Source organism: Schistocerca serialis, chromosome 8, assembly GCF_023864345.2.
Source record: "Schistocerca serialis cubense isolate TAMUIC-IGC-003099 chromosome 8, iqSchSeri2.2, whole genome shotgun sequence".
Classification (NCBI taxonomy): Eukaryota; Metazoa; Arthropoda; class Insecta; order Orthoptera; family Acrididae; genus Schistocerca; species Schistocerca serialis.
The window spans coordinates 108259371-108378133 of NC_064645.1; the positions used below are offsets into that span (position 1 = coordinate 108259371).

Genomic DNA, 118763 nt, shown 5'->3' on the forward strand with positions numbered 1-118763 from the left:
TCATGAACTGGTTACAAACGATGCCTCTAGAAAAATGCTACAACCCCTTATGTATCGCTCCTGCAGGGTTCGTGTGCACAGATGCATTTAAAGTGTCATTCTTCCAGCACTCCAAATGTGGATAGACTGAGAAGAAAGCCTAGTAACTGGCAGTACGGAACGTATCCTTTGCTATGTACTTCACATTAGTTTGCAGAGTATTGATGGAGATGTAAAGATGACCAATTTCTCATTCCCATGGACGCAGAATTAGAGTATTAATGAAGCCGGTGCAGTTTTAAAAACTAAACCACACCCAGGATAACCAAAATACTTAGCAAGCCTTGTTACAATTCTCGATTGTAGATTCACCTCATCGCACGAAATCAGAGTGCACATTTCCTAACTATATTTCAAATATCTCGCCACACAAAACCACAGAGCACATTTGCCGACTATACTGTATTTTAAACATGACTATTGATCTGAAAAATTCATTGTGCCAAAATCCTAAGCAATGGTCGCCATGTGTAAGCTACACTCCTGGAAATTGAAATAAGAACACCGTGAATTCATTGTCCCAGGAAGGGGAAACTTTATTGACACATTCCTGGGGTCAGATACATCACATGATCACACTGACAGAACCACAGGCACATAGACACAGGCAACAGAGCATGCACAATGTCGGCACTAGTACAGTGTATATCCACCTTTCGCAGCAATGCAGGCTGCTATTCTCTCATGGAGACGATCGTAGAGATGCTGGATGTAGTCCTGTGGAACGGCTTGCCATGCCATTTCCACCTGGCGCCTCAGTTGGACCAGCGTTCGTGCTGGACGTGCAGACCGCGTGAGACGACGCTTCATCCAGTCCCAAACATGCTCAATGGGGGACAGATCCGGAGATCTTGCTGGCCAGGGTAGTTGACTTACACCTTCTACAGCACGTTGGGTGGCACGGGATACATGCGGACGTGCATTGTCCTGTTGGAACAGCAAGTTCCCTTGCCGGTCTAGGAATGGTAGAACGATGGGTTCGATGACGGTTTGGATGTACCGTGCACTATTCAGTGTCCCCTCGACGATCACCAGTGGTGTACGGCCAGTGTAGGAGATCGCTCCCCACACCATGATGCCGGGTGTTGGCCCTGTGTGCCTCGGTCGTATGCAGTCCTGATTGTGGCGCTCACCTGCAGGGCGCCAAACACGCATACGACCATCATTGGCACCAAGGCAGAAGCGACTCTCATCGCTGAAGACGACACGTCTCCATTCGTCCCTCCATTCACGCATGTCGCGACACCACTGGAGGCGGGCTGCACGATGTTGAGGCGTGAGCGGAAGACGGCCTAACGGTATGCGGGACCGTAGCCCAGCTTCATGGAGACGGTTGCGAATGGTCCTCGCCGATACCCCAGGAGCAACAGTGTCCCTAATTTGCTGGGAAGTGGCGGTGCGGTCCCCTACGGCACTGCGTAGGATCCTACGGTCTTGGCGTGCATCCGTGCGTCGCTGCGGTCCGGTCCCAGGTCGACGGGCACGTGCACCTTCCGCCGACCACTGGCGACAACATCGATGTACTGTGGAGACCTCACGCCCCACGTGTTGAGCAATTCGGCGGTACGTCCACCTGGCCTCCCGCATGCCCACTATACGCCCTCGCTGAAAGTCCGTCAACTGCACCGAGCGAGGTGGCGCAGTGGTTAGCACACTGGACTCGCATTCGGGAGGACGACGGTTCAATCCCGTCTCCAGCCATCCTGATTTAGGTTTTCCGTGATTTCCCTAAATCGTTTCAGGCAAATGCCGGGATGGTTCCTTCGAAAGGGCACGGCCGATTTCCTTCCCAATCCTTCCCTAACCAGAGCTTGCGCTCCGTCTCTAATGACCTCGTTGTCGACGGGACGTTAAACACTAACCACCACCACCACCGTCAACTGCACATACGGTTCACGTCCACGCTGTCGCGGCATGCTACCAGTGTTAAAGACTGCGATGGAGCTCCGTATGCCACGGCAAACTGGCTGACACTGACGGCGGCGGTGCACAAATGCTGCGCAGCTAGCGCTATTCGACGGCCAACACCGCGGTTCCTGGTGTGTCCGCTGTGCCGTGCGTGTGATCATTGCTTGTACAGCCCTCTCGCAGTGTCCGGAGCAAGTATGGTGGGTCTGACACACCGGTGTCAATGTGTTCTTTTTTCGATTTCCAGGAGTGTATATGCTGTAACTTAGTGTAACTCATATGCCGAAAATTAGGAATTTTATTTCTGTTCTACTGCTGTAAATCTTGGAATTCATATACTGAAAACTGAAACTAGTACTGTATAACTTAGTGACTGAATGTGTACTATGTCAAATTGAAAACTGAAATTTACAATCTGCTCCTTGCGTTTAATAGTTACTGATTCAATAGTGAGAAGTTATAGTCTGTGAAATACATTAATCTAGAAATTACCTTTCAGCAATGCAGATTTTACAATGTGAAATTTTGTATGCTGAACCCACGTCCAGCTACTAAACCTACTTAGGAACTTTGCAGAGGTATATACATGTCCCGTCGCCTTAAAACACACCAAAGAATTGCTCCTCATGCCCCTGTAATAGAACGTTACCTGCACTATGGAACATTTGCTGTGCTGCAGCACCTGAAAAAAATCACGATCTGCATCTTCCCTGAAATGAATCGTGCTTCTGTGCAATGCCTGTGCGTACGCTTCCGCGAAGAATGAGGGCGTGATGGGAAGTAATGCCTGCGAATTTTTTATTCTGTTCTCAACATCGGTTGAGGTAGTATATGCCATACATGTTAGTCGGTAAAATTTCCTGCTGCGCTGACGTAAGTTGCAGCACTTTGCCACTAGAGGACTTCGAACTGTGGCGTGTAACATGGCGGTGTGTAATGTAACTCTGTCGGTGCGTGAGAAACAGCGTGGTGTAAGCGAGTTTCCAATCTCAGAAAACATGTCTCCAATCGAAATTTATAAAAGAATATCTGTGTTCCGTGTTGATTGTGTTGACATCAGTAACGTGTGACGCTGGGTTGACTGTAGCCGTCATGAGGGAAACGGTGGTGCTGACCTCAACTCTTAAAAAAGAATCGTCGGATGACGCAGACACAGTGAATTGGACATTTATCAGCGGATAGTTTCAGAATGAGTGAAAATTTGATGTTACATGAGCGAAGCAGTCGCGTGTGGTATCTGTGGAATAGTCGACTTAACGGCAGTGACAGCAGCATCTCTGAAACTGTGTATCTTTGGTTCAGTTGTAGAGTAGAGAAAAGTTGAGTGTTGAACGTGGAGTAAGCTGGTAGAACTATTAGCATAGTGCATGTTGGGGGACGATTTCGCCAAACAAAATTGTTAGGATTATTAGTCTGATGGAAGGACTTAGAGCATTTATGGAATAGATAGGATGGATTTGCATTGTGGATATGTTTTTAAGGTAATAACTTTTGCCGGCGCGTACTGATAACTATAGTTAACAAATTTAAACATTTTTTCTGCATCTCGTTTGTAAACGGGTGGATTTACCTAATTTTGGGGTAATGAATACAGTGGTGAACCAGTTTTTCTCTTGACGTCAGATTTCCTAGATGCACAGCAGAATAAAAAATGGTAATAGCGAAAATTGGCACAATTAAGTCGAACAAAAATACATATTCAGAGCGTTTGAAATAAATACTATTTTGTGCGTATATATGGGCATGATGCCAATAAAAGGGTCCATATTAGTTCAGAAGATATTTTCGCCTTTAATTGTGTTTGGTTTTTGAAAAAATGTGACTACTGAGCTCTTCTTTTGTTTGCCGTTTCATCACTCTCCCTAACAAGAACCCAGCAGTAGTCACTCATCATCAATGGGTTCCAGTGGCCATGGTAACGCTGTTCCATGGTAAGAATGTCTTGGTGAAAGCATTCACCATGCTCATCGTTTACAGCTCCCAAATTTTCCAGAAAGAAATCAAGGTGAGAATGTAGACAATGAATTTTAAGTGACATTCTACACCCCACGTTCTTATACTTGTCCAACAGATCATTCACAATGGTAATATAGTTTTTGTTTTTTCTGTTACCCAAAGAGCCCTTCAAAATTGTTTTAAAAGAAGGCCAAGCAGCTAATTGGAGATCTGTGAGTTTGGTATCAAAGGTTGGATATTTCAGAAATTTTCTTATTTGTGGTCCAACAAATATACCCTCTTTCAGCTTTGCCTCACTTAATTTGGGGAACTTTTCTTTTAAGTGATTGAAAGCCTCACCTTCTTTATCCAGAGCTTTTTCAAAATTCTTGAAAGGGGAGGCAAAATGATTTTATCGCGCTCAACCAATGGGGTATTGTTCACATTTACGTTTCCAGGAACATGACTTTCTTATAGGCCATTCCTTGACTATATAGTGGTTCTTGGTGTCACGGCTGTCACAAAGGCACAAAAAGCAGCAGTATTTCGTCAGTCCAGCCTGTAGTAATCCTGTAAGGAGTGCAACAACTTTTAAATCACAGCAAAGCTGCCATTCATGATCCTTATACCTGATTGCCTCTAGTAGCACAGCCATGGTTTCATAAGTTTCTTTCATGTCTACAGCGTTAAGTCAAAGGTACCGATGGAAATGCATTGCCATTATGCACCAATGCTACTTTCAAGCTGGATTTACTGGAGTCAATAAATAGTCGCCACTCCTGTGGATTGTGTTGTACACGTAGCTGTATCATCAGACCACTGACATCTCTGCATACACACATTGAATTCTGCGTATCGAAATACTGAGCGAAGGAAGCATCTCTTGATCTGAAACAGGAAATTTTTGTCCCTGGAGCGAGAAGGTTCCGTTGTTGCAGTCTCGACCCCAAGAGTTGAGCTTGCTGTTTCGAAAGTTTTAGATCGCGAACCAAATAGTTCAGTTCCTTTTCATTAAAGAGCTGAGGAAAAGTGTTAACGATATTGAGGGCAGTACTCTTCTATACGTTCAATACTTTCTGATTCACTTGACATGGTGTCTGGTTCCGTGGCTTTCAAGTTACAGACAGAAACAGGCAACCCGTCATCATGGGGCACAGGCAAATGCACTGAAGAAACATTTGGATACTTTATTTTATGTCTACATTTGCTTGAATGTCCAGAAATATTTGTAAGATAGAAGTAACAGTCTGAATAATGGTGGTTAGGCTCACACCACACCATCGGAACAGCGAATGGCATGGCTCGGCGGGAAAAAAAAAAGTTCAAATAGCCTGAGCACTCGTAGCAGTCACACGGTTCCAGACTGAAGCACCTACAACCGCTCGGTCACACCGGCGGGCCTCGGCGTTTTCCTTTAAACCACTCGATTAAGGTTGTAGTACAGGTTATGCAGGCAATATGAGGTGCAAAAATTTTATCTTGGTCACCAACAGGACAATCAAAATACAATTTATATGCCTTCTTAACCAAATCAGTAATTGGTTTTCTTTGGGCTTTTGGAGTGAATTTCGCACACACATAACAAAAGTTGTTGGGGTGGTCTAGACAGCAACGAGATTTACTAGTTGCCATTTTTCTTAATGCAAGTTTTAAACACAAAAAGTTTGCACTATCTTTCACAGGAAACACTCACTGAGGATCTCTTTCACACCACTGGATTACCACACCAACCATTTACTGACGATTCGTAGATCTTCTAGCTGTTCTCTGCAAACCAAAAACAAACAATTAGACATCAAAAGGGAAGTATAGCCAAAAGCGAAATACTGAATAAGAAAAATAAAAAATGGTACGTCTTAGAACATTTTGAAAGGTATATTCGGATTCTACACACTGTGATATTATTGGATTTCAGACATTTTGCATATGAGAAAAGGACAGCCACCGAGCTGTAGTTTGTAATGATACTAAGCATGACAACGCGAGAGTAAAGAAACGAAATCTGTTTATAACTTGCGCCTATACCAAGACGCGCGGCTAGCGCTTAAAAGGTACTTTTAAACACTATGACTCATTGGGCGCAGATATTTAAAATTATTGCCACAGCGCTTGATAGGAAGAAGTCGGGAAACAGAAGAAAGAACAATTTATCATTTGTTAGGAAAATTCAAGAGTCTTTATAGTTAGTTGTACTTCTGGTCGCCGATATGTTAACATGTACTTCATTACCTTTGATGTTTGGTTGCCGACTTGTTAAGACGTGTTGTGTAGCACCGCTACAAGTTGTATTTCATTTAGTGTGAACGTATGTAAGAGTAATGCACAGGACTAACACCCTGTTGACCTGCCACAGCAAGATAAGTAATTTATATGAGCACCTTAAGTAAAACACATTTATTGTAGGAGGGCAAGATTTGCCTTAGATGTAAGTTAGTTTTAAGTTAATTGAGCCATGAACGGCCACAGCCGAAAGAGCTGACAAATAAATATTATAGTATGGACGTGCTAAGTGCCTCCTGCTATGTATAGCAAAACACTCTCCTCTTGAATGAAATAAATTAAAATGATCATTCAGACCAGAATGATTGCTCGTAGGTTAAAAAAAATGATTAAGGTCGCTTACTCTAATGAGGTAAATGTTATGTTATGCATAAGGAGTGTGTGACAACAAATTTTATGAGACCACCTATGAAACGCAGCAGGCAAAAAAGCAGCAGCTTAGCATATAAGAATCAAGTAAGTCAATAACGATCCAGGTAGCAGGAAAGAAGTGCGCAACTCAATTATTTTATTATAATATGGAGAAAACCGTATACGCACATAAGAATTTTACGGCACAGTGCAGCTGAAATACTTACAAAGATCATTCATAAATAAACTAATTTAGTACTAGAAATATCTATTTCAGGTCCTCGAGGTATGACGATTTTCTTTTTTTAGAAAACCAATTTTACGATACATGGAACTGAAGATAGTTAACAGACACAGTTCACTGCTAATGCATGGTTTAAGTAATTTTAGATATGTATAGAAAATTGTTCAGAGAGCTGGATCAGACGACACTGAAACTGCTGTATCGATTTAATTATACTATTTGTCATGAAAAACTAGGGTGATAATAATTTATGTTAAGCTCATCATATCATACGTCATTAACACTCTGCCTTCAAATCTCTTCACTCAATAAAAGTCTTTTGTGTTTTCCTCTAACCAGTATCCTTACCATCCTACCTTATCCAGTAGAGAAGTGAATTTTACGAGCTGGTTGCATGATTGATACATACAGGCTATACGAATGGATAGTCGTGACACATTGGTTGTCGACGGGCTATGCTTATTCTCCGCAAATTGCGAGTTCGACTAAGATTTGTTATGTGCAATTGCACGACAGGGAACACCAAGCTTCCCAATTTCCCTAATGGTAGTTTGAACACGAACTGTTCATCACGTAAACGAAGCCACATTGACTATGTCTTCAAACTAACGACGTAATAGAGAGAAAATAAAAGAGCTGAACTTGAGAAAAGAGTAACTATTGTAAAAAGAAAGGAATAACAAGATTTCGAACAAAGTGTAAACCTAAAGTGCCTTGGAAGCACAAACTACGAACAAGAGACACGCTTTTCGTCAGGCCTTGTAGTCACAGAGACTAAATATTTCTTTGTAAATAATTTTTAGACATGATATGTATACTAAATGTTAACTGTACTTTGTAGTAATAATGCAGTCAGTAATAAATGGACACGTGTGAACCTTAACATGACGACCAAATAAATGTGAACACGAATTAATAATAACGTGTGAACTGAAAAGGTGATAACTCCAAGGACACGTGTGAAATACCGTGTGTGAAGTAAAGTTATAAGTACTTGTACCACAAAACCACGATGTAGAAAGCCGAAGAGTGAAAGTGAATAAGTGTTGTACTTACCACAAACGGTACTGTACGCTTTTCCACGGACACATTCTTCGAAACAGCTGCGGGAGTCGCCACATCTGGCTGCTTCCGTAATCCAGAGTCGATGAAAAACTGTGTAAAAACCACACACCACGGCTAGTAGACACCAACCGCTCTGCTTCTCGCAGAATACTGCTGCTAGCGTTGTGGAACTGTCAAGTTATTATCACGTGATTGTGGCCAACGGACGTAACACTGTGTACGCTGAGCGCTCAACAATCAATTTTTCTTTGCACAACGAGCGCCGATGCCAAATGTGTTTGAAATGCATGTTGTATTGTTGTTGTGGTCTTCAGTCCTGAGACTGGTTTGATGCAGCTCTCCACGCTACTCTATCCTGTGCAAGCTTCTTTATCTCCCAGTACCTACTGCAACCTACATCCTTCTGAATCTGCTTAGTGTATTCATCTCTTGGTCTCCCTCTACGATTTTTACCCTCCTCGCTGCCCTCCAATGCTAAATTTGTGATCCCTTGATGCCCCAAAACATGTCCTACCAACCGATCCCTTCTTCTAGTCAAGATGTGCCACAAACTTCTCTTCTCCCCAATCCTATTCAATACCTCCTCATTAGTTACGTGATCTACCCACCTTATCTTCAGCATTCTTCTGTAGCACCACATTTCGAAAGCTTCTATTCTCTTCTTGTCCAAACTAGTTATCGTCCATGTTTCACTTCCATACATGGCTACACTCCATACAAATACTTTCAGAAACGACTTCCTGACACTTAAATCTATACTCGATGTTAACAAATTTCTCTTCTTCAGAAACGATTTCTTTGCCATTGCCAGTCTACATTTTATATCCTCTACTTCGACCATCATCAGTTATTTTACTCCCTAAATAGCAAAACTCCTTTACTACTTTAAGTGTCTCATTTCCTAATCTAATTCCCTCAGCATCACCCGATTTAATTTGACTACATTCCATTATCCTCGTTTTGCTTTTGTTGATGTTCATCTTATATCCTCCTTTCAAGACACTGTCCATTCCGTTCAACTGCTCTTCCAAGTCCTTTGCTGTCTCTGACAGAATTACAGTGTCATCGGCGAACCTCAAAGTTTTTACTTCTTCTCCATGAATTTTAATACCTACTCCGAATTTTTCTTTTGTTTCCTTTACTGCTTGCTCAATATACCGATTGAATAACATCGGGGAGAGGCTACAACCCCGTCTCACTCCTTTCCCAACCACTGCTTCCCTTTCATGCCCCTCGACTCTTATGACTGCCATCTGGTTTCTGTACAAATTGTAAATAGCCTTTCGCTCCCTGTATTTTACCCCTGCCACCTTCAGAATTTGAAAGAGAGTATTCCAGTTAACATTGTCAAGAGCTTTCCCTAAGTCTACAAATGCTAGAAATGTAGGTTTGCCTTTTCTTAATCTTTCTTCTAAGATAAGTCGTAAGGTTAGTATTGCCTCACGTGTTCCAGTATTTCTACGGAATCCACACTGATCTTCCCCGAGGTCTGCTTCTACCAGTTTTTCCATTCGTCTGTAAAGAATTCGCGTTAGTACTTTGCAGCTGTGACTTATTAAACTGATAGTTCGGTAATTTTCACACCTGTCAACACCTGATTTCTTTGGGATTCTGTCTCATACATCTTGCTCACCAGATGGTAGAGTTTTGTCATGACTGGCTCTCCCAAGGCCTTGTTTCGACTCAGGCCTTTCAGTGCTCTGTTAAACTCTTCACGCAGTATCTTATCTCCCACTTCGTCTTCATCTACATCCTCTTCCGTTTCCATAATATTGTCCTCAAGTACATCGCCCTTGTATAAACCCTCTATATACTCCTTCACGTTTCTGCCTTCTCTTCTTTGCTTAGAACTCGGCTGCCATCTGAGCTCTTGATATTCATACAAGTGGATCTCTTCTCTCCAAAGGTCTCTTTAATTTTCCTGTAGGCAGTATCTATCTTACCCCTAGTGAGATAAGCCTCTACATCCTTACATTTGTCCTCTAGCCATCCCTGCTTAACCATTTTGCATTTCCTGTCGATCTCATTTTTGAGACGTTTGTATTCCTTTTTGCCTGCTTCATTTACTGCATTTTTATATTTTCTCCTTTCATCAATTAAATTCAATATTTCTTCTGTTACCCAAGGATTTCTATCAGCCCTCGTCTTTTTACCTACTTGATCCTCTGCTGCCTTCACTACTTCAACCCTCAGAGCTACCCATTCTTCTTCTACTGTATTTCTTTCCCCCACTCCTGTCAATTGTTCCCTTATGCTCTCCCTGAAACTCTCTACAACCTCTGGTTCTTTCAGTTTATCCAGGTCCCATCTCCTTAAATTCCCACCTTTTTGCAGTTTCTTCAGTTTCAATCTGCAGTTCATAACCAATAGATTGTGGTCAGAATCCACATCTGCTCCTGGAAATGTCTTACAATTTAAAACCTGGTTCCTAAATCTCTGTCTTACCATTATATAATCTACCTGATACCTTTTCGTATCTACAGGATTCTTCCAGGTATACAACCTTCTTTTATGATTCTTGAACCAAGTGTTAGCTATGATTAAGTTATGCTCTGTGCAAAATTCTTCCCCCCAATCCATATTCACCTACTATGTTTCCTTCTCTCCCTTTTCCTACTGACGAATTCCAGTCACCCATGACTATTAAATTTGCGTCTCCCTTCACTTCCTGAATTATTTTTTTTAACTCGTCATACATTTTATCTATTTCTTCATCATCTGCAGAGCTAGTTGGCATATAAACTTGTACTACTGTAGTAGGCATGGGCATTGTGTCTACCTTGGCCACAATAATGCGTTCACTATGCTGTTTGTAGTAGCTAACCAGCACTCCTATTTTTTTATTCATTATTATACCTACTCCTGCATTACCCCTATTTGAAATGCATTCGAAATAAAATATGATAAAGCAATGAATTAAGCACTCATGTACCTTGTGAAATTATAAAGGTACTAATCGGAAGAATCTTAAGCTCGATTTTTACAATTGCTACCGAATTTACTGACCAGGCCGAGTAATGACGAACACGTGTCGAACCAAATAAAACCAGAAAAATAGATAAATATGAGAACTAAGCATTCCTAAGAGAATGAGACCTTATGTACATAAACAATTGTTATCCTTACCTAATCCAATTTTCTTTTAGACAAAGTTATTAGTAAGTAAGCACATTCTAATACAGATTTTTTTTCTGTATTTTTCATGTACGAAAACATAAATGGAAGCACGGACATGTGTCAAGTGAAACAGAGACCGCCACCATACGGCTCAACATATTGCAGAACCAATCTTCCAGTTCCTGACCCACGACGTATTTCCAACGCAACATCACACCCCGACAGCTACTCCAACTTCCACAGTGAAAGTAATGCCCTACTTTTCCTCTACTGTGAAAGTGTAATCAATATCCCCACTCAAGTGCAGTGCTATCATTTATACCCCAAGTTCTACCACTTCCAGTGCAACTCATACCTACCCAAGTGTAGTGAAACATTTTTTTTTGCAGGTCATGAAAGCCACAAATCAGTAAAGCGCTACGTATTTACTGCAAGAAATCTTCGACGAAACAACGACAAAAATATTCCGGTAATATGTCATTGCAAAACAAGAATGTCAATTTTTTGTAACATATTTTTTTTCACGAGTGCACACAGCACCCAGACTTCCTGCGAAGTCAAGTAATTTATTTCTTTGTTATTTTTTAATGTTTATTATGCCATGTATAATGTATCTATGTATGTGTATCTTTATTTTAATTTCATTATCTTTTACCGAGAAAAGAACATTTGTTATCTTTGTACAACACATTAGAAAGAGCACAGTTCCGTTGTCATGTAGTTACCCTATGGACAAATTCCTATCAATTTCAGTCGTACGAATATACTTACCTGATACTCTGTATATTAACCACTTTGCCTGATGTAGTGTGTAAAATCCATTGTAAAGAATTTTTGCATGTAATACTAACTTGTTTCACGAAAGCAATAATATCACGACTACGCGTGAGTCGCGATGATCCTGACGGAGTCATCGCTCCTCACGCGGGAAGCAATGTGATATTATTGGATTTCAGACATTTTGCATATGAGAAAAGGACAGCCACCGAGCTGTAGTTTGTAATGATACTAAGCATGACAACGCGAGAGTAAATAAACGAAATCTGTTTATAACGTGCGCCTATACCAAGACGCGCGGCCAGCGTTTAAAAGGTACTTTTAAACACTATGACTCACTGGGCGCAGATATTTAAAATTATTGCCGCAGCGCTTGATAGCAAGAAGTTGCGAAACAGAAGAAAGAACAATTTATCATTTTTTAGGAAAATTCAAGAGTCTTTATAGTTAGTTGTACTTCTGGTCGCCGATATGTTAACATGTACTTCATTACCTTTGATGTTTGGTTGCCGACTTGTTAAGACGTGTTGTGTAGGACCGCTACAAGTTATATTTCATTTAGTGTGAAAAACCACGTTATCACCAAGACAACAAAAACGCTTTTGTAAACCTTGTGACGATAAAAAATACTTACGCGCACGCCAGGACATTTAATTTTTACAAAATATCACACATACAAAAGCAGCGATTGTTGGACTGTTCCACGTATGAGAAAAACATAAAAGTGTAAGTTTTGTATTCATTGTAAATTTGTTAATGTTTATAGTTTAACGCCTTTGTTCTTTGAGAATATATTAATGCTTCACTGTACAGAAAATCTATGCTTATTCTTTTCTTTAAATTAACCGCAAATAATGTTTATGTTTAAATGAACTTTGTTACAGGTTCGCTCTTTATTGCGGTGTCTCGATTGTATTTGGGAGACCATTAATGTGTTCAATTTCCGATCTGACAACTTTTTTTTACAAAATTTCACTGTTTTGCATTCATTTCCAATTTTTTTATTATTCAAATAGGTCCCTTAGGTAATTTCATTGAAGAGTCTGATTGCGTGAAAGCAATCCGGGTTAAGAGGTCATTTGAGAAACTATTTTCACGCAATGAATCCGTACGTCTCCTAAACACAATCGAGAACCGACGCATCGTCGATCATTCATTAATTTTTCTCTCTTTCCAAGTCGTACCAAAAAACGGCCAAGGAGAACTGCCGTGAGTACGCAGTCTAGTGTTAAAAGGTTGCATTCTTTATCTTGTCGGCAAACATTGCCATGAATTATCATCATCAATGTTATATTTGGTTAAATGACAAAAGCAAAAAACTTTTTAACGCTAGAACACCAAGATACATAGTAGTTGATGCATCACATCCCAGGTGCAAAATGGCTGTTGACTAGTGTAATGTTAGCGATTCTTGCAACACAAAACTTCACCTCCCTATCTCCGTTTTCGTCATTTCAGTTTAATTCATTTCAATTTGCATAATCGTAAAACCATTTCTTTGTAAAACTTCTGTAAAGAAAGTAAAGTTTCTTGTTTTCTGTGAGTTTTATGTTCTTGTGACGTAAGATTTCAAAATACAGCGTTGTCGTTATAATGAACGGATTAGTATTTTCATTTCAAGTAGGAATTTTTATTGTTGTGAGAAAACCATCCCAATCTTTCTCGCAGTAGCTTAGCTCTACTCTAGCATATCTTACCCGGTGCGATTTCTTCAAGCTGTACTGTTGCTGCTGATTATGCCTTATTTTTTCAGATGATATTATTTTCATATTTTGTTGGTTCTTTCGTTTCTCATCTCACGTTTACATTGCGCATTTTCTCTTTGTTATTGAGATTTGAAATGGGGCAATGAAAGGTGTGTTTCATAGTGTTGCTACTTTTGGTGTCTCAATTTTCCTTTTCTTTGCACAGTTTGATTTTGGTAGTGGTTTTTGAGTAACAGTTTTGATTTAATTTCCTGCACAAGCTTTATGTAAATGTGTACATTGAGACACGCTGTTCGCAGTAGTAATTTCAGTTCAATCTTCTTATAACATAGGACAGTACATTCAGTTTTGAGTAAAGAGCAGGCGAACATTTAAGGCTCTTTAATGAATGAACGATCGAGTCAGAGCAAATATCTTTCACTTGTCTGCCGCTTCGTTGAATAGTCTGCTGGCACTTTTGAAAACGAGTCAGATATTTTCTTTTCTTCTTTTGCTACCCCACACAGCACAGTGTACGTTTTATGTACTAATAATTTCATGTTTTTTTTTTCATTATAGATATTTTTTGTGTAATTGTTACACCTGAAACTTTCTATGTTTTCATCTAGTATAGCAGCCCTGTAGTGACTGAATGACACGTGTACGTATATAATGTTGTTTTGTAGGAGATTCTCGAATACAACTGGCTAAAAAACAGCGCCTTGAGTATCATTTCAGCTACAAATGGCTCAAAGAAACAAATTTTCCGGGGTGGTTTTCGAAACAAAATGAATATACTAGATATTGTAAAACATGTCATGTAAGTTTTAAAGTGAAATACGACTCACTGAATGAGGTAAAGCATCATGCCGATACCGAGACTCATATTGAAAAGGTGTGGGATGTGTAAAGGAACTCCACTGCTCAAAGGTATTTCGTGCCAGCGGGAACTAGTCAGGAAGAGCAAGTGTCAGCAACGGAACTAACATTAACATATCATGTAGTGAAATATTATCACAGTTACCTTTTACAAGACGCTTGTTTCAGGATTGGAAACTATCATCCAAAATTCACTGTGGACAGACTAAAGCTGAAGATAAAGTAGAAAATGTTCTCTGCAATAATCTCTGAAAAAGATGGTACAACTCCATTCTCGATTGCATGTGATATTTCAAACAAAGGAAACGTGAAATTATTGAGAGGTGCTGTCTAGTGCTTTGACCAAGAAATGGGAACGATTTCAGCTGTTTTAGATTTTTGCGAAAACGTTGACGAAACATCAACTTCCACTGTAAAGAAGCTAAAAGAGAGCGTCATTAAGACTAGTCTTTGAGGATCACAATTAGTTGCTTATGGTGCAGGCAACTGTTCCGTCAACTACAGGAAAAACTAAAAAGTTTTCGTAGAGTTGAAAAAAATGATTGAAGAACCACATCTTATTGCAGGACATTGTTACATGCGTTTACTGCACAATACTGCGAAATGTGGACTAAAACTACTGTCATACAATGTTGAGTCGTTAGTGGTTAAAGCACTTAACGAGTTAATACGATGTTGAGTCGTTAGTGGTTAATGTATTTAAGTGTTTTCTTCAAGCGCATAGAAGGCCAGTGAACTGAACAACTTTTTTTGAGTTCCTGCAGCCAGAATATTCAACACTACTCCGGAATGTTCCTACACGCTTTAGGACTCTGTTTACTGCTGTAGATAGGTTGCTCCAGAACTGGATGTTGTCGAAGTGCTATTTTCAAAGCCAGGGTAAAGACAATACCACCAAGCTTATTTAGACATTTGTACTCCATAAAAACGACAGTGAAGTGGATGATGAAGTAACGCTGCCAGAGGCTTACATTTATTTTCTCCATAATGTTATGCATTTATTTAACACAATCATAAAACACGTGAAAAGTTATTATATACAGATTGCTGAAATATATTCTGTATTCCTAAAGTTGCGTACAGAAATATTCGATAAACAAAGAAATAATTTCTTCGGATTCAAGATATTACAGGAGCTGAAATAATATGATCACGCAATATTTGTGACAGAAGCTCAGAAAGTCTATACTAGTATTCAGGAATATCTAGAAACATAGTTAAGATTCATTTTTTCAAGTTTAGTTTTCAGCTAAATCTTGAAGAGCCCCTTAAAATGGAGTACATAATGAAACTTACAGATTATTTCAACAAAATATAAACAGTGAGAACTATTTTCTGAAATACGTGCACTGAATGACGTCTTGCCTTTCATTAAGGACTTACCAGACCCAAACACTTCAAACAAATGGATGACATTTTTTAAGAACTGCAAAGTACATAATCTGCTGAAAGTTGTTGAATATGTGCTAGTAGCGCCACCGTCCAATGCGTTTGTAGAGCGGATTTCTAGTGCATTGCTAAATATGAGGAGCAATGAAAGAAGCAGACTGAAAATGGAAAGGTGAAAGCCAAACTGTTTGTGAATTTGCTAAATTTGTCAAATCCGACAACCGAAAAGAACTTGTTGAAGCTGTGAAGTCAGAAAAGAAATATAACTTCAAAATATAACTATCAGAGAAACTAGAGGCTCGCAGAAATGGCTGGATTCGTGTGAAATAAACACATGCTTCTTATTGTAGCAGCTGTAAGATGTGTATTGTTTAACGTGTTGTGAATAATAATAATAATAATAATAATAACAGTAACATAATAATAATAATACATTTTGGAGTGTCCGGTTTTGGCTGTAGTTTTAGTTGACAACGCTAAACACAGCGAAAACATGTCTTTTAACTCATTTAATAATGAGCGGTAACCGATACAGAACGTAATCTAGTTATGCAAGTACTGGGAACTGTGTCTACACCTGAAATAGATCAACACTCCGAAACGAGCGATAGTTGTCAAACCGAAGAAGAATCTCTAGGCGATAAGTCGCCAATTTACTATATATAAACCGAACCGCAAACAATGAATAACGCGGATGTGAATATGCAGTTGAATAACAGAGATTCAGATTTTGCGTCGTTTGTTTCCGGTAGAGCAGTCTCTCATACTCTCACAAGAGCAAACTAATGAGCAGTTTAAAGAGACACAAGAACAGATACAAAGCTTATCAGACGAACTCAAGGAAGAAATAAAGAAAGATTTTCAATCAATGTTTGACGGTATTACTGACCGATTACAAGTTTTAGAAACCGACACTGAGGAAAATAAAAACTCACAAAGAAACGACCGAGCAGAAATAATAACGAAAATCAGCGAGGTGATCCCCAACGAAATAATTACAGAGGTAAAAGAGCAGACAGCATTATTACAAGATAATGTCAAGGAAATTACAAAAAAATTAGAAACCTGACACTTACGATCAGAAACACAGAGAGAACAAATAAGTAACATCACTGAATAAATAGCTGAACTATGCACAAAAATGACAAATTTATCTGCCAACAATGATCAAAATTCCAAAGAAACAGTGCGTGAGAACTTCGCGGACACAGCCGAATACCTATGTTTGAAATATTTCAAGGAAAATCGGATATAAATCAATAAACAACAATAGAATGGCATTCCAGTCTTACAGTCACAACTTTCACGTGTTGAAGCAAACCTGAAGAATAATAACCATAACAAGGGTTTATACATAATATCACATGTCCACACTATGAAAACATAGACGGCAATAGTAGCTTATGGCGTTGGGGAGATCACCAAACTTGAACCTCTATACATGTAAAGTTATGGCAGCGAACAGGAAGCTTGACGCAACCGCAAAAACTCTGCGCCACGGCACAAAGACACATTTGATTACAAACACTTCCTCACTGTAAGAAAGTTCAAGTTTTCTAAAATTTTACTAACTAAATTCATCCTATGGCGTGGCTTGATCAATTTATCTATGCGTTACCACCAAATTGGCCCCTTAAACACAAACTACAATTCATGTGCGAATACCTATAAAATGAACCAACAGCCAGAATGCGATCGACTATAACAAATTGTCAATCAGAAGTGGACTTTTACCAGGCATCTTTAAGTGCACACTGGTTCACTTCAAAGCAGGACAGAATCATAGTATAATCATGTTGAATACACTCCTGGAAATTGAAATAAGAACACCGTGAATTCATTGTCCCAGGAAGGGGAAACTTTATTGACACATTCCTGGGGTCAGATACATCACATGATCACACTGACAGAACCACAGGCACATAGACACAGGCAACAGAGCATGCACAATGTCGGCACTAGTACAGTGTATATTCACCTTTCGCAGCAATGCAGGCTGCTATTCTCCCATGAAGACGATCGTAGAGATGCTGGATGTAGTCCTGTGGAACGGCTTGCCATGCCATTTCCACCTGGCGCCTCAGTTGGACCAGCGTTCGTGCTGGACGTGCAGACCGTGTGAGACGACGCTTCATCCAGTCCCAAACATGCTCAATGGGGGACAGATCCGCAGATCTTGCTGGCCAGGGTAGTTGACTTACACCTTCTAGAGCACGTTGGGTGGCACGGGATACATGCGGACGTGCATTGCCCTGTTGGAACAGCAAGTTCCCTTGCCGGTCTAGGAATGGTAGAACGATGGGTTCGATGACGGTTTGGATGTACCGTGCACTATTCAGTGTCCCCTCGACGATCACCAGTGGTGTACAGCCAGTGTAGGAGATCGCTCCCCACACCATGATGCCGGGTGTTGGCCCTGTGTGCCTCGGTCGTATGCAGTCCTGATTGTGGCGCTCACCTGCACGGCGCCAAACACGCATACGACCATCATTGGCACCAAGGCAGAAGCGACTCTCATCGCTGAAGACGACACGTCTCCATTCGTCCCTCCATTCACGCCTCTCGCGACACCACTGGAGGCGGGCTGCACGATGTTGGGGCGTGAGCGGAAGACGGCCTAACGGTGTGCGGGACCGTAGCCCAGCTTCATGGAGACGGTTGCGAATGGTCCTCGCCGATACCCCAGGAGCAACAGTGTCCCTAATTTGCTGGGAAGTGGCGGTGCGGTCCCCTACGGCACTGCGTAGGATCCTACGGTCTTGACGTGCATCCATGCGTCGCTGCGGTCCGGTCCCAGGTCGACGGGCACGTGCACCTTCCGCCGACCACTGGCGACAACATCGATGTACTGTGGAGACCTCACGCCCCACGTGTTGAGCAATTCGGCGGTACGTCCACCCGGCCTCCCGCATACCCACTATACACCCTCACTCAAAGTCCGTCAACTGCACATACGGTTCACGTCCACGCTGTCGCGGCATGCTACCAGTGTTAAAGACTGCGATGGAGCTCCGTATGCCACGGCAAACTGGCTGACACTGACGGCGGCGGTGCACAAATGCTGCGCAGCTAGCGCCATTCGACGGCCAACACCGCGGTTCCTGGTGTGTCCGCTGTGCCGTGCGTGTGATTATTGCTTGTACAGCCCTCTCGCAGTATCCGGAGCAAGTATGGTGGGTCTGACACACCGGTGTCAATGTGTTCTTTTTTCCATTTCCAGGAGTGTAGTTGTGAACAATAGGATATCGCAAGTCCAGTACAGTACTTACAGGACATGATACGGCGGAACCAATACCTGTACCATACGCTCAGCCCACTTGTTTGAATTAGAATTTGTCTCAAGAAATTACCTACCGGTTTACGTCAAAAAATCATGGAAAGCAGGTGTAAGGACGATTTAGAAGAATTTCTGTGCCTTTTGCAAGAGTTGGAATTAGACAGTGATCATGCGATGACAAGTTTGATAGCTACAATTGCTCATATTCACGACATAACCGTAGGAACAACGGTGGATGATATAATAAATTTCATTGTAAAAAACAATCAGGGATGTGATTATAGACCCCTTCCTTACGACACACAAGTCTGCCACCAAAACAAGTACAAAGACAGGTGACAGGTGCTATTTCAGAAGCCACCACTCAAATTCTTATTCCTGGAATAGACATCGTTTTGGAAACAGTCATAAAAATAATACAACTACAAGAATAATCATGGAGATTCATGTAATCAACAATGTAATCAGTCGGGTCAAGACATCGCCTAGCATAACCATAGAAATATTGGCAACAACAGATATCATGATGTGGTGACGATTTACCAAAGTTCTACTATATAGACTTGTTTTGTTGACTGTTGATTCAACCAACGTTCTACTATATAGACTTGTTTTTCTGACTGTTGATTTAACAATCAGAAAAACACGTCTGTATAGTAGAACTTTGGTAGATCGTCACCACAATGACAGGTAGAGATAGACAATGACTTCAGGTCCCAGCATCTGAAGGGAAAAGACAGAAAACAGAGGACTCTCCTGCCTTAACTATTAACGTTATGTAATTCGAAGACGTTAGGGACATTTTGCTCCAGGAAAACAAGGCTGGACCAAAACGTATTGTACATCCTGTAATCAACATTTGCATTGTTAATAATAATTTTTCCACAGTTGTGGTCTCAGGTAGTGCAATTTTAGTTACCAGCAAGTCAACGTGTAATAACTGTACGAGAACAATACTTTGTGTGACAATCTTTCTTAGGAAAATTGAGACACAAGGTGCCATTTCGGGAAAAACTGTTGATGATAAACATGAGACCTTTCTGGAATTTACTTGTCAGGGACATAGTTTTGTTATGAACCCTCTCACTGCGCCGTTGCTCTCTAATCAAATAATTTTAGGTGTCAATTTCTTCAGTCAGTGCAAAGCAGCAATGAATTTTTATGACGCAGAAATTAATCTAATATTTTTGGATCAGTATGCCGTTTTAAAATTTGAAGACTTGTTAAATGGACAGGAAGGAGAGATCAACCGCCTATATTTCCTGATAATGATTCTTTTCAATCCTCACCCAATTTTGCCGACAATAATACAGCTTATCATCAAAGAAACGAAGACAGTTACGATCAGGTAATGAATATAAGCACACTAATCCAGCAGAAAACGAGGAAACAGAGAATTGTGATGAACATGTCAGGAAAGAACTTAGTGAAATTTTACAAGAACGTTCGTCGTGTTTACACATAGACCTGGCACCATCAAGGGATTTCAATACCATTTTTAGGTTAGAGGACACAACAAATTCTGTGTAAGGCCTTATATAACACCAGTTCATTACCAAGAAAAGGTGACGGCTGAGACACAATCGATTTTCGAAAATGAGTCATTGGGCCAGCTGTCAGCCCCTGCAAACGTCCATTACACGTCATTGAAAATATAGATGGTTCAGTTAGGTTGGTCGTAGGCTCCTGTCAGACCAATACTATCATTCTTCCGGAAACAGACAGATCCCAGCACATGACGAATTGTTACAAAATTTCTATGGCATACAAATATTGTCATCTGCAGATTTTCGCTCCAGTTTATAGCAAACAGAGTTCATCCTGGCTGCAGGAAGTACACAGCCTCTTTATTCTTTGGGATGTGTTACTAGTTCTGTAAATTGCCTTTTGGTTTAAACATTTCATCAGCAGCATTTATTCGTGGACTAAACACTATTCTTCCAGACCATCTAAAGAAACACACCACCACCTACGTTGATATTTTGATAGCAGAACGAACTTGGTCAACACATAACAAAATTTTAGAAAATTTGTTGGACATTTTTGACAATACAGGTTTGACAGTAAACTTATAAGAATCACAAATCGGTAAGACGAGTGAAAAATATTTAGGCGATGTCATTCCACCAAAAGGCATTGCACCTGAACCTAAAAACTACAGGCAATCAGAGAAATCCCACCACCTACTATTAAACGACAAGTCAGAAGCTTTTTAGGAGTAGTAAATTTTTACCACAGATTTTTGAAATTGAAAGTTTGACTACACCAACGTCACATTCTATGACAAGCATACACATTTGGCACTGGAATGATGTAGCACAATTAGAATTCGATATGCTAAAAGAGGCACTGCTCAGCACACCTATTTTAGCTCATCCTGATCTTTCAGAATATTTCTGCGTATCTACAGATTCTTCCAAAATAGGACTTGGGAATCATCTTTTCCAAGAGAACATTGAGAATGGAATCATTGTCCAAAAGAGTATTGCATTTGGCAATAGTGTGTTAAGTAAATCAGAAGGAAATTACTCAGTCGTAGAACTGGATACCTTAGCCATTGTCTGGACGTTTACGAAATTTAGTTATTATTTACTTGGTAATCACACAAAAGTTTATTCAGACCTCAAAGTCTTACATTTGTTAACAACCTCTAAGTTCAATCATGAAAGATTACGTCATTGGCCAATGACCTTGCAGGAATATAATTTCACTATCAATTAAATTCTAGGAAAAGACACCATCATTGCTTTATCTCGTACCTCAATTGGTTTAGCAGATAACAACAGAGATACTCACAACCATAGGTAGAAGCATAAGTGGCCATAGGCTCTACTAGCTAGGGAATAACCAACTATGGCAATCTAACACATGCCCACAAGCGACAACATCGGCAAGCCCCTGCATATCAGCAACGTTGACTGGATATGCCAGCTGCTATTAAGGATACAGGGTACTTTTCTGGCTCAATATTACGTAAAAATCAACATCTATTTCTTTCAGGCACTGTTTATAATGTATATGTCTTACAGATTTATTGTTTATATCAGGTAATGAAGCACACTTTCTAAACGAATTAGAAATATTTTGAATATTTTTGAATCTGTATAGGGTTATTAAAACATTACAATTAAATTGATGCAATTTTTTTCCGAAATGCTTCCTCAAATTGAAGTACCATTTAATCCAATGTTATATATTTGTAGGAGACCAAATTTTTCCCGGATATACATGGCATGATGCCTGAGGCACTAGACCTATTTAATTCCACCTATTATGTATTTTACAAGGATAAAAAAGTCGCATCTTACATTTTAATTTTTATAATTTTATTCTAATAGAAATGTTATTTTTTTCTGTAATTTAGTTGATTCTGTAATAAAGTTTGGTCTACTGCATACTACATAAGTATGGATTATTTCAAGCTACAGAACAAAAATTAGAGCAATGGATTATAAACTTTCTTCCTATCACTCCATCATTGAAACATATCACTGCATCTAGTACACCAACGTTTAATGTATTTAGTCCTACAAAAAGATTCTTGGGTAATCTTTCCCATATGTAACGGGAAAAGATTCTTGGGTAATCTTTCCCATATGCAACGGTTGAAACTTTCATTTGTATTCTGAGTGCATCCATGAAGACATTTACTAAGCCAAACAAGGTCACTCAGGCCTCTAAAAATTGATTTTATTTTATTCATTGCAGGCTCAGGAATAGAATGCTTTTGATGGTATATTTGACCACTTTCTCTTTCTTTTTGGTAACCACACCAAAATCTGCTCCTTCAGGGCAACGTCCATGGACAGGGTGGTCATCTGTGGCCCATACAGCTTTTCTCATTGCTGTAACATTATTAAGAGGTGCAGTTAGTCTAATGACCAGTCCATAATAACTCTGAAGAAGGTCTATTTCAGTTTCTGTCAGTCTGCCTCGGCCAGACAGAGATTTTCCATCAGATAGCAACTTTCCTCTCATTTCTCTTCGCAGCTTCCTCAATCTGGCACCCATCCTCCTTTTCACAAGTCCACAACACCCCAGTTTTGTTACCAAGGTATCACCATAAACATTGAACTCATTAATTTTATTTAAAGCTTAAGAGTCCCCATCGCCTAGGTACTTCGTATATCTAACGTTATAAACGGGCACCGACCTCTGAATTATTTGTAGAGCTCAATCACACTCCATACTTCCACTGTATCCATCATAATTCTTAGAACACTGATGTTCCATATGTCCTTCAGTGTTACCATGGCAGGTGTGGCAGTACTTAGATAAGCACTCAACACCAACAACTCTTCCATTCTCCAGAGAAGTAGCACTTACAACACCATTCAGGGAACAATGATCTCGACGTTGCCATGTCTCATCAAGTGCAACACCAATGTCCCTGCTTCCACTAATATTTACAGTTTCTTCTACTGCACGTTTCATAGATGCGTTAGACACAGCCGTCAAGGCACCTAAAAGTATTTTTATGTAGTTGCTGAACCTAATGGGAGGAGGAGGAAGGTCCATCAAACGACATAACGTTTGAGCACCCTTTTTTCCTTTTTCTATTGCACGCATTGCATACACTAACTTCAAATTCACATCATACGAACTATGCACAATGTTCGAAATTTTCGAGGTAGATTTATTGCAGGATCTACACAGAACAACTCATTTTGGCGCTAACCCCTTCCTGCTACTTTGTTGTTCAGTTATTTCTAGACAGCCTACACTGTCACATTGTTCACATGTCGCCATAAAGAAGATAAGACGCCCACATCAAAAACAACAAATCCACTACAAACAGCATCATTGTTAACACAAAAATTTCAATCACCAGGAGGCATGCCATATGGGAGTTTCTTCCCTGAACAACTGATACATAGGTTACTTTCAACAGTGTGACTTGCTTTGTTTGCGAACTCGTTACCATGGAATTTCCTTTTACTGAATTTCTTGATGTATGGAATAGTTAGTATTTATTTAACACTAAAGGATATGTAATTTCACAAATATATGTAGTACTTGCGCAACAAATATTCAGTAACACGTGAACAAACTGCTTCAGCGAAACAAAAGTAAATAACAGCAAAGATAATCATTTACAAACACCTGAAACCTGCACTGTTACCAACATATACAATGTATCATCCGTATAATCGCTGCAAAACAGAAAGTTCACAGTTTTTTTAGAAATAATACTGGTTTCTGAAACAGAAATAAAGGGCGCGTGGTGGCATACATGACCATAGGTTTAAAATTTGGTATATCTAGGTCATTTTTCATTTGAAACCCTATAATGTATACACCAATGTAATCAAGAAAGACTATAGAATTTAATAAAGCCATAAAAATTTCGATTTTTCCACCATTTATAAGTACCCTGTATCCTTAAAGCTGACTAATAGGCTAAAGCAGGGAAACCGACAACCTCACACACTGATGCACAAACAAACCGACAACTTTACGCTACAATGTGAATCTTATATGTGACCTGTCGGACACAAAACGATGATGAACCTAACTGTTACACGTATGCTGACGCTGACTGAGAACCCAACACAGGCAACCAGCAGAAACTGCCGAGTAACAGCACCACACAACGTTAAAGGTATCGATCTGCAAGATACCCACTAATAACAAAGCCTACCTTTGCGTGACCTGTCTCAGGCAGCAAGAAAACCGCTACTGCTCTTACAACCCGACCCAACTATTGGAGAGGTTTGTTTCCCTTGGTCTTGCCTTGGCACTTTATTCCCTCTGCCCTTCAAACCGCTACCTTTCGTTCAACTTTCCATCCAATCTATTTCCAGATACGCCTGTATTAATGGTTGACCTTAACCAGACTAACGCCAACATCGCAGTAGCCACATCCAATTTAATGAAAACTAACCCTTTTGCAGAGATGGCAGTAGACGTTTTGTGTTGGCCATCAAGCTGGTGTTGGCGTGGAGGAGCTCCACATCTATTAAAAAAAACACAGGTATTTTACAGGACATAAATTTTAGTTTGCTTTATCTACAAAAAGTAGCTTTCAAAAACTTTTATCTCAAATTCATTACTTGACATAGCAGAAGAGGAAAATAAAGGTCCCATTTGGAATAACGGCAAACAGAAATGGAAAGATAGAAGAAATACAGCTATCAGACAGTTTTACTTGGTCAGAAACAGTATCCTCTTTAAACATAGCACTGTAAATGGTATACTTTGGCCAGTATGTACTCCAGAGAAATTCGTCAGTAAGTTGATATGATACACACGTTTAAGCTAGGCGCATTTTGGCCCACGGAAGTGTTTCCACAATTATGGACCACGTTCTATTTTAACACCATAGAGAAAGAATAAAAAAAGTAGTTGCTAAGTGTAAACTCTGTCAAAAATCCAAACATTCCACCATCTCACATTTGCCCCTCAGTTTCCAGTCATACCATCCTAGATAAAAAATTAGCAGGCGTATATTTACTAGGATCACTAGTTAAATCCAGAAATGGTTTTTCTTACGTTTTCGTAGCAGTGGAATTGACGTCCAAATTTGTATAATTCACCCATTTGCATAAGGCTACAGATAAAATACTGTCCAAAGCTTTCATTAAAAACTCTTTACACCATGTAGAACATGTTGACAAGGTCATATCAGATAACGTTCCTCAGTTTTGATCCAGTGTTTAGCCACTTGCATTGAAGAGACACAAAACGAAGCCAATATTTGTTTCATTTTATTCTCCACATTCAAACCCAACAGGACGTATAATGAAAGATATTAACAAGTTGTGCAGACTTTGTTGCCACCATTGACACAGAAACTGGGAAAGGTATATCACTTTATTTCAGGCTATCTCAAATGAGTTTCCTCATGACTCAGCCTCTTTGCTATCAGTCTTAGCGTTAAAGAATCGACGACAGCCAGACAAAATTAAAGAACTCGCACAGTTTCCTCACACAAGAAAATTATGGCACAAAGATATCATATAGCAAGTCTCAACAAATATTGCAAATCAGTTGAAAAACTCGGGAAATCTCATAATTTGAATGGAGAAGTTAGGAAATTACACGTGAGACGAAAAGTTTTGGTCAAATCTCATCCGATATCAAGTAAAGGTAAGTCTCTTAGCCAGAAATTTTTCCTTCTAAACAATGAACACTACAGAATTAAAAGAGTAGCATACGGGAATGCTATCTAAATTGAAGCGCTATGTACACAGAAATCCTAAGGAATACGCCTCATATCACACATAAAGCGATTTGTTGAGTAAATACTATATTGGCAATACCTGATACTGTAGAAGTGATACGTATGGAATTTTGTATAACTCATCAGGCATGCAATGAAATTTTGTTTTCTACTAAGTTGGTACATGATAGCAAACTATATTAAGAGCGTCGAATACAATTCCATGAAAAATGTGAGGCGACAGTGGTAAACATTACACAAGTTTCTTGGATTTGAGTGAAGAATGGAAGTAGTACTACGATACTGTCCATTAAAATTGCAACACCACGAAGACGACGTGCTACAGACGCGAAATTTAACCGACAGGAAGAAGATGCTGTGATCTGCAAATGATTAGCTTTTTAGAGGTTGGCGCCGGAGGAGACACCTACAACGTGCTGACATGAGGAAAGTTTCCAACCGATCTCTCATACGCAAACAGCAGTTGACCGGCGTTGCCTGGTGAAACGTTGTTGTGGTGTCTCGTGTAAGCAGGAGAAATGCGTACCATCACGTTTCCGACTTTGATAAATGTCGGACTGTAGCCTATCGCGATTGCGGTTTATCGTTGCTGCTCGCGTTGGTCGAGATCCAATGACTGTTAGCAGAATATGGAATCGGTGGGTTCAGGAGGGTAATACAGAACCCCGTGTTCGATCCCAACGGCCTCGTATCACTAGCAGTCGAGATGACAGGCATCTTATCCGCATGGCTGTAACGGATCGCGCAGCCACGTCTCGATCCCTGAGTCAACAGATGGGGACGTTTGCAAGACAACAACCATATGCACGAACAGTTCGACGACGTTTGCAGCAGCATGAACTATCAGCTCGGAGACCATGGCTGTGGTTACCCTTGACGCTGCATCACAGACAGGAGCGCCTGCGATGGTGTACTCAACGACGAACCTGGGTGCACGAATGGCAAAACGCCATTTTTTCGGATGAATCCAGGTTCTGTTTACAGCATCATGATGGTCACATCCGTGTTTGGTGACATCGCGGTGAACGCACATTGGAAGCGTGTATTCGTCATCGCCATACAGGCGTATCACCCGGCGTCGATCCCTGCGGAATCCTACATTTCAGCAGGATAATACACGGCCGCATGTTGCAGGTCCTGTACACGCCTTTCTGGATACAGAAAATATTCGACTGCTGCCCTGGCCAGCATGTTCTCCAGATCTCTCACGAGTTGAAAACATCTGGTCAATGGTGGCCGAGCAACTGGCTCGTCAAAATACGCCAGTCACTACTGTTGATGAAGTGTGGTATCGTGTTGAAGCTGCATGGGCAGCTGTACCTGTACACGCCATCCAAGCTCTGCTTGAGTCAATGCCCAGGCGTATCAAGGCCGTTATTACGGCCAGAGGTGGCTGTTCTGTGCACTGATTTCTCAGGATCTATGCACCCAAACTGAGTAAAATGTAATCATATGTCAGTTCTAGTATAACATATTTGTCCAATGAATACCCGTTTATCTTCTGCACTTCTTGGTGTAGCAGTTTTAATGGCCAGTAGTGTATAAGTAATTTTCTTAGTAAGCAGCTAATGATGTAGTTTTTCTTATATGCTAATTTTTGAAGACTAACCAAAGAATAAGCATTCTATTGGAAAAGTAATGGAATTTAATGAGATGTGTAGCTGTTTGTGCATTGAAGCCATTGGTGCTGTATTTTGATGAGGTATGATGAAATTTATGATGAGTAGTGTGATGACATATGTTGATGATATTTGAGGTAATGATGAAAAGGGACTGGTTAAGGACTGTGTTTTTTCTTGACACTAGTTGTTGGAAGAATGGTACTTAGTAGATTGCAAGCTAACTAGTGAGTATGTGTTGGCATCATATGAAATGTTTGAAAGATATGAAATGATTTAACACTGTATGAAAATCTTTGCTTGAACACCTGAAAGCCATGGTAGATGAGTTAGTAAAATGTTAGATGGAATACAGTTTACCACTTAGTTGTTTTTACTTACCATCAGTACCACATTTCTTGTGAATGATGTTTTGTGTGTATGACAGCAGTATTTCTTGCAAATTTTCTTTACATACATTTGTAAACTTAAAAATAGTTTTACCATTTTGTACTAATCTTTAACGTTTTCTGCTCACCAAACCTCTTGAAAGTTTATGATAAGAAATGTCACTGAAAAATGTTTACATTCTGAAAGATCAGTGGGAGAAACTTGCTCAAAGACTATGGGAAATGAGAGATGAAATCTGTCACTAAGAAAAAAAGAGCAAATTTGTAATAATTACTAACAGTGGTATTCAACAAACACTTTTAACTTGCTATATAACACACATTTAGTATAAGCAGTACCATGGTACACCAATGTAAGCAAACAAGTGTAGATATCACATATTTATTCTTGTTATATATTTCGATGTCATCTTTCTTCATTTGGCAGAGAGACTGATTTAAGTTGGTATACAACACAGTTTGTACTGGTTAAACCATTTTTTGCTAGGATGTGATACACTGCTACATGCGCAATGACACCTTACTTTTCTATGATTTTGTGTTTTCGATGTTTCTTTGTCTGCAGTTGCATTAGTGATGAATTTTCTTTTAAGATGTCGTGTTGTTCAAATTTTATCATCTTGGGGTTGACACTCTTTTTTCCGTGTTTGCTTTAACAATACGTATGTTTTTGGATAGGATCTGCCTTTAGAAAAACACAGTTTTGTTTTTTAACCCAAACATGTTTCACTGCAGTTGCAGCATCTTCAATGGGCTTTTATATTTCATCTGTTGAAGATAAAGAATGTTCTTTACTGTTTGTATACATGTAACTATTAGTTTTTAAATCGTAATTACAGATATTTGAAAAAACACATAAATTATGAATTCATACTTTTTTACCACAGATGTGGTGTTTCTACAGTGACTGTTTTGTTCCACAGTTTGTCATCTGCAACCACTTACACCTTAAAGTAGATAAATTGTTTAAGCCAAAATTGCAATTTGAAAATTGTTATTTCTATGCCTGAAATTAACTACTTCTCTCTCTCTCTCTCTCTCCAATTACGTTTTCTTTTTCCTCATCCTCATCACTGTCAAACACTGTATATTGAGTTGTCACTGTCACTGTCGCTGTTTCACTGTTTATCAGCCATAAAAACAAAACATGGCGGGCAGTGGAACAGTTGAAGGTGTAAAAACCAGATGGCTGACATTGGAACAGTTGAAGATTTTCCTGGAGGATGTTCTGAATCTTTCAGAGGTGTCTGTATATTGAGTTGCCACTGTCACTGTCGCTGTTTCACTGTTTATCAGCCATAAAAACAAAACATGGCGGGCAGTGGAACAGTTGAAGGTGTAAAAACCAGATGGCTGACATTGGAACAGTTGAAGATTTTCCTGGCGGTTGTTCTGAATCTTTCAGAGGTGTCTGTGAAATTTGTGTGTGTGTGTGTGTGTGTGTGTGTGTGTGTGTGTGTGTGTGTGTGTGTGTGTGGTGTGCGAGAAGGGAGAGGGAGAGGGAGAGAGAGAGAGAGAGAGAGAGAGAGAGAGAGAGAGAGAGAAAGTAGGTTTTAGGATATTTTCTTTTTTGTTTCTGTTGGTCCCTTATCCCAGACTCCAAATACTATTTGGTATTACACTTCAATATGAGTTTTTGCTTATCGTTTGGATGAACTCCAGCCGTCATTGGTCATTCTACTCCAATATTGGTGACGTTACTTCATGAGTGGACATCGAGAGATTGAAATATCAGCTTCATGTACAAATATAGTGATGCATAGTGATTGAGGCACATCATGGACTGTTAAAAAGTTAACTGTGATAAGAATTTATATAGATTCCAATGTCTTCTATTATGCAATGATATTTGCGTGTGACAATTACGTGTTTCATTTATGTGCCTAATCAGAACTTGACTATACCCCTTGCAGAGGTTTTCAACAATTTCTTTATGTACATGTTTTCAATTCGTATTTTTTGTTAAATTTTGTATATTTGTTTCTTGTCAAATTTTTGTAGTTTTCACATTTTAAGACAACATAAAAACATTTAATTAAAGTGGATGGAGGATAATCATATAGGTGGAATGGACGTTTATTTTCAGATGGTTTCAGAATGAGTGGGATTTTCATGTTACGTGAACAAAGCAGGCGCGTGTGACATATGTGGAATAGTCGACTTCCGGCAGTGACAGCAGTATCTCCGAAACTGTGCATCTTTGGCTCAGTCGTAGAGTAGAGAAGAAAAGAGTCGAGTGTTGGACGTACAGTAAATGTAAATGTGTGACTAGGGCCTCCCGTCGGGTAGACCGTTCGCCGGGTGCAACTCTTTCGATTTGATGCCACTTCGGCGACTTGCGCGTCAATGGGGATGAAGTGATTAGGACAATACAACACCCGGTCCCTGAGCGGAGAAAATCTCCGACCCAGAGGGGAATCGAACCGGGGCCCTTAGGATTGACATTCTGCCGCGCTGACTACTCAGCTGCCAGGGGCGGCGAACGTACAGTAAGCTGGCAGCACTTTTAGCGTAGGGCATATTAGAGGAGGATTTTGCTAAAGAAAATAATTAGAAATTTTTAATCTGATGGAAAGACTTAGAGTATTTATGGAATAGATAGGACAAATCTGCGTTATGGATATGTTTTTAAGGTAATAACTTTTGCTGATGCATACTGATAATGTTAGCTGTTCTTGTAACAGAATAGTCCACCTCCCTACCCCCATTTACGTCATTTCAGTGTAATTCATTTCAATTTGCGTAATCATAAAAGCATTTCTTTCTAAAATTTTTGTAAACAAAGTAAAGTTTTTGGTTTTCTGTGAGTTTTGTGTTCATTTGAAATAAGAGCTTAAAATACAGCATTGTCATTATAATGAACGGATTGGTATTATCATTTCAAGTAAGAAGCTTTTTAGTATGCGAAAATCATCCCAATCTTCTTCTTAGTATTTTAGTTGTACTTACGCATATTTTAGCTGGTGCGTTTTCCTCATGCTGTGCTGTTGCTGCTGATTATGCTGGAATTTTAGAGGTGAGATTCTTTTCATATTTTGTTGGTTCCTTCGTTTCTCATCTCACGTTTCTATTGTGCATAATCTAGGCATTTCCTTTGTAATTCAGATTTGTAATGGGCACAGCTTGATTTTGGTTGTGGCTTTTGAGTAACAGCTTTTGGCAAATGTGTGCACTGAGACACGCTGTTCACAGTAGTAATTTCTGTTCAATCTTCTTATAACAGAGGACAGTACATTCAGTTTTGAGTAAAGAGCAGTCAAACATTTTAATGCTCTTCAGCAAATGAACGATCAAGTCAGAGCAAATAACTTCCACTTATCTGCCGCTTCGTTGTATAGTCTGCTGGCACTTTTGAAAACGAGTCAGATTTTTTTTTCTTTTGCTACACCACACAGCACAGTGCATATGTTATGTACTAATAATTTCATGTTTCTTTCAGTATAGATATTTTTTGTGTAATTGTTTCATCTGAAATTTTCTATGCTTTCATGTATTTGGCGTGAGTAAAGAGCAGGCAAACTTTTTAATGCTCTTCAAAGATTGAATGATCGAGTCAGATTAAATAACTTTCAACTGTTCTCAGATAACTGTCGCACATTACAAAAGTGTATACAGGCCATTACTGCAGACGTGCTGTACAGAAAACTGCATGAATGGTGGTTACCTCGAATGTTCACTCTTTGAAACAGAGGAGATTGGACGTCTGTCAACAATATCTTTTGCGTTTTGAGCGTGTGTTTGGTTGTGACAGATGATGGAAGTTGGGTTCATCATTTTCAGTCCAAAAAGAAGAAAGCATTAATGGAGTTCGCCACAAAGTACCACTGAGGCCAGAAAAGATCAAGGCCATGCCATAAGCCACCAAAATCATGCTCACGGTGTTATGGGATGTTCAGTGTGTTGTGCATTTCGAATTCATGTCTAAAGGCACCATCATTAACTCTTTCAGGTACTGTGAGACCTTCAGACCCCTGGAAGCACGAATTCGAATTCACATTAAGCCATTTCTCCATCAGCATGACAATGGCAGACCGCTCATTAGGTCAACGACATCTACAAATGGTCCGATGCCTCAAGTTCACTGTCATTGATCATCCTACATACAGTCATGACTTGAACTCATCCGATTTTCACTTGTTACCAAAATTTAAAAAACTCCTTCCAGGACTTAAATTTGATAGACATGAAGCAGTGCAAGCAGAAGTGAGGTTGTGGCTCTATCAAAGAGTTCAAACATTCTACAGTGAAGGTATCAACAAACAGGTCTCTCGTTGGGAGAAATGTATTGTTCCTCAAGTTGCCTATTTTTAGAAATAAATATGTAGACACGAAGAATACAGATGTAGATTGTTAATAACATTTGTTTTGGTGAATAAGTTTTAAGAGTGTAAAATAAATTTCTTTTATTTCCATCTGTGATCACAGAACTGTTATGTCCTTCAACTAATGTTTTCACCCAGTGATGATACTCTTCAGATTTGAAGCAAAACATGAGAAAAACAAATACAAATAGTGGACTGTCTACATTAAAAACATTAAAATAGGCTATAATGAAAAGCATTACTGACATACATGGGGAAAATATGCGCTTAAAATATGAAGAGCCATACCTATTTTAAAACATGTCCTAATGTAATGAAGCCAAATACGCAAAATCAACATAACATCGTTGCACATATTTAAAATATATGAAAGTGTCAGCAGAATCATCTTGTTAACAGCGCTACTGTTCATGACCAAGGGCACTATAGTAACCATAAAGTGTTTGCGTTGTAAGTTCATTAGATGTCGCTACTGTAAGCCTTAACATATCCGTTAGATACGTAATTGTACAAAATGCAGTAGGGTCACTCTATGGTGGCCTCTCCATGCGTGTACGTTATTACAGTGATGAAATGCAATAAATTAAATCCACCACTGAAGTTAGATTTAGACTATTATAGGGAAATAGTTAAGTGATCATGAGTAATACTGAGATGCTCTTGTGGCGCTTTAAATAAAAATATAATGACATAAATCTGAACAAGATTACAAAGGTAAAAGAATAATACAAAAAAGGTTAGTAAGGAAAGAACCAAAAGAATGATACAACAGACTGCGGTAACCAATCAGCACCCTCTGTTGGCGTCGCTGCCAGAATGCACAAGGGCGAGAAGTTAGAGGTACGTTACTGCTAGAGAATCTCTCGTACCCTACGCCACGCCGTTCCAAGAAAAGAATGATAAAATACGGACTGTAGTAATTAATGAGATTACATAGTTGATGAAATGAATTATAAAACTGGTAAGGACAAGTGAGCCCGACAGCAATATGCTCAATGAAAGAAAGTAAAGGCAAAACTGTAATCCACTTTATACTGTGTAAAGACAAAGGCCAGTTATACATAAGAGAGGCATTCAATGATTTAATCTGTTCCACCCCCATGATTTCTACCTCACCATTTATGGCCGTCCTATCCACCTCACTCCTACCCTCAAATACCTTGGCCTCACACTTGACTGCCTCCTCACCTGGACTCCCCATCTCCTTACCATCCAAAACATAGCTCACAACTGCCTCCGCCTCCTGAAACTCCTGTCCGGCCGGACGTGGGGTCTGCATCCACCATCCTTCACACCTACAAATCCTTGATCCGCCCCGTCCTCTGTTATGCCAGTGTAGCTTCGATATCCGCCCCTCTCCGGTTCTATTAACGCCCTCCAAATCCTCGAACACCATGCGCTCCGCCTCGCCTTCCACATCCGCCTTTCATCCTCCACGCGCTTTCTCTACGACCTCATCCCCTTCCCCCACCTTCTCCTTTTCCTTGAACACATCCGCACACTATATATTATCCACCGCCTTGATCCCCCTCACCCCCTGGTGTCTCACTTCCTCTCCTCCCTCAACCAGTTGCCGCACCTTTATCGTTGTGTCCCACCCTCTCTCCATCTCCACACCCTTCATCTCCTTTCCCAACACAACTTCCACCGTCTACCCCTCCCGGATGATGAGCTTCGCCCTGACATCTACCCTTCCTACCAACTCTAACCCCATCTTCCTGCCTCCTCCTCAGGGCTCCCTCTCCTCCCCCTCCCTCCTCCTGAGCGGCTTCCCCCTCCTACTCCCCCTCCAACTCTTGTGCCTCCTTTCAGTGTCTCTGCACTCCCTCCTGCCCTGTCTTCCCTCTTCGTCTCCCACCCCACATGTCTCCTGCTTCTTTGTGTACCCACTGATGCCCCTCCTCTCTTCATCCCGCCCTTCCCCTGCTGCCTCTTGCTCTCCCCTCCTTTTCCATCCTCTCTGCCCTTTCCCTCGGCAGGTCCCGCCTGACAGTTTTATTCTTCGTCATGTGTGCTCCAAGTGGGTTTTAAGTGTGTTTTTCTGGAGTGTTTTTACTACTGTGGCCGACTTTTAACGTGTGCATGTCCATTCACTGTCTTCTTTGAGTTTTGAAGAATCGCCAACTGTGTTTTTTAACTTTCTGGTGACTTTTTTTTAACTGTCCTTCATGAAAGTCTCCATGTTAGTCTACATTTTATACCTCCATTTTCTCCCATTATTCTGTTTTAAGTTCCCCTTTATCGCCTTATGTATGTACCATTTTATCCTTATGTTAAGTTCATGTCACTCGGCTGAAGCGCGGCGGATTGTGCCGCTGACAGCCCTCCCCTGGCCATATGGGGCAGGGGAATGAAATCACAATAAAGAAAAAAAATGATTTAATCTGGACGTTGTCAAATGAAGCAAACTAGGCACCGAGTATAAAATCTTCCGCCCACCGAGTGCTCTTGCCGGTTCGTGTTTAGCTTGATAAATTTAAAGCTCTTCTAACAAGTTGAGAGCACGGCCGTTCTGCATCCCGTGGAGAATATGCATACTATTCACGATGTACTATGACCATTTTCTGATAAATGCAACCCCGAAGTAGTTTCGTTACGCAGCTCAGAATGCTCCTCAACCGTACATTAACACAAAGGCCGGTTTGGTCGATATAATATTTATCACAGCGATTACAGCCAATTCTGTATTCCCCAGAGCCATCAAATTTGTCACATGCACTTTTCAGTTTACGTCTTACTCAAATTTTAGGGTGTTGTTAACTTGAGAGCCACATTTGAGATTAGACTTTCTGAAATATTTCTCTGTTTGCTGAGACGGAGTGGTTTTCATTTTTTCTTTATTGGTTCTGTTTTCTGGGTGTGTGCGCATCTGTCTTCTGTTTCGTTTCCCTAGGCTATTATAAGGACACATTTTCAAATAAAACCCATTAGCTATTTCAATATTGTTTAAAATACAAAGAAAGTTATTTACGTATTTCAATTTCTGTTAACTACACTTCATTGTTTCATCCATTTGACTTCTTTCCCTGCTTATTTTATCATTCTTTATGTTATTCTGTTAGCTCCATAAGCATTTTATTATACGTATTATCTAAATCGCCACAAGGGTGTCCCATAATTATTTTTGTCACTTAAACATTTCCTTTTAACAATCTAAAGTTAACTTCAGTCGCGTTTTTCATTTGTTGCATTTTAAGAGTGTTATAGCATATACACCCAGTAAGCCCACTGCAGACATTATCTATTGTATTTTTCTTTGAATACATTTTGTATAGTTATATAATTGATGAATGAGTGTAGGCTTACAGTAGTGGCATCTAACGAACTTATGAACAAACATTTTGTGGCTACTGTAGTGGTCTACTTAATTTGGTGATCATAGACAGAAATAAAATAATTTTATTCTGCACTTTATAGATCACCTGTTCTATTCACGACCATGTCTCAGCTTGTGAAGCTTGAGGAGCTCTCACATTAAAAATTCTGAGATATTACTTTTCAGCACGTCCTAACAGTTTTTCAGTCGTCAATAGAAAGTATGGAGACATGGGATTAACTGAATAAAAATCTGTCTCAATGCTTGTATTATATCTAAGAAAACGCACACTCTTTAAAAAGTTCCATTTACATTTGACTGGAAGTATTTGCCATTCTTAAACTACATTGTCGGTGACAACCACTTCGAGACAAGCGTGGAAATAAGAGCGATGTTGATACAACAATAAATTTGTCAAAAAATCTCTACTTACAATACATTTGAATTCTCAGAAAAAAAGGATAATTTAACGATTTCCTGAACACACTCGTGACAATCGTGAAATAGGTACTAAGACATAGATTTACTTCCATAGCACAGGCATCGGTAGAAGGATCAAAAAGTAATGAGTAATTGATTTTCTTGTTCTAACACTTTGACGTTTGTGTAGAATGTTTAAGTTTTCACTTGCTTGATAGGACTGTGAGCTACTTAAATTACGAGAGTCGTTCAATAAGTAATGATCCACATTTTTTTTTTGTGAACATATTTATTGTTAAGAGACAGAATTTGGTGACAATATACGTCAACATGTCTCGTCCATATCCTTTTTTTCTACGTAGTCTCCGTCACGTTCTATGGCGCCAACTTTGTGCTAGTAAAAGCTATTGTCCTGTAGGCGCAGCCATGTTTTCACTGCATGACCGACACTCTCATCATCTTCAAAGTGCGTTCCCCATAGAGAATCGTTAAGCGGCCCAAAGAGATGGAAGTCCGCGGGTGCCAGGCCTGGACTGTAGGGTGGATGAGGCAATGGTGTCCGTCCTAATCTGGCGATGTGTTCCTGGGTTCTCAGATTTGTGTGTGGGTGGGCATTATCGTGTTGGAGTAAGATTTCTGCTGGATTCTTGTCCGACCGAACACGTCGGAAACGTATGACTCTGAATTGATGGTTCAGCTCCATGACATCATATCCACGAGAATGACGCCATCACAATCCCAGAAGACCATGACTTTTTCGGCAGACGGAGTTGTCTTGAATTTCTTCTTTTGTGATGAATGAGGATGATGACACTACATGTATGTGGTGAACCCAGCTTTCGTCCTCCGTAACGATCCGTGACAGAAAGACCTCTCCATCGGTCTTAAAACGCTCCAACAATTCAGATGATATGGTCTTTCTTTGAAGCTTGTGGTCCGCTGTGAGCATTCGTGGTAGCCATCGTGAACACCTCTTTGAATATCCAAGAGTCTCGATCACTGCAGACGCGCTTCCAATACTGACTGCTTACTTTAGAGCCACTTGTCGAGTTGTGATGTGCCGATCGGCACGAAAAGTGGCATCCGCACGATTCAGCATGTCTGGAGCAGTAGCTATGGCAGGAAGTCCCGAGCGTGGCTGATCATGGAACTCGGTTTATGCATTTCCTGAGGCTGTGACTTTCTTTATCCATCGCCCAACTGCACTCATATCAACTGTAAAATCGCCAACACTGCACACAAACGTTTGTAGATGTTCACCACGGTTTATATTTCCGCGCACAAGCACGCTGCTTACAACGTGAGTCGTATGTCGACGCCATTTTGACGCTGTAGTACGGCTCTGCCATCTGCCAGCACGGTTCGAAACTTCACCGGCGCACAGAACAAACATCAAATATGAAGCGCCAACAAGGACTTTTGTCTATGTATATCAATGGCTTTTAAAAAATGTGGGACATTAGTTATTGAAAGATCTACATCTACATCTAAATCTACATTTATACACCTCAAGCCACCCAACGGTGAGTGGCGGAGGGCACTTTACGTGCCACTGTCATTACCTCCCTTTCTGTTCCAGTCGCGTATGGTTCGCGAGAAGAACGACTGCCGGAAAGCCTCCGTGCGCGCTCGAATCTCTAATCTTACATTCTTGATCTCCTCGGGAGGTATAAGCAGGGGGAAGCACTACATTCGACACCTCATACGGAAACGCACCCTCTCTAAACCTGCACAGCAAGCTACACCGCGATGCAGAGCGCCTCTCTTGCAGAGTCTGCCACTTGAGTTTGCTAAACATGTCCGTAACGCTATCACGCTTACCAAATAACCTTGTGACGAAACGCGCCGTTCTTCTTTGGATCTTCTCTATTTCCTCTGTCAACCCGACCTGGCACGGATCCCACACTGATGAGCAATACTCAAGTATAGGTCGAACGAGTGTTTTGTAAGCCACTCCTTTGTTGAAACTTCCTGGCAGATTAAAACTGTGTGCCCGACCGAGACTCGAACTCGGGGCCTATGCCTTTCGCGGGCACTTGCCCGCGAAAGGCAAAGGTCCCGAGTTCGAGTCTCGGTCGGGCACACAGTTTTAATCTGCCAGGAAGTTTCATATCAGCGCACACTCCGCTGCAGAGTGAAAATCTCATTCACTCCTTTGTTGATGGACTACGTTTTGTAAGGACTCTCCAAGTGAATCTCAACCTGGCACCCGCCTTACCAACAATTAATTTTATACGATCATTCCACTTCAAATCGTTCCATACGCATACTCCCAGATATTTTACAGAAGTAACTGTTACCAGTGTTTGTTCCGCTATCATATAATCATACAATAAAAGATCCTTCTTTCTATGTATTCGCAATACATTACATTTGTTTATGTTAAGGGTGAGTTGCCACTCCCTGCACCAAGTGCCTATCCACTGCAGATCTTCCTGCATTTCGCTGCAATTTTCTAGTGCTGCAACTTCTCTGTATACTACAGCATCATCCTCGAAAAGCCGCATGGAACTTCCGACACTATCCTCGTATTCAAAATTACAATAATTTATATTGCAGGAAGGACTATCTGCCTCACTCTTTGTTAATTTGTCTGCTGACTACAGGCAAAGGCTAGATGAAATAACACACGACATGACAGGCCCTTATGGAAGGAGGCTTTTTTCAAAGTAAGTGGCGATAGAACATTTATTCTGGCTAAGAGAGGCATTCAATAAGTAATGTAACACATTTTGTTCTAGGCCAGTTTTGGTTGGAAATACGCGTAATTTGTTGTGAGAAATCATGGAACATTCCCACTTCAACCATTATAGTTTCATGAACTTCCGATAGGTGGCGGTGCTATACATAGCTTTCAAAATGGCGTCTGTAGTGGGTGTGCATTCAAGCAGAGAGCTGGTACTGAATTACTTTTGGCGGAAAACCAGAACATTGCAGATACTCATAAGCGCTTGCTGAATGTCTACAGAGATCTTAAAGTGAAAAGAAGCATGGTGGGTCACTGGGCGAGTCTCCCGCCATCAGTGCAGAGCAAACCCGTCCGATCTCACGTGTGCCAGCTGACCACACGCAGTTGTCACTCTTGCAGTGTTGGAATGCGCGGACAGTCTCGTTTGAGGCAATCGACGAATCATAATCGAACACCTCACTTCACAACTGTACATCTGTTGGTAGTGCTGAGACATGTCTACTAGTCGGGGTGCTCAAAGGTGTCTGCCTACAGGGTTCCCTGAAGACCATAAAGATCAACGAAAGATCTCATATGCGGAATTGCTTGTGCGTTCCTGTAGTTCTCTATCTTATTGCCGATACAGCTGTCGCCTCACTAAAATGTAGACTAGAGCTCATGGACAATCATAGTAAATGTTCCTGCTATCTGCACGATTTTCATTATCTGCGTATGTGGGATGGTGGAAAACTAAAACGTACATACATGGTGCTAAGGACTATGTTAAGTGATGGTGCTGACTGGGACAAAAGGATCTGAGCACCCATTATACCTTATGGAGATTCTCCACAGAACACATTACCTTATATTACAAGAAGCAATTTTATTGACTTTTCTCAGTATGTAAACTTACAAATCTTTCTGATTTTAATTATGTATGTAGCTAGTTGTGAAAGGAGTTTTTCAAAACACAAGACGATGAAGACATTCCTTAGGTCAACAGCAATACCCTAAAGTCAATAGATAAATATACTATTTTGAAAGATTTTACTGAGTTTAAGGCCAGAAAAGTTTCAGCATTATTTTTACTTAATGGGAAAATGGCCAGTATGTGTACATAATAACTGTACAAATCATACACGACTTTATTAATATTTTTCGGTTGTACTGGACACAAATTTGTGTTCTCCTTTTCAGTTTGACACATAAAATTTTGTATGTTTGCTAATTTTCAGTTACTTCCACGGAAAATTTTCTAAATTTTACCTACTTATTTCTGAGTTTTCTTCAGATATAATATATAACTTATGCAATTAAATAATTTCTTATGTTTAGCGTGTAAATCTAAAATGTATCTCTGCCCTAATTTTTTCGATGAAAAACTAAAGAGTTTGTAAACTATAGTTTAAAAGTTTCCATTATTAAACAAATTCTTTCCGATCAGTTTATCGGATAACACATTTCATTCAAGCTAGAATAATAAAATGACTCTAGTTATTTCTGCCTTCATTAAAAGCTTTCAAGGACCTCAGGAGCTATCTTAATGGAAATGTATTGTTTCTTCTTTGATCAGTTAGCACTGAAGATTCAGAAACTTATTTCTGTTACAGATGTACTTTATATCACTTATTTTAGAAGAAAGATCAACCCATTTCCACTCTCACTCGATTTATTTTGCAAAGATCTTACCAAAAGTCCAATAAAAGGGAACTGATGTCTGAGGGAAAAAGGAGGCGTCAAAGATGTGTCGCTTGTACAGAAAAATGTTCTCGTAGCGGTCCTGGCTTTATCAGAAATTTGTGGTTCTTCTGTAGTTTTCCCGCCAGTTTTACTGTTCTTTTCAGATTATATCGCAACTTTACAGAACCGCACTTGTGCTAATAGCCACACAGAGAATAACCCAAGAATTGTTTACATTTTCTTGTTTATTTACTCTCGCTGACGTTTTTATTTTTCAAAGTAGCACACGCGCAATACACTACAAACATGTTATTGGGGCATCTTTTCTCATTTTGCAACACGCTCCTGCAGTTAATTGGAAGCTAGTAAGTGTATAAAATTGAATATCTTACCACTCCGCAGGCAAATATGATTTTATAAACATTTTCTTCCTTTCTAAGATTAAATGTAAAACTTCAGATTAAATGTAAAATTTGTTATAGCAGCAAAGGAGCTCGAGCAAACAGATAATAGTGTCATATTGTTTAAACAGAGCTTGGTGCAGCGTGCTGCTCCTAATATACGACAGAAACAAACAGGTTTGAACAATATGTGACTATTGAAAAATTACTATATTTATCGAGTGAAAATCCATTTTTATTCAATAATAATTTGAGAAGTTTACATAAATCAGAAGAGAAAAAAGCTTACACATATGTACGTTGCATAATTGTTATCACACTTCATTGGTGCTTCCTATCAAAGTAACATCCACATGGATCTTGGGAGATCATTTCTTTGGACGAGACTTCACGGGAGAAGATTTCCTGGAGGAAGATCCCGCTTCAGGGGCTTTTACCTTACCAAGAAGTATTAAACATTGCGATTCAAATTTAGAGAATTCACGAACAGACATATTAGTGAGAATAGGGTGCAAAAGAGACAAAAATTTTGTCACCTTTCCTTCTGCTATGGGAGAATTATGTTGGCTAGCACGCCGAGCGTTTTCTGTGCTTGACTTTCCTCGATATTTACGTTTATGACCACTGGACATCTCCAAAGCAGCTCTACGGTCATCAGATAACTGATAACTGCCTGGATCCTTTACCACCTTGTTCCATGCTGCCTTGCAGTGAGATGCTAAAACAAAGAAGTACATTCTCAATATGAAAACAGCATTGTAAATTTTTTGTTGAATAAACAACTCCATAATAACATTATAATTAATATTAGTATGAAATAAATTTCAAATGATAAATACTTGAATTACGTAGTTTTCTTTTACTTATTTCAAATTTTTAGCAACTCAACGATCACGTGTGCCTCTTTTCACCACGCATTTGCAGTACTGTTGGGGGTATTGTAGAAGAGACAATAATAATTCGTAGTCTGTTGAGAAAGGGGTAAATGAATTTACGAAATCATCAGTAATGGAAAAGGACACCTGAACATGCTGAATCAATATTTTATGTGATATTGGAGTACTTTGTAATACTGTTTTAAAAGACTGCAATGTAAACGAAAAAGAGCGTATATTACCCGTATAGGACACTTTAGTTATGTTACCAGTAAGGGAGAAAACTGCGTCGGCGTGAGGTATTTTCTGGTTGCCCACTTCAGGGTCTGCTGTATCGTAGGGGCAAGCATGCAGCTTCCACGATGTTGCAGTTCTTATGACCAGCACCTCGAGCCTCCCACTCCCTTCCCCCACCCAGTTAACCAATTGTATAAATGTTAACCAATGTATAAATGGCGGGCTGTACTATGGACAGAGGAATCCTGCATGGTGGCGATTCCTACCATTATCGCTAATATTTAATATTCAGTTAACACTACACTTTTCTTTATTGCTGTAATTTATTGTCTTAATGCTTTGCATTTATTACCTTTCTGTTATCCTCCTTATCTTCATTAGGATAACTTACAGTTGCCAGATGTTATCTTAGACCCTTTCCCTAACTTTCATAATTTATTATCCGTATTGCTGATGTTTATTACACAATTAGTTTAATTTATGACACAAGATGGTGTCTAAGATGGATGAAGTTGATATCACTATCAATCATGGCTGCCAAAAATGATGGATATGTTAACAACAACCACCAGTCCAAAATAGAATTTCAAAGGCATGTGTGCACCAGTAATACTTTAAAAACATGCTACTGGTCGTACAGTACATCCCAGCATTACGCTAAGCGTAAAATTAAGAAAATCCGTATTAGAGTTCTCGCTTGAGAATTGTATTTTGCATAGGCCTTTTACTCAAGACATTTTGGGACATTTTGACACAATGTAAGACATTACACATTATAAAGGTATGTGTGTAACTACCTTTTTGTAAACAAAGCGCACTCTTGCTACGTGACAGTGAGGTGTAAGGATGCTTTCCGCGACATTAAAATGTTCGAGGTAATGTTCCCACACTTCGAAATATGTTGCTACAGTGCAGACAGACTACAGGTGGTTGCCAGGTGCAGTGAGTACTGGCAGAGTGGCCGTCATGAAATTAGATACCTCAAGGTCACATCCGCTGCTTGTAGTTCACCAAAGCTAACTGCTGTGATTCGCCTGCCTCATTGCCATGTTCGCCTATGTAGACTATTAACACTGCAGTAGGTCAGTGCCAGCTGAATGTTTCCATGTGATACGTGTGGGTTCAGTCTTCCATAGAACAGTACATCGCCTGGTATTTGGTAGTGACAGAAACGCAGGAGCAAGGGCCTACATGCAGTGCTTCTCTGGTCACCGTACATAGAGGAGAAAAGAGGTTGGGAAACAATCTAAAATTGTGGTACTGATCTGGCTAATAGTGAAGCAGCCAGAAATTATATAAATTTTACCCAAGTTCATAAAATGACAACAAAACTGAGCCGTGGCGGCTCATATCGATAGTGCCACTCTGGTGGTTTATCTTTCCTGCCACGGTCAGGGCGGTAAGCAGCGCCCTCTGGGGCCTACGCGAGGAGTAACGAGGCGAGGTCCTGTGGGGGTGTGCTACAGGACGTGGTGGAAGACGGTTGTCGGATTGACGCAGCGAGTGTGGGACCGGACCTATCGCATGGAGATATACAAGTTGGCTCTGAACGGAAGGCGCCGTAGCAAGCAGCGGGAAGCGGGCGTCCTGTAATTTGTGTGAAGGAGTAACGAGTTTTGCATTGGATGTTCCAGTGGTTCCCGAGAGTTGCGGTGGCTGCTTTCGGAGAAGAGAGTTGGTAAGAGCTTGTGTCTACGCTCTTTTCCGTACGATGTTGCTGCCTGCCGTTATAAACGGGTGAAAAATCAGGCGCTTGTATTGACTATACGGGAACTGGTGATGTAAAATTACATTTGTCATTGAGTCTCACTTGCACAGTGACAATTTAGAGGCGAAAACTGTGGTGGTTTCATTAGGTCTGCTTCTTTTCTGTGCAACTAAGGGAGTCAGTTACTTGGGGTAACTGAGGGAGCACCATTATGTTGCTCTAAGTGAGACGTTCTCCACGTTTTGTCTATGTCTTCGCGAATCGAAATCGTGGGGGAGTACATGTGTGAGTAATTTGCTATTGTATTGGTGGTTATGTTGTAAAGACTGTTCTCTGGTGTGTTAAATCACGTGCTGATTGTAGCCAATCTAAGTAGAAGTTACCATTGCTACTTGCTTACGTGCTACTGTCCTTATGATTGGCGTTGTTTGCCTTTTGATTGTGGGTGTGCTCAGGTTAAAAAAAAATTACGGCTACTATTCATAAGGGTTGTCTAGTAAAGAAATTGCTGAAGCTTTTATCATATGCTGATCTGTTTGCCTATCACATTGGCTTTCTATGCAGTAACTGAAGGAATGTGTATAGTGGTTCAAGATTGTAGGCTGACTAGTATTTGAACTGGTGTTGAGGTTAAGGGCGAGTTCAGCATCCCGCAAACCCGCACGCTGCGCGCGGTTAAATGTTCCGCTATTGGGGAGCCGGCTCTCTGTTCTTCGATTTTGTAAGGATACGTGATGAGTGCATCGCTGTAGTTTTTCCCGTGCTAAATTGCGGGGTGTCGGTGCCGTCTTAGGGTGATGTATGTTATGTTGAAACGGAATTAACTGTACCAAACTTAAGAGAGCTTTTAGTTTGTTTTAGGTATGTACATGGAATGATGTTGATATTTTGTCGATTGCGGAATAACTTCCTGTGTGGGGAGATCCTCTGAGGGACTTGTATTGTAATGTTGCAATGCGGTCCATCTGAAACGAGCTGCTTAAAATTTGGGTCTGCAGCTCTCTGATGTTATATATTACTGTTTTATCTTAAATGTCTTGGATGTAATATGGTTGTTGAGGATTATGTAATTAATTTTGATCGCTGGTTCCTTAAAGGAAGTATTTCGTTTCAAAATATGTGCTCGGTCAGAGCCTATTTAAATATAATTTTAACTTATCATTCAAAATTTCTAGTCTTGCTTTCTTAAAAGGCTTTCAGTTAAATGATTGCTATTTACCTGTTTAAATGTTTGAGTGACTTAAAGGAAAAGAATATTATTTTGTAATTTGTACTGATTGTTCCTTCTGGGTAATACCTTACTTATGTGTTCAATAAATGAGTGTCTAGTCAATGGTGATGCACTGATCTATTGCTAGCCTACCCCTTCCACTCCAAAGCCTATTGAGCTGCTTTGTGTCGAAATTGTGTTCAGAACACCCCTCTGACCTGACACCTCAAAAACGTTGTTGTATTTTCGAATCGGCTGTATTCTGTATTAACAGTGCATTAACACTGACAGAATCTCTATAGGTGAGCAAGTGCTCTGATTCTTCAAGAAATGGATACCAATGAAAACTAAAATCACTGAATTTGACGATTTTGAAGGAATGGTTGTGCATAGAACTGCGTTTCGATACCATAACAGAGGAGAGTATCCGACTGCTGAAAAGATACAGAGTGATCTCTGTGAAAAAAATTAATTATCCTAGCACAGAGACCTCGGTTCTTTGTCTTTTCTCCACACTTGGTTTTTGATTCAGAAACTATGATGATAGACAAATTTTTAATGGAATACTGAGACTTTGTTTTGTGTAAAATGCTCTTACTGCATCCTGAGGACGATAGTATAGTGTTATACTCTTGTATTATACTTCAATAAAACTTGGGTTACACAAAACCACATACAAAAAATATATGAACACATGTGCGGAAAAACGGGCTAACGCTCAAATGTAAAAGCTTGGAGATAAGTGCTGCCATCTGTTGCTGGGTCCGGGAACTATCAAAATTGACACTGGTGTCACACCCTCCTAAATATCACTTACGGCTGATTTGAGAAATCAAGGCTTCGTGTGAAACGTATTTTTTTTAAATTTCTTTTTTTGGTTGTTTGAGATCTCCTATTTTGCTTGCCGCTCATGAGACAGAAACAGAGTGTAAAACTGCTATAGACTGGTCTTCACTATTCCTGGAGGTTTGTTCGTACATTGTAATGAGAAGGGCCAAAATTGGTTGGCCAGGGGTTTTTATAAAATTGACGATGACAAATAGCAATTTGAAAAGAGAGAGAGAAGGCATGATGTTGCTGGACCATTCGTATGAGGGGTAGTTGTTTCAAAGAATCACTCTTCTTCAGACATGATTTTTAAGGTATTTAAGATATGGGAGCTTGTACCATGTTTCAATTAGTAAAAAGCTATACAGCAGATGGGTCAATGATAATGTCAGATGGGTGGGTTAGTTATGAAAGTTTAGACGAAATTGGATACATAAATTTGGTTGTCATTCTGTTGAATTTAGGGACAAAAAAACAGGGGCATGCACAAACACAACTGAAGGGTATTTGGGGGGGGGGGGGAATAAAAAGTATTATTGGATGAGGTAAAAGGAAAATCGGTTGTTTTAGATTTTTTTGGAAGGTGTGGGGAGGATGCATGTGCCAAAGTAAGAGAGTTACATTTCTTTTTTGGAGAGGAGGTGCATTTTGTTTTTTTGTTGTAATATTTGCAATTATTTTTATTTCGTTAATTTTCTTTCATTTTTGGTTTATATTAGTACTAAAGTATTAACATAGTTTTTTTAAATGGTTCACATAGCCTTGATATCTTGGACGTCAACCTGTTGGAGATTCTACTCTGCTACTGGTGTGTATCCTATTACCTTAATTTCAGTTCTGTACTAGTTTTGTCTAACAGTGACTTCCTGTGTGATGGTTCTTGCACTGTGCGCTGACGTTGGCAATTGTTTGATGTTGATGTTGGCGAATTTGTAAATATCAGTTGGGTAAATGTAGTAGTAGCGGGAAAAGAGATGTATTTTTTGGAAATATGAAAGTTCCGAATTTCAGAGAGACTGGTTACCTCGTGAGTCAATAGAACAGCTTAATGTCAGGATAATAGATTAGTTTAGCCGGAGATCAAGGTTAGGATAGAATGTGACGAGTTGGATGTGGGTTGGCAAAGCCAACTTATCTTACAATGGAAAAGGTGTCAGTAGTGACTTACTGATCTGTAACATAACCTGAGGTCTAGGTTAGATCGGAATGCAACAATTAGTTTTTAAGTTATCAAATCCATGGAATGTGACAGCGGAAAATATTTCTACACACTGATCTGTAGCATATCCAGAGGTCTAAGTTAGACTGGAATGCAACAGTCTAATTGCGAGTTGGCCAAGCCAACGAATGTGACTGCGGAAAATCCTTTCTGAGGTGATAGACCGATCTGTAGCGTAGTCCGAGGTCTAAGTTAAGTTCTAATGCAACAGTTAGTTTGTGAGTTATCGAAGTCAACGAATCTGACAGCAGAAAAGATATCTATGGTGACACACTGATCTGTAGTGTAATCTGTGGTGTAAGTTAGGTTGGAATGCAGCAGTTTGGCTGTGAGTTGCCAACGTATCTGACAGCGGAAAAGCTTTCTGTGGTCACAGATTGATCTGTAGCGTAGCCTGATGTCTAGGCTAGGTAATAACGTAACAACTTTCTCATTAAAGCCAAGAAAACTACAAGTACTAAGAAATTCACCTGTAGAGTACCAAGTGGTTTGAGTTAAGTGTAATCTGCAAATGTCGGTCAGGTGTCTAAGGAAAGAAATACCAAGACGAATTTACCATGCCTGGTTTATTGTACTGTATGTGATGATATATGATGCTCTTAGCAGTATCATAATTGTTTTGGGACTTTGCCGAATATTTGGACTGTGTGGCTCAGTTACGAGTTGTTAGTAGAAAACTGCAGCTGGTATTATCTACGAAAGAGTATTGTCACTGACAAAAATGTTCAAATGTGTATGAATTCCTAAGGGACCAAACCACTGACGTCATTGGTCCCCAGACTTAGACACGACTTAAACTAACTTATGCTAAGAACAACACACACACCCACGCCCGAGGGGAGGACTCGAACCTCCGGCGGGAGGGGGCGCGCAATCCGTGACATGGCGCCTCGAACCCCGCGACCACTCTGCGCGGCATTGTCATTGGCTGATAGCATACTAACGGTTTAACGTTATCAGTTTGTTATTGGTGATGCTTGTTTGATTTAGTTCCAAATACGACTCGGTTTACGAGGAATTATTTATTAGAGATATTTCGCTGTTTTTGAATGTAATATGTTACGGTTATTCGCGAAGCAAATATTATTTCCGAGATTCATGGGAGTCATTATGAACAGTACCAGACTTTGGAAAAGTAGCTGAGCCTTTAAATGTATTTTTAGTTTACTTTTTGGTACGATAGTTTCGAGTCTTTCGTTTAGCAGCATGGTTTCTTTTTCAGTTACATAGGCTGTATTTTCAGAAAATTAATGTGTATTTCTTACTTTGGTAGTCTGTGGTTTTCAACAGATACCGGTAGTTTTAGTTCTTGGTTATGATTCGATTTAAGTCCAACAGTTGACTTACAGAAGTGTATTTCGGAATAGTTTCCATTTTTTACCAGAATAATTTCTTTTCACTTCATATTTTACGTTTCGGCGTCCATTATAGTAGTAGATTGTGTGTTTACGACAGGGCCTACTCGGTTACTTTTTCGTTCTAGAAAGTATTTCTTTTACTTTCATTACAATATTCGTAATCGGAAGTATTGACTTTGCATCGTTGTTTTTTTCCCCTTATTCACTGTTTCTGTCTATTACGATGAAGAAATCCACATTTATATGACGTCACATTGGGCGTAATATTTACGACGTGTGTCCCACGTTTTTTACGTCACTCGTCAAAGCCAACAACTCGTATCGAAGACTCCTCTTTAACCACTGAGAGCATCCTGCCAGAGACGCCATCTTCTTCAGTGCTCTCCAGTGCTCGCAGCCACGCTCTGCGGCAGCCAAAGAGCACAGAGCACTAGGGCCAAGTCCAGGTTATTTACTGACCTCAACTCTGCAGCCCCGACCAGAGTGGCACGTTTTGTGTATCCATGTGCAAATGCAACGTCGCAGACGAGAAAATTACACAGTTTTCGTCACCTGAAAAACAGCTTCTAAACTGAAGTGTAATGTTATTTCACAGGTACGCCTACAACATTTACTGGACCCAAGCACTATGTAATTTGATATATAATGCATAATACATTTCTATGTAGTCAGCATTAAACAGGAAATCGCAGTAGACTTTGAGAAAAAACAGCTATTTTATAGGCAGACTCATTACATACATCTACAGATTTGCGTGGTATGTCGCTAGCTATGTAGACAAGTATCACAACCGGAAAAACGTTGTTGGAATCTTATAATAGTACCATCCCATTTGATAGAAAGGTGTCTTTATCCCTTTCTTGTCACAAACTATGTAGACGACTAACACAACCAGGAAAGTGAATCATCTCGATGTAATGTAGAGTAATACTGTCAGTGATTTTCTAGGAATCTGATCACTATGAAAAATGAAATGAAATTATCGTGTACCATTGTTGGCCAGGGGGCCCCATCCGAGGATGTTCGGCGACCAGGTTACAAATCTTATTTCAAGTGACGCCACATTGGCGACTTGCACGTCGGTGATGACGGGATGATGATGACAACACAACATACAGTCCATGAGGGAGAAAAATCTCCAACCCCACCAGGAATTGAACCCGGGCCCGCTGCATGTGGGCAAACACTATGGAAGAGCATCATTGCATCTGATCGAAAGCATTCCCGAGCTCCCCCGACCCCCAAAAAATGTCACAGGTGATATAGACAGTGGGAAAATAAACCTCCTCTCTTCAGGCGTCTACAACAGTTTGTTGAGCTTCCCCACAACGACGAAATGTGTCAGTCTTTGTTGGATCATCTCTTTTTTTTATACCAACTTGATACTGGCCCTAAACTGATGAGCAGCACCCAAAACTAACCGTTCTTACAACTGTTTCGTAAGCCACTACTTTCATGGAACAATTGTATTCCCTTAACGATATTTCAATGTTCCTCAGTATGGTATATGATTTTCTTAGAAGTTGTAGGTCGACCAGAATGGTTACTCCTATTTATTACCAATGGTGCATTAAAACAGAAACGGATCTCTTCGTATATTTATGTGCATTAGTTACATTTATTTACGTTAATGATCAACTGACTGTACCTGCAAGAGCCAACTATCCTCTGCAGTTCCACATGCATTTTGCTCAAGCCTACTTGTATTACAACCCTCCTATAGACATTAGCATCGTGTGCCAACAGCCTACACCTACATCTAAACACATGCCCAACACGACACCGTGCGGTGCGTGGTCGAGAGTACATCATAAAAGTTTATCGATTTCTTTTTCCTAATTCACGCGCATACTGATTGAGGAAAAAAAAATTAGCTAAACTCTGTTATCTTATTTATAACATCGCTATGCTACATGTACGATGATGGTGGCACACTGCTCGCAGAACGTTCATTGAATACAGTGGTCCTAAATTTACTCAATGGTGTTTTGCGAGAAATTTGATGTCTTCTTTCGAAGGATTCCCAATGTTTTCTGTTACATTTTCTAAAAGGTTATGTCGACCTGATACAGTCCTAGCAGCCTTATGGGGCTTTCGATGTTATCCACTGGATCATTTATCTTGGAGTGGTTACTTCACAGGCCAGCCACAACCATTCAGTTACGTAGGGCGATTTCATAAGTAATGTCAGTATGTGACCCAGGTGCCATTTTTATATGTTATATCATATACTACATGATATCACATGTTATAACATATGTTATCATATGTTATGTATTGAAGCTTGACAACTATATTACGCCACTGCACAATGCACCGTGAGAGGCACCCACATGCCTTGCTCATTTTGTGGCATCAAACAGTCAGGCCTGCAAGATGAGTGGTCTGCCAAGCGAGTGGATTCAATCTTATTTATCAAGTAACCTGAGCTCTAGTACTCAGAATTAAGTTACAAATTATTCTCCTGTTTGAATATTACGCAACGGATACGGATAACGCACATCTGACTATTAGTAATTTACACAACTCTGACTGTTCACTATGCACTGGCAATACCACATTTTCTTTCTTATTCAACGGCTTTGATCAACACGTGGCCATCGCACTGAATATGAATGGCGCACACATTATAAATTCTGGGTATCATGACAACATACAATTCCAAGGAAAAAGCCACCAATCTTTTTCTTTTCATTATTTTATTTATTCCGATAAATTCTATAACCTAAACACACAAATTCTATAACCTACAACAATTACACATGAGAAACTCCGCCCAGTGGGCATGGCTTTACATTGGTGATTCTCTATCTTATGGTCTCTTAATTATCTAACATTACAGTGCACTTTCTGGATAGGATGGTGGATCTTTTGCTATATCTCACACTTCGATTCTCACAACGATCATCACAAAACTTTCCTCCAGACCGAGCGGTACAAAAAGGAACATGCATAACCCACTGCCTCTGAACCTATCTTGTTACTCTCCCATGCCAACCACACATACTTAAATTTCATGAAATACATCACACTGGCAACATACAATACAAAGAAATAGTCACAACGTTATAATCACATCACTTTCAGCTTTCCCACTTCAATTATTATTTATCCCAGTTTCACACGACACTGCCCCACTTCGTAACTTTTCTTTCCTACTATGAACTCTGGAGGATATATGCACGTCTTCCTGTGCAATGCAAGCCAAGTGGCGTTGCTGGATAGACGGCTGACTCACCTTGCTTCACTCTCAGAGTATTATAATTTGAATTAAGCGTCACACGGAAACATAATGCGCAAAGTAATATTAAGAACATATTCGTCACACACGCGAGTCCTCAACTGATACCATGGACGAGTACTTCTCTTTATCCTTTGTCTCATACACAGATTGAGACTCACACAGTACTCACCACGTGGAAGTACTCGTCTCAAATTTCAAGTCCTGCACACGCCATTTCTTAAATATTTCCAACTTATTGTACACACGCTAGTAATTCAGCTTAACTTAAGCAGTCAGAAGTATTTCAACTTATTGCTACACGTGGTTTCATTGTGACCGTTGGTCACTTCCGAAGATTACTACGATCCCCTTAATATTACCTGCCTGACATTTAATTCTCCCCACAAAAGTTCCTGAAATAGAGAAATTATTATTCTAAACTACTCTTAAGTATTTCACATGCATACAATGTCTCCACTCTTTTGTCCTTACGGAGCACGCCTAAGACAGGTCTTACCAACACCAGATCCAGCGGCAGAGTGCTGAAACATGGCCGTTCTTCAGGTCCTCTCGCACCTCCGTTGAGGTGGGGAAGACCGTGCTACCCATTGGTCAGCCACATTTCAGGCACTCAAAGCTCAGGTAAATTTCATCTCTTTGGTTCCACCAAAGGACTGTCTCAAAGATGATCATATCTTCACATTCACTATCTGCAGTTAGCAGACGACCATACATTCATTCATTTCACAGATCTCACCAAATTGGATGTATGGATTAATTCTGTGGGAGTGCACATGTGATCAATTAAATAAATAAATTATCCTTCTTTCCTACACTGTTATCTGGCTTTGGTGTATTAAGTGAAATTGAGTTATTCTTACAAAAAATATGTTGTTATGACGAGAATAACGAAGAATGTTGTACCTATTTTCAATGTATGGCGGTACTGTACCCTTTCAACCCATACACAGTGCAAAGTGCTTCTCTATCTGCAACGTCTGTGATGATTTTGATCCCGTGAAAAAAAAAAAATGAAATGTGGTATGGCGAGAACCTCCCGGCGGGTAGACCCGATCGCCTGGTGCAAGTCTTTTGAGGTGACGCCACTTCTGCGACTTGCACCCTGATGAGGATCAAATGATCCCATAAAGCGTTCAATGAGTGATTGGCGAATACCTCCCCAGCCCTGTCGACTATGAGGCACTCTTAAAACGTAGTTACAAGAATCGAAGTAAAGCATTCCCTCATTATTATTTACAGATTATGGCCATACTACTACTGTTTCCTCTGCCTATAAAGACAATAATGACAGCTTTTTTAAAGAAATGGATTGACACTGATATTTTTTTAAAAAATCTTGGATTTACTCCCGATACGAAGTTTCCATACAACATACACCGCCGCAGTTGTAATTTGCGAAGTGTGTAGTTTCGAACTACATAACCCTAAGGTGTTCAAAACAAGATTATTACTCCTAGCGTAGTAGTTTGCTCCTATTGTTTATCTACTACATACTGATGTATGGCGTAAACTGTTGGAATTCTGTTTGTTTATTTGCAAATAGATAACTATCAGGAATCTTAATATAATTTGTTATACGAACCTGTCTTGACACAAATTCGTTGCATTCGGTACAAAGTTGCTGATTTCGCGTGTGTGCACATGAGAAAGCCATTTTTAGCACATAATTCAGACATATTAATAGTTGACTGCTGTCAGGTACCACACTGTACTTTTACAGAATATGGACGAAATTTTTAGTTTTGTATATTTATTACAGTATAGAGATGTGATATCATATCCCTTTTACATATAGTGCTTACGCTAAATACCACACCATGGCGAACGGTTTTATCCAACCCACAACGACTTCAAAAACCATGCACGAAGTTGTGATACGCACATGATCGCTATGCTGAAACCATTACTCCTGCAAAAACGAACAGGAGTATTTCGTACTGGGATACGTCTTTGCTGGAGACCACGGTTTTCCAGCAGTTAATGAAAAACGTATTTTAATGTCACCTTGGTATGTTTTTCTACAATAAATCGAAAACTACGGCCTCTAGCGAGGAAGTATCCCAGTACAAAATTTAACTACATCAAATTTCTTACAAACAGCTCCCGTTCATTTTTCCAGTAGCACTTACAGTTCACACGTAGCGAGTGACAGATTATACACTACTGGCACATTAAAATTGCTACTCCACTAAGATGACGTGCTACAGACGCGAAAATTAACCGACAGGAAGAAGATGCTGTGATATGCAAGTGATTAGCTTTTCAGAGCATTCACACAAGGTTGGCGCCGGTGGCGACACCTACAACGTGCTGACATGAGGATAGTTTCCAACCGATTTCTCATACACAAACAGAAGTAGACCGGCGTTGCCTGGTGAAACGTTGTTGTGATGTCTCGTGTAAGGAGGAGAAATGCGTACCATCACGTTTCCGACTTTGATAAACGTCGGATTGTAGCCTATCGCGATTGCGGTTTATCGTATCGCGACATTGCTGCTCGCGTTGGTCGAGATCCAATGACTGTTAGCAGATTATGGAATCGGTGGGTTCAGGAGGGTAATAAGGAACGCCGTGCTGGATCCCAACGGCCTCGTATCACTAGCAGTCGAGATGACAGGCATCTTATCCGCATAGCTGTAACGGATCGTGCAGCCCCGTCTCGATCCCTGAGTCAACAGATGGGGACGTTTGCAAGACAACAACCATCTGCACGAACAGTTCGACGACGTTTGCAGCAGCATGGACTATCAGCTCGGAGACGATGGCTGTGGTTACCCATGACGCTGCATCACAGACAGGAGCGACTGCGATGGTGTACTCAACGACGAACCTGTGTGCACGTATGGCAATATGTCATTTTTTCGGATGAATCCAGGTTCTGTTTACAGCATCATGGTGGTTGCACCCGTGTTTGGCGACATCGCGGTGAACGCACATTGGAAGCGTGTATTCGTCATCGCCATACTGGTGTATCACCTGGCGTAATGGTCTGGGTGCCATTGGTTACATGTCTCGGTCACCTCTTGTTCGCATTGACGGCACCCTGAACATTGGACGTTACATTTCAGATGTGTTACGACCCGTGGCTCTACCCTTCGTTCGATCCCTGCGAAACCCTACATTTCAGAAGGATAATGCACGATCGCATGGTGCAGGTCCTGTACGCGCCTTTCTGGATACAGAAAATGTTCGACTGCTGCCTAGGCCAGCACATTCTCCAGATGTCTCACCAATTGAAAACGTCTGGTCAACGGTGGCCGAGCAACTGGCTCGTCACAATACGCCAGTCACTACTCTTGATGAACTGTGGTGTCGTGTTGAAGCTGCATGGGCAACTGTACCTGTACACGCCATCCAATCTCCGTTTGACTCAATGCCCAGGCGCATCAAGTCCGTTATTACGGCCAGAGGTGGTTGTTCTGGGTACTGATTCCTCAGGATCTATGCACCCAAATTGCGTGAAAATGTAATCACATGTCAGTTCTAGTATAATATATTTGTCGAATGAATACCCGTTTATCATCTGCATTTCTTCTTGGTGCAGCAATTTTAATGGCCAGCAGTGTAGATATCTTACGCATGGTATTTGACAGCATTACGGGTTGCATAAAATCCATGGACAGGGGCAGCTGAACCGCCCCGTATCTCCCGAAAGTTGTCAGGCATCTTCTCTGGTGTTTCAGCGGATATTTGCGATGTCGTTCTTGAACTGTGTAGCTGGAGTTAGCCTAAACAATTACTGCTTATCACGTCTGCGAAGCCCATTGTTGATGGTAAGCGTTGGTTACTTTTTCTGTTACAAACAAAATGATTTTTAAAGCTGTGTGTCCACGAGCTAGAGCGATCCGAAATTAGTCAGGTGCGGGTTTTGTTTCATAGATATGTGTTAACAAGGACAGAAAATGTCAAAGAATATCTCGCAGTCTATCAGCAAAAGCACTGCCCTGGCTCGAGATGACTGCTATCGCCAAGTACGCAGCCTACTTAGTCGCTGCTAGATTGGTTGTTTATTGTCGCTGTTAATACACATCGATAAAACGAATATCGCACTACACTAATTTGGGAGGGTATTAACCAGTGGACCGGTAAAATTCCGACTGAAAAATAATTTTGATTGTCAGAAAAACAAGCCAACGTGCTTGGCGCAGTGGCTTCCTGTCAGATCGCCTTGTGAGGCAAACTGAGGAGCTACTTGATTGAGAAGTAGCAGCTCTGGTCTCGTAAGCTGACATAGGGCCGGGAGAGCGGTGTGCTGACTACATAACCCTCCATATCCGCATCCAGTGACGCCTGTGGGCTGATGATGACGCGGCTGCTGGTCGGTATCGTTGGGCCTTCATGGCCTGTTCGGACGGCGTATAGTTTTAGTTTTCACGAGAAACAAACCGGCGCTTTCTGTTGACAATGGCGATCGCATGAAAGACGTGAGAGGCAGTAACTGTTTGGGCTGACTGCAGCTATACAATGGAAAAATAAAATTGCGAATATCTGCCGGAAAACCAGGGGAAATGCGACTGACAACTCTTAGAGGAGACGCTCTGTATATGAGACATGACTCCGCATTACTGTTGCAGTGTGGGACATACATAAAGTGTACTGAATTAATATCTGTAACCATGAGAATAGCTGTATTCAGTACTTAACAGCGATGCGTGGTACAAATATCAACCTCAGTATGTCGCCAAGTGCTGTTTACCATGTGAGCTATACAAGGGGGTGTCGATATGTGTACTTTTTACTACTACAGAACAATTAAGTGACAAAAATAGTGCTACATGTGATTTTGTCCTCCTTAAATAATACACCTAGTTTTTATTTTTGGAAGGGTGGTTGAACTTTTTCATTCGCGATCACATATCAATAGCTATACTTGCGTATTATAACGAGGAACATGTTTTTGTACTCACAAAGTTACTCTACACACCAAAACACCTACTTAGGGAGCAACTTCAATCTGCATTGCTGTTTACAGTAAATGCAGACTGCACTTAAAGGAGTAATTTCTTTAATACGGCACAGTTTAAGCTGTGCAATACGTTTGCCGTTTATCTGAAGACCTATGGAATATATTTGAATCTAGGAACCAATCCCAATTCGCTAATACACTACTGGCCATTAAAATTGCTACACCAAGAAGAAATGCAGATGATAAACGGGTATTCATTGGACAAATATATTATACTCGAACTCACATGTGATTACATTTTCACGAAGTTTGGGTGCATAGATCCTGAGAAATCAGTACCCAGAACAACCACCTCTGGCTGTAATAACGGTCTTGATACGCCTGGGCATTGAGTCAGAGCTTGGATGGTGTGTACAGGTACAGCTGCCCATGCAGCTTCAACACGATACCACGGTTCATCAAGAGTAGTGACTAGTGTATTGTGACGAGCTAGTTGCTTGGCCACCATTGATCAGACGCTTTCAATTGGTGAGAGATCTAGAGACTGTGGTGGCCAGGGCAGCAGTCGAACATTATCTGTATCCAGAAAAGCCCGTACAGGACCTACAACATGCGGTCGTGCATTATCCTGTTGAAATGTAGGGTTTCGCAGGGATCGAATGAAGGATAGAGCCACGGCTCGTAATACATGTGAAATGTAACGTCCACTGTTCAAAGTGTCGTCAATGCGAACAAGAGGTGACCGAGACGTGTAACCAATGGCATCCCATACCATCACGCCGGGTGATACGCCAGTATGGCGATGACGAATACACGCTTCCATTGTGCGTTCACCGCGATGTCGCCAAACACGAATGCGACCATCATGATGCTGTAAACAGGACCTGGATTCATCCGAAGAAATGACGTTTTCCCATTCGTGCACCCAGGTTCGTCGTTGAGTACACCATCGCAGTCGCTCCTGTCTGTGATGCAGCGTCAAGGAAAACCACAGCCATGGTCTCCGAGCTGATAGTCCATGCTGCTGCAAACGTCGTCGAACTGTTCGTGCAGATGGTTGTTGTCTTGCAAACATCCCTATCTGTTGACTCAGGAATCGAGACGTGACTGCACGATCCGTTACAGCCATCCGGATAAGGTGCCTGTCATCTCGACTGCTAGTGATACGAGGCCGTTGGGATCCAGCACGGCGTTCCGTATTACCCTCCTGAACCCACCGATGCTATATTCTGCTAACAGCCATCGGATCTCGACCAACGCGAGCAGCAATGTCGCGATACGATAAACCGTAATCGCGATAGGCTACAATCTGACCTTTATCAAAGTCGGAAACGTGATGGTACGCATTTCTCCTCCTTACACGAGGCATCACAACAACGTTTCACCTGGCAACGCCGGTCAGCTGCTGTTTGTGTATGAGAAATCGGTTGGAAACGTTCCTCATGTCAGCATGTTGTAGGTGTCGCCACCGGCGGCAACCTTGTGTGAATGCTCTGAAAAGCTAATCATTTGCATATCACAGCATCTTCTTCCTGTCGGTTAAATTTCGCGTCTGTAGCAAGTCATCTTCGTGGTGTAGCAATTTTAATGGCCAGTAGTGTACACTGAAGTGTTAAATTGAAGCTGGAGAACCATACTTTTCTCGATCAACAACATTGTTTTCCACAATACGGTCAAATACACACTGATAACCCAAAACATTATGACCACTGCGCACCGCGATGTTGGATGCCGCCTGTTGGCATTGGGGGCATTTCATGCGGTGAAAAAAGTTTGTAAGAAGAGCAGACACAGACAGGGGGGGAGGGGGAATTATGGGCTTCAAATGGAGAAATTCATTGAGCACAATGCTGGTGCACGCACAAGTGTTTTGGAGCACACCGTTCATCGTACACTGCCGAACATTGAGCTCCACTGCAGACCACCTGTACGTGTTGACACGTTGACAACGACATCGTCAATTACGACTGGCCGGCCGCGGTGGTCTAGCGGTTCTAGGCGCGCAGTCCGGAACCGCGCGACTGCTACGGTCGCAGGTTCGAATCCTGCCTCGGGCATGGATGTGTGTGATGTCCTTAGGTTAGTTAGGTTTAAGTAGTTCTAAGTTCTAGGGGACTGATAACCACAGTAGTTAAGTCCCATAGTGCTCAGAGCCATTTGAACCAATTACGACTGCAGTGGGTAGGGGACAACCGGGATTCGATCAGTCCATCAACGAAAACTTGTCGGCTCTTCGGGCGAATCATATTTTTGCTACACTACGTTGATGGTGATCCCCACAAACGCCGTGATCGAGGCGAACGGCGGCTCGTAGCGTGCAGCGCGCCACGGACGCAAGCTGGTAATAGCTGTATTATGCTATGGAAGACATTCGCCTGCGCTTGCATGGGACCAGTAGTTGTACGAGTAATAGAAGACACGCTGAAAAATGCGAATCACATGCATTCTTTCTAGCTAGACGTATTCCCCAACAGAAAAGTCATCTTTCAGCAGTATAATCGCCTGTGTCTCGGAGCCAGAACCGCGCTGCAGTGGTTTGAGGAGAATTATAGCTAACTCACGTTGATGTCTCGGTGGCCAAGTTCGCTATCGGGCGCCATCACCGCGTACCCAAATCAGCGACCAGTTATTTATTATAACATGGTCTGTGCGTAGACATCTAATGTCACATACCTTCACAAACGTACCAACGAACTGTCGGATCCCTGATTCGCAGAATAAGTGATGTATTTCGTTCAAAAGACGGACAAGCAAACTGTTAAGCAGGTTGTAATAATGTTTTGGCTCTTGATTGTAGATATTACCGAATTATGATTGGGTCCCACAAACAAGGTTATTCCACAGGTCTTAAGAAAAAGAGGAAATGCATTGCATAGCTTAAACTATCCCCTCTTAAAGTAATTAGTCCTTTAAGCACAGTTCATATGTTATGTGCATTAAAAGAGAAATTGGAAATCTAATGGGTCAAAGTCAGAAAACGAGAACTGAAATACATAATGAAAAAACTTCCAACAGACGAGAAATACAAGATACTGCTGGAAACAAGAGCAGTCCTTTGCAGATGTGCTAGCATGGCTTACAAATTAAGTGGGACCGTAATGTATGGAAAAATCTAGACACAAAAGGAAATACAAGATATCTACATTGACTGTAAATACGAATGGAAATTGACCATGAATTGAAGTTTCTCCTGCAATTAAGTCTTTTGGGGTGTAGAATAACATTGAGAATACAAAAAGAAATAATCTTGTTCCTTGTTGTAATATGCAAGAATGGTGGTATTGTAGAAATCAGATCACAAATGAAAAAGTTCAACCATCCAATAAAAAAAAAATTATCTGTATCACCAACTAAATCATTCATTCATTTCCGTGTCCGGTCAGCATTTCCAGAAGGTAGCAATTCCGATGGCCTTGTTGTCTCCCTCGATCAGGTCCTGTGTTGTGCGGGGTTGTTCAAGTTGAGGACAAATTAGCAGGTGGGTCGGGTCTCGTGTTGTCCCGCACTCGCAGGATGTATCTCCATCAACGGGAAGAATGCCCCCATTTTCTCATGTTCGTCTTGCAAAGAGGAACGCCCACCCTAAGACGATTGAATGATCTCCAAATAGGGTAGGGAAAAATATGAGCTAGCTCTTCTTTTACAGGGATATCAGGTGGTAGCTTGCTCTTCCACCTGGTGATGCGATTTGATTCTGGTGTTCCCTCTAGTGGTTGAGTCTTGGCGATGAACCTCTTTCTCGACTGACTACAGCCTGATGGTCATACAGTGGATGTTGGGGATCATGAGTTTGCTCAGCCCTCTCTACATCAGCAGCAACAGCCCTTCTAATAGTGGTGGGAGCTATTCCAACAATCGGGTGGATTTTATCTACTGGAGTTGGCTTCATACATCCCGACAAGATTCAGACGGTCTCATTGAATGCAATATCAACCTGTTTGGTGTGAGTGGATGCACTCCACACAGGTGAACCATAATCTGCAGCGGACACACACACAAAGCAAGAGCCGAAATTCTCAGGATGGGGGGACTTGCTCCCCAGACGGTGGACGTGAGCTTCCTCAAGATGTTATTCCGTGAACTAATTTTCACCCTGGTGTTATGGCAATGTTTCTTGAAGGACAGACTTCGATCAAGGGTAACAGCCAGATATACTGGTGTTCAACAATGCTCCAGTTGTTTGCCTTGCCGTGTAAAGTACAGTTCCCGCCAAGCTTCTCTATTCTTCAAGTGAAATTCGCACACCTGAGTTTTGTTGGGATTTGGCTTTAGATGATTGGCTTTGTAGTAGGAGCAAAGCGTATCTAGCGCAGAAGTCAACGTTTCCTCTACTTTTTCAAACGTCTTTCCTTGAGCAGCCACTGCAGTATCGTCAGCATAGATGGAAATGGAAATACCATGTGGCTAGGGCCTCCCGGCGGATAGACCATTCGCCTGGTGCAAATCTTTCGAGTTGACACCACTTCGGCGACTTGCATGTAGATGGGGATGAAAGGACGATGATAAGGATAACACAACACCCAGTCCCTGAGCGGAGAAAATCACCGACCCAGCCGGGAATCGAACCCGGGCTGTTAGGTATGACATTCCATCACGCTGACCACTCAGCTGCCAGGGGCGGACAGCATAGATGAAAAGCCTGGAATTTTCCGTTATGGGCTGGTCATTAGTGTAAAAATTGAAAAGCACAGGGGCGAGCACACTGCCTTGAGGTAAGCCATTCTTTTGTATGCGCCATCTGCTCTTCTAACCACGGAGAGAGACTTGAAATCTTCTGTCCTGCGGAGAGTACCAATAAGGGATGTTATGGTAATCCGTGTTGAGTTGGTAAATTCTCCTCCGCAACATACTGTGGTCGATTGTGTCGTATGCAGCTGTTAGATCGACAAAGGTAACTCCTGTTATCTTACCCTTTCGAAACCATCTTCAATTTGTTGAGTGAGGTCCAGTATCTGACTGCAGCATGACTTTCCAGGTCGAAAGCCAGCTTGTTGAGGGATGATCTTTTCTTCCAAGATGCCTCTAATTTGGTTAAGGATAAGATGCTTGAAGACCTTGAAACAGTGGGATAACAGTGATACTGGGCCAAAATTTTAGGGTCGTTTGGTTCCTTACCAGGCTTAAGTAGTACAACCACACGAGCTTTCCTCCAGAGCTTGGGACTGTATAACCTGAGGTCTTTTTTCAGACCACTTGTTATGATCACGATAAATATTGAGGGATTTTCGTGTGTCAGAGAGACCAACCAAATTATGCAGGATATCGAGTATAAATATACATGTAGCACTGTTATTGTAACTTAACTTTTCCATGGCAGTAAAAAGTACACGTGACTCACATATCGGCAATACTTGTATAACTTGGTATGTGTTACAGGTTAAATAGCACTTGTCGACAGGTGCTCTGAGTAGCGGTAAAACTGAATACAGCCATTTTTACGGTTACATACATTAATTCAGTATAGTTTTATACATGTATCGCACTGTATTAATAATGTGGAGTCATGTCTCATACACGCATATCGTCTGGGGATTTGTAGGGCTCCCCTTTATAGGTCAGGGGTGCACTACACAAAGTAAGCTACTACTCGTGTAGCAGAGTACTTGTGGAGTGCACATGATGGTTTTTTAGGCTAGGTGATTGAGGGACTCAAATGAACACTCGCCAGCCGATACGCAGCAAGGGAAGTCAGACCGCATTCAAAGTAAAGACACTTTGACTGTCAAAATTTTATCAGCGAATTGTAGAAGTACTCGTAACAAAGTTCCCGAATTTACTGCTCTCCATGAAAATTCTCATGCTCTAATTATTCTCGGGACCGAGAGCTGGCTGTAACCCGAAGTGGAAAACTCTGAGATACTTAGCGAGTCGTAGAACATCCATCGGAAATACAAATTAGAAGCCACAGGAGGGAGAGTGTTTATTGCAGTTAACAAAAAATATTTTCTCTATTGAGGTCGAAGTTGAGTGTGACAGTGAAGTTATGTGGTCGCCTATAACAGCTCTAGGTGAAACCAAATTAATTGTTGGATGTTTTCACCGGCCACCAGTTTCTGTTGTGACAGTCATAGATTCATTCAAAGAATGTCTGACCAGTAGCGCGTAAATAACCAAATTATGTATTACTAGTTGGAGGTGACTAACCTACCAAGTATAGACTGAGATGTCTATAGGCGCATGGCAGCGGGGCGGTACAGACAAACTTTTGAACATGTTTTCTGAAAACTGTCTTGAACAGCCAGTTCGGCAACCCACATGCAACTACTACCATCGTCATACCTTAGCAAAGATATGGCAGAGAACACGAGAAAATTCTGGTCCTTGTAGCTACAAATAGGACGGACCTAATCGACAACGTCAGTACAGAAACGGGGATTAGGTACCATCATGTCATTACCGCTGCTACGGTTACGAAAGATAATAAATCAGTCAAGAAGGATAGGAGAGCATTTTTGCTGGGGAAAGCGGATAATCAATCGTTACCACCTCACTTCGACAGTGAACTGACATCACTTAGTTCCCGTAAGATGGACGGAGAGGAATTATGGGCAAAGTTTAAGGAGATTGTAAATTATGGTCTAGTAAGTGGATTAAGAACGTAAAAGACCCATCATAGTTTAATAACGAGATTCGGAAACTGCTGAGGAAGCAGAGACTGTTGCACTCTCGGTTCAAAAAGGGAACGCGCAAATGACGACAAGCAAAGGTTAATAGAGATTCGTGCGTCTGTGGAAAAATCTATGCGCGAAGAATACAACTACTACCATCGTCATACCTTAGCAAAGATATGACAGAGAACACGAGAAAATTCTGGTCCTACGTATACTGATTAGCCAAATAAACCGGTACACCTGCCTAATATCGTGTAGGGTCTCCGCGAGCACTCAGAAGTACTGTAGCACGACGTGGCGTGGACTCGACTAGTCTGAAGTAGTGCTGGAGAAAACTGACATCACGAATCCTGCATTGCTGTCCCAAAATCCCTAAGAGTACGAGAGGGTGGAGTTCTCTACTGAACAGCATGAGGCGTAGCGCCTTATATCGCTCCTGTCTAGAGCCTGTGTATCGAGAGAATGACTCATGTGTGCAGAGTGACAGATGGTCTGAAATGGGTTCGGTCGAGAACGCAGTTCTAGTTTTCATCCACCAGAGTCCATTAGTGCACAGAGACATTCAAGAAACAGGTCAAGAGCATGTATTTGTGAATTGTACTGTTTATTTATTGAAGGGTTTTTTATTTATTTATGTTTTTACAGTTTTATATATGCTTTTACTAGTTTCAATGATGCGTGAATGTGGTCTAAAGTGAATCTGTAGATCACTACTTTATTGATGGACGCTGTACGAACCGAGCGAGGTGGCGCAGTGGTTAGCACACTGGACTCACATTCGGGAGGACGACGGTTCAATCCCGTCTCCGGCCATCCTGATTTAGGTTTTCCGTGATTTCCCTAAATCGTTTCAGGCAAATGCCGGGATGGTTCCTTTGAAAGGGCACGGCCGATTTCCTTCCCAATCCTTCCCTAACCCGAGCTTGCGCTCCGTCTCTAATGACCTCGTTGTCGACGGGACGTTAAAAACTAACCACCACCACCACGCTGTACGAACTAGTGTGAGATATTTTAGAACAGTGTGAATGCAGACGATGGGGAATTTTTCTATCATATGTTAAGTAAGTTTATGGTAAAAGGAAAGCTAATTCCAGTGTAAATGAAAATAGTTAATAACGTAAAGTATAAACAAGATATCAGGATGTTAAGTATTTATTTCGGGAAAAAGTTCAGTTCGAAAGTGTGTTATTTGTTGATTGGTTAGAATGAAAAGCGCGGACTAACGCGGGAGAATAATATTTTTCTGATGGCATTAAAGAAAACTGAGAAGTCAGAACGGAGTATTTCCGCGCGTCTTTTCTCTTGGAGATAGAGAAAACTTACAGCAATCTAAAGAAGTCGGAGCCCAGCCTTTCAATGGTGCGGTCGTGTGTAGTATTAGCTCCGAAGGAAGTTATAATTTGCCGGTTTTAGTTTCAGAAGTGTTTTAAAGTGAAGGCATATTCTGTGGTGTCACCGCCAGACACCACACTTGCTAGGTGGCAGCTTAAATCGGCCGCGGTCCATTAGTACATGTCGGACCCGCGTGTCGCCACTGTGTGATCATAGACCGAGTGCCACCACACGGCAGGTCTCGAGAGACTGACTAGCACTCGCCCCAGTTGTACGACGACGTTGCTAGCGACTACACTGACGAAGCCTTTTCTCTCATTTGCCGAGAGACAGTTAGAATAGCCTTCAGCTAAGTTAATGGCTACGACCTAGCAAGGCGCCATTTGTAACATTGCATGTATCTTAATGAGTCTCACTTGTATCATCAAGATTGCTGTATACCAAAGGATGCATAAAAGTTAAGTGTTCTAGTAGCTACGTTCTTTTCTTTATCGCATTCATTACGAATCCTGTTCCAGACTTCGCGCCAGTCGGCGTGTGTGTACGTGTGCCTATCGGCTACCCGTCACTGTGGACTGGCTGCCTTGTCAGTCCACTACATTGGCGACGAGTCTCAAAAGGGACTTTAGCGTTCGTATTGTATTAATTTGCTTGTGTCATGGCTTCGCCACATTCTCCAGATGTACTGTCCGAATTTTATCGCTTGCAGAATCAGCAGACGCAGGCCTTATTGGATGCCCTTGGACAGCTCGTCCAGGGTCAACGTGCGCTGCAAAACGATGCGGCCGCCGCCGCTTCATCGCTACCGCAGCCACAACACGCTGTTGCAACACCGTTCCGATCTTTTCGTCCAGACGACGAAAGCTGGACGGAATGGTCCCAACAATTTGGATTCCATCTAGCCGCCTACAGAATTCAAGGTAATGAGCGGCAGCCGTTTCTGCTTTCATGTGTCGGTGTGTCCACCTACCGTGTGATAGTGAAATTGTTTCCCTTACGCGACGTAGCAACTCTGTCCTACGAAGAAATTTTGTCTGCTTTAGATGCCTATTTCAAAGAAACAGTTCATGTAGTTGCAAAACGGTATACGTTCTTTCGTACAAAACGTACGGCCGGTCAAACTAATCGGGAGTGGGTTGCAACATTGCAAGGATTTACTAGGGGTTGTGATTTTGAATGTGCATGTGGACTCCCTTATTCAGATACTATGGTGTGTGATGCAATAGCACAGAACGTTTCTGATGTTCGCATACGGGAACAGATTTTGAAACTAGTAAATCCCTCCCTTCAACAAGTGATAGACATATTGGATAGGCAAGACACACTTGACTTTGCTCAGGAATCATTTGAAACTTCGCCAGCAGTGTGTCACATTAACCGGCCCGCCGGGCGCGCAGCACGGGATGCTAAACGGCCCTCGCGCACGTCCGCGCAGCTGCGGCCTAGCTCGCAAACACGTGTGCCGCGTAAGCATGCCACTGCCGTGCTCAAATCATGCCCGCGGTGTGCAACTAGACATTCACGTGAAAATTGCCCATCACGCCAGGCTATTTGCTTTTACTGTCATAAGAAAGGACATGTTCAAAGTGTTTGCCAGAAAAAGCTCAGATCAGACAATCACAACGATTCCAGGCCCTTTGCTTCGCGCTGGAATCGAACCAAGGACAATCAGGCTCGTGGACCTTCGCCCATGGACATTCATGTAGTTCATTCCACCCCGTCCAGTGCCACTTTCTCTAACACTGACTGTGTTCGTCCCACAAAACGTGTGCGTCGACGTCGCCGGAAATCCAGTCAGGTCGCAAGTGCTTCTGTACCTGTATCAGTTCAAATTGCACGTGAAAGTCGCTCTTGTCGTCAGCAGGACAATAAACTTTTTGTAGACTTGGACTTTGAAGGCAAAGTGATACCATTCCAGCTCGATACTGGAGCTGCAGTTTCATTGCTCAATAAAGACACGTACAAACAACTGGGCAAACCTCCATTGCGTGCCGCAAATGTTCAGCTCAATAGTTATTTAGGGCAGAATATCCCTGTGTTAGGACAGTGCAGCCTTCTTGCCACATACAAGGGACAAACAAAACTTGTGTCTTTTTATGTTCTTCGTTCTTCTACGGCAGTGAACTTGTTTGGTTTCGATTTATTTCAGTTGTTTAACATGTCTATCGTAAATCAGGTCCTATCCGTGAACCAGACTGTGCCTTCAGACAGTGTTTCTCGTCTATGTGAAGCATTTGCAGACATTTTTGCACCGGGCCTTGGTTGCGCTAAGAACTATGAAGCACATTTGGAACTGAAAGAAAACGCGCAACCGAAATTTTTCAGAGCGTGCAATGTTCCCCACGCATTGCGTGATGAGGTCACAAGAACTTTACACGATTTAGAATCACAAGCTTGCATGTTCATTGATTCGGAAACCGATGACGTGGTCGAATCGTTTCCGATTGATTTTCGTCGTGTAGCTACAGCCACAGCTGCTGACCCTGTCCTTGCTACCGTTTTGCGTTTTGTTGCTACGCAATGGCCCTTGTCGAGGATCCGTTGGTTCGCCGATTTTTTGCTCACAAGGAGAGACTTTTTGTAGGACGTGGTGTTTTGTTGTTGCGTTCTGATAATGATCAGTCTAGGGTCGTGGTCCCACGTTCGTTACAGTCCTCTGTCTTAAAGCTTCTCCACCAAGGACATTGGGGTATAGTGCGCACGAAACAACTTGCTCGTCAGCACTGTACTTGGTTCGGAATCGATACTGCGATTACGCATATGTGCTCTTCTTGCATGGCGTGTGCCGAACAACAGTCCGCGCCGCCGCGGAAATTCTTTGCATGGCCGAAAGCCACTTCCCCTTGGCAACGCTTACATATCGATTTTGCTGGTCCATTTTGGAATGCTCGATGGTTGGTTGTGGTGGATTCCTTCAGTAATTTTCCTTTTGTTGTCCGGATGTCTTCCACGACGTCATCTGCCACCATCCAAACGTTGTCTGCTCTCTTTTGCATTGAAGGTCTTCCACAGACTATTGTTTCCGACAATGGCCCACAATTCATGTCCACAGAATTTCATTCTGCAAGGCCAATGGTATTCAACATCTGATGTCAGCGCCAATTTCGCCTCAGTCAAACGGTGCCGCTGAACGTTTGGTCCGGACTTTCAAGTCACAGATGTTGAAGTTGAAAGAGTCGCATTCTAGGGAGGACGCGTCATTGCTCTTCTTGTCCTCATATCGCTCTCAGCCCCGCGATGGTCGCTCGCCGGCTGAGTTGCTCCATGGTAGTCCTCATCGGACCTTGATGTCTTTGCTGCATCCGCCGCATCTGGTTCCTGTACAGCGGAAGTCTCCTGCTTTTGCTCCTGGCGACGTTGTATTCTATCGCAACTATCGCGGTTCACGGCGTTGGCTCGCAGGGCGCATTCTTCGCTGCCTCGGCCGCGCGATCTATTTGGTTTTGGGGGCCTCTGATGAGGTGTGTCGGCATCTCAATCAGCTGCGCCTCTGTCGTCGCCTGGGTTCTGCCGCTCCCCGTCTGCTTTCAGCGACGGTGCCGTCCGGTCGGCGCCCTGGGGACCCATCTACTGGCTCGCCTCATCCCCAGGTGTTACCGACGCTGCCTTCCATTTTGCCTCATGGCGGCGCGCCGCCGCCGCCGCCTGTTCTCCCGCTGGCGCCGCCCGCAGTGGACGCGTCGCTGCAACCGCATGGCGCCTCCCTGGGTCACGCGCCGCCGATCGCTTCCCGTGACCAGATGTCCTCTGCCATGGAACTCTTGCCCACTCCGGACCAGAAGTCGTCTTCGCCCGTCGGGTGCCCCCACCAAATGGAGGTCGACCCTTCGGCCCCTCCTGCCTCTCTACGGGCGCGTACACCGCATGTTGACGTGCACCCTGGGCTAGGTTTTCAGGCGTTTCCTAGCTCCCCTCGGACCGAATGGCCGGGTGCGGGTGGCACAGCCTCGCCTGTTGTTAGGCTCCCCACCTCATCGCATACGTCAACATGGGGTCCTCCCCACGGCGGGCGGAAGCCTTATAACACGACCGATCGCCGATTTGCGGGGGAGGAATGTGGTGTCACCGCCAGACACCACACTTGCTAGGTGATAGCTTAAATCGGCCGCGGTCCATTAGTACATGTCGGACCCGCGTGTCGCCACTGTGTGATCGTAGACTGAGCGCCACCACACGGCAGGTCTCGAGAGACTGACTAGCACTCGCCCCAGTTGTACGACGACGTTGCTAGCGACTACACTGACGAAGCCTTTTCTCTCATTTGCCGAGAGACAGAATAGCCTTCAGCTAAGTTAATGGCTACGACCTAGCAAGGCGCCATTTGTAACATTGCATGTATCTTAATGAGTCTCACTTGTATCATCAAGATTGCTGTATACCAAAGGATGCATAAAAGTTAAGTGTTCTAGTAGCTACGTTCTTTTCTTTATCGCATTCATTACGAATCCTGTTCCAGACTTCGCGCCAGTCGGCGTGTGTGTACGTGTGCCTATCAGCTACCCGTCACTGTGGACTGGCTGCCTTGTCAGTCCATTACATATTCATTCTTGTGTGTTTTTTAAAATGAAGGCATATTTATTCTGGTGATTTTTTTAGAAAGTACACATTTTTTAAAGTAATTTTGTGTATGAAAAAGACAGTAATTCCGCGTGATATATTGAGCATATCGGTGAGTAAAAACTTGAATGCATTAGACACTGAGAAACTTAATAGTATGGCGAGCATTTTCATTTAAGAGCAATTCTTGCTTAGTAGCTGTTCAGATTTCGGGAAATACATTACGATAAACTTGCTAACGTGAATGAAAGGGTTTGTGCATGACTGTCTTACGTAAGATTAGCACAGACTTGGCAGTGAATATTATCAAGGTTCAGAATATACCGAAGTTTTGCCAGTATTTCTACCTTTCATTCAAAATTAGACCTTTTCGCGATTCTTGGAATAGTTACGTTGTATGCAGCCTGGTACGATTTGCAGTACGGTAGATTTCTTCTCGGCTTTCCTACCTGCGATCTACTGCAACTAATTCAAACGTGGGTGCAGGAATGGACGAAAGGAAGAGCGCCGCCGCAATTACGTTGCAAGGCATCCCAGATATGCTCAATAATGTTCATGTCTGGGGAGTTTGGTGGCCAGCCGAGGTATTTACACTCAGAAGAGTTTTCCTGGTGCCACTCTGCACCAATTATGGACGTGTGGAGCGTCGCATTGTCCTGCTGGAATTGTCCGTGTCCGTCGGAATGCACAATGGACACGAACGGATGCAGGTGATCAGACAGGATGCTTAGGTACATGTCATAGGTCAGAGTCGTAGCTAAACGTATCAGGGATCCCATATCACTCCAACTGCACACGCCCCATGCCATTACAGAGCCTCCACCAACTAGAACAGCCCCCTTCTGACATCCTGGGTTTATGTATTCATGAGGTTGTGTTCATCGCGTACGCGTCCATCTGAACGATGCAATTTCAAACAAGACTCATCCGATCAGGCAAAATGTTTCGAGTCATCACAGTGCAATGTCGCTGCTGACGGGCCCAGGCGAGGTGTAAAGCTGCAGTCATCGATGGTACACGAGTGGACCTGCGGCTCCGAAAGCCCATATCGATGATGGTTGGTTGAATAGTTCGCACAATGACACTTGTTGATGGCCCATCACTGAAATCTGCAGCAATCTGCGGAAGGGTTGCTCTTCTCTCACGCTGAACGATTCTCTTGAATCGTCGTTTGTCCCGTTCTTCTACGATATTTCTCCGATGTCGGAAATTTGCTGTTTTAGCGGATTCCTATATTCACGGTACACTCGAGAAACGGTCGTACGGGAAAATCCTCACTTAATCGCTACCGCGGAGATACTGTGTCCCGTCTCTCGTGCGCCGACTATAACAGCACACTGAAAGTCACTTAAATCTCGATAACCTGCCATTGTAGCAGCAGTAACGGAACTAACAACTGCGCCAGACGCTTGTTGTTTTATACGCGCATTGCCGGTTGCAGCGCCGTGTTCTGCTTGCTTACATATCTCTGAATTTGAATACGCACACCTGTACCAGTTTCTTTGGCGCTTCAGAGCAAATAGGTAAGTGGGTCTAAGGCTTCCATTCAGTCTCCTGTTGACTAGTCTGGTGTGGCAGCTGAAGATAGCAAAACGAAAGTCCAAGTTTTAAACGTCAAGTTCAAGAAATCGTTCATCCAAGAGAATGTGAGAAACATACAGTCGTCTGATCATCGAACAGACTCCCGTATGGAAGACATAGCAATAAGCATCCCTGGCGTAGTGGAACAGCTGAAGGAGTTGGACACAAATATGGCACCAAGTGCGGATGGAGTCCCAATTCGGTTTTTCAAAGAGCACTCTAAGGCATTGGCCCCTCACTTAGCTTGCATTTATAGCGAATCTCTTGCCCAGCGCGAAGTCCCAAGCGACTGGAAAAACCACAGGTGACTCTTGTTGAGTAGGGGAAACAAACCCGTAATATTAGGATACAGATTAGTGGCCTGCTTGACACAGTCACGTCATTGAAATATTTGGGCGTAACGTTGCAAAGCGATATGAAATAGAACAGGCATGTGAGGATTGCGGTAGGAAAGGCGAATGTTCGACTTCGACTTATTGGGAGAATTCCAGGAAAGTGTGGTTTGTTTGTAAAGCAGACCACATATAGGGCGCCAGTGTGGTCTATTCTAGAGTACTGCTGGAGTGTTTGGGATCCGTACCAACCAGATTAAAGGAAGACATCGAAACAGTTCTGAGGCGCGCTCCTAGATTTGTTACACGCAAGTGTTACCGAGATTCTTCGGGAGCTGAAATGGGGAAATGTGGAGGGAAGGCGATATTCTTTCCGAGGGACACTACTGAAAAAATTTAAAGAACCGGCATTTGAAGCTGACTGCAGAACGATTCTTTTGCCTCCAACATACAATGTGCGTAAGGATCACGAATATAAGATACCAAAAATCAGGGTTCATACGGATGCGTATAGATAGTCATTTCTATTTGGGCCGTTAGGTGAATTGCGGAGTAGCTGTAAGTCTTCTGACTGGTTTGGTACGGCCCACCATTAATCCCTCTCCTGTGCCAACCTCTTCATCTCAGAGTATTACTTGCAACTTACGTCCTGAATTATTTACTGGATGTATTCCAATCTCTATCTTCCTCTACAGCTCCCTCTAGTGCCATGGAAGCTGTTCCCTGATATCTTAACAGATGTCCTACCGTCCTGTCCCTTCTTTTTGTCAATGTTTTCCATATATTCCTTTCCTCATCGATTGCGCACAGAACCTCCTCATTCCTTACCTTATCAGTCCACTTAATTTTCAACATTATTCTGTAGCACCACATCTCAAACGCTTTGGTTCTCTTCTGTTCCGATTTTGCCACAGACCATGATTCACTTTCACACAATGCTGTGCTCCAGACGTACTTTCTCACAAATTTGTTCATCAAATTAAGGTCTATGTTTGATACTAGCCGACTTCCCGTTTTCCAGAATGCCCTTTTTGCTAGTGATAGTCTGCTTTTGACGTCCTCCTTGCTCCGTCTGTCATTGGTTATTTTGCTGCCTTCATGATCACCAATCCTGATGTTAAGTTTCTCACTGTTCTCATTTCTGCTACTTCTCATTATTTTCGACTTTCTTCGATTTACTCTCAATTCGTGTTATGTACTCATTAGACTGTTTATTCTATTCAACACATTCTGTAATTCTTCTTCACTTTCACTGAGGATAGCAATGTCATCAGTGAATCTTATCATTGATAATTTTTCATCCTGAATTTTAATTCCACTCTTGAATCTTTCATTTCCGTTATTACTTCGTCGATGTATAGATTGAGCAGTAGAGGCGAAAGATTACAGCCTTGTCTTACACCCTATTTAATATATAGAGAAGTAATAAGGGAAATATTACAATATTGGATAATAAACACATGTTGTAATCGGTAAAAGGAGTATTAATTTTATTCTTCTCGTATACAAAACTTATTATTACATTCTTTTTCATCTTTTACACAACCGTTCACCATGTTGTAATATTTAGAATAAGTACTAGATATAAGAGGGAGACGAGTCCACTTAACTATACTTCAATGAATATATAACAGAAAAAATTCTGTCCACATTCTCTAAAGGAATTATTAAGATGTCAAAATTATGCGTTAAAAAGATCTCTCTCGTCGGTTCGAACTCGAAATCAGTGGCTCTGATGTTTCAAGGTGTACTAATTGTTTAGTTATTTTAGATTGACACTCTAAGGAATTATTTGAAATATATTACATTAGAGTGCCTTAGATAATCACTTGATAAATAAATTTACTGAAGTTCTTTCAATTACAATGGGTATAAATCTGTGGTTTGCTCCACAAATTTCTGAACATTGGCCGAAAAATAGTCCAGGTCGGTTTATTGTAAATGTTCCTTGATTTAGTCGACCTGGTGTGCATCAGTTTTAACCCCTAGAGCAGGTACTGTTCATGAATGAAGAACTTCTGGTGCTCTTGTTAATACTCGTACTTCTGTATTTATTGGTAGAATTGTTCGGTTATCTACGTCTAGTAGTCGAAAGCCGTCGTTTTCTAAATCTTGTTCTGGTGTTATGTAGGTGTCAAATTCTACGTCTATGAAGTCTGAATATTCATATCTTCAGTACCATTGTCGTTCAAATGTTTTGATTGTGATTATTGCATCTACTGAATCATCAAGTAAATAGAGTAGTCATAGTGATGGAAGAGCAATAAAAATTAGGGTAATTGCTGGTAGTGCTGTTCAGATGGTTTCAATTAAATGTCCATGAAGTATGTATAAGCAATAAATAATATGTAACTTAGGGCATAACCTACAATCACTGTAATTAATAATAATACGACCATAGTATGATCATGGAAGAATGATAGTTTATCCATTAATGGTGAAGCTCCATCTTGAAGGGATAAATTTGATCATGTTGCCATTAAATGTTTTTCTAATAAAAGGTCAAACCTTTATTTGTAGAGCTTAAATCTACTGCACTAATCTGCCATATTAGAATCTAGAGATTAATGGTAATTCTGAGTAACTGTGTTCTGCAGGTGAGTTATTTTGTAGTCATTCTGTTGATCTTATATTAGCTCCACATATAATTGCTCGGTTTACAATCATTCTTTCTCATATGATTACAATGAATATTAAAATTCCTACAATAGAGATTGTAGATCCAATTCTTGATACTATATTTCATGGTGTATATGCGTCTGGGTAGTCTGAATATCGTCGTGGTATTCCTGCTAACCCTAAGAAGCGTTGAGGGAAGAATGTTAAGTTTATTCCAATAACTATAATTGTGAACTGGATTTTTAATCATGTAGTGTTTATAGTTAATCCTGTAAATAGTGGGTATCATTGAATAACACCTCCAATAATTGCAAATACTGCTCCTGTAGATAGGACATAATGGAAGTGGGCTACTACATAATACGTGTCATGTAATACAATATCGAGTGATGAGTTTGCTAGTAATACTCCTGTTAATCCACCAGTTGTAAATAGGAACATAAATCCTAGAGCTCATAATAATGGTGGGTTCAACTTGAATTTAGTTCCACATAATGTAGCTAGTCATCTAAATACCTTAATTCATGTAGGTACAGCAATAATTAGTGTTGCTGATGTGAAGTATGCTCGCGTGTCAACATCCATTCCTACTGTAAATATATGGTGTGCTCATACAATAAATCCTATTAATCCAATTGATAACATGGCGTAAATTATACCTAACGTTTCAAATGATTCAATTTTTCCTCTTACTTGACATACGATGTGTGAAATAATACCAAATCCGGGTAAAATTAGAATGTAAACTTCTGGGTGCCCAAAGAATCAGAACAGGTGTTGATATAGAATTGGACCTCGTCCTCCTGCAGGGTCAAAGAATGATGTATTTAGGTTTCGGTCTGTTAATAATATAGTAATAGCTCCTGCTAAAACTAGAAGTGAAAGAAGGGCTGTAATAGCTACAGACCAAACAAAGGTGTTTGGTCTAAAGTTATGCTTTCTGATCGTACATTAATTGCTGTTGTAATAAAGTTTACTGCACCAAGAATTGATGATACACCTGCTAAGTGTAGTGGAAAATGGCTATATCTACAGATGCACCCCCGTGTGCAATAGCTCCTGCTAGAGGTGGGTAAAGTGTTCATCCTGTACCAGCACCGTTATCTACTATAGAAGATGTAAGAAGTAGGGTTAATGAGGGTGGTAGTAGTCAAAACTTTATATTATTTATTCGTGGGAATGCTATATGCGAATCGTGTCATAAACTATTCTTGTGCGTTAAGGTTATGTGCTGCAGTGCTACATCCATTATAAATTACAACTGCACCTGTGTATGTTGCATGGAAACAAAACAGCAACGGTAAATGCATGATTTAAAGTAAAAAAAATTCTCAATCTACTTCTTTAAAAATCGTGCCGTTTTTGTCTTTTGTAGGTAGAGGAAACGGAGGTAAGGCGGCACTGATCAGTAAATAATGTCCAGGGGAATACTTCACTTCGCTTCTTGTCAACGGTGGCTACGGGGAGGTAACTGGCTAATCAGTCAATGATATCTTTGTGGGATCAAAATCATCACAAACGTTACAAATAGATTGGACTTTCACGTACGTGTCGTTGTGCTGATACTGATGTAACGTGTCAAGTTATATACGAGAGTTGGAACTTAAATAGTGGCAACTATTTATTCACAACCGATACAAAAGAGTTACATGTTTGCACCTGTTACTGTCCTTCAAATCAGTCACCAGCGTTGTGTAGAACCTGTTGCCAGCGATGTAGAAGGCGTAGTATACCGTTAGCAGAGCCTGTTCTGTTGATGGTGCGAATGCAGCGGTTTACTGCCTGTTGAATCTCTGAAACAGTTCTGAAACGAATGCCACGAAGTAGTTCCTTCATCTTCGGAATCAAATCAAAGTCACAAGGACTTAAGTCCGGGCAGTATGGTGGATGGCACAGTACTTCCCAGTCCCATCGACCGAACAGAGCAGCCACAGCTTGCGCTATGTGCCCCCGCGCATTGTCGTACAAAATAATGGGTGGGTTGCGCAGAAAGTGTCACCGCTTCTTTCGCAAAGCTGGTCGCAGGTGATGCTCCACAAACGAACAGTTATACGACCGACATAGGGAGAAACGATCACCGTGATAAGATAGGGAAACTAAGAGCTCGCATGGAAAGATATGGGTGTTCTTGTTTTCTGCGCTATATACGAGATTGGAATAATGGAGAATTGTGAAGGTGGTTGGATGAACCCTCAGCCAGGCACTTAAATGTGATTTGCAGAGTATCCATGTAGATGTAGTAGAGTATCCGTGTAGATGTAACTGTAGATAAATCATTACAATAAGGAATAGTGTAGTCCAAGCTGGGTTACAAATTATAGTGATAACGATAAGCAACCCTAACCATGCAGGATGTCTCAGCCAATAAGAAAATAGCCTACTGTTTATACATTACCCAACTGACCGATTGGAAGGGGGCACGGGGAGGGGGAATGGGAGGATGGAGGTGGTTTCATAAAAATTGCAACATTGTGAGAGCATGCTTGCGTCTGCGCCACAGCTGTCCCCAACATAGGCAACCAGAAACTGCCTGCACCCAGACGCAGTTATTTCCCTTACTTATTACCTATTGATTAATGAAATGAAAGCAACTTACCGTACCACTTACAGCTTACGAAATCTTTCCTGATTTCCGCTGCAACTTCTCTCCAAGCTTTTTTTTTTTCAGAATCGTCACCAAGTTCTTTTCTCCACAGTACCTTCCGTTTTTCTACTTCTGCTATTAATTTTTTAATAATTGGATCTTGGCTCTCCTTCGTTGCGTTACTCATGATTTCTTGGAACTACGGGCAGCAGTCACTGGCGACCAGCACAGGGAATCACCTGGAATTGGTTACAAACTGGTTACTAATGAGTTTTTAGTTCTGAAACGCCATGAGGGCTTCATATTACAATCTAACGAGAAGTGAATCCCAAACCAATCCCCGCCATTAACCAGTTGCTTTTGGTAGCTCTGTGAAAGAAATGTTCTGGTACACATTGTTTTACTGTTTCTCAAAATATTCGCCTTTAAAATCTGTGTAATATCATATGTTTCCAAACTCTGGAGACATTTTCTATACGTTGATGTGGGTGACGAAATGTGCTGTCAGGCATTTTATACAGTATGTGATCAAAAGTGTCCGGACACTCCCAAAAACATAACTTTTTCATATTAGGTGCATTATGCTGCCACCTACTGCCAGGTACTCCATATAGGCAAGCTCAGTAGTCATTAGACGTCGTGAGAGAGCAGAACGGGGCGCTCAGCAGAACTCACGGACTTCGAACATGGTCAGATGATTGGGTGTCACTTGTGTCATTCGTCTATACGCGAGATTTCCTCACTCCTAAACATCCCTAGGTCCAATGTGATAGTGAAGTGTAAACATGAAGGGACACGTACAGCACAAAAGCGTACAGGGGGCTTGCACCCCTTGTTGTTTTGCGTGGCATTATCACAGCATAGGCCTACATTGATGTTTTAAGCACCTTCTTGCTTCCCACTGCTGAAGAGCAATTCGGGGATGGCGATTGCATCTTTCAACACGATCGAGCACCTGTTCATAATGCATGCCCTGTGGCCGAGTGGTTACACAACAGTAACATCGCTGCAATTGACTGGCTTGCACAGAGTCCTGACCTGAATCCTATAGAAAACCTTTGGTATGTTTTGGAACGGCGACTTCATTCCAGGCCTCAGCGACCGACATCGATACCTCTCCTCAGAGCAGCACTCCGTGAAGAATGGGCTGCCATTCCCCAAGAAACTTTCCAGCACGTGACTGAATGTATGCCTGCGAGAGTGGAAGCTGTCATCAAGGCTGAGGGTGGGCCAACACCACATTGAATTCCAGCATTATCAATTGAAGGCACCACGGACTTGTAATTCATTTTCAGTCAGGTGTCCGGTTACTTTTGATCACATAGTGTATTTTTTTGGGAGGGGGTGGGGCTGGGGGAGGGTCAAATAGCGTTTGAGTATCATCTTTTGGCCAATGGTCTCCTGAGTCGGGGACTCCCCAAGGAGCACCATTTCATAGTATCAGATGCCTAAGCAGCTCCAGCGCCAGTCGTCCCCAGCAGTATTTCCCATTAGTAAGTTAGCTGAGCAAAGACTGCCACGCCAGAGCCACATCACTTGTGCCCTATTACATCATTCGAGCCGACCGCAGTGGTCGAGCGGATCTAGGCGCTTCAGTCGGGAACCGCGAGACTGCTACGGTCGCAGGTTCGAATCCTGCATCGGGCATGGATGTTTAAGTAGTGCTAAGTTCTAGGGGACTGATGACCTCAGATGTTAAGTCCCATAGTGCTCGGAGCCATTCGAACCATTTGAACATTATTCAACGCCGGCAGTACTGTGGCAACATCCATAAACTACTTACTAGCTGTTACATTGTAGCTAAATGGACACTTTGGAGCAGGGCAACAGAGGGAGAGGAGCAGACTGCAGCTATTTGTTAACAATGAATTACGCTAAGTCACGTCACTCGAGTTCTTTTACATCATTTGAGACACCGGCAAGTATGTAAGTACTCCCACAATTTTTTTTACGTATTTTTTTTATCAACGTCGCGTCATCGTCATAATGCTCACAACCAATCACAATACGCGATTTATATATCATTATTCTAACAACAAAAAATAAACAGATAAACGATAAACACAGCGTCACAAACAATACACACTTACTTGGTCTTCCCTGGATTATACTTCACAGAAACACATCACCCTCAGTCCACAGCCTCTTTCTGCCTGCATAGCTCTGGCTGTCGTATCACAGCCGGCTTGTGTTCACTTTGCAAACACTTTGCTTAAAAACAAAATACGTTGAGGCTTGGTTGTCAACGAGTTAGCTGAGCAAAGGCTGTTGCTGCTGCTCCAGCCTCCGACCAGAAACAAAACGAACGTCTACATCTACATCTACATACATACTCCGCAACTCACCTGACGGTGTGTGACGGAGGGTACCCTGAGTACCTCTATCGGTTCTCCCTTCTATTCCAGTCTCTTATTGTTCGTGGAAAGAAGGATCGTCGGTATGCCTCTGTGTGGGCTCTAATCTCTCTGATTTTATCCTCATGGTCTCTTCGCGAGATATACGTAGGAGGGAGCAATATACTGCTTGACTCCTCGGTGAAGGTATGTCCTCGAAACTTTAACAAAAGCCAGTACCGAGCTACTGAGCGTCTCTCCTGCAGAGTCTTCCACTGGAGTTTATCTATCTCCGTAACGCTTTCGCGATTACTAAATGATCCTGTAACGAAGCGCGGTGCTCTCCGTTGTATCTTCTCTATCTCTTCTCTCAACCCTAAGTGGTACGAATCCCCCACTGGTGAGCAGTATTCAAGCAGTGGGCGAACAAGCGTACTGTAACCTACTTCCTTTGTTTTCGGATTGCATTTCCTTAGGATTCCTCCAATGAATCTCAGTCTGGCACCAGCTTTACCGACGATCAACTTTATATTATCATTCCATTTTAAATCACTCCTAATAAGTACTCCTAGATAATTTATGGAATTAACTGCTTCCAGTTGCTGACCTGCTATATTGTAGCTAAATAATAAGGATCTTTCTTTCTATGTATTCGCAGCGCATTACACTTGTCTACATTGAGATTCAATTGCCATTCCCTGCACCATGCGTCAATTCGCTGCAGATCCTCCTGCATTTCAGTACAATTTTCCATTGTTACAACCTCTCGATATACCGCAGCATCATCCGCAAAAAGCCTCAGTGAACTTCCGATGTCATCCACAAGGCCATTTATGTATATTGTGAACAGCAACGGTCCCACGACACTCCCGTGCGGCACACATGAAATCACTCTTACTTCAGAAGACTTCTCTCCATTGAGAATGACATGCTGCGTTCTGTTATCTAGGAACTCTTCAATCCAATCACACAATTGGTCTGATAGTCCATGTGCTCTTACTTTGTTCATTAAACGACTGTGGGGAACTCTATCGAACGCCTTGCGGAAGTCAAGAAACACGGCGTCTACCTGGGAACACGTGTCTATGGCTCTCTGAGTCTCGTGGACGAATAGCGCGAGCTGGGTTTCACACGATCGTCTTTTTCGAAACCCATGCTGATTCCTACAGAGTAGATTTCCAGTCTCCAGAAAAGTCATTATACTCGAACGTAATACTTGTTCCAAAATTCTACAACTGATAGACGCTATAGGTCTATAGTTCTGCACATCTGTTCGACGTCCCTTCTTGAAAACGGGGATGACCTGTGCCCTTTTCCAATCCTTTGGAACCCTACGCTCTTCTAGAGACCTTCGGTACACCGCTGCAAGAAGGGGGGTAAATTCCTTCGCGTACTCTGTGTAAAATCGAACTGGTAATACGCTCTGGCTTCGTCCTCCCGGGATCATCGGCCACAGAAAAACATTACCCATCACGTCGAATGCTCTGCTCCACCCAGCGCAGTATAGCAGCCCGCCCGCGTGCTCAGCTGCAGCTCGAGACACACCGCTATGTCTCCCGCACCGTAGTATGGGAAATAAAACAAAATAAGTGTTTTTTGCCGTCCTCAGTGACCAGTCTGCGATCTGCCTGCAGAAAGAGAGAGGACTAACGCTAGAGGCTGCCTCGAGCCAAAGTTCTTTCCCAGAGACATGGGTCACCCACGAACCGGGGACCAAGCGATACGCATTTCATTTCTCGGAAACCATTTCCAATGCTTCCTTGTCAGTATTACCGTATATTCCTCGTGCTAACACATTGCCTTTCTAATAGAGGAGAAACGGTAGCTTTGCCTTGACTCCACGTCTCGCAGGGACCCACTTGGAGAAATTACTACATAAATATCGGTTAAACGACCCACGTATCTCCTTCTTTAACGTTAGTGACCGTCCATATCCAATCGCTACTCACAGTCCACTCGAGCATAGATTTTTGAAGAAGCGCAATGTTATCACAAAACGTATCTGTAATGTGTGTCGGCACTTTTAAATTCTTCTTTATGTTAGGGAGTGCACCACTTGAGAGTTGGCATGAGCCGCCTCTCATATTTCTGTCTTACTCTGAGTAATTCGATTTTCGTCTCTAATTGCATGCAGTGAAAAGTTGCTATTCCTTCACATGTGGAGTTCCCACGCAGCGTCTCCCGCCACCCGGGTGGTCTGGTGACAGGTGGGGTCTGCTGATCTTGAAACGGTTAAGCCGACGGCTGTGAGGGGTCAAGTGGATGCTTTCCAGACGCCGACATTGTCATAAAAGCGGGGGCGACACGCCCCACAGGGGCCTGACGGAGCGGCTGGGCTAGAGATTCCGTTACTTCGTAGAAACTTAGTGAAAACGCTTTCTGACGGGCTACCAGCGAGATGTGGGAATGACGTGGGAATGACTTGTGTTCCCAGGCAGTCTTGGTGGGCAAATTCCCGCGTTTTCTGCAAAATCATAACTGTGATTGGTTTGCTCAGGAGATAGCTCCGTGACGTAGCAAAATCGGCGAAGAAATTGGCGCCAAGTATCTCCATTGGTGGAATAGTAGTGCTCCGGCAATAGAGGGGAATTTTCCGCCGGTTTTCGAGTTGCTGATTGGAACGTTTAACCACGGCCACTGTCTTGGGGGTGGGAATGTTCTGTGTTCGGCTTGTACGGGTGCTCTTGAGAGGGTCGGCTCTCGGCTTTGTCGGAATAGGTTACAAGACTGAGCTCTCGCTGCTCTGGACAGCCTGCCTTCCGTTGGCTGTCTAATATACTTTCATTTAATTGTAACTGTTTGACGAAGTTGCTGAAGTTTCGACTTCAACGTAACTGTCAGAGTACAGTTGGCAATTGAGCGTTCTGTGTACAAGCGGCCTATGTTGTCTGTCTTGAGCAGTTTTGGCTAAAGTTGACTGTACTGGAGTTACTGTGTGACTTCTCTTGTTAAAATCACTCACTGTACCGTCAGTGATTGTGTAGGGAGCCTTCTTCGTCTCCCTCAGAGGCGTATTTGTGCTGCTAGGAACAACCAGACCAGGAGAATTTGTTTCGGGCTATACTCACGACATTATCATCACCACGATGGGACGTTGAAGCAACCAGCCATCGCCTCCGGTATGCCAGGTCATGTCCTTGCAGTTAAGAAGACAGCTTGGTAATGTACGCCCGCAGCACCGGAAAATCAGGGAATGTTGCTAGGTGATAATCAGAGCTCAGGAGAGCGCGCCTGTTCTGTTGTCTGAGTTATCACTACTGTAGCACCAATTAATGTTGGGTTAGCTGGGTTTTCTCTTAAGATTTAAGTTGCAAGGAATTGGCTCCACATACCACTTGGTCATAAATGTCACAACCTAGTTTATGGACAACTTCACTCTCACAGCATTTAATTGAGTAGCCAATTTGATGTATTGTAAATGTTTCATGTGTTTTGTTTATTATTTTGAGTTTAGTCATACTAAATCAAATTGTTATTTTGGACAGAACTTTCATTCTGTTAATCGGTAGAGCTACCCTTTCGTTTCTCACTACGTTAATAAAACTTTCTTTTATCTAATTAATTTCTATCCAATTAAATTATTGCAGGTGCCAAACTCTTTTCTACTCCACTTGCAGGGTCGATTACAGTCAGTTCGCGTTTCTTCTTAATCCATGTGCAACAGCAAAAGTCGGAGTTAGAAAAGGGGGGGCTTAGAGCATCATTTCCATATGAAGATTCGAGAAGAATTTAGTTTAAATACACTGATAGCCCCGGCACCTCGCACATTCTCGATGTAATTTATCTTGCCAATATTAGGAACAACCCTGTCCAGTAAAAATCGCAAACCGAAGCGGTCGTCTGTTGGTCTTGTTTACCTTCTTCCTTCCGCTCCCTAATAGCTGACGGATGTTTAGCGCTTTGGAGGAGGAGGAATCGGTGTTGATACTTCATCACAGAGAACAGATTTCATTGTAGCTCTGTCCTTTAATACTCTAAAGAACTAATATGGTGGCACTCTAGCGAGTTACCAAAGAGCAGCATCTGTTCCATACGTTGTAAATACTGCTTGGCGGAGTCTAATACATTTACATAGTCCAATTTGTTCCCAGATACCAAATTATAAGGGGCTGTAAGCTGTTAGGCAACCATTTGCTTAATACTCCGGTAGCTACATGTGTTTCTTTTCCGCCTGGCGGAACTCGACCACAATTAGTGTTCTTGCAGGATTGCATTTACGAGTCACATATATCATAGGCGCAAACTCATAAATAATTTTGCTTGGATCATTTGCGTAAATATCGTGTTGTTGTACGTTAATAGTAAACCGATACATACATACACTATGTGATCGAAAGTATCCGGACACCTTACTGAAAATGACTTGGGTTTCTTGAAGAATGGCAGCCCAATCTTCACGGAGTACTGAGGAGAGATATCGATGTCGGTCGGTGAGGTCTGGCACGAAGTCGGCGTTCCAAAACATACCAAAGGTTTTCTATAGGATTCAGGTCAGGACTCTGTGCAAGCCAGTCAATTGCAGCGATGTTACTGTTGTGTAACCACTCGGCCACAGGGCATGCATTATGAACAGGTGCTCGATCGTGTTGAAAGATGCAATCGCCATCCCCGAATTGCTCTTCAGCAGTGGGAAGCAAGAAGGTGCTTAAAACATCAGTGTAGGCCTATGCTGTGATAACGCCACGCAAAACAACAAGGGGTGCAGGCCCCCTCCATGAAAAACACGACCACACCATAACAGCACCACCTCCGAATTTTACTGTTGGTACAACACACGCTGGAAGATGATATTCATCGTGCATTCGTCATACCCACACTCTGTCGTCGGATCGCCACACTGTGTACCGTGATTCGTCACTCCAGACAACGTTAATCCACTGTTTAATCGTACAATGTTTACGATCCTTACAACAAGCGAGGCGTCGTTTGGCATTTACCGGCATGATGTGGGGTTATGAGCAGCCGCTCGACCATAAAATCCAAGTTTTCTCACCTCCCGCGTAACTGTTATAGTTCTTGTAGTGGATCCTGATGCAATTTGGAATTCCTGTGTGATGGTCTGGATAGATGTTTGCCTATTACACATTACGGCCCTCTTCAACTGTCGGCGGTCTCCGTCAGTCATGGGACGAGGTCGGCCTCTACGCTTCTGTGCTGTACGTGTTCCTTCAAGTTTCCACTACACTATCACATCGGAAACAGTGGACCTAGGGATGTTTAGGAGTGTGGGAATATCACGTACAGACGAATGACACAAGTGACACCCAATCACCTGGCCACGTTCGAAGTCCGTGAGTCCATGAGTTCCGCGGAGCGCCCCGTTCTGCTCTCTCACGATGTATAATGACTACTGAGGCCGCTGATATGGAGTACCTGGCAGTAGGGAGCGGCAAAATGCACCTAATATGGAAAACGTATGTTTTTGGGGGGTGTCCGGATACTTTTGATCACAGAGTGTATGTGATGGTACGTATTATTATTAATCCACAGATAAATTTTCATAACAAACACTGTAGTGAGCAGCTTGTGTCTTTGAAATTCTGTAGATCATTCGAAGTTACGTTAATAACGATGGTCATAATCGGATGTAAGGGAAAAGCCGGCCGTTGTGGCCGAGCGGTTCCAGTCGCTTTAGTCTGGAATCGCGTGACCGCTACGGTCGTAGGTTCGAATCCTGCCTCGGACATGCATGTGTGTGATGTCCTTAGGTTAGTTAGGTTTAAGTAGTTCTAAGTTCTAGGGGACTGATGAGCTCAGATATTAAGTCCCATAGTGCTCAGAGGTATTTGTGGTGGGAAAGCAAACGAGACGCAATACAGAGAGAGAGAGAGAGAGAGAGAGAGAGAGAGAGAGAGAGAGAGAGAGAATATGTTCAACGTGGACTGTGATTACATTATGTCACCGCCTTCGTGTATCTGGCACAGCGATCATACGAGGGATCAGGATGAGCGAAACGAACTAGATGTAAGAATATGAGGCGACCTAATGTTGGATACGTAAAGCATATTCTGGATTCAGATTCGCATTCAGTAATGCACTAACGGCGCTAATACGTTATTAACGCTTCATTTTGCTCGAGGTAATTGATTGTAATAGTGCGTCCACTGCTCGCTGCTGTTCTTAGACGGGGTGGCAGATTTCCGACGTGCTTATCACCTGGCTCCTGACGTGCGGGTGACTCATGTCTGTGTGAGAGAACTTTGGCTCGAGCCAGCCATTAGCGTCAGTTCTCTCTCTTTCTGCAGGCAGATCGTCGACTGGTCACTGGGGACTGCAAAACACGCACATTTTGTTCAAATAAAATGAGTTTCCTGTCCTACACTATGGTGTGGGAGACGTAGCGGAGTGCGTACAGCTACAGTCGAGCACGCGAGCGTGCTGCGATGTGACGCTGGCTGGAGCAAAGAGCTCGACATGACTGGTAACGTTTTTCTGTGTATTGTTTTGTGATGCTGTGCTTCTTGCTTCTGGTTGGAGGCTGTAGCAGCACCAGTCTTTGCTCAGATAACTCGCTGACAACCTCGCCTCACAAAATTTTCTAAGTATCTGAACTATGGCTGGGGTGGGGGGTACATAGTGGTGAACACAGGCCAGCTACGATGCGACAGCCAGAGCTGTGCGGGCAGAGGGGAGGCTGTGGCCTCAAGCGTGATGTCCTCTACATCTACATCTACATGATCACTCTCTAATTCACATTTAAGTGCTTGGCAGAGGGTTCATCGAACCACAATCGTACTATCTCTCTACCATTCCACTCCCGAACAGCGCGCGGGAAAAAAGAACACCTAAACCTTTCTGTTCGAGCTCTGATTTCTCTTATTTTATTTTGATGATCATTCCTACCTATGTAGGTTGGGCTCAACAAAATATTTTCGGATTCGGAAGAGAAAGTTGGTGACTGAAATTCCGTAAATAGATCTCGCCGCGACGAAAAACGTCTTTGCTTTATGACTTCCATCCCAACTCACGTATCATATGTGCCACACTCTCTCCCCTATTACGTGATAATACAAAACGAGCTGCCCTTTTTTTGCACCCTTTCGATGTCCTCCGTCAATCCCACCTGGTAAGGATCCCACACCGCGCAGCAATATTCTAACAGAGGACGAACGGTTGTAGTGTAAGCTGTCTCTTTAGTGGACTTGTTGCATCTTCTAAGTGTCCTGCCAATGAAACGCAACCTTTGGCTCGCCTTCCTCACAATATTATGTATGTGGTCATTCCAACTGAAGTTGTTCGTAATTTTAACACCCAGGTACTTAGTTGAATTGACAGCCTTGAGAATTGTACTATTTATCGAGTAATCGAATTCTAACGGATTTCTTTTGGAACTCGTGTGAATCACCTCACACTTATCGTTATTTAGCGTCAACTGCCACCTGCCACACCATACAGCAATCTTTTCTAAATCGCTTTTCAACTGGTACTGGTCTTCGGATGACCTTACTAGACGGTAAATTACAGCATCATCTGCGAACAACCTAACAGAACTGCTCAGATTGTCACCCAGGTCATTTATATAGATCAGGAACAGCAGAGGTCCCAGGACGGTTCCCTGGGGAACACCTGATATCACTTCAGTTTTACTCGATGATTTGCCGTCTATTACTACGAATTGCGACCTTCCTGACAGGAAATCACGAATCCAGTCGCAGAACTGAGACGATACCCCATAGGCCTGCAGTTTGATTAGAAGTCGCTTGTGAGGAACGGTGTCAAAAGCTTTCCGGAAATCTAGAAACACGGAATCAACTTGAGATCCCCTGTCGATAGCGGCCATTACTTCGTGCGTTGCACAAGAACGATGTTTTCTGAAACCATGCTGATTGCGTATCAATAGATTATTTCCTTCAAGGTGATTCATAATGTTTGAATACAGTATATGCTCCAAAACCCTACTGCAAACCGACGTCTATGATATAGGTCTGTAGTTCGATGGATTACTACTACTACCCTTCTTAAACGCTGGTGCGACCTGCGCAATTTTCCAATCTGTAGGTACAGATCTACCGGTGAGCGAGCGGTTGTATATGATTGCTAATTGTATCAGCGTAATCTGAAAGGAACCTAATCGGTATACAATCTGGACCTGAAGACTTGCCCGTATCAAGCGATTTGAGTTGCTTCGCAACCCCTCCTGTGACGTATCATCCAAGGAAAGCGAGGGAAGTGTGTGTTGTTTTTGACGCTGTGCTTCTTGTTCGTCGGTGCATTTCTTGCTAGAATAATGATAAATTGACCAGCCAGAACAAATTACCTCCGACCTACTATCGATATAAACCCATCCAGGCAAAAGCAACGTCAACCGGCGAGGAATCACTGCTATTCACACACGCACGGCGCATCTAATTCCAGGGAGCTTGCTGTCCGTGCGAACAGTGGTGAAGGCGCGCAATCTATCTGAGTTTTAATTAAGTTAACATTGTGATGGGCCAGAGATTCGGCGAGAACATTTCGGAAACTGAGTGACTTGTTGTGTGTTCAAGGCGTGAAACAGGGCTGAAACCACATCCAGACATCGTGGGCTTGCGTGGCCACCCCCTGTCGTAGGCTGGGAAGACTGGTGAAATGGTAAAACAGGACAAGCGGCGGACTGTGGCAGACCTAACACCAGACTTTCATGCTGGGCGGAGTACGAGTGTGTCCGAATATACAGTGCACCATTTACAATAAACGATTGCCTCCGCAGCTGACAACCCATGCATGTGCGAATGTTAGCACCACGACATCGGCAACTATGAACGAAATTGGCACATAACCATCGGCATTCGACGTCGGCACAGCGGCAGAGTATTCAATGGTAAGATGAATTGCGATACTTTCTTCAACATGCCGATGAAAGGGCGCGAATTCATCAGAACAGCTGCTTGGCGCATACACTACTGGCCATTAAAATTGCTACACCACGAAGATGACGTGCTACAGACGCGAAATTTCACCGACAGGAAGAAGACGCTGTGATATGCAAATGATTAGCTTTTTAGAACATTCACACAAGGTTGGCGCCGGTGGCGACACCTACAACATGCTGACATGAGGAACGTTTCCAATCGATTTCTCATACACAAACAGCAATTGACCGGCGTTCCTTCGTGAAACGTTGTTGTGATGCCTCGTGTAAGGAGGAGAAATGCGTACCATCACGTTTCCGACTTTGATAAAGGTCGGATTGCAGCCTATCGCGATTGCGGTTTATCGTATCGCGACATTGCTGCTCGCGTTGGTCGAGATCCAGTGACTGTTAGCAGAATATGGAATCGGTGGGCTCAGGAGGGTAATACGGAACGCTATTCTCGATCCAAACGGCGTCGTATCACTAGCAGTCGAGATGACAGGCATCTTATCAGCATGGCTGTAACGGATCGTGCAGCCACGTCTCGATCCCTGAGTCAACAGATGGGGTCGTTTTCAAGACAACAACCAACTGCACGAACAGTTCAACAACGTTTGCAGCAGCATGGACTATCAGCTCGGAGACGATGGCTGCGGTTACCCTTGACACTGCATCACAGACAGGAGCGCCTGCGAAATGGTGTAATCAAGGACGAACCTTGGTGCATGGCAAAACGTCATTTTTTCGGATGAATCCAGGTTCTGTTTACAGCATCATGATGGTCGAATCCGTGTCTGGCGACATCGCGGTGAACGCACATTGGAAGCGTGTATTCGTCATCGCCATACTGGCGTATCACCCGGCGTGATGCTATGGGGTGTGTTCGACTGCTGCCCTGGCCACCACATGCTCCAGATCTCTCACCAATTGAAAACGTCTGGTGAATGGTGGCTGAGCAACTGGCTCGTCACAATACGCCGGTCACTACTCTTGATGAACTGTGGTATCATGTTGAAGCTGCATGGTCAGCTGTACCTCTACACGCCATCCAATCTCTGTTTGACTCAATGCCCAGGTGTATCAAGGCCATTATTACGGCCAGAGGTGGTTGTTCTGGGTACTGATTCTTCAGGATCTATGCACCCAAATTGCGTGAAAATATAATGACATGTATGTTCTAGCATAATATATTTGTCCAATGAATACCCGTTTACCATCTGCATTTCTTCTTATTGTAGCAATTTTGATGGTCAGTAGTGTATACTGTGGGATGGCGATCTGCTGGCGGCAACTTCATTATGCTCCAGGGAACATTCACGTGGAAATCCTCTGTTCCAGTGGAACTCGTGCAAGGCACCATGGAGGCCAAACACTATCGTACACTGGTTCCAGACCAAGTACAGCCCTTCATGGTGATCATGTTTCCCGACGACAGTGGCATTTTCCACAAGATAATGCGCCATGTGACGAGGCCAGGAGTGTGATGGAGTCGTTCGAGGAACACCGTGGCGAGTGCCAGTAGATGTGCTGGCCCACCAACCCCCCAAGATCTAAACCTGATCACACACACTTGGGCTGTAATTGAAAGTGCCGTCAGAACTCATTGCCGTCCTCTCTGGAATATCTGGAAATTAGGTGACTTGTGTGTGTGCAGATGTGGTGCCAACTCCCTCCAGCGACCTACCAAGGCCTCATTGCTTCCATGACACGCGTCGCCGCTGTTATCTGTGCTAAAAGTGAACATACTAGCTTTAAGGTAGGTAGGTGGTGAGAATGTTCTGCCTGCCCAGTGTAAATTGCACGTTGTGATTGGTGCAAGCATAATGACGACAAGGCGATGCTGGAAAAAATACGTAAACAATTTTGGGGGTACTTACATTTCAGCCTTTGTCTCGAATGACGTAACTGAACTTAAGTGAAGTGCCTTACTGGTGTCTGAAATGAATTGTCTTAGCGTAATTTATTATTAACAAATAGCTGCAGTCTGATCCAGTGCCTATGTAATCCTGCTCCAGGGTATCCTTTTTGCTCAATGTAAAGCTAGTAATTCGTAGGTGCTGCGTCGAATAATGCGTTAGATCAGAAGTGATGTGAGTTTGGTGAGGCAATATTTGCTGGGCTAACTGCCGATGGAGAATACGGATAGATATGCAGCAAAGTGTTCGAAGTAGTTACATATGTTAAAGGTACGGCTTCCGCATTGCAACTGAAACTCGTTGATGTTCCGGGGGAAGATACACGGCTATACTGCGACGTTTCTCGCGCCGGACCTCGTCCCTTTCTGACGCCGGTTTTTAGAAGACAAGCCTTTGATACAGTACATGGATTGTGCCATCCACGGGTAAGCCCGACATTCCGCCTAGTATCGCAACGTTTCGTGTGGCCGGCCATACAAAAAGACTGCCGCGAGTGGTTCCGATCTTGTCTCCAGTGCCAACGCTGCAAGATTAACCGCCATGTACACGCACCGATCGGCGATTTTCCTGGTACCACCGCCCGCTTTGCCCACGTTCATTTGGATGTAGTTGGACCACTTCCACCTTCGAACGGACAAAGATATCTGTTTACAATGATCGACCGTTTTACACGTTGGCCGGAGGCAGTGCCGGTGGATAATATCACAGCAGACACATTAGCTTCCGCTTTTGCAATGACTTGGTTGGCAAGATTTGGGTGCCCACTACATATTACCACTGACCGCGGACGGCAATTTGAATCAGACCTGTTCTCACAGCTGGCCAAGTTCTGTGATTACACCCACCATAAGACCACAAATCATCACCCAGCAAGCAACGGAATGATCGAACGCTGGCACCGTTGTTTGAAGGCCGCGCTGATGTGCCACGAAGAAACCTGTACAACCGCACTACCAGTGATCTTGTTAGGCTTACGGACGACTTTCAAACCAGACCTGGGGTCGTCAGCGGCAGAACTGGTTTATGGAGAAACACTGCGCCTTCCTGGTGACCTTGTAGACGCTGATGCCACAGAGACAGTTGCTACTGGCCAGCCGGATTTCTTGCGACGCTTGAGGGACCATGTATCAAAGATTCACCCTCCGAAAGCACACGTCATGGCAAGCTGCCCACTTTCGTGCACCAGGACCTGGAACAGTGTCGTCACGTCATGCTCCGCACTGAGGGCGTTAAACCGCCTCTACAAGCTCCTTATTCTGGTCCATATGAAGTGCTACGGCGCAGTGCCCACACGATGGATATCCTAGTGAACGGCAAAACTACGACTGTTGCGTTGAATCGGGTTAAACCTGCGTATGTTTTTCCTGACACCCCACTAGCGGCACCTCGTCGTAGGCATCCACCTACCGCTGTTCCAGACATTGACGCCACATCTCCGGCGCCGGCTCTTCAACATCCGCCGCCCAACGCAGCACAACACCCGCCTCCTGACGCTGTTCCTTTCCCTCCGACGAGGACGACCCGTTCTGGACGTCGGGTGCACTTTCCGGCGCGGTATCTCGACGCCGACGCTCCGCTTCCGCCCGGGAGGTTGATGCAGCGACGCTGCCGTGCGCTAATTCAAACTCGCCGGTGTGTGTGTGTGTGTGTGTGTGTGTGTGTGTGTGTGTGTGTGTGTGTGTGCGCGTGTGTCAGTACAGTACTCTGCGGTCGTAATTACTGTACACGACGTTTGTGTAGTTCCGCGCCCAACCTCTAGAGGCGCTGTGTTTTCTAGCTTTTATATACGTTCTGTTTATTATTATCATTATTCCTTGTTTCTTGAGAATTGGTAGTTCCGTGCCTCCTGGCTTGTTTGGTCGAGTACTGTTTCCTCTCCAGTAACTACGGAAGTTTTCCCAGGATTAAGGATCTTTCTGTAGAGGCCGGAAGCAAATTTTATAACTCCGATCAGTCCAAGCATGCCGGGCGTCGTCAGATACCCGCTCGCAATAAAGTTATTGTTGCTGAACTGAAGGTCTTTATTCTTCTGAATCACGTTAAGCAAAGGTCGGACAGCCACCAGTTTAGCTGAACCCACGAATAACATAATGGAGCTCAAGTGGTGTGATGTGATGTAATTTTTCACTAGCGAACAGACTGTCTGCCTATTTGCTGGACACACAGCGCCTGTCTTTTGATTTCAGCTATAGTCTGGCTACTGCCATCACCGTGTTGTCGAACAGACTGTCTGCATTGGAGAGCAGTACATAATAATGTTAGACTGGCATTGTGGTTTTAATCCTACACACCAATAATTATTTCTTTGATCTACACCACTGTGAGTGTATTGGCGTTGCTGCTCAAGACAGATAAAGAAATATTAATCTTTTCAGCTACCTGTCAACGCCAATGCATGCTTGTAGAGATCTACTGGATATATGCTGGCTTGGCTAAATTGCCACTGTCCGCCATGTTCACAATACAGGGTGAAAAGTATTTAAACCGACAAACTCCGGGAGGCTGTAGGGGACATCAAAACAAATATTTTCCCCTAATGTCATTTTTTCCTATGAGTATTATTAAAAACCGGTGGAGGCCGTATTACGATCTTCATTTGTTAGAGGGCGTATTACGCTCTTCAGTTGTAGGCAACTGCTGTCCACCAGTGTACTGTCCCTGTTTACTAATGGAACGATACACCTGGAGTGAGTACAGTGATATGGTTGGTGTGTATTACGTAGCGCACCACAATGGACGAGCTGCACAGCGGGTTTATCAACAACAATATCCTAATCGCCGTGTCCCGCATCATACGACCTTTGCTTCTGTGTACCAACATCTGTGTGAGACCGGGTCTTTTAACAGATTACCTGGGCAGGAATGCCGTCGCACGGTAAGAACGCTGCAATTTGAGGAATCTGTCTTGCAGCATGTGGCGAGGGATCCTTCAATCAGCTCTCGTGCAATTGCATGTAACATGGGGACGAATCAGACGAATGTAAGAACAGTCCTTCGAGAACAATTGTTACGTCCATTTCACGCCACGTGACCCGGACGCCGCCGCGCTGCCCGCTGACTGAGTTCGAGGGGCGTGCGCCGCGCTGCGCGACCGGCCGGGCCGCCGTCATCCGCCGCCGCCTGCCGCCATCGCCGACCGGCAGAGCCAGCGTCGTCCGCCGCCAACACATTTGCCGCCGCCCGAGAGTCCGGACGCCGCCGCCGCCCGCTGCAGCCACTGCACCACGCCGTCGCCGCCTCCATCGCCATGTAAGTCGACGCGATGCCTACAACTATAGCTTCGACGATCTTCCGCCGCTGGATTGAGAATCTTTGTGGCCATCCTTTTTTTTGTAACAATCATTAATTTTTCTGGTCACTAGCGTCCCATACATTTGTAAACATGCCGATGGGAACACGAGCGACGGAACGGGATACTCCCGCAGAGGCACTCGCCTCGCAAAACCCGCTCGAGGCCATAAATGCGCAAATGCGCCAGTTATTCGCACAAAATCAGGAGCTACTTGAGCAAAACCGCGTCTTGAAACAGACGCTGGAAGCTAGTGCGCGAACTTTCATACCTGAGGCTAGCTCCACCCCTGTAACAAATGCTCAAACAGACGCAACTAACACTAATTCTGTCTCTAATACAAACGCCACAATTTCTGCTAACATGGCGACTGTAAGCAATTTTCCTGCGGCTGATTTATTTCCCACCTTTTCTGGGAAGTCCCGCGAAAATGTGGCTATGTTCTTACAAAATATTGGTGATGTGGGTCGCACGTGTGCCTGGCCGGACGATCTATTAGTCAATGTAGCCAGACTGAAGTTGACAGGGGAAGCCCGAATGTTTATAGAAACGGTGGACGAATTGCGTGACACGCACGAATTTGAAGTATTGGCCCGCGGATTGACTACGCGTTATTCCGATGCCAGAGGTACCGCATATTACAGAGATCAATTATCAACCCTTAGGCAGAAGCCTAATGAGGATTCTGATGCCTTCGCAGACCGCATACGAGCAGTATCTTGTCGTACCTATAAGCTAGGCGAAAATACCAGTGAAAACAGAATTTTGCGCTCAGAAGCCGAAGCGCGTGCAATTGATGCATTTGTTCGCGGTATTGACCCCCGCATCGGAGGAGAAGTCAAAGCAGCCTCCCCCACTTCTCTGTTTGAAGCTGTTCGTTTGGCAATGCTACGCGAAGAGGTATTGCGTTTTTGCGCTGCCGCCCCGCGCCCATCGGACCCAGTACCGGTCCCAGCAAAAGAAGTATTTTGTCAGCGTTGTGGGAAGCCCAACCATACGGCAATGCGCTGTCGCGCGCCGTATTGCACTATTTGCCAGACAGTAGGTCATGCTAATAATGTTTGCCCCACAAAGTCTCCATTTTCTAATCAGATGCGCGGACACCGCCGCAACGCGGGGTCAAATCAGGGAAACGCTTGGGGGGCGGGTTCCGCCACCCACCCGCGCCCCCGACAAAAATAATACATCCGGTTAGGACCGAAAAATGTAAAGAGGTGGAACACGTTAGTCTAGTTGGCGTACTCGGGAACAAATTAGTTAGAATTTTAGTTGATACTGGTGCTCAAGTTAGTGTATTGTTTGTGGAGAAAAATGATCGAAGGGCGTTACAGCCACCCCGGTACCATATCAGTGGCCTTGGAGAGGAAGTAATTGTCCCTGCAGGTTCGTGTGTAGTGAATCTGCAAATAGACGAGGGTAAATACGGTCAGAGGATGGAAGTAGTAAGGCTAACGAAGGGTAAATTTGATATCATACTAGGGAATGACTTCCTGCACCGTTATCAGGAGATAGTGGATTATCGAACGCGAACTGTGCAGTTCGGTGAAGCAATTCACCGATTTGGCAGTGCGCACCCCCGTCAGACGCGAGGAAGCTGCGAAAGGCGCCGTTCACAGTCTCCCATAAAACAGCAGATGTGGGCGATAAAAACCACTGACCCTGTGAGGATAAAAGGCGGAAGTGGAAAGATTCTCTGGGTAGATGTCAAAAGTCAAGAACAGCCTAGGACAGACATTCTGGTTGACCCGCTCACCGACAAAGATGTTTTAGATCGTCAGTCAGTTCATACAAAGAGAAGTATCTGCCGACCGGAAAGGAGATGGTGGTGGTGGTGGTTAGTGTTTAACGTCCCGTCGACAACGAGGTCATTAGAAACGGAGCGCAAGCTCGGGTTAGGGAAGGATTGGGAAGGAAATCGGCCGCGCCCTTTCAAAGGAACCATCCCGGCATTTGCCTGAAACGATTTAGGGAAATCACGGAAAACCTAAATCAGGATGGCCGGAGACGGGATTGAACCGTCGTCCTCCCGAATGCGAGTCCAGTGTGCTAACCACTGCGCCACCTCACTCGGTCCGGAAAGGGGACAGAAGGGTTTTGCGATACCAGTAAGTATAGATAATTTTGGTGTAGAAGATGTTGTGATACCGAAGGGTACTATTGTTGCCAGTGGACAGGAAATTTTTGAGGAAATACGAGGAGCTAAGAAGCAGCGAGATAAAGATGAGAAAGGAAGGAGAGGAAAGAAATGTTCAGTTAGGGAAGTGCGATATGTCGCGTCGACGTTAAGGAGTCAGTTAGCAGAGAAGTTAGGTCATTTAAACAGTGAGGAGAAAAGGATGTTGCAGCCAGTATTAGAGCAATTTTCGTGGTTGTTTGAAGAGAGGCATTTTCTACCGGCTACGGATTTGGTTCAGCACGGAATTCCGACCGGAGAAGCTCGTCTTATTACGCCAGTAGTTCCACCCAAAAAAGCAAGAAAGAAGGTAATACAACCGCCTAGACAGCAACGTAGATATGCTCTAAGGTCAAACCCCTACGATTTGCGTTCCAGAAGGTAGATCTGAGATGGTATGTAAACAGTTGGAAAAGTCCTGTATGCAGAAAGAGAATTAATTGACGGAAAACACCGTAGTTACTATACCTTTAATTAAGTTTTGCATGTTAGTTATGAGTAGACATAAGAATTGGCAACCATTGGTAACTGGTAATAGAATTTGTCACATGTTAATGGAAGAGATTGAAGTAATGTAATCATTTTGTCCTCTGTCATTTATCGTCTCCAGTAATGTTATCGTAGCAGTCGAGTAGTAGAAACACAAATATTCTTAATCATGGAATTAAGGAGAAAGTTGTACTTGCCGATAGAATACGCTGAATTATGAATCAGTTGCTCTTGTACATGATAAATGGATTCACATTTCACCTGTTGCTTTAGGAATAGTGCACGAACACAGCTATTAAAGCTAACATGATCGTAATACGCCTTCATAACTGCCAGTAGATCAGTGACTACATGCTGCCGTCTACCTGTCCTTTGAAATACGCCATATTACATGTATGTTTTGCTAAATGATCACACAACGATAATAACAAGAATAAGTATGTCCAAGTTAAACAATAAATGGGTTACTCTAAAGTAAAAGGAGTCTTCCTCAAGTGCTATTTTATTGTTTTCATGATGCGATGTTGAACAGACAACAAGGTAAGGTTTTTGGTACCACGTATTTCTGTATATCAAATACCACGGAAGGAGTCGCGTAAATACCGCCGCTGCTGTCTACAGCTGTTCGCATGCGGCGAGTCCCGCCCCTCCCTGTCAGCTGGCGACGCGGCCCCCTTCCCTTCCATTCCCATCAGCGGCCTGCCGAGAGAGCGGCCATTGCAGTTCCCACGTCCCCACCCGCCGCCTCTGTCTTCGGCGCGTACAGTATCTGTACCTTTCTCCTAGCCCCTCCTCTCCACCCACCCTTCGCCCTGCACGCCACGTGCGCCAACCACGCTACACCTTCGTACATTCGTACGTTGCAGCTTAAACAGCAAACGTAAAGTGATAGTTATAGAAATAAAATCACCAGCTTAATATTGCCCTACAGATTTTATTAGTCTAATCTAAAGACGGGAATCTATGTGTATTCTCTATTTGAATTTCAGTATGGAACAAAAATCGTGAGAGAGAACTTTTCCTGGTACGCATTGTCTAAACCATCAGGATTAGTAAACGTTGGAATTTCAGATCGATCTCCGGCTATGTTGTATCACCACCACGGTTAATAAACGGATCTATATGGCGTCAAGAAAGCCGGCACTTGCCGCCATATCTGTCCTGTAAACGACCGCTGTGTGGGAAACGCGTAAGCCAAGGAGTTGTGTTTGGAATGCCATCGCAAAATAAAGCCTAACACCTGCCAGTTACCTAAATTTTAGAAGAACAGAGTGTTTAAATAAAATAATTGGAACCCGATAGTTTTGTGACCTCTAGCGATTTAAGTTATTAGAGTCCCTTAGAAAAGAACATCCTCCATGCATAACTGTCGTGAACAACATAAGATGACTCTGGAAGGAAATTTTGTGACTGTACCGAGAGGTTAACTCCACGCGTAGCAAGAGGACGGACCGAGCGTGGACGCCAGTTATGCCGCCGAGCCAGTGAAACCGGACGCGGCCGTACTGTCAGCTGTGCTGTAAGCAACTTACAATCTCACGAGCGCGACGCGTGTCGCACCTTAGCACCTCAAGCTGCACTGAATCTCAACACAGAAATTCTTAACCATTGTATAACGAACCCTATGAATAACTTTATGCACATTTTCAATAGTCAGGAACTTACTTTGCTCCCTACACACTTTTTATATGACAAATGAACTCTAATTTTATTAAAAACCAAGGCACCGGCAGGTAAGTCATATAGACGTCTTCCGAGATGCAACTAGCTTCGTCGAGCCGCCAATATTGATTATATGGAAGAAGGTAGGTGAGAGAATTAACAAAAGGAACAACAATCATATCCTTGAACGATTGACTGGGTGACTGATAATCACAAATATTTGCAAAAACAAATCAACACAGGAAACGGTTCATCGCACGTTTAATAATTATTGGTCTGTCCATTGAAGGAGACATAAAATCAGTTTTCATCAGAATCTTCTTCAAGGAAGTATTAACGTGACATCACACTATTCCACAGCATTACACACAACATTGCCATTACTTAATGACAGTTTTGTTGTGGGCAGAAGTACCAAAGACTATTATTTGGTATGGAAATGCAAACGAGAGCTTAAAGGAATACCAGGGGATGCTTACATTCATTTTGCTACGAAATGTAACTGGAGGATAAGGAAGTTTTGTTTGAAGGAAATATTATTTTGAACTTTTGCTTTTGTTGCGGTTTTGCCATGTCTTGTATCACTGACGAGTTGCCAATTACTTATGTCTAATTACTTGTGTCCAATTACTTAAGTCGATGTATTATTTTACTATTGTTCATTTTGTCCATGTCTCATTTATGCTATTATCAAATGTTTAGACAGTTTTAGCTAGAGTCTGCCAGCACCAGTAATTTAGTATTTGTATCAACCTAGTGTTTCCACGTGTCACTGTGCTACTAGATTGACGAGGATAATAATTTTGTAGGATTTAAAGTATGCTATAGTAAGTTTCCGAGTACTGCCAATTATTTGTTTAATAATAATGATGTCTTAGGTAATTTGTTTTGGAAGGGTAATTTAGGATGTAACCATGCTTTATTTTCATTTGTATTTGAATGTTTATTTGGAGGGACATACCACATGCCTACCCCCGTGGTAGATAACGTAAACAGAGTGAATCACACCCCCAGAACGAGCAAGTTTTGGCTATATACCTGGTCTGTTGGATGAACAAGAGAACCACACCCGAAAGGGCACGTACCTTACGTGACACGGTTGGCTCCCGCGCGGACCCTTAGCTGTCTGTGCCGTTTCTTCACTTTTCAATTTCGCGGCATAGTCCATTCTTTAATCTTTCATGTCGAAGAAGAATTCACGAGAACAGTGTTCCGTGCTCTCTGACGACAGCTGATCAGGCAACATCAGACGCGAACCGCGTCTAGCCCGCAGCTAAACCGCCAGTAAGCGGAAATCTCTGTTCAAAACCTTGAGCCTTCTTTGACACTGCTTTGCCGTTGTATTTTCCGAAGGAATACCGACTACTGAAGTAGTAGCATTTAACTGTATGACGTGTCCCAGGACACTGCGAGATAACCAATGATAGACGGAGTTTTAAGCAACCAGCTGGGCCCAATGAGGCCAGCACCATGGAGTTATAGAGACGGCGAGTATAGTTGCAAAATGTTGAGAGGATGAAGACGGCGAATTTGGTCGCAAAGTAAAGTTAGTCGCAAGATGTTGAGAGGATAAAGACGGTGAATTTTGTCGCACAGTAAAGTTTTGATTCAAGTGAGAGAATTCGTGTTTTAGGAAGAAGTAAGTAGCAGCTATCTTGGAGTCGCAGAATTGTCATTTACAGTTAAGTAGGCGATAATGTCGTGTCGACGATGCGCCGTGCACTATACCTTCATAAAGGAAAAGTCCTTCGGAAATTACGCTCAACTTAGTCTTTTCTAATTCAATTCCTTACGCTTTCTGTTTCCACTACAGAAATCTCTAGATTCTCGTCGAGTTTTATTTCCCTCCTTTCATTAGCAACAGCATTGACATCCAACGACAAAATCTACGCCCAACTTGCACCAAACTGGTGTCATTTTTCTTGGTCAGTCTCCATTTATGGTGTTCAGCAAATATATTGAGTTACGAGAAAATTCTTCTCAAAATGTGAATGTTTTATTACACTTGGATGGTTAGCCCACGGAGGCAATTAACTTTTTTGTTTGTTATTGATATGGCATTTGCAACAATTTGATATGATACTTGTGTGCCTCATTTCTACATTTATGTATGTTTATGTAATTTTAAACAGAACCTACTGTAACAACGCGTCTAGCGTGATGACACGCGTAATCCCACTTCTATTTTGTTTGTCATCGGTGAATAAACCATATCGATTACGCATATCTATTTCCCTTTGGAGAGAGTGTAAAATACAGACAGCGCAATGAACAGCGTCGGTAAGCTTCATCGCTCTCTCTCTCACTCTTACAACTGACGCATGTCCGCATCTCGTGGTCTTGCGGTAGCGTTCTCGCTTCCCGCGCACGGGGTCCCGGGTTCGATTCCTGGCGGGGCCAGGGATTTTCTCTGCCTCGTGATGACTGGGTGTTGTGTGTCTTTCATCATCATTTCATCCCCATCGACACGCAAGTCGCCGAAGTGGCGTCAACTCGAAAGACTTGAACCAGGCGAACGGTGTACCCAACGGGAGGCCCTAGCCAAACGGCATTTTTTTTTTTGCCTGACGCATGCTTCCTGCGCCGCGCACGTGCGCACTTAGCCGCCTCAGCTTCGCTTCTCAGCTGCCGCGTGCAGCTCTGACGCGGCGCTGCCCTTGGAAGTCATCTGCCGCGCGCCTTTCTGACGTAGCCCGAGATTCGGCCTCGCAGTCAGCTGCCGCTATGGCGTAGCGTCCGCGCAGATCTTTAGCAAACGGATCCTGTTGGAACACCATTAATAACCTTTCATGCCACTACGGCTTACTCACTTAGTATTCGCGGCCCTTTAATTACGTTTATTATACCTGGGAGCTTTATCTAATAAATCAAATAATCACCTCCTATCGTCAATTGATGACTTGCTACAACATTAAAAAGGATAAATTTCTTACGATCGCCTGTTGGCACACTTAAATGAATGGCAAACAGCCACAAACTAAACTAAGCAACTACGCAGAAAACCCTGTCAGGCATGTGCCCTCCTTTAGTTTTAAGAGTGCAATTTTGATATCAACTAATGTGGAAAAACTAGTGTAGTGTAGTGAAGTGAAGTGTTCCCTTAGTGATAACTCCCTTTCTAAATATGTTTGGAGCGTTGAATCTCCCCTCATACCCCCCCTGCGCTGAGTTGCAGTGCACGGACGTGGCCACGGCCACGCCCCATTCCCGCCGGCAGCCTGCGCGCTGCCCGCTGGGGATAACATAACACGCAACCTCGCGCCACTCGCCCCCGCAGTGACTCATCAGTGGTGATATGTTTACATTTTCAACTTATTTAAATAAAAGCAAAAAAAAAAGGACATTTTTACTTCATCTTAGCAACAAGAACACTTGACATGTTTACCTAACTCTCACTGTTATGATCCGTTCTAATTTTGTTGTGATGTTTTATGATGTTTTGATGTTTTATGATGTTTTGATGCTTTACGATGATTCTTGTATACACACAATATCGTCGACATGTGTAAGTCCCCTTGCGACCCTTAGGAGGTCTTTAGAGTCTCTATACCCTCCCATAGATTAAGACCCCTGCCGTCTTCCGTGAGGGCCATTCTTAATCAAGTGATGTTTACTTTGTTTTGCAAGCTAAAATTGTTTACATTTAAATGATAATTACATTGAGCGAATTCACATACGTTCTCCGCTCCCACGGAAGGGGGAGGAATGTAAAGGATGAGCCAGACAGTAGGAGATTTTACTTTATTATATATGCCTCCAAACGGTAACTTCATTTTTCCATTGCGGCCAAGCCACGGCCGACAGTGTTAGCTGCCTGTAAATTCTTTCGTCCGACGGTCTAGCAACAGGAAGTCAGCACCGACGAAGGTCACATTGATCACGCGCCTCTCTCATGTGCTTACGAGGTAACGCCGCCCCAGGCGTCGCTTACCAGGCAACGCTCTGGAAAGTTCCATGCCGCCCGCACGGTTTGCTCGGTCCTGACCAATCAGGGTGGAGGAAGCCGCGTGGTGCGTCGAATATACCCGGCCGCCCGTCGCCGGGCCCTCTCTCTTGCATTCTTGCTCACCCGCGAGTCGGATGCGCGCCCTGTAGCATTGAACATCTCCCACTTCTCCCGATGCTGCGGCACTGTGGACTTAGTTTTGGCAGACAACAACTTTCGGTAGCTTCGCGAACAATGTTCGCTAAATTATAAGCTCTGGCTCACCCTCACCTCCCTAGGCCTATGTATCCCCTTTCAACATGTTTTAGCCAATAAATGGCCTTTCTCTAAAAATTACCCTATTATTCCACAACGCCCATCGCCTGCCCATACCCGCCATCCTGTACACAGAGTTACTGGCACCACACATCCGTCAAAGTACAAAACGTTACAATACTTAGCCTTTCTTTTCAAAGTAAAGTGAAAGAAAATTAAATAAATCTAAAAAACAAAATTACATTGAGCGTTCATACATTTCACAATAATTCATTACTGAGTAGCATCTGAAGTCAAACTTTTAAGTTCATCAGTCACATCAGTTTTCTCTCTTGCCATGCAGGTCTCTGAGGCTATCATCCAGTTCACTAGCTGTGGTGGTCTTTGATTTCTGATAACTGTCTTAGTCGCTTCTTTTCAAACTATTATTTATACTACACTTTTAGTCTCTTTTTGCGTGAAAGATTTGTGGCGCTGGTGTTCTTTCTCGATATACTACTATTTAACCTTTGCACATTCATCCATGATTAATGTGATTAGTGTATTCTTTCAAAGCTGCAGTGGACACGTGGTTTACAACTCATTTTTGTTTTAGATTCCAAATGATTCTGATTGTAGTAGAAAATACCCGAGATGTATCATAACAACTATTTTTACTTTTCTGAAATAATTGAGGACATGGAATTATACATTTTTCTTCATATAGCAGAGTTCTAATAAAAGGGCTGGATGGACTTTATTGTAAAATGAGTATGAAATTTAAAGCATGATCTTAGCAATGACACATCGCACAAGTTTTCTTTCTACGAAATTGTTATAATGTAATATGATAAAAACTGCAAATACATTCATAAATATGGAACTATCGCAATCGATTCTGCTTCTGATTGACAATGTGTATGGGAATCAGAAACATAAACGCAGGAAATGTGCTCCGAAAAAGTTACGTACTGGGGGCTCAAAATTTAAATTTTAGTATTAGTCTTGGAATTAGGAAGCCTGTTTCCACACTTTCGCAGAAAAACCATGTTATGAATTTTAACACCCGAAACTAAGCGAACAAATTTCATATAAGATATTCTGTAACTACAAACTAACATCAGTAGTTTATTATTTCCATGGCAGAAATAACAGCTGAAACAAAAGCACCTAAAATATGAGTGATAGGCACTGGTTTTTGTACAGAAAATGAAGCATTTACAGACAGTGTATTGTTGATAAGTAAAGTTTATGTGCATGTTCTCTGTGACATCAAAAAATTAGAAACATTTACTCTAATGCACCTATATATAAGTCTTCTGCTTTGCGACGGAAAAATTCGTGCTATTTCTTCGGGGCCATCTGTTTTCTAGATACTATGGAATGACATCTGGCGATTTGTATAATTTCCTCGAGTGTTTAAAGGCTCTGTAAAACAGGTCAACACTCCATCCAACATGCAACCGAACTTGTACCGTTAATAATGGCTCGATGATACACGTGTACATACTACCACGCGTTCTGGTTCAATTTATTGCGCAATGAACAACCGTTAGTTCTCTCGAATTCCGTCGGCATTATGTTGTGCAACGTATAGTGCCACTGTATAGATTGCGTTTGTGAACGTATGTTTACTATTTAATAAGAAGCTATATTTATTGTATATTTCATCCGAATTAGTATTTTTTGTGTATTTCCAATCTTCCCTACATTGTTACACATAAAATTTGATTGCTGTATTAAAGATAGGCCCAATTACACATCATGCTCCGATCTCAGGCGTAGCTCGCAGCGGCCCTGCTGACGATTTATAGATGTTTCACAAGCTTAAGCGAAACCATATGTAGCAAAACTACGCATAATAAATATATAAAGATGGTGTCTGTTCTTTCCGACATGTTCCGAAAGAACAGATACCATCTGTGACCATTCAACTCTCTTAGAATGAAATGATAATTAAATCAAAACCCTAAGCTGTCGACAGGCGTTGATACACATCAACGGGAACAGTTGAAAATGTGTTCTCCGACTGGGACTCGAACCCGGGATCTCCTGCTTACATGGTAGACGCTCTACCCATCTGAGCCACCGAGGGCACAGAGAATAGTGCGACTGCAGGGGTTTATTCCTTGCACGCTCCCTTTGAGACCCACATTCCCAACTTAATGTCCACACACTAATGGGCAGGAGCACTACGAATGTGGTGTGTCGACATTAAGTTGGGAATGAGGGTCTCACTGCGAGCGTGCAAGGGATAAATCTCTGTAGTCGCACTATCCTCTGTGCCCTCCGTGGCTCAGATGGATAGAACGTCTGCCATATAAGCAGGAGATCCCGGGTTCGAGTCCCGATCGGGACACACATTTTCAACTGTCCCTGTTGGTGTATATCATCGCGTATCGACAGCTTAGGGTCTTGATATAATTATCATTTCACGTATAATAAAGTACTGTAGTGCTGAAAATAGTATTTGTACTGACAAATGGCGTCCTCTCTTACTTGATGAAATAGAGTAGCAAGAAAGATTTGTCTGTTATTAAACGTAATTTAAGACAGAGTTGAAGTGCATAATTACTGTTCTCTAATTTGTTTGTCGAAAAAGGAAGAAACAAATGATGGAAAATTTCAAATAATATAAGTGTAGACGGGGAAATGCCATTTAAGTATGTATAGTCTGTAGAGCAGCTTCAGATGAAAATAAGCAAGATTTAAAAGAAGTATTGGAATTGGTTTAAAATTTGAGGATAAGGAGAAATATACAAAAAAATAATAAAAAAAAGAGTAGTAGATAGAGTAGCACACTGCTTCACAGAAAGTGGGGTACAAGAATTTAAGGAATTCTGCCTTCTGCGATGCTAGATTTCCACAATATGAAATTTTTCTTGAATAGATGATCAACACTGGGAACAGATATTTACATGCAACTGAGGAGGAAGTTTGTTAAGGTGTAGATATAGATTTCAAGAGTACTGATTGAAAAGGATTAACGCAAGATCCTAAAGTTAAGGCATACAGTTAACGATAATAAATTTATTCTAGAACAGGAACTAAGTATACGATAAAAGTTATTAAAATGATAGCAAAGTTAGTTGAACATACGCTAAGGTGCCCAGAAATAGTTATCTTGTCACTAAAAGGAGCAATAGTGGGGGGAAAGTTTCTGGAACGGAGGAACATCAGACTACGTCGAAATTACAGGGATGTTAGTTGTAGTGGAAATTAAGAATGGTAAAAATTATCACGAAATAAAAAGTTGACATACGAAGTACGAAGCAAAGAAATAACACAAAAAAGTCTAGGAAAACCTATCAAAAATAGAATGGATAATGTACCGGGACTTCAGTAATGGCATCCTTGAGCGAATCTGATACTCGAAGTAGCGAAAGACGGGCCAGAGCAGAAGAGCAAATAAATGGTTCAAATGGCTCTGAGCACTATGGGACTTAACATCTGAGGTCATCAGTCCCCTAGAACTTAGAACTACTTAAACCTAACTAACCTAAGGACATCACACACATCCATGCCCGAGGCAGAATTCGAACCTATGACCGTAGCAGTCGCGCGGTTCCGGACTGCAGCGCCTAGAACCGCGTGGCCACCGCGGTCGGCAGCAAATAAAGAGTAAGTTTCTTAAAGTAGAGTATTAAGAACACTGCCGGTGGCAGGCACGTAGATATAACTTTAAAAAATTGTAACAGGAATAATCAAACTCGGAAATTGACAGCCAGATACATAATGGTACGGCTAACACAGACTTTTTGACCATTCTGAGATGAAGAAGATAGTCCATACCTGTGATAAGTGTTACGACGATGCTTAAAGCTGTTCAATGGCAGTTGAAAGCACTAAAGTGACGCTTGGAATGGGACTTCTATTGACCGTCCTTCGGCGGAACAGGCAACCGTAAAACTAGTTTTCCCCGTCTGTCAACAGATGTCGCAGGCGACGCTACAATGCTAACTGGCCTGTCCACGTCGCGGAATTGGCAACACTGTATCTTTGGTGACGTAAATGACGCTGATTTGTGTTCGGCTAGAGCGCTGCGCGCGAATTGCATTCGTCACTCAGCTGACTGTAGACCATGATTCGCTATGGTTTTTCCCGAGTTTTCAGTAGAAGAATGTAGATTAGCTCCTGTAAATCTACAAACCAAGTTTATTTCTACTGTAGGGATACTTCTCACAATCATATGCGAAATGAAATAAATGGAAATTAACACACAAATATTTCTCGTGAGTTACTGTTTAAATGCAGACTGTATTGCAGTCGCATAGGTTTTACACTCGCCTTCCATGCCGTCTATTTCCTCTTTGTTATACAGCTCTTCTGATACGGATTACGGTGGTAAAAAAGATCTCCACGTGCAGGTTAACACTAGAAAATTTTCAAAATCTTCTCAACGTCTTTGAAATATAATCCGTTAATTTACTGACAAATATTGCACTGAGCTGTGGGTTTCGCGTCCTAACATTACCGACATAATTATTTTCTTACGCCACTTTGTTTGCTTTGTCAAAACCAGCGGGCAAAATAATCTTATCTCAATATCAAAGATTTACATCGTAGCTGTAACTAGAAGTCTGCGCGGACAGGAAAAATGCCGCCGTCCGTATGTGCACCGCATCCACAAGATCATTATCCACATCTGCCAAGTTGCTTATCCGCATTCTGAGATATTAACGTTTTGTAAAGCAGTTTAACCCACCACTGCTCTGAAAAGAGACTTGTGCCTGGCCTGAATTTTTCTGCTGATGTCCGCACTCGGTTGTGATGCGAATTAAGGCTTGACATATTTCAGTGACAGTCATTTCAAATTTAAATTCTTTTACTTTGCATGTAACTTATCGTAAATGATATAAGAGTGGCACAAAACGATGAATTTCGGATTGTTGTTGAAAGGGGGCTGGAAACGCTGTAATATACAAATGAAAGCGTGTTTTTCGAGCATAGTTTGGCGATGTCAACTATGAAGAGCCACAGGCGGCAAACCATAATTATGTTAAAAATTTACTTTGTACAGTTTAAAGATAACCCGCAAATATTCGCAACAGACGTACGCTTTTATCTGCAGCACAGTTACTACTACGGATATCCGCACTCGCGCAGATCTGTTACTGTAAATAGTGTTGTTTTCGAGTGAAAGCTGTGTGAGGAATATTAGCGCAGAGATAAAAAAAATTAAAATATGCAGCGTCTATTGTTTGCATGCTATGCTCGTTCTCTTCTGTTCTCTTCCCTTCATTCCAGTATAAACACTTGTTCACACGCATAAACGAATGGCAGTGAACATTGGCGAATGATCTATGAATACTCATTTGCAGCAGTGTAAACGAGGTTTTACACTCGTTCACTTCGTTCGCTCTAGTATATACCAGGATTTAGAGGGACCGATGACCTAGAAGTTAGATGGTGGCTATTATTCATTTATTTCACTGTTGCGATTTCAGCTCTAGAGCCATTTTAAAGTACCAAGGAAAAGGTAAGGTAATGCTTCTTAAATTGTTCACCAAATGTTACCACACTATGCTTTGCATTTTGTTATCCGTATCTTATATTGGTTTCAGTTTTCACATTGCACACAAAAATGCCTCTACAGCCAAAATTACGATAGTGAAGTAAATAAACAGTTTAAAAAAGTCCAAATCGCAGCAAAGATTTCATTTAAAAATTATATGATATGATTCTTGTACAGGAAGGGCTACCACGTTATATCAGAATATAAAATCGACCAAATTTACATAGGATCTAATGCTTAGAGCTCTTTATGAATTCTTACTCGTAACTAATTTATTGATTTTCCTGAATTTAAAATCCACTCCACTTTCTTTATCTTTGACGGGAAATCTGAACATATTTAGTTCAGGATTTGTCCGTCTACTCCTTTCACAGTTGATATACTTGCAGGCCTTCGGCATGATGACTCGTTCCACTATCACCGGTATGTCAGAAACAGCTGTATTTCACAGACGCCAAATAGTGGAAAGCTGCACACGTTCGGCCGATGTTGCCACATATTTCACAGAACGGAGTGCCATCTAGTGGTTGATTCCACAAGTAAGGGTGTGACGCTGTTGCTGCCTGGTGGCTGTTCCCTGACAAGGGTTGCCTGCTAGACCACGTGATCGGGCAATCTGTTTCTTATGTGATCTGCGGTCATACTTTTCGCAGGGCTATGAGGCGTATTTAGTATGTCTTTCGACTCGGAAGTAGTACTAAATCACGAAACAACGCCGGTCGTAGGGAGAATTATTGGCACTTCTGTATAATTTCTCCGTACTTACATGTAAACGACAACAGTGTCAGTTCCCGCATCTGCTGCCGATGTTGGCAGCTCCGAACATAGCCGTTAGCCGGCGAAACGCACACTTGGTTTCGTCGAATAAGTGAGCCTGAACATAACACAGATAACATGCGCTGCACTTAGAGGATAGAGCTCACTGTTCGCGAAAGGTCTTGCTTTCTCTCGTCCGGCGTCTTGCGGTCACACGAAACGTGACGTCACCAGGCCGCTACAGCTGCTTCCTGTGAAAGGGTCAATTTTCGACTGCAATTCGGAATCCGTGGTATATTTCACTACCAAATGAGATTTTAAGGATCTCGTAAATTCCGTGTACCATTTAGCGAGGAAAATGTATCAAACGCGCTCATTACGCTGTTGTTAAGTGAACTAACTCAAGGCGTGGTTTACCGTCGTTTCCGGACAGACGTGCAAGTCCAATACAAAAGGGCTCCCTTGTCGTAAACGACAAGACAAAATTAATGTCAATAACGCAAGAATTTGATCCAAACATTTCTGTCCACTTACTGCAAAGGGGAGTTTCAAATTGAGTTGTTGGGTGGACATACTAGTTAGTTGCTAAAGCCGTTTGCAGTTTCTGCTTGTAAGGAATGGTAAAAAATTTGATAGTGGAAGGTAGCAAAACACAAGATAATCTCGTAAAAGAAAGAGAACTTCCTTTTCATGGGCCTTTGTCCCGCGTGGACGCAGGGTCCGCTTGGCTATTTACTGATTTGACCGTACGAAAAATTTCTCAACCGCTATTGAAAGTCTGTTTGAGCGAAAACGAAATTGCCTAGTCGATTAATGTGGAATTCCCTTTTGATCCGATGGTTTTCATTAATTATCAAGGAACTGAAAAACTGAAGAAAGAATTGACTGTCACAATAAACAGCGTTACTATACCAGTAACTGTTTCTGTGAAGAATATCCGAACACAAATACTGTATTCCAAAACGCACAAGAAGAAAAAGTGAGGTATAATTAAGGGTTGGAGAAAAACAGGTCAAATTCGGCGACAGCACGTGTTCGGTGAAACTGTGAGGATGTAGCAAATATTCGTAGAGGAACACTTGTGCTTTCAAAGTTATATGTTCATCTGAGAAGGTAGTTCTATCTCGTACATGTTGGTTAGTGCCTTAGATATGAACGAAACTTTGAAATGAGTATTCAGTTCATTTAGAGCCAGGTCAGGAATTTTTATACAGTTTGAGGCAATGGTTGCTCTCATCTTTGATGGAATGAACATCGTGAATTAACGATTCAAATAACGCGAATAGGGCTGTGACGTCCGAATCAAACGACGCAGGCAACAACATATTTGTGAACAAACATTATACTGCGCTACGGAAACCAACAGAATGGAAACATACTGTTTCACCTACAAGAAGCGCGGACACATCCGTGCATCGTGTAACGAGTAGCGACTCTCTCTTCACCGACGTTGAAGGCACAGCGATAGGACGCTGGACTCGCATGCGAGAGGACCGCGTTTCATGTCTCCGTCCGGCCAATCGTATTTTTTACTGTCGTGGTTTCCCTGAATCACTTAAGGCGAAGGCTGGGACAATTTCTTCGGAAAGATATCGGCCGAATTCCCTCCCCCTCCCGACGCCGTCCTTCTCTAACCGAGCCTGTGCTACATCTTCAGTGATGTTATCGTCGACAGGGCCTTAAATTCCAACCACCTTTCTTACACACCACCCACCGTTTCGTTTTGCATGTTAATCATTCCGAGGCACGACGCAACTATCAGGGGCGATTCTAGAAAAGGGGGGAGGGGCTAATGGCAGGGCGGTTCAAATGGCTCTGAGCACTATGGGACTTAACTGCTGTCGTCATCAGTCCCCTAGAACTTAGAACTACTTAAACCTAACTAACCTAAGGACATCACACTCGTCCAAGCCCGAGGCAGGATTCGAACCTGCGACCGTAGCGGTCACGCGGTTCCAGACTGTAGCGCCTAGAACCGCACGGTCACTACGGCCGGCGGCAGGCGGGATAAGGGGGTTTGGGGGAATGGAATATCGCTAAAGAAAAGGAGAGTTGGGGTCCTCCACCGACAAACTGGTAAAATTTGGTGTTGCTTAAAGTAGTTTTTGGTTACTGTTTTGGAGTTCAGGGTAAAAACGTGTCTACAGAATGTGTGTGCCAGGGAAATAATACGATTTGACAAGTCTGGGATCAGCAATTTAATTGTTGGTAGGCATATCCGGCATATTTAGCTTTCTTGATTATTGTAAGTGGTACTCATACATTAATATACATACAATGTAAATTAATAAATAATTACTCGTCCATTTTAAGTTAAATGATATTTACTGCTTTAGATAGTAAACTATTTGCCGCTCTTATTCTTTTGATAAAATGAGTTTGAAATACATTGCAACCTATATTGCTACATAATTATAAAAAACAATGATTGAATCTGTTGAAGTAATATATTCGCTGATTTCTGAAGTCATTTTATCCAGTGTAATATGATAGTCCATGGGGGGGGGGGGCTGTATCCCCCTTAGCCCCCCCCCCCTCTCCGCCAACCCACCATCCCTGGCAACTATTACGACTTTCGTTTCATCATTATTCTACGTGCAATGTGCTACTCGCAAACTAACAGCACAAGTATGTTGAAAACTTTGCGATTTCTCTACAACAGAATTTAATCACATGAAAACGTTGAACTAAATGATATATAACCGTAAATTACAAGCAATGACAGGCTCGCTAAGTACGCACCAATCAGAAAATCGGAAAGAAGTGTAACAAATAGTTTTAGGGGACAAAATGTATGCCAGTGCAGAAAGGTGAGCTCCATCTGTAACTATACGTCGCACAGAAAGAAGTGGTGAACATGGAAAGACGTGATCACAAAAACTAACGAATGAAAATGAAACAAGATAATATAAGTAACAACTCATTTCGTTCACTGATTGACAGTGATTCGAAATAAGTTACAAGGCCAAAATGAGACCTTAGTATCAAAATATCTTATTTTAGAGAATGGCAAGTGTACTAAATAATGCCGTATTGTTTTCGTCAGATCATAATAGCCACCAGCGGAAAAACGGTCCTTAACGGACAATAAAAAAGGCGGTTATGCTTTAAGAGACTGACTGAGGAGTGGGTACCAGCTGCCTCATTCTTCGTTCCTCAGAATGTTTAAAAATTATCCCAAAAATGTTGGAATGCAAACATACTCGCACTCTTAACATAACAGCTCACCTCTCACTATTATAAGCTCTCCTAACTGTAAATCGCTCACATCCACTAGTCCGTCGCTCATACCCATACACCTGCCCATTCTCACTCACAGATTCAGCCCAACTTAAAGTCATTATCTCTTTGTGTCTCTCCGTCACTGTCTCCTATCCCACAATACAGTCTCTTTCGCTCTGTCCTACTACTATTCTGTCACTGTCTCCCTCTTGCTCCGTCTTATTGCTGCTGTCTCATTCATTCCTTCGCAAAGCTCCTGTCTCTTCTCACTGTCACTATTTCTCCCTTCTCCGTTGTCATGGCCATAGTCTCTTTCACTCATTATCATTGGCTTTCAACCACTAACACTTTGTCCTTCTCTTTATTCTTCTCCCACCGGTACTGTCTCCTTCACTCTTTTCCCAGCACTGTTCTTTCGCTGTCAACTATATCCCTCTCTTTCTCTGACACTGACGCTGTTGCCTTCTCTCTTTCTATGCCACAACAACGTCTACTATCTTCCAGTACTTACTACTTTTGTGCCTCTTTCCCACTGCCTCTCTCTCTCTCTCTCTCTCTCTCTCTCTCTCTCTCTCTCTCTCTCTCTCTCTCTCTCTCTGCAGAAAATAGCGCGAATACGTTCCAGCACCAAATTTTTTGGAAAATTTCTTAAAAGTGCTGAGAAATGTAAACTGAGACAGCTGGCACCTCACTTTTCAGTCAGAGTGTTTTAAACAGGAATATATTCGAATTTTTTGTGCTCCGATTGGAACATTTTTCCGCTGGTTCCCATCTTTTCCCTGCCACAGCAGGGCATGTCACTCATGTGAAAAGAACAGTAAGGTCCAGTGAAATTTTGATAGCCTACTTACATTACATTGGAACAACACAAAACAAATTTTACACCTCAAACCGGATTTTAAAGGCACAAAAACTTTGCATGTACCGCAGTACTAGAACATGGGGTTTCCAGAATCCTTCTGATGATAAGGAGACACTTCACAAAATATTTCTCTGAACTACGTTACTTCATAAACTACGGATTTGCCTTACACCGGATTTTACGTGTGTAGGTAGTATAACTTCGAACCTTTGTATCTCGGAAATGAATAAAGATATCAACAAAATTTTCAAGGTTATTCGAGATCGGAACTTTGGGAACATAGTATAAAAATTACTCCCATTTTCTGCGTATAGCCGTCCTGGAAACTCTGGCTCGGTTTTGGTGCAAAAAAAAATGATAAAAAGACTTTTTTGTGGGTTTTCTAAAGAACCGCCTAAGAACTAATAAAGTTTATGAAAGTGGAAAGGTGGCACTTCTAGATAAATAACTAGAGAAAATACCGTTAAAATATGAGCAATTGGCTGTGGTTATTTATTATTTAGATTTCCCTGACACAGGTTTTTGTGTATTTTACGTATAGAACTTGGGTAACTTCGAGCCTCTGCATTTCGAAAGTGAATATATATATCAAGAAATTTGGGTCTTAGGAATACACGGTAAAAATTTGAGCCATTTGCTGTGCATAGCCGTCTTGGAACGCGCTGCACGGTTTTGATACGAAAACTTGGTAAAAAAAAAACGAAAAAAAAAACCTTTTTTTTTGGGGCGCTTTGTAAGGAACCGCCCATTAACTAATGGTGCTTCTATAAGCCCCTTAAGGCTGACCCTACACCACATGAAATGCGAAACGAATCAACCGATTTGCTCCATTTGCCTACTCAAAAGGAAATGAGTAAATATTCGTGCTTCTACCCTGTACTAAGGCTATCCTTCTGTTTGGGTCTAAACCAAAGGCTATCCAAAGCAGTTGACCGTATGTTTTTATTGGTAATAGGAAACGAAGTATGAGCTCCGGAAGAATCCTGTTTTTAGGTGCGGAGTTTTGGAACACATTACGTAGCGCATGCTGTCTCATTCCTACCGATTGTAATCAATGTTTATATTGTTACATTGTTAAAAGGCAGGTGAAACCAATGGCGAGGGTTCACATGTGCCATGCCATCTGCAAAGAGCAGTAGGCCCTCATCTGGTAGGAGTAATGTTGACTTTTAGCACGTTTTGAAACAGCTATCGCATAGGAAGTGCTCATGCGCTATTGGTAAGATTATTCAGTCGATACAGATGTAACCAATAAACAATTGGTGTGAGCTTTGATTGAAATGATCTTTGTAGCTAAAAAGGAGAGTGTTATTGGCTGAAGATATCATACGAAGCGTCAACGATGAGTGTTAAATAATAGACCGATAAATTACAAAGAATAGTATATTTCTAAGGCTAGTCATGAGTAAACGTTAGTCTTTCATTGATAAACAGCTTCTGTGTTTAATTATTGTTTACTACCGCTTCGTATGAGGGTTTTTAAACTTGGCGAACAGAAAATGACCAATTTGGCGTTTTTGTTGTGCCTACTATTTACCGAGTTACACACGCTTCTGTATTTAAAAATCATTATTCAAACCAATATAAAACTCAGTTCGCATTCGCTAGAGGCTTCAGTCAACAGTTCAACTTGTCTTTCGCTTGGAGCGCTGCTATCGCAGTGGGTTACTGAATTTATTATTAACCATAGTCCAACTGCGGTATAAACTCAGCCCTGGTTAGCATAGTTCTGGTCTTGGTACGAATATCGATACTTTTGTTTCGATACAAATGGTATAAGTACAGGCAAGAAGTATTCAAGAATTTTATAACTGTTGTTGCCACCTTGACAAGGTGTAGTATTGTAAATTTGTGGTTTTCTTATACCAAGGTCATCTTTCACATTTCTCAGTAGCCCTGTTATTTTGGTACCGTAGGTGGACAAAACACAGATCCAGTTGATCTTGGCAGAATTGGATCTCGTATATGACAGGGAAGCCACTGTCTTTGCTTCATCTTGCTCTTCTTCTCTAGCATGTGCCAGAGCGCTGGTTGGAAAGCCTTCTGACCGTATTTGAACGTATATCCAGTTTTGCAGAAGACTGAGAGTGGGTGCTCTCTTTCTGATGTTAGACAATGTTGGTATGGAAAGGTGTGTGCCCTTAGAACTCCATTCTTCTGCATTGGGTGATGGTAGCCACTAGCATTGCAGGAATAAAACCATTGTGTGTTGGTTCACGATACACACTGTGGTCAAACAAACCCATCTGTTCTTCTTTTGATCACTGCATCCAGATATGGCAACTGACCATCCTTTTCCTGTTCCATGGTGAACCACATAGTTGAATGACGTTACTTAAGATGTTCCAAAAAGTCAGTGATCCACTCCCTACAAAGAGGCCAGATCACAAATGACTCCTTCACGAACTGAACAAGCATGTTGGGTTGTATCTAGCCATCTCTAAGCTTGCCCCTCAGATTTCTCTATGAGCAGATTGGCAACCGCTGGGGACAAGGTGCTGCCTAGAACCAATACTTTCGTTTATTCATACATGCCAATGGCCTTGTCACATTGATCACCCCATTTACCATCTGATGAACAAAGGTAAGCAACGTTGGCTGTACCTACTACTTGGATGGACAAACCACGTGCCCTTGGTTTTAAGGACATGCAGGTCATCGTAGCGGAGTCCAATTCAATGACTTGTACCAGACAGTGGTGACACACTAAATTTTTTTTATTGGCCCCCAAGCAGATAATATGTTGCAGTATATGCCTAAACAGGTCCATCAGTATGTTGTCAAATTTATCTACAATCAGTTCCAGCCAGTCTGTCCTCTTGTTTTCTGTTCCGTTTGTCAGTCAAATGCTTTTCCGTAGAAGGCTACACTCCAGACCAACACACACACACACACACACACACACACACACACACACACATACATACACACACACGCACACACATACATACATACATACATACACACACACACACACAGACACACAATATTTCATAACATAGTGTATTAGATATTGACTAATGTTGCTTTTCAACTAAGCTTTTCTTCACTGCGGGTTGCAAGTGACTTGAGTGAATCTTGCTGCAGTAATTATGATTTGGTATAAAATTGGGGGTGACCATGTCATGTCCATAACTTGTTGGTGTAACTATAAGGGCTATTCAGAAAGTAAAGAACGATAGGTCACGAAATGGAAACCACAGTGAAAATCAAAACTGTTTTATTTGCAACAGTTAACTATAACCTTCAAGCTACTTATCTCCATAGTCGCCGATCCGACTTAGACGTTTGTCATAGCATGGTACCAACTTTCCAGGACCCTCGTTATAGAAGGCAGCTTCCAGTGCTTTCCTCAAATTCTCTACGCTGGCCTACAGCTCATTGTCTGTGGCAAAATGTTGTCTTCGTAGCCAGCGGTTCATGTGAGCAGAGATGAAATTCAGAGGGAGACAATTACGGGCTGTATTGTGGGTAGTAAAACATTTCCAATTGAAAACGATGAAGGAGCATCTTCATTGCCCCTGCAGAATGTGGCTGAGAGTTGTCTTGAAGAAGAAAATGCACGACAGTTATGTAATGTTGGCTGCATAGCTTCAGGCGAAATTTCTCACCAAGCCCTCGCACTTGGTGGGAGACACCATTGTTCTAGGTATCTTTATGTGCTCCCTGTGTGCTCAGAACTAAAAAGAACAATGTAACGCTGTCGGCGTGAATACTTGAGACACTGCCCAACACACCTGTCCAAAATTTCTTTGGATCCAAATAACCCTCGTATAAGTTGCAGATAACTTTTGGGACTAACTCTAACATTCAGGTAACTTCTGTTAGGAACTTTGACTTACGCGAAGAGATTATGATTTATGAGATGCTTCTGTGAGTAAAGTGGATACACCGATTCCCATGAGATCACCGAAGTTAAGTGCTGTCGGGCGTGGTCGTCACTTGGATTGGTGACCATCCAGGCCGCCATGTGCTGTTGACATTTTTCGGGGTGCACTCAGCCTCGTGATGCCAATTGAGGAGCTACTCAACTGAATAGTAGCGGCTTCAGTCAAGAATACCATCTTACGACCGGGCGAGTGGTGAGCTGACACCACACCCCTTCTATCCGCATCCTCCACCGAGGATGACACAGCGGTCGGATGGTCCCGGTAGGCCACTCGTGGCCTGAAGATGGAGTGCTTTTTCTGTGAGTAACAATGGATGCATATTGCAACTATTATTTTCATGTGAATTGTAAGAGTGACTACAATTTCTGGGAAAATTGCAGGATTAACTACGATTTGCAGGTAACTTATAGGTCTAAGAACAACTTCAACAAATTCATAGAATTAATTATGAATTGCAAGTAATTTATTGGAATGACTACATCTTAAAAACAAAAATTATGAGTAATTTTATTTGTGAGCTACTTGCAGGTGTAAATACAGCATGTGAGCAGCTACCAAGACTAAATAAGACTTACGTGTACCTTTTTCACAAAGCTATGACTTGTGACTAACTTATACCGAACGAGGTGACGCAGTGGTTAGACACTGGACTCGCATTCGGGAGGATGACGGTTCAATCCCGCGTCCGGCCATCCTGATTTAGGTTTTCCGTGATTTCCCTAAATCACTCCAGGCAAATGCCGGGATGGTTCCTCTGAAAGGGCACGGCCGACTTCCTTCCCTAATCCAATGAGACCGATGACCACACTGTCTGGTCTCCTTCCCCAAACAATCAACCAACTTTGTGACTAACTTAAACAAATAACTATGTTTTGCAAGTAATTTGTGTAACTATGACTTGCCACTAACTTGCAGGAGTTACATTATGCACTGAAGCCAGGAGCTAAATGAAGCAGAGCATGTTAAATTCTTAGAAATGCAATTGGACAGAAACCTATCATGGTCCTCACACATAGAGTATCTAAAAAATAAACTAAACAGCCTGGCATTTGCTATGCAATCTTAGCCAATGTCGCTAGTATAGGCACAAAAAAAGTAGTATACCATAGTTACTTTGAGTCAGTAGTGAGACATGGCACTGTCTTCTGCTAGCAACATGACAAAAATATTAACTGTGCAGAAAAAAATTATCAGAAACATATGCTGTGCAAAGCCAAGAGAATCTTGTCAGCCATTATTAAGAGATCTTAAGATACTAACCGTTCCCTCACTGTATCTGAATGAAATAATTCTTTTCACATATAATAACCCTAAACTCTTTTTGTCAAATAATTTCCAGCATAGTTATGAAACTAGAAACAAAGAAAGCTTCATGCTGCCTTCACACAGGCTTAATCTTTTTTGCACAGACTCCACAATATATGGGAGTGAAAGTATACAATAAACTGAAAGACACAAATTTTAGAAAGGTCCAAACTGAGGCAGTAAAAAGAGAACTGTATAGCACCCTGGTGCAGAAATGTTATAACTCGGTTGATGAATTTTTTAATGATCTGACCATCTGAGCAGGATAAAAACAACAATAATAAATAATATTCAGATTTTATTGTGATTATATAAAAAAATATTGTATTCCATGTACAATTTATCAACATTATAAGCTGACAGGTCTCCTGTACATAAAAATCAATGATTTAAATTGTATATTATGAGTCAGTAAAATTCTGATTCCGAATCTGATTACTAAGAATTGTAACAGGTCTGAAGAGGTAAACTATGAGATGGGAGTAGCCATGACTTGCAAGAAACCTGTGGGTGTAACTATGAATTAAATGGTTCAAATGGCTCTGAGCACTATGGGACTCAACTGCTGTGGTCATAAGTCCCCTAGAACTTAGAACTACTTAAACCTAACTAACCTAAGGACAGCACACAACACCCAGCCATCACGAGGCAGAGAAAATCCCTGACCCCGCCGGGAATCGAACCCGGGAACCCGGGCGTGGGAAGCGAGAACGCTACCGCACGACCACGAGATGCGGGCAACTATGAATTACTAATAACCTGTGGGATAACTATGACATGTGAGTAACCTGTGGGAGTAGCTATAAACTGCTAGTTATCTGTGGGAGTGATTATGACTTAGGAGTAACCCGTGCCAGTAGGTATGACTTGTGAGCAAGCTGTAGCAGTAGCCACGACTTGCGAGTAGCCTGTGGAACTAACTATGTTTTTCGAGTAATCATGTGGGAGTCACTATGACTTGCAAGTAAGTTTTGGATGTAGCTATCACTTGCAAGTAGACTGTGGGAGTCACTATGACTTGCAAGTAAGTTTTGGATGTAGCTATGACTTGCAAGTAGACTGTGGGAGTCACTATGACTTGCAAGTAACATGCGCCAGTAGGTATGACTTGTGAGCAAGCTGCAGCAGTAGCCACAACTTGCGAGTAGCCTGTGGAACTAACTATGTTTTTCGAGTAATCATGTAGGAGTCACTATGACTTGCAAGTAAGTTTTGGATGTAGCTATCACTTGCAAGTAGACTGTAGGAGTCACTATGACTTGCAAGTAAGTTTTGGATGTAGCTATCACTTGCAAGTAGACTGTGGGAGTCACTATGACTTGCAAGTAAGTTTTGGATGTAGCTATGACTTGCAAGTAGACTGTGGGAGTAACTATGACTTACAAGTAACATGCGGGAATATCTATGACATGTGAGAAAACTGTGGGAGCATCTATTACTTTTGAGTAACCTTTGGGAAATGCTATGGCATTCAAGTATCTTGTGGTAGTAACTATGACTTGTAAGTAACCTCAGGAGTAACAATAACTTGCGAGTAACCTGTAGGTGTAACTATGACTTGCAATCAACCTGTGGGAGTAAATATGACTTGTGGGCATACGGCAGGGTTACTATAACTTGGAAGTGGAACATGGACGGTAAATAGTTTGGACAAGAAGAGAATAGAAGCTTTCGAAATGTGGTGCTACAGAAGAATGCTGAAGATTAGATGGGTAGATCACATAACTAATGAGGGAGTATTGAATAGGATTGGGGAGAAAAGAAGTTTGTGGCACAACTTGACCAGAAGAAGGGATCGGTTGGTAGGATATGTTCTGAGGCGTCAAGGGATCACCAATTTAGTATTGGAGGGCAGCGTGGAGGGCAAAAATCATAGGGGGAGACCAAGAGATGAATACACTAAGCAGATTCAGAAGGATCTAGGTTGCAGTAGGTACTGGGAGATGAAGAAGCTTGCACAGGATAGAGTAGCATGGAGAGCTGCATCAAACCAGTCTCAGGACTGAAGACCACAACAACAACAACAACAACTATAACTTGCTTGTAATCTGCAGGGATAACCGTGGCTTCTGAGTAACCTGCGGGATTAACTATGACTTGTAAGTAAACTGCAGGAATAACTAAACTGTGTGAGTAAATATGACTTGCAAGTAACCTGCAGGAGCAACTAAAAATTGTGAATAATTTGCCGAA

General features: G+C 42.4%; 1 long non-coding RNA gene across 1 annotated transcript; it reads right to left on the reverse strand.

Moving 5' to 3' along the window:
- Positions 1 to 41157: 41157 nt before the first annotated feature.
- LOC126416472 (uncharacterized) lies at positions 41158 to 104963 on the reverse strand. The gene is made up of 3 exons (XR_007575463.1): positions 104813 to 104963; positions 76158 to 76384; positions 41158 to 41662 (listed from the first exon to the last, which is right to left on the reverse strand). It is a non-coding gene; the product is annotated as an uncharacterized LOC126416472 (long non-coding RNA).
- Between the last annotated feature and the right edge of the window lie 13800 nt (positions 104964 to 118763).